Source organism: Eretmochelys imbricata, chromosome 5, assembly GCF_965152235.1.
Source record: "Eretmochelys imbricata isolate rEreImb1 chromosome 5, rEreImb1.hap1, whole genome shotgun sequence".
NCBI classification, from domain to species: Eukaryota; Metazoa; Chordata; order Testudines; family Cheloniidae; genus Eretmochelys; species Eretmochelys imbricata.
This window is the reverse complement of record NC_135576.1, coordinates 66385946-66530124: the sequence shown is the minus strand read 5'-3', so window position 1 is coordinate 66530124 and position 144179 is coordinate 66385946.

The window sequence follows — 144179 nt, the reverse complement described above, 5'->3', positions numbered from 1 at the left end:
TTTGACCAACTCTGGGAGCCTAAAGATCAAAAGGACTTTAACAGGTAGAAAGTGACTCTCTAGAAAAAGGGGGACAATTGTTGGGGGCTGTCCATGAGGAATGTGCTAAGCTTCCCAAGGTACAATGGATATGCCCATAGACTGTTTATTGCGTTGAACCCCTTTTTCTCTTATACGTCTCTGTTCTTACTGTTAAGATTTAACAATACTTTGTTTTAAGAAAGCTGTCTGATTCCTGTAATTTTTTTTTTTAAGAAGAAGACTGAGAGGGGACCTGATAATGTGTTCAAATATGTTCAGGTCTAGTTATAAGGAGGACAGTGATCAATTGTTCTCCATGTCCACTAAAGGCAGGATAAATAGTAATCAGCTTAATCTGCAGTAAGGGAGATTTAGTTTAGATATTAGGAAAAAAATTCTAACTATAAGGATAATTAAGCAGTGGGATGGGCTTCCAAGAGGGGTTTTGAAATCACTATCATTTGGAGGTTTTTAAGAATAGGTTAGACAAACACCTGTCAGGGATTCAAAATTCACTTGGTCCTGCTTCAACTCAGAGGGCTGGACTATATAAGCTGTCAAGGTCCCTTCCATCCCTGCACAACCTCTGGTCACAGCTCCCAAAAGGAAGATTATCAGGTGCCTCTGCCAGTTCGACCTGCTGAGTAATCATAGTTGGTAGCATGGGCACTTAGTCTAAGGGCTTATTTTCACTGCCACGGTTATCTTGAGTTAATATAGTGAAGTTGCTGCCCTCCAGATACCCTACCTTGAGCGAAAGAGACCACAATACAAAACAGCAGTCTCTGGAGTTGAGTTATACAGGGTGATTTGATTGGCAGCACAGAGTGATTGGATTAGTTGTTGATGAGCTGTGTAACTGGAGCAGTCACATCCCCACTGGATTTTTAGCTGGATCATCACCATCATTCTACGTTCAATCTTGGGACCTTGCATGCCCCTCCCGACCCTGCAATGGACTAGCTAGGTAGAGCTTAAAGCACCACTTAACTCAAGCTAGAGATTTTTGTATATGGAGGGGAGCTGAGTTAACACTTCAGTTATAACTCAAACTAATAGTACTCTGAAGACATACCCTAAGAGTGGGAGAATCACGGGAGTCCATGCTGGGAGGTAAAGGCACTTAAGCAGGTGCACTCAAAGAAACCTGAACTGGGTCATAGGGGCAGCAAGCCCTGTAACTATGGCAGAGGGACCAAAACTGCACTTTCCATGGATGACATGCTATTATACAGGTTTTCCTTAGCATCGATTTTTTTTAACACACCTGCTCTAAATTTGATTTTTTTTTCCAACTCTAGTTTCCAGTAACTGTAATTTTAACCAAAATATCTATTGGGGCAAACACAAACCACTGGCTAAAGTATCTTGTTTAAAACAAACAAACAAACAAACAAAACCTACCCAGAAATGTAATGCCCTATAATTTACACTCATCCTGGTCATTGAAGGATCATTCTACCTACTAACAGGTTACTGAGTAATTGAAATGGCTACTGATTCATCAATCTACAAAAGACTGAAAAGGTGGAAATATTACAGTCTGTTGTTACCTGTTTCTATGTAGGTGCAAGCTTAGTTAACCCATGTCATTTTGAAAACTTCACTTCACTTGGATTTTAAATACCCAGTGCTTTATGATCAAGCATGAGTGCTGTACATATGCTATATAACTCATTAACCTTTCATTATTCACATACTAGATAGCTGGAATTTTATTTTAGAAAATGTCTAAGTAGGTTGCACTGTAAATAAGGCACTACATAATGTTTCATATTCTCATGACAAAACCTGTAATGAAAATTAGAAACAGCACAACTTGAATCCATTCCTGTAACAATTGCAAAGACAGTAGGGAATATCAGGAACAAAAACTTATTGCTTTTAGTTTGTAATTGTGAATGATGGAGGTCAGGTGCCACAATGAGATGCGGCATTACTAACACAGAGATATATTTCAAAACAAATTCAAGATCCTGAGCCCCAAGAAGAAGAAGAAAGCTGAATAAGTTTCAAAAGTAGTGTGGCTGGCCTTCAGGGGAAAAGGCTTCAGGTAATTCAGTTTACATAGCAACTCTTGTTTCATAAAGAAGAACTGGCATCAAATCCAGACATGACCACTTGTCTGTCCTTCTGACTAGAGGTGAAGGCCAACAGTAGGATAAAGAGAAGAAAATAAAGTAGATAAAAAAAGCCATGGACTGAAATACATTTTCTGGATTAAATATTGAGCTTCTTTACTTTATGTAATCTGTTCAATATCATGTACTGTTTGCTAATCCTCCTGCCTAATGCTCAATAAGTGAATTTGTCAGACAATTATAATGAAGTTGGTTTAATTTCCTGCTTTCCCAATAGCATTTATCATTATTTTTACCATTGGATTTAAATTTCTGAGGCCAGTGTTCTCCTGGTTCTTTTTCCTGTTAATATCTGAATAGCTTTTAAATTTCAATAAAACATTCCCCCACCCTGACAGTTAAAGTAGATGTTAAATCGGAAATAAGAATGGATATTAAATGATTTAAGTCATTATTTTGTTTCCTTTTGTCCCTTCAGTACACTTACAAATGTAAAGGTCACATAAAATGCTAATTCTTTTTAGTCACTCTGAATTCCTCGAAAGACATATCCATTTTTGTACTCAATCTATTCCAAAGTAATAGGAAATCTAGCTGGTGTCAATCTTGAAACATCCAGAGCTCCTCAGCACAAGGGAAGTTTGGGGCTGTAGAGTGGGACATCAACAAGGAAAGAGTAAACACCGTAAAAGGAGAGACAAATGCTGGGGAGAAGTCTAGGGCTGTACATTTATTGAGCATCTTTGCAAAGGTCTCATTGAATAATTCTACCAGGATGTCAGTTTGAATGTAGTAGATAAGAGGTTCTGATGTCTCTGTGTTTAACAACTCATGAACATCTTCAATGAGCTTAGTCATGACATGAGTCTCCTGATTCCCCTAGGATATTCTGGGACATTTCTACTTAAGCAAACACCTTAAATAGTTCACAAGTCTGTGTTTTGGCCATTATACCTCAAAGTGGAACTGTCCCCAGGTAATGGGTGACTTAATCCATAATGTCTGGTTGTGCTTTTTCTCAGGGGCTGCATCAAGTCCATGCCTATCAAAGAGAACTTCTCTTACTGGAAAAGGTAATAATTGGACTTTAGGTACTCCACTGGGCACCACACTGACTGGCACATAGGGAAGGAAGCATAGAAGTCAGCTATTCCTTTGGCTTCCCAGACAGAAGAAGTGAATGATTAGCTTTGAGCCATGTCTTTTTTCTTCACCAAGTGCTCTGCAAAGAGAACAGCATGAACCAAGTGTAGGAGGCCAGGTAACTAGCAGCTGATTATTAATTCTATTCAGTAAAACAGGCTAGCTTTCAGCTCATAGCAAAGATGCTGGTTCACTCTCAGGGATTCCACAGCACTTGGTCATAAGAATGGCTCAACATGTTGTTCTTTCACTCTACATCCTAAAGTTGGAAAATCCAGTTAGTATCTCAGGCTTCAGTTTAAAGAATATTCTCTGTCTCACCCATTTGACAGATAAGCTGATGTGAGGATGATGGACTCAACTGAACCCTAGTTCTGTGATAGGGCTTAATGTCCCAACAGATCAACATTCTTCGGGGCTGACCATTTCTTCCTGGGCAAAGTTGGACCACAGCCAGAGTAGAGTACCTTGAACCTCAGCCTTTTTGACCTGGATCGGAATAATGAGCTTAGCACATCCATTCCTTTGTTCTTGACTTGCCAGCATGCCGGCCTCGCAGTAACAGCACTCTAAGCTGGTGGCACCAATTCAGAGTCTCCCCTCTCTCTTACACACACAGCACATGAGTTGGTGCTGCTAGCAGTCGAGTTCTCAGTGGGTTCCCCTGTGCTCTGCCATTCAGGAACAGACCCCCCACCCCCCGTAACAGGTTGCAACACCATTGACCGCCATCTGGACAGAGTGACATTTGAGTGATGCAAGTCACTGAAATTTGGTCCATCAACCCCTACCTATGAATGGAGGGGCAGTCAAGTCAAATTTCCATGATGTTGTGATCACATAGTTGGAGAGATTCATTGGACCACTCTAGCAGTATCTGTACTGATTTAGTATGGGACCTCTGCTTATAAGTGGTCAGACTATGCACCTCCCTCCCCCTCCCCCTCCAGCTCCACAGCCTATGGAACTCTGAGCAAGTGCAAAAACCCAGGAGGGATCTACTAGTCTAAATATAGGCAGATCCTGCTTGTGCATTCCAGTTGTTCACAAAGTGGGTTTAGGTTCATGCCGTAAGCATGGTGATATGTTTGCCTTCTCATAATGGATTGCTTGCTCACCTTCCTTCCTTGGTGCTATCAGTGAGGGAGGATCTTTGCTCTAAACAATTTGTTATCAGATATTCCTGTCTGGGGACTCCAGCCTCCACGGTGAAGATATAGTGACACTGTGAGTTGTTCTACTAGTCTATCCTCCTGTCTCAGCTGACCCTGAGCCCCCTGTGGGGCTTCTCCCTGGACTCCACAAACAGTATCCACTACAATGTAGTACCACATTAACTTACAACTCCTGTCAGGATCTCTTCCCAGTGTCAACAAACACATTCCCTATTTCCTCCAGGAAGATTTCAGATGAACTTCTCCACCATAATCTCTTTGGCAGTCCATGGCCTGTACTCGACATCAGGTTTCATCTATCGCTAACAGACATCTCACAACTTCTGAACCATCATGCTGGACTAGCCGCTAACAAGATATCTCTTTTCCCAGAAATATCAGTGATACATTTTCTCACTGACTTTCAAGCACCATGCTTTAAACTGAACCACCTAATTTTCTAATGATCTCCAGTGGCTGGCTCTTTTCAGAAAGGAGTACAGCTCAGAAAGAGATTGCAAAAATTTCCTTCTCCTCCCTGCAAAAATTGCCTTCTCCTCCATCCCCTCTTCTTGTCCATATCATGACTAGAGATGTGCAAAACCTTAGAGCCAAAACATTTTTTAGTGGAAAATGCAGATTCAGTAACACCAAAACATTTCACGAATATGTGTCTGTTTTACTGAATGGTATGTGTAGGGAAAAAAGATTCTGAAAAAGTCAAAAGGCTTTCAAATTTCAAAGCCATCTTTCAATTTTTCAAGGAGCAATGATTTTTCATTTCAAAATTTCCTTCAGGTTTTTTTGTTTTGTTTTGTTTTTTTAATTAAAAATGCTCAAAATCAAAATGAAACAAAATCAGAAATTTGTATTTGATTTTTTGGAGTTGCTGTTGAACTGAAAAATCAGTTATTCATACAGCTCTAGTCATGACTTATTTGCTTTCACTTTCAAATTTTAAAGTAGCTTTTCTGCTTGGCTGAACAGGTATTATTTTCCTGTGACTGAGTCAGAATGCTATTTAGAGGCAGTAGTTGCTTCTCTAAAAAACAGAAATGAATGTGGCTTGATTGTTAAAATGAATAGCCTTGCTTGATTAAAACCTGAGTGTTGGGAATGCTGTTTGTTTTTGCTTTTATAGTTTAGGATTCTGTTTTCTGTCACCCATTTCTGCATTTGCAAAACATCTCTGTTTTCAAGATTATATTTCTATTTATTACATGCATATTCAAAGTTTTCAAATTATAAAACACGGTCTAGAATTTTTGGAAACACTTTCCCTCATATATTATTTTTAAGTAGCTAAAACATATGTTTTTATCCTCTGCTTCAGTCCTACGTCATACTTTGCTTGGCTCTGTTACACTGGGCTTCTTTAGTCTGCATGCACTAGATCCCATTGTTGCACTGTGCCAGATAAAATACTTAAGTTATAGTCTCTGTATTAAATTCTTGAATTACTCAGCCATCAAGCTCAAGAGAGTTTGGCTAGAATGGGTTTTGAACCTTCTGACACTGTGAGAAGTCTTGTTGCTTCTGTTCTATTAGAAGTGGGCTGCCAGATGCCACAGTTATTCCTGAAGGTAGAGAAACGGGTAGTAGAAAAAATTAGCTGAGCTGGTAAAAAAGTTCTGGATTTTTAAAAAACTCCCCAAAATTTTGGACATTTTTGCAACTTATTTATTTGTCATCTGGAGAGCTGGTTGTAACTTTTCAATAAATTCCAATAAAATTTTGAAATAAAAAAAAGAAAACTAGCAATTTTTTAAAACCACATTTTAAACTGTCTCCCTCCCTCTCCCTCCAACCAGCTGTAGTGACTAGATATGGTAGAAGGCTGGAAGGTCAGTGAAAATTGCATGGCTTTTCAAATTGTGCACAACTATTCAGACTTTGAATAGCTTTGTCTTACTATGTTGGGATATAGTCTAATATACTACAAGCACACAAGTGAGTAATTATTCTGAGTATTAGAATATTTTTTCTCTATTACATCACTATAAATGTAGACTTACTCCATAGACTCCAATGGAGTTACTTCAGATGTTCACCAGCATGATTTAGACTAAAACATAGTACTAAATATTTATTTTAGCTCATTCTTTTTCTTTCAGATTCTTTCCTTTCTAGTAATAACCATATAATTGCACGTAACTTTCTTTATTCACTTCTTTATGAACACCAAACTCAGACTTGTCAAAACTCATATAAACAGAAGTGTAATGGAGTTACTGTTACACCAGCTCTGAATTCATCATAATTGGTACTATTTATGCCTTAATTTAAATTACTGGAGAACCCTCCTCAGCTTACCTGTGCTGGTGGTAAGTGCAACCATCTAATTCAAATATGATTCTAAATAAATTTAATAGAAGATTGTTAGATTTTTTTTTTTTGGTCACCCTTTCCCAGCTCTGTTCACCAGAAGAACAGATGCAAAATATGCAGACATATCTCCACTGCTAGAATGGTCAACACCCCCACCCCCACAACACACCTTTGCAGATCTGTGGGTCTTACACATGCCTATCACAACATGTGGTGTAGTTCATCCAGTGAACTAAATGTCCCAACAACAATTATGTGGTGAAGCGAGACAATCACTGAGCTCTCAAATGAACCCACACAGGAAAATAACAAAAGACAAAAACACCACATCACCCATGGGTGAATGCTTTTCACAAAAAGTGGTGTTTTTTTCCCACTTTTCACTCTATATCTGACTTCTAAGTCCTCATCCTCAAAATAACCTACACAACATCTTCAAAGGACAAGCCTTAAATTCATGGGTACTTAAATTCATAACTCTGCTTGACACTAAAAACCAGAGACTCTGGTTTTATGGACTATTCCAACAACTTGTAAAATACCCTGCTGCCTACTATCTTCCTCCACTGTCCTACAACACCAGACGTGTTAATTGCCCACTTAATTTTAAGTGGTTTCCTACAACATGTATGAACCCCTTATGCTTAACAATCTGTCCCACCTTGTATTTAGCTTTAACACTCTAGTTTCCTTCTTCATACCTGAAGAAGAGCATTGTGAAAGCTCAAAAGCTCGTCCTTTCCACAAACAGACGTTGGTCTGATAAAATATATTATGTCACCCACCTTGTGTCTCTCATATTCTGGGACCAACAAGGCTACAACAACACTGTGAACACTGAATTAATGTAAATTGAATCAATGTTTATAAATATATGTCTACTTATACTTCTGAGAGCCAGGCATTATAGAGGCAAATGCTGTGCAAATTTCCACATATTTTTCTATTAATGTTCCTCCATGTTCAATCTACCAGCTGAAAAATCCTTTACTACTTCAGATAGACCTCTGTTATGGATATTTTGTGAATTAACTCAAATTTTGTCAAACTATGGGATATAGTACTCCTTCCTTTTTCTACTTTCTGTTCTCATCTTTGGCAATATCACTACTTGTCTCGTTTCTCAAGCTTGAAAGCTGGTTGCAGCTAAATCTTGTAGGTTCTTCATATAATATATCTAGAATTTGCTGGTTCCTTTCTATTCCTACTGTGAAAATCTTTATCTGGGATTCTGGGTACCTTCTTGCCTTCATTATTCCAACTTCCTCTTCTCTGGTTATCCAGAGATCTCCTCGTCAGACTGTCCAATATCCTGCTATGAGAATCCTCCACTTTTATCTTGACTTTTGACCATATCCATCTAGTCTTCAACCTAATCTCCTACCTTGCATCCTGTTCTTGTCTCTGTTCTCCTCTGCCTTCATCAATTTTGTTACACTCAAGCTGCATGACTAACCTTCATCCGGTATAGCTTCTTATGCCTGGAATTGTTCATATACTCATCTTCTAATCCCTGAAACTGAAAGTTAATGGGAGTTGGCTGCCTAACTCTCTTCATTCTTTTGAAAACCCCAATTTTAATTTTCTTTTCTTTCTAATCCCTGGGTGCATTTCTTTCCATAGACATAGAAATACTTGAACTAACAAGATGAATGATAAAGTTATTTAGCTAATCAGACTGCTCTTTAGTATCCATCCCCCATCTTCAAAATTTACACTTTTTATTTAAAGTTTTTGTAAGTTCTTTGGGATCAAAGCCCTATTTTCATGTTTATCTGTAAAACATCAAGTACACTTTGCCATTATGTAAATGATTAAATTAACTTAATGTTTTTGTATGTAATGTTTTTGAAGCATCTGTAAGGAAACTACACCAAAGATGTAAATAAGTCACAGCGAGGGACTAAGGCAAAGCAGACTTCAGTGATGACAATAAGCATTTCTCCAACATCGAATTCATGTACGTTCAGGTAAACACAATTAGCAACAACCCCTGCAATAGTGCCATCAGGCGACTTCCAATAATAGTACACTCATTCTTTAGAAACAAAGAAAACTTACAAATTATAACATTATACTGACTTAAATATTTTTCTCTGCCAAGGAAACAACCACAACAAAACTGAAAGGCTTTCTTGGTGCATCATAAAAATTCATAAAAGTACAAACCCATTTTTGTTTTCAGGGTATTTTCCAGAAAAGCGTTGTTCTGAACCTTGAATTTCCTGTCCTCCTCCCCCCGCCATCTCTCTGTAATAAGTCACATCTTAAATATATTAAAAAATCAATCTATCAAGAATGAAGATAATTTTCTTGAATAGTGGTTGTGATAGAGTGGGATATGTCTGCAGAAACTATAAACTCCAGTTTATATTGTAACCTCTATTTTGTGCCAGGTGCTGAACACATGTATAACCTCGCCCAACACAAGTCTAGTATGATGCATTCCAGTCAACCACCCTGTCCAGAAAAGATGCTTGTCACCTCATTGAAGGACTGAGAAGCCATCACAGAGCAGTTTAGGGCTATCAACTTAGAGTCTCACTCAACAGCTGGCCTCATGGAATAATGGATTTTCTGCACAAGGGCACTACCATGGCTGGTAGATCTGTAGCTTTTCAGCCAGGGCACAGAGGAAAAGGAGAGAGGCTGTATTTAAGGTGGATTGCTTCTATGAGCAAAAGTGCTATCCATCACCACATGCCAGAAGAATTGGCTGAAAAAAGAGAAGACAGGAGGGCCTGGGCCTGGTGTGAAATGCTGACAAGACTGGAAACGCACAGAAGGAGTGAGATCACATATGGGGAGGGTGCATGTCAAGACTTCTGTCGTTTTGCAGAGATTCCCAGTGCTTTTAAATAGCAAAGTGACTGTGGATAAGGAATTCCTTGGCTAAGCCTGTGTTCCTTGCTTCCCTGCCATATTTTTTTCTGAAGGGGTTAAACTAGAAGCCAGAGGGCCTTACAGCTATGTGGAATTCTGGGGGAATGTGTCTAAGCAACCAGGCTGAGGGTGTGGGAAAAGAATTGGGAGGTCTGAGGCACTGGTTCTAGAGTTTGGGGGGTGTGCACTGCAGATTCCCATATCCCAAGGAAGGGCCAGACCCAGTTCACTTTGAAGAACGTAGGACCCAGCAGCTGGTTTCACTAACAACAGGCTGGCGACCACTTAGAGGAGTTTCAGAGTAGCAGCCATGTTAGTCTGTATTCGTAAAAAGAAAAGGAGGACTTGTGGCACCTTAGAGACTAACAAATTTATTAGAGCGTAAGCTTTCGTGAGAGTGAGCTGTAGCTCATGAAAGCTTATGCTCTAATAAATTTGTTAGTCTCTAAGGTGCCACAAGTACTCCTTTTCTTTTTACACTTAGAGGAGGAGGGGTCAGATTATGACAGTGTCATATAATTGTTCTCTGCATTAGTTGAATAATACTTTCAAACATTATCAGTTAAGGATGTTACTTTTTTTGCAACTATGATTTCAAGTTGAGTTAACTTAGGAGCCATTACACTATGGTGATATGTGCTAATAGATCAGAGATAGTGTCCACCCGATTAGGTTAAATCATACTGAGAGAAAATAGACAAGGCTGGAATCTGTGGTTTGTTACAGTGCCTTCATGCTTCTCAGGCTGTAATCTGGCCACACAGTTCCACTTTTCTGCTGGGTATAACTGTGCTGTGGGCAGGTCTATCCCTCTGGCCCCTTAACTTAGCATATTTCAGGGAAGCTCCATGACTCCGGTCGTTCAATCAGAAGCAGCTATAATTGATGTTGGGGCTGGCACTAGCTCTGATGATTCCCTTCCTGAGCCATGTGGCGCTCTCCTACAGGAGAAACTCAAATCCACAGAGTTTTGGGAGGAGAACCCTCTTTTGTTTATTAAAGGTCAGTTCTGGTCCTTTGCTGTTTTCTTTACATGTTTAATCAACTATAACTTGTTCTGCTTTATTTTGCTGGTGCATAGTTCCATTTGCTTTACAAGCTTGATGCCAGGAAAAACAATATCAGTTTTATCAGTATGCTTGGAGGACAAAAATAGCAGCATGTATCAAATCTGCCAACAACTGATCAAGAGTGGCATTGGGGTCACTATAACTAACTCTCACCAGCTGTTAAAACACTCTCTGTCCACATGTGCACTAGGAGAATGCCAAACTATCAAACATCATGTAATAATGCCAGTAAACAGAGTTACCTGTCATTTCACCTTCCTTTTCATTTTTATAATATACTATGGCTCTTGTCCCTTTCCTTCCCACCACAAAAGGTTTTTGTGCCCAATCTAAGAGAAAATTCATAACAAATACCTTATATTGTAGTTCAGCACATTAATTATGTTACAAAACTCATTATTACTCTCTTATGTTATTGAATAGGTACTCAGATACCATCGTGATAAGCGTGGTATGAATGGATAGATAGATGGATGTTATATGCTGTCTCAGGGTTTCCCTAGTGGAAGAGCAGATGTTTTCTACAAAAATTCTAGTGTCTATATCTACTGAACAGCAATATATTTTAGATATTGTCATGATAATTCTCATTGACTTATTTCAAAATGATTAAATGAATATTGTTAAATACAGAATTATATTTTTTCTCTCTGCTCACAAAATACGTCATTAATTAGCCATTTTTTATCAAACAAAGGAGTTATTTTTTTTCTTTAAAATCAATACTAGCAGCCCAGACATCACCCCTTATCAGTTCCTATAATAATAAGCCTACAGACATGCAATGCAGGGGGAAAAAACATTAAAAGACCAATCCTGTGAGATTCTGAGTGACGTAAATGTTCTGCAAAAAGAAAAGGAAGACTTGTGGCACCTTAGAGACTAACAAATGTTCTGAACATTACAATTTCACTGCAGCTGAGGGTGTTCAGCACCTTGAAGAATCAGGTCCCAGGAAAAAGATTTTATTTTCAGTGCCCCAATCCAGCAAAGCACTTAAGTCCATGCTTGACTTTAAGCAGGTGAAAAGTCCTGTTGACTTTAATAGGACTGCTCTCATATGTTTAAAGTTTTATGCATGTGCATAAGTGCTTTGCTCGATCAAATGCAAGGGCTTGCTCCTGTTCCCACTGAAATCAATGGGAGTTCATCTATTGGCTTCATTTGGAAAGGATTGGATCCAGAGCTTCCAAGGGGATTGGTATAAACAGCAGTGACAGAAGAAAATAGTGAATGTAAAAGTTAAATATATACCTTGACAGTATATTGAAAACCTGACAAATATTCAAGGTCTATTTCTTAAAGTGATTAATAAGGAAAACTTATATTTTTAGAAAGAAACATGAGCAGCAATAAATTGCGAATTATAATTTGGGAAAGTATTTAATACTCTATAAAGCCCTCGAGCTTCTTGCGACAAATAGCTTTGAATTGGCTCTGGTTCTAGCATTAATTATTTAACCAAAGGGAAATTAAAGTTCATTTTGGTCAGTTTAGAAAAGCTTTGGGACACTGATTAAGATGCAACAGGAACATATAGGAGGGAGGGAAATAACAGAGAACATTACTGAGCGTGAGACAGCAACGTGAATTTTGCCTTGAAGAGCTGAGAACTAAATGAATTACAGAAATATAAGTGCACTTTAGCCTTTAATCTAAAGCAACATGATTGGAAATGGAAGTTAAAAAAAAATGCTGATTACCATTCGTAAGAATTAAGAAAACTGTCCTAACTACTATTTATATCCAGAAATATCCTGGAATGGCTAATCGAAGTGTGTCCTCTGGGAAGGACCTCCATAAAATAAATAAAAAAGTAAACCAAGAATTTGAAGACTTGATTATGTATAATGCCACATTTATGACTCAGACTCTGCCATTAACAATTGCAATCCCTTTCACTGGAATGATACAAAAATACATTTTAAAATAACTTGAATTAGAGGGAAAACAGACAAGGGAACCATTAGACATTGCTATACCTCAGGCCAGATGGTATATGATCATTAGCATTTCAAAAGGAACATTATTATTATCTAAATTGGACTGTCTAGTCTTCCCAGAAAAAAGTAAAAAATATACAATACTGTAGCAGCAACTCTGTAGCAGAGCTCTAAAAATGAAGTATACTTGGATCATTTCATACATGACTTGCAACCCTCTCTACCCTCAGTAGAAAGAGAAAAATAGTATTCAGGAGTGTGTTTTCTTCTTCCAAAGATCTTAAAGAGCATTTTGAGCTGAGAAAGCTTCTTAAGTTAACTCTTCCCCTCCCACCCCTCCACATACATTTTCTTTCAAGTTGTCTCTAAGACTTGTTTTTCACCTTTGTTTCCAAAAGTGACTTCATTCTCTTACTGTCTTTTTTATTTACCGAGATCTATGCTGTAGCAGCTAGTGCTAAAATAATTGTCACCTGAAGTCTGTGGTGGAAAAGAATAGCTTCTTCTTGACCTTCTCCCCTTCTCTTGCTCTGTGTCTCTTCTGCTGGCATCTCATCTGCAGGGTTTTGGTTTGGTTTGGCTTTTTGTGTTTGTTTTCTGAAGTTGACAAGTGTTAAGGAATGAAGCCTGCATCTTGAGTCAAAGGCTGTCTGCTAGTTGAAAAACATCCTGAAATGCCAAAAGGGTAAAATTTACTGCTTTTCACTTCTTGAAGAAAGTGTTCAATGCCACTTTTGTAGAAAATACATTTTTTTCTCCCAAGCACTGAGTACAGAAAAAAATCTATTTATTACCGAATCCATAATTGTGAAATATTACAGCATGCAATAGCAAATACATTTCTGCAAGAACTAGTGCACGGGGATGTTCCTTGAAAGCTAGCATGCAACAGACACTCTGACTTTCTCCAATCAATCAAATTTTGGAGCCACTGAGTATGGCTTAATGGTACATAATGAATTTGCAGACTTCTATAACTCCTTCAAAGATCTGAAAGCATTTGGGTTTCCATGCCCCTATATTACTCTTGACCTTTGAAGTCACCAATTCTTAGCTCTAGCTTGTAGGCTCAGAAGGAGTCGGACACTAAGGCTGTCTGCAGTGAGTCAGAGTGACAAGCACTTTATCAGGGTTTAATTAGATTTTCCTTTTTACAACCAAGGACTCAATATCCCTTTCATAAAACACTCCAGACATAGGATTGGTCTGCATGGACTCAAGAGAATTGTGGAAGAGCAAGCTTCACCTAAGCGGCCTAGTGACATTAAGGCATCAAAGACAAGCACTTGAAATATGGTAACTTAGAGGCAGACTTGACATGAATAGATTGTGTTTTGTTTGTACCCAAATGTTTGATATATAGATTTCTGCTATTATGCTTTCCTTTGTAACACCACTGACTCCACTGACTGCTAAACTTGCTTCTCCATTAGTATACCTCACAGGAATGTTGAAAGTTATCAGTCAGCAACATAGGGATAGATAAAGAAGAAAAATATGGCCAAGGATTATTTTTTATCGCTACCACAGGGCTATATTACCAGAATCAAAGAAAATCAGTGTAATCAAGTCCTTGGAAAATCTGCAAGCCAAAAGAAAACATGTACTAGCATAGAAAGAGTCATACATGAACAATGTGTTCTTTTTCCCTAATGGTGCATTTTTTAAATCTTTTGCAAAGCTGAGATACAAGAGGTTTAATAACCATTTAAAGATAAATATTTTCCAGAGATAGTTTAGCTACATAACAAACTGTTACTAAAACAATGAAACCAGAGAGTCCTCATTAATTTGTCTTAATATTATGTGTAAAACACTTATCCACAAAGTTTCCTCTTGGTAACCCCAGCTGATTATAATGTACCTCAGTCTGATTAAACTTATGATATGGGAAAGTGGTTCCCACTCACAGGTTCCTGAAGCTCATATGACTGGTTGACACCCAGAACCACTTTTTTCTAAAGGTCGTACCAGATCTGAGCCAATTAGTTCAAATGGCACTCCAACTACAGGGTGTGCTACCAAGGGGGCCTTCAGTACTTCACGGTGGATGCCGGGCCAAAAGAACCTTTGTGCCATCCACTGTAGAGACTTGTCCCTCCCTAGGTGCCCTGCCCAGGGCACTGAGTGTGCTAATTGCAACAGGCCTCTCTGGTACTTCCACGGGATCAGAAACTGCCACAGTTCCTCTTGGGTCTGAGGCTCCCTGAGCACACAGTAAAGGCAGTCCTCACGTACCTCGAACCGAGGACCCTGTGGCATTCTTTGTTCGTGCCCCTCCCCACCCCCGTTGGGCTCTGGTGCCACCACTTGTTCCCAGGCATGGCTTAGAGACTGGTCCTCTCCCTGTTCCCTCATGAAATCCCCTCCTGTGTCTAGCCAGTCGTGGTCGACCATTTCTGTCGACCCTGTCTCGAGGGTGAGTTGTAGGAAGGTATTGGGTGTAGGAGAATAGTCTCTTTCTGGGTTCACTGGCCTTCTTTGGGCCCCTTTTTCATTGGTCTTATCCTGTCTTCCTCTGATGCCCGGCAACTCCAGTCTTGGATAATCTTGCAGAACCCTTGCCAGTCTTGCCCCAAGATCACTGGGTATGCTAATACTGGGGCCAAGCCAACCCGGCACACCTCCTCCCAGTGTCCATCCAACAACTACACCCATGCAGCAGTGTACGATCATACATCCCCATGAACACATTGCATGAAGATAGGGTCCCCACCATGATTGGGGGACTCTACCAAATTGGCTTGCACTAACGTCTGGCTACAGCCTGAGTCCACTAGGACTGCCACTGGGGTGCCCTCCACCCATAGGGTTACCAGTAACTTGGCGGGGCCTTTTCTTCTTGCCCGGGAACCAGCTATCAGTGCTTGGCCAAAAATGCAGACCATGAATGGGGAGTCACGACAGAAATGCCTTTCCTGTCCACATTCATAACATTTTCCTCAGGCCATTCCCTCTGGCAGCTCTGGAGCCCCATTTGCTGGTCCTACTTGCAGGCCACTCTTCCCACGATCCAGTGGCGGGTTGACTGATTGCCGTCTAATCAGCATTCACTCTGCCCTCAATGGACCAGGTTGATAGTTCAATTTCCCTGGCTCTTGCAGACAGGTGACGTGTTCGAGCTGTTGGCCTGGGGCCCCAGGATTCTTGGTCCTTTGGATGGTGCCTCCAACCCCTCAGCCACCAGGTAGTCCCTCCATCAAATGAATCCAGGTGATGTCACTTCACCCATTCTTTTCCTCCGGTGGGGAGAATCTGCATAAACTGCTCCAGCACCACTGCCTCTGCCACCTGGGCCCCTGTCAGCTTCTCCAGCTCCAGCCAGTGCCAGCAGTAATCCCAGAGCTTTTGGGCCACAGCACTTGGCCTAGACGCTGGGGTTCAGACCTTCTGATATTCCAACGCGTCCTGGAGGTTCAGATTGCAGTAAACCTCCTGTGCTAGGCCAGTCAAGTACAGACCCAGCAAAGTGGCCCAGTGCTCCCCCGACCACCTAGTGGCAATGGCAACCCTCTCAAATATTACTAGAAAGGCCTCTGGGTCATTGCCAGGTCATTGCCGGGCCCCATCCTAGTCAGATGGATAGGGAGTCCCATTAGACCGCTCCCAGCCATAGAAGTGGGTGCCTTCACATTTTTATTTATCAGGGTAAATCAACAAGTATAGGGTAGCTATTGTAACAGACTCCAACATCCATTTATTTCGGTAGAAATACAGGGCCCACTTTTACAAGCTATATTTCTCAAAATGGCACAGTGAAATTTATAATTTGCTTCTGCAGTCTTGTGGCTATAGAAAGAAACTAAAATTTCAGAGTGTGATAAAAAAATAACCATTTGAGTAACACAACTGTCATTCCAATTGAAAGAAAAAAAATGTTACATGAGAGAGAGGAAAACCAACTTCTTGTAGAGGAAGTGAAAGGAGACAAATCTGTAGCTTTGTAAAATAGAGTATTATTTCTCCTAAATCAGTATCTAGTAGCTCACCGCTAAGCTCGTCACTGTAAATGTGGCAATCAGTTGAACAACTTGGCTAATTAAATTGTTTAGTCAGTTCTAACCTCAGATTTTTGTAGACATCAATTGTTCCTACAGCTGACTTTACTTTAACTAAGTTTTCTTGGGTTTTTAATTATGAAATGTTATTGTTTGGGTACCATTTCTTTCATGGAAACATGGAATGTACCAGTCAAAGTAACAAGAGAAAAACTTATTTAGGGATGGGCAAACCAATCTGGATAGGGCAAGCACCACACCAATTTTTAAATCAAAACTTGAAATAAATTCTGATCTATTATTATTATTTATTATTTATTATTTATTTTATTATTGTATTATTTTAGGATTTTCCAATTCCCTTCTCTCTCTTTCTCCCCTCTTGATTTCAGCTGGGACTTGAAGTAGAAGAACCACAACATACTCTAAGGAAAAGCTCCTCTCACTGTATTTCCAGGCTGATATTTAGACCAAATAGCTTTGCAGAAGCTTCACATAAACATCTAAATAAGAAGCAAACATCTTGAGCTTTGGAAATTCATCCATCACTACAGAAGTCTTTTAATATCAATAACTTCCAAAGGGCTTATGGCTTTTAGGGCCTGATTCTCTAAGCACTTTGAATAGTCATTTACACATACACAGTCACTTACACTGATGTCAGCGGGATTTGAGGATACTCAGCACCTTGAAGTACCTGGCTTGTGATGTTTAAGTTCACATTTTTATGCAACAGCAATTTCACCAAGAAATTGAAAAAACACATTGAAAATGAATATATTCTTATTTTTTTCACTCATTTCTCTCCATTTCTAAAAGTGCAAATGACATCCATTGTAATGTTCCCTTCCCACATTTCCGATCCCCAAAAGGGGAACCCAATAATTGACTGTATTTTGATCGCAAAGATGGAGATCCTCTAAAAGCATACACTTCTAAGGTAAGTGATCATATTCCCTCCCAACCTTAAAATGCTTTCACATTTTTTGAGCTGCTTAAGATCTTTAACTTCTTAGTTACCTGAAATGGAATGTTCACATCTTTTTTGTAGGTAAATTATTTGAAATTATTAACTTGTCATAGAAAGAGCTGGCACACTAAACATCTTTTGTTATATACACTGGGTTAGATTGCTTCTTAATTAAAACAACACTTATGGTGATACTCATTAGAAAGTGAAGTGAAACATAGTCACCTATGAGCTTTTCCTATGATGTTGAAGGTTTAATACCCATTTGTTGCTAAACATTTTCTAATACTTTGACATCTCTGAGCAGCTCTATGATTTTAAGGCACTCAGTCTCTCACTGTTGAGTAAAGACACAATAAAGAATTCATCTATTTGTAATTAGTGTGTCAATATGCTAATACGTGGATTATATTAAATTAATACAGTGAAAGAAACAAACATTTATATTTACTTAATCCCTTTATTATTTACAATTTCTGCAGCACTCACCAACATACTATCTGAATGCCTAACCTGTTATGATTGTATTGCTTATACATGTTTGTGTGTGTATTACTTCTGGGAGAATTCTCGGCCATTACAAAGGTATAGAATTCATGTCCCCCACAGATTTATTTTCTTCCCGACAGAAAAAAGATTTTCTGATGGGGAAGCAAAAGGAATCCACAAAAGCGGTCACACGCCTCTCCCCAGCAGCACAGGTGCATCGTTTAGGTTAGGACTCTCGGAGCAGCTGACAGAGAGGTAAATCACTGTGGAAGAGGTGGGGCTGGAGACACTCCTACCCTGTGCTGGGCTCAGTTCCTCATCCGAGCTGGGCTGGCGGCAAAGGAGGACACAACTTTCTCTTTCTGAAAGGAGCAGCCGGGGCCAAGTCAGACCTCAGAAACTTCTCCCTGCTGCATGGTCCGCACCCACCCCTCTGCTTCCTGCCCCCATCACTCCTCAGAAACTGGGGGGGGTGTTACTATACGGAGAGTTGCTCCCCACCTGCCCAGCCCCCATGCGTCTGGAGCCCCCATACCACAACAGCTCCACAGGGACTCATCCCCTGCATCTGGACCACCCCCTGCTGAGCCCCCCCCCACTCAAACTCCCACCCCAACGCACCTCAGTCCTCTGCACCTGGACCCTCCCTGCTGAGCCCCCTCACCCAGACCCCTCTGCCAAGCCCCATCCCCCACACCCAGACTCCTCCTTCTGAGCCCCAGCTACCTTCACCTGGATCCCCTACAGAGTGCCATTGCCCCAGCACCTGGAACCCTCCAACAACCCCTGTGTATAATAAGATGTACAGTCTAGAGTCTAGACTGTCAAACAGTGAGAGCCCAAAGCTATGTGAAACATGTATATGGAGTCCTTGACTGCATTAGCATTTTTGTCAGACTTTCTATAGTTGTGCTACTAGTTGTGTAGTTCCACTGGTAGTAGGAAGAGAGGGAGAGATAGTGTAGATTGTTCTCTGGTGTTTTAAATATTGCGTTATCTGCTCCTGCTCAGAGAGGTTCTAAAGAACATGGCAGTTAAAGGCTCTACACAAGTGGAGCCCCTGCACTGATGGCAGTGCAACAGTGGGAAATCTGAGGAGAAAAGGCTAGTATAGAAAAAGCCAAAATGTCAAGCATATGGATTGTGTACTGCATATATGGGGTATATATATGGGGTATTACACACACATATTGCGAGGGCGATATGAAATTGACTATTTTTAGATATGGCTACAGGGTTTTGAATGTTTGAAAATCTGTCTGCTTTAGAGATATGTCTGATCTTTACCTTTTCCTTTTGACCCCACAGAAGCTCAGAGAACAAAATTCTGCAGCAATCTTCAAATCCCAAAGTAGCACCTGTTCAATGGAGATACATGGGTAAATGAGAGCAGAATTTGACCTATAACAGGAACTATTTTATCTATGAAAATGACTATATCACAATTAGCTGTCATTAGTGTAATGTTTTGTATGACAGGAGAGAAAGCAAAGCACTTTTATTTACTGCAGAAGCACTCCTCTCAATCTGAGTCTGTTCAGGCTCCTGGAACCATCTAGTTCAGATCAGGTATGTTCAGAGACTTAATACCACATTAGTAAAGTCCCTCTAATATTATCTTGATTTCATCTTATTTGCATAACAGATAACTTGAAAATTCCCTTTGCAGGTACCAGTAGGCTCCTTCTGAGCTTGTTGCCCCTAGAGGGAAACACTAGTACTTTCTGATAAAAGATTTTCTTTCCCTTGCTTAAAATTCACTTGTGGGATATGTTAGCTTAGGTCTTTTACTGCTCCACTGAACATAACATTTTTATTTGCTCAAGCAAAAAAAAAGCATTTCTTCCTTAGCATATTCACTGTGCAAAACCTCCCAGGACTATTGTCTGTTTGGGGGAGAAGGGATTCTACAATAATTATCAATTTATCACAATAATGACATTCAAAAAGATGGCCTTTGTCAAACTAAAATATCAAACTAGCATTAGGCACATGGTTTTAACAAGCTGTTTGAGAGGCTGAGTTGAACGTAACACGTATAAACTGTTTATAACAAGTAGACATTCAACAGTCCAAAGGACAACCTGAGTATTAGGTTCCAAATATTCCCAAAATAATTAGCAGCTTAAAATGTATGATGTAAATTGAACTGATGGTGCCACTCTTCTTCCTAATGGATAAATGTCCATTTTACACAAAACAGCATCATAAACAATTGGTGCTAAGTGTTAGTCTTAGCAAAAATGACTAAAGACTGAATGGGCATAGAGACTGACATCTGGCCTCTCTCATTCCTAGAGTTTGTCCCTCCATGTCTAGGTTGATGTATATTGGTAGGACAATTCTGTGTCTTTACCTGGTCTGTAGATAAATCTTCAGTCATTAGATCTTTAATATTTTTGGCTGAAAATCCAACAACTTTCACAGCCATTTCATTTTCACATAAAGAATTTTCTGGAGAAAGAAAATAAAACTCTTCAGTTCCATACCACACTCTTCATGAAACATTTACTTTATGCATTTGTAAGAGCCAATAAGTCATATGTTACCAAAAGAAATAAAAAAACTCAAATCACTATCTCCTTCTAAAATAAAATTCAGAGCATCTTAAACTATTGAAGTCTTCAGGTAGTTTTATCTACCCCTATCTATTTGTGTGTCTGTTTCTGGTGTCTGCTTTAACCTTGACCAGCTGTCAGTTTAATGAGGCAGAAGTTACAGGAAAATATAATTATTTTTCCTTTGATAATTAATTCTGGAGAGCAGACAAAACTGCCAAATCATTTTTTTTAAAGTTTATGTTAAGGTCTAATATCTTCACAAAATAGGATATCCAAAAAAGATGGAAGCAAAAATGTAGATGCCCCTTTCCGCTCTTTAAACTATGATGTTTTAAAGACACCCATTTCCAGAGTTGGTGTTGGTTGTCATATTTTCTCTCTCTTTCTTGAGATTAGTGAGGAATGAACATCTAGAGGCTTATTAATCCTTAACAACACCCATGACGATGGCCCCACATCCTGCACATTAATGAAGGCAGATTATAGATCTAGGAAACAATGAAGATATGGCACCAGAATATGATGATGAGGAATAAGATGATGATTACCTATGGTGACATCATGAAGTATTACAGCAAAGGAAGCCAGGGCTGCTAACAAACCTAACCTGAACAAGGGTTTGTGTTTGAGAATATAGTTATGGTGTTTTCACCTGTTCTTATTTCACAGGAAATCTATTTATTTTACCAAATCTCATCCGTAACACTGATACATTTTGAGATCATCCATCACTTTATGACTTATTTCATCGGAAGGATGCAAAGTAAAAATACCCACACGTTTTTCTAAAGCCATAACATCAAATGCCCCACTCCTCAGGAACTCTTCAGCTGTGGAAGCATTTCCCATTGGACTGTCACTGCACTAACACACCTTCACACTGAGACTGCCTGCTTCTGCATGAAGGAGACAGTGGGAATGGGCAGGATTCACTGCTTGTTTGCTCATTTTGCCTGAATTCACCTCACCAATCATATGATTGACATTGGTGTTTTGATGGAGAAAAAGGTACCTAATTAAGAACTCCACAAAGAATGAAAATTCCAGCTGTTTGATACATTTTCTGAAGGCTGAATGTCTAACAGGAAAGCAGAGAAGGAGTGGGGACTGCATAAGATTTAAGTTAATCAAAATAAACAAACAACAAGAAACAACACCAAAATGCAACATTTTATGCATCTACATAATGTGATTTATTTCTGAATATTGTTATTCATACAGAAAAGTAGCAGAGTGCTTCAGAGAGGTATTAGCCCTTAGACTGTACTCAAATAATACAAATCTTCCTCTGGTGCCTATGTTTAGGTATGCCTAGCATTAACAAATATAGTAGGGCATGTGTGAAGCGTGGGAGAGTGAGCAAATTCTTTGGAGAATGGTTGAGCATTGCAAAACTGGGGGACTCTGGGTGTAGAATTTGATAAGTCAGTGCAAAGAGGATAGAGTCTTGTAAATATATTTATGAAGACACAAACCCCACTGCAGATTTAGCCATTGAGAGCCTTTTGCCTGATTTTAAATCATGAGCCACAGATTAATTTTAAAAAGGACAGAATAACAAACATAAAAAACACTGTAGGAATGTTGTTAGATTGTCAACTTCCTGCTTGCATTGTTCAAACTTTTAATTAATCCGAAAAGCTTCATTATAGCATCTAGTGCTGAACAAATGATGAAACACAGCTATTGCTATTTTCTCAGGCTCATGCATTGGCAGCGTTATCGTGTGAAGCTTACTTTAGGCCGTTGTGCTCCAATGGCCAAGATTCCAGAATGTGGTGACCATATGTCCCAGTTTGAGGGGTATGTCTCAGTGTCCCTGACAAACTTACAGAATCCAGTTTCAATAAATTAATTGAAAATGTATTATATTCTGCCCTAAGTCTTTCAAAGAAATGTTACCTGAGCTGACTTGTTTGTGTTCCCACCGCAAAGAATTTTCCTTACCATTGGAGACTTGGAATCCAGCCTATATGCTGGTTCTCTCCCCCCGCTGCAATTTCGTATGGTGTGATTTCTGTGATTAACACAGAGAAAGAGAGGAATGAACATCTCACCATGCAAAGCTGCATTTTCCGTAATGATTGTGATCAATGGCAGCAGGGTCAGAGAGAAGGAAAAATCAGAGTACATGAACTGCTACCAAACTTTCCAATTCAGACTAGAACAAGGCCAGTATTGCAGCTAGTCAGAGAGAAATGGAAGGGCAAGGGGCAGAAGAGACTATAAGAAGACAAAGAAACACATAGAGGCAGAAAACCCCAGAAAAAATCCTACAAACAGAGTACATGGGGGAGGAGGACAGAAGATATAGAGAAAAATAAAGGAGTGGAAAAAAATAAAGTAGGACCAGGGAAATAGGCCCCAATTCAGCAAATCATTTAATTTTAAGTGTGTGAGAAAGTGCTTTGCTGAATAAGTATGGTTTGCCTAATCGAGGTCATAAACCCTAGGGAACAATGAAAGAGATGGGGAAAAGAAGAAAAGAAAAGAAGTTGCCATAGAATTGGTAGATATACCTGCTTTGTTTGCCAATCAGGATAATGTGCAACGCCAACATAGTTACTGAGGGTTTATGCTTGAGGATAACCTTAATTGTTTGTTTCAGAGTAACAGCCGTGTTAGTCTGTATTCGCAAAAAGAAAAGGAGTACTTGTGGCACCTTAGAGACTAACCAATTTATTTGAGCATGAGCTTTCATGAGCTATGAAGTGATGAAGTGAGCTGTAGCTCACGAAAGCTCATGCTCAGATAAATTGGTTAGTGTCTAAGGTGCCACAAGTACTCCTTTTCTTTTTAATTGTTTGTGTGATTCTACTGTGAATTAAGCATATTGGTTTCTGAATTCTCACTGGTACCGGTAACATCCACCCAGCCGTGGACCATTAAAGATCCGTTTCAACAATAGGGCTTATATTTATTTCTTTTATAAAGAAAACCTGTATATTTATAGAAAGGAGAAGGATTCAGAGGAGGCACAGTGTACACATTTGGTTTTAAATTCAATAAAGGAGTCCCGGAGGGAAGAAAATGATAAAAGGAGGTTTTGGGGAATATTAATGGAACCTGCTTTTACATCCCAAAAATAGTGTCAATCAACTTTAGGCTCATCTGCTAATCTATGATTCATATTTCCCTTTTTGATATTTACAATTATGGCAGCAATGTCTTCATAATTTTTTGAAAAGCAGTTTACACATTTACACTGTAATTTTTATGAGTCAATAAAAATGAAAGGGGTTTTCATCAATAATACTTCCACTGCATTTGATTGAATTACTTTAGCAGCATCTTACAATTTTACAACTTAACATGCCGAGCAATAAAATATGATGCAGCAGCTGACACTTTAACATACTTTCATTAGCAGGTGCAACTGCGGGTTTGGATAAGCTTCTTCTGTGTGCTTTTTCAATGTTTTCTGGGTGGGAAATATTAAATGCAGCAAACAAAGAATGAATGATTACTCTGGCATATTATGGATGCTTAAAACATTGCTTTTTAATTATTCTGATTAGAGGAATCCTTTGCAAAGACTGGTTTATGTAAATAAATTTTATCAACGCCAAACTGATTTTGTCCTGACAAGTAATCATGAATAGAATTCTCCTTCTTAAATACTGGAAATGCCAGTGCTATTTTCAACTTTTCACTCCATTCATTTATTCTCTCTGCAGACTACTTTGGACTGAGGTCTCTTATTCTGGTATTTATTGAAATCTGGAGGAAAGCAAGTACCTCCCTTAGGGAAAACCCACTTGTAGGTTGGCCAGTAAAATGATACTATAGTTTACTTTTTTATAGTGCCTTTAATCCCCAAAATACAGCTAGCACACACTTGTCACACTTGCATAGCATGTTCCTGAAGATATTAATATGGTAATAATCAAAAGAGTGATTTCTTTACAAAGTCTGCACACATTTGTCCCTGTTTCCTCTACTTCTTCACACATCACCAAAAAAATTAACAACCACTTTCATTCCACATTTTTTACTATGGAAGTGATGATTAGGAAAAAAAGAAATTCTTGGGATTAAGGGAGTCATTTTATGCTTGGGAAAGTGATGGAGAGAGTCCAATTTGGAAGGAAGGGGACTGGTTACTGTTGAGCTACTTAATTTCCTGACCAATATAAATTTGCAGCATTCATGCAAAGCAATGAGCTATAAAACCACCAAAGTGATACCACAATTAGTTTTTCCCACAATCTGAACTGCTTGATACTAAAGCAAGTTTATTTTCTTTTCCCAGTTTCTTCAGGCTGAGACCTCATAAATTCAGAGAAGACAGAGATGGAAAAGACATACTAGGTCATCCAGTCCCTCATTCTGCAAATGCAAATTGTTCCTACAGTATATTTAGCAGTGCTTTGCCCAGTCTAGTTTTAAATATCCTAAGGGAATTATTCCAAGGCCTAACAGATCTCCCCATCAAGAAGCTTTTACCTGACATTCATCCTCATTTTTTCTTTTCTTAATTTCATGCCATTACTCCTGGATTATACACACTGAATTAACATAAATAATTCCTCCCCTTCCTAAGTATTTAAACCCTTCCAATAGTTGTGGATTGTCATCATGTTCCCCATTAGTTATTACTAGGGCCCTACGATATTCACTGTCCATTCTGGTCAATTTCACGGTCCTAGGATTTTAAAAATAGTAAATTTCATGATTTCAGCTATTTAAATCTGAAATTTCATGGTATTGGATCTGTAGGACCTGATCCAATTCTGAAGGCAAGAGCACAGAAATAAGGGTGGCATGGTATGGTATTGCCACCTTTACTTCTGCGTTGCTGCTGGCAGGACGCTGCCTTCTGAGCTGGGTGTCTAGCCAGCAGCCGCTGCTCTCTGGCCACCCAGCTATGAAGACAGTGCAGAAGTAAGAGTGGCAATACCGTGACCCCCTACAATAACCTTGCAACCCCCCCCCCACCACCGCAACCTCTTTTGAGTCAGGACCCTCATTTTGAGAAACGCTGGCCTCCCCCGTTAAATCTATATAAAATAGGGTGAAAGTACACAAAAGATCAGATTTTCAAGGGGGAGACCATGAAATCATTTTTCACGGCCATGAATTTGGTAGGGCCTTAGTTATTACTTAGCAAAGCCATAGTGAACACCCTTAAAGCTTTGACATTTTACTACTCAGGAAGATATTCTGAGTATTATCAGAGTTCCCCATTCTAGCAATAGGAATAATTACTTATACCAATAATAATGAATAGCAAAAAAAAAACTAAGAGAATCATAAGAATGGCCATACTGGGTCAGATCAAAGGTCCATCTAGCCCAGTACCCTGTCTCCTGACAGGTTTCAGAGTAGCAGCCATGTTAGTCTGTATCTGCAAAAAGAAAAGGAGTACTTGTGACACGAGAGACTAACAAATTTATTTGAGCATAAGCTTTCGTGAGCTACAGCTCACTTCATCAGATGCATTCAGTGGAAAAAACAGTGGGGAGATTTACATACACAGAGAACATGAAACAATGGCTGTTACCATACACAGTGTAACAAGCATGATCAGCTAAGATGAGCTATTACCAGCAGAAGAGCAGGGCGTGGGAGGGGTGAACCTTTTGTAGTGATAATCAAGGTCGGCCATTTCCAGCAGTTGACAAGAATGTCTGAGGAACAGTGGGGGGCGGGAGGAATAAACATGGGGAAATAGTTTTACTTTGTGTAATGACACATCCACTCCCAGTCTTTATTCAAGCCTAAGTTAATTGCATCCAGTTTGCAAATTAATTCCAATTCAGCAGTCTCTCATTGGAGTCTGTTTCTGAAGTTTTTTTGTTGAAGAATTGCCACTTTTAGGTCTGTAGTCGAGTGACCAGAGAGATTGAAGTGTTCTCCAACTGGTTTTTGAATGTTATAATTCTTGATGTCTGATTTGTGTCCATTTATTCTTTTACGTAGAGACTGTCCAGTTTGGCCAATGTACATGGCAGAGGGACATTGCTGGCACATGATGGCATATATCACATTGGTAGATCTGCAGGTGAACGAGCCTCTGATAGTGTGGTTGATGTGATTAGGCCTTATGATGGTGTCCCCTGCATAGATATGTGGATACAGTTGGCAACGGGCTTTGTTGCAAGGATAGGTTCCTGGGTTAGTGGTTTTGTTGTGTGTTGTGTGGTTGTTGGTGAGTATTTGCTTCAGGTTGTGGGGCTGTCTGTAAGCAAGGACTGGCCTGTCTCCCAAGATCTGTGAGAGTGATAGGTCGCCCTTCAAGATAAGTTGTAGATCCTTGATGATGCGTTGGAGAGGTTTTAGTTGGGGGTTGAAGGTGATGGCTAGTGACGTTCTGTTATTTTCTTTGTTGGGTCTGTCCTGTAGTAGGTGAATTCTGGGTACTCTTCTGGCTCTGTCAATCTGTTTCATCACTTCAGCAGGTGGGTATTGTAGTTGTAAGAATGCTTAATAGAGATCTTGTAGGTGTTTGTCTCTGTCTGAGGGGTTGGAGCAAATGCGATTGTATCGTAGAGCTTGGCTGTAGACAATGGATCGTGTGGTGTGGTCTGGGTGAAAGCTGGAGGCATGTAGGTAGGAATAGCGGTCAGTAGGTTTCCGGTATAGGGTGGTGTTTATGTGACCATCGCTTATTAGCACTGTAGTATCCAGGAAGTGGAGCTCTTGTGTGGACTGGTCCAGGCTGAGATTGATGGTGGGATGGAAATTCTTGAAATCGTGGTGGAATTTCTCAAGGGCTTCTTTTCCATGGTTCCAGATGATGAAGATGTCATCAATGTAGCACAAGTAGAGTAGGAGTATTAGGGGACGAGAGCTGAGGAAGCGTTGTTCTGAGTCAGCCATAAAAATGTTGGCATACTGTGGGGCCATGCGGGTACCCATAGCGGTGCCACTGATTTGAAGGAATACATTGTCTCCAAATGTGAAATAGTTATAGGTGAGGACAGTCACAAAGTTCAGACACTAGGTTTGCTGTGACATTATCGGGGATAGTGTTCCTGATGGCTTGTAGTCCATCTTTGTGTGGAATGTTGGTGTAGAGGGCTTCTACATATATAGTGGCTAGGATGGTGTTTTCAGGAAGATCACTAATGGATTGTAGTTTCCTCAGGAAGTCAGCAGTGTCTTGAAGATAGCTGGGAGTGCTGGTCGCGTAGAGCCTGAGGAGGGAGTCTACATGGCCAGACAATCCTGCTGTCAGGGTGCCAATGCCTGAGATGATGGGGCCAATACCAGATGATCCAGAGGGAATGAACAGAACAGGTAATCATCAAGTGACCCAACCCCTGTCACCCAATCATTTTAGTTGACCACACTGTGTACATTCACCTCATTTAATATTCCTTCATCAATCATTCCCTCAATCTTTCTTATTACTATTATTACTATTTTATTATTTAGCATTTTTATTCCCCTAGTGCCCACAATGTGCCAGGCACGAGTCAAAAGGATTCAAAGACACACTGCCTGCCCCAAAGATTTCCTAAACTAAGAAGACAAGTCTCATATGAAGGAAAGCAGAGGGAGAGTGACAAAAACATGCAGACACAATATACACATAAGAAATATAAAAAGAATTGCCAACAAACCCAAACAGCTTCCCTCTCTGTGGACTAATTTCTTGTAAGCGTCATGAGGGATGTGGGAATTAAGCAAGAGTAACTTAGAAGAGTATAGTGGCCTGATCAGATCAGGAAAGGAATGTCATGTATAGGAGATAGTGTGGAAGAAAACATGGAGTTGGTTGTAGAAGTTGACAAACAGGAGACTGAGGCTGGCATTATTGACTGGAGCTGAGGAGATGGAGGGCTGAGTGATAAGAGACAAGAGCATTTCAGTAGGCAAATTTGTGAAGGGTTCTGGAGCTAAGGGTGAAAACTGAACTTGGTGGAAGGTAGAGGGACTTAACATAGGAGAGTGACAAGGTCAGAATAATTGGCAAAGAAGATGAGCTGCATCTTTTTTATGACACAGAAGGGATGAGGTGTATGTTGGAAATGTCAAAAAGCAGGTAGTTGCAGTAACCAAGGCAGGAGATGGTAAGAACTGGACAAGGTTTTTAGCTATGTGGACAGAGAGAAAAGGACAGAATTTTAAAAGTTGTACAGGAAAAATATATTTCTGGCATTTTTCTCCTTTTTTTTCTGTTTACTTCCAGTTTCATAAAGTAATGGAGTGCGCAGAAATGAAGTCAATTTTCTGGGGGTTCTATTTCTTCTCCCCTCATAGGCTATAGTTAAGTCCCACATAAGTCATAATCCAAAGGGTCACATTAGGTATCTCACACAGGAGTCATTTAGAGATTGATCCAATGTTATTGAAAGCAGCAGAATGGTTCCCATGAACATCAGTGGACATTGCATCAGGACCATGGAGGAGGAACTGTTATCTTTCCACTCAGTGATGTGTTGTTTTTGCATAAGTAACCTAAAACTGTAATGGCCCTTTTTTCTGCCATATGCTTTTGTAGACTCATGTCTAATTTTATTTTCCACCATGATTCCTAAGGGTATGTCTACACTACGAAATTAGGTCGAATTTATAGAAGTCGTTTTTTTAGAAATCGTTTTTAAATAGTGGATTTTGTGTGTCCCCACACAAAATGCTCTACGTGCATTAAGTGCATTAACTCGGCGGAGTGCTTCCACAGTACCGAGGCTAGCGTCGACTTCCGGAGCGTTGCACTGTGGGTAGCTATCCCACAGTTCCCACAGTCTCTGCTGCCCATTGGAATTCTGCGTTGAGATCCCAAAGCCTGATGGGGCAAAAAACATTGTCGCAGGTGGTTTTGGGTACATGTCATCAGGCCCTCCTTCCCTCCCTCCCTCTGTGAAAGCAACGGCAGACAATCGTTTTGCGCCTTTTTTCCTGAGTTACCTGTGCAGACACCATACCATGGCAAGCATGGAGCCCGCTCAGCTCACTGTCACCGTATGTCTCCTGGGTGCTGGCAGACATGGTACTGCATTGCTACACAGCAGCAGCAACCCATTGCCTTGTGGCAGCAGATGGTACAATAGGACTGGTAGCCATCATCATGTCTGAGGTGGTCCGCCTGGGCAGACATGGGTGCAGGGACTACATTAGGAGTGACTTGACCAGGTCACTCTCTTTAGTCCTGCAGGCAGTCCTATTCTACCATCTTTTGGTGAGCAGGCAGGCAATATGGATGGCTAGCAGTCCTATTGTACCATATTTTGCCGGGCAGGCAGGAGATGAGGGTGACTAGCAGTCCTATTGTACCATCTTCTGCCGAGCAGCCAAGAGATGTGGATGGCTTGCAGGCCTTCTGCACCATCTGCTGCCAGCCAAAGATGTAAAAGACCTAAACCCTTGGATCTTAAGAAAAATGAAAAAGCATTCAGTTTCTTAAAAGAAGAATTTTAATAGAAGAAAAAGTAAAAAGAATCACCTCTGTAAAATCAGGATGGTAAATAACTTACAGGGTAATTAGATTCAAAACATAGAGAATCCCTCTAGGCAAAACCTTAAGTTACAAAAAGACACAAAAACAGGAATATCCATCCATTCAGCACAGCTTATTTTCTCAGCCATTTAAAAAAATCAGAATCTAATGCATGTCTAGCTAGATTACTTACTAAGTTCTAAGACTCCATTCCTGTTCTGTCCCCGGCAAAAGCATCACAGAGAGAGAGAGAGAGAGAGAGAGGCTTTGTATTTCCCTCCCGCCAGCTTTTGAAAGTATCTTGTCTCCTCATTGGTCATTTGGTCAAGTACCAGCGAGGTTATCCTAGCTTCTTAACCCTTTACAGGTGAAAGGGTTTTTCCTCTAGCCAGGAGGGATTTTAAAGGTGTTTATCCTTCCCTTTATATTTATGGCACATGGTATCAAATGTGTTCCTCTAATCCACATATATTGTTTCAGTTATGTTTTCTTCTATTAACTTTATAATTCTATCTTTTTTTGTAATTATTTATTACTAATATGCCTCTCTGTGCAAACAATTACCAGAGGTCTGAGCCTGAATAAACAGGGGAAAGGAAACTTCTTTAAACAATTCAGACTTCTTTGGAAAGTATTCGGTTTATTAAGAATGGAACAGATTACATTACAGGTACTTGTAGATGTAGCCATGAGCAGGCAGCCAGTCTGGTATGTAGATGTGCTTGCAATCAAGCAGCCAGATAACTATTTATGGTTATTGTGTGACTATGAGTTCTTAATTAATAGATAAGCTTGTCAGGCAGATCTCATGGGCCACCATTAGCTCATGAGAAACTTTCTCCATCACTTGGAATCATCCCAAAGGTTAATAAAACCCCATCTCACTGTGGCTGAGGCCTGTCTTCACCTTTGGGTTATAAGTTTTAAAATTTGTTTGAGATATTTAAAACAACATTGAAGATAACATTAAAAATATACAGTGGGAAAGAATCTTGCATTGGTCAGGGGATGATTTAAGTTACCTAATAGGTCCTTTCCACAGCAAACTTTTATGATTCTATTAAAATTTCCTGTATTTCAGGCCTTTCATTAACATTTTTAAACAAAAGAAGGGAGCTCGATAGGGTATGAGACCATTCCCAATTTATTTGTGGGAGCATCAATCAGTTCTTAATTTATTAGACACTGATGACTTTGAGCATAAAAGTAAACACATATCCCTTATAGTTATGTAAATCCTATCTAGGCCTGAAGCTCTAGATAATAAGGAGCTCTCTACCTCCAGCAGTTTGTGAATGGGGGAAGTATGGCAACAGAGAAAGATTCTTTTGCATAAGCTTTCTACACAGAATTCTATCAGTGACACTTTGGGAATCACCATAACTGTACTGAAACTCAGAATTGGGTGGGTAGTCGAACAGAACTGAGAGGAGAGGAAGGGGGAAAGGGGCTTCTACCTTGTAGCAAGGAGTGCATTCTGGGTAGCAAGCACCTGGATTTTTCATTTTGTGGGAAAATCTACATTTTCAAAAAAGAAAAATCCCTTTCAAACAGATGTTTTGTTTTTTAATTTCCCACTGAACACAATTTTAAAAACCGAATATATTGTGTGTTGATCAAAATGTTTCATTGAGATAAAATCAAATGTTTCATTCCAATTTTGACTTTTTAAATTTAATATTATATATTATACATTTTAAAAAATTGAAACAAGAAGTTAGTTTGAAATGGAAAATCAAAATGTCTCATTCCAAAAAGGTCAAAATAGAATGTTTTGATCTTATCCAAATCATTTTTTTCACTTTTTCTTTTGTAATGAAATTTAGTCACAGTTGAGATGTTTCCATGAAACATTTCACTTTTGACAAGTTGGCATTTTATGATGGAAAAATTTTTCATGATAACATTTCTAATTAGTTCTAATAATAAGTATGGTCTAGTATTAACAATGTTTCACTGTTTATATCCAGTTAGTGGTAATAGGCTGCATAGCCCCTTTTGTGGTAAACCCATGAGATGGAGCTTAGGAGGACATATCTAGGAGGTGCCCCTTGCAGAGTTTCTCCCCTGTCATTGCATCAGGGTACAGGGTTCAGACCACCACCTCATCCCCAACAACAGACCATGGGAACCACACATAAACTCAGTGGATCCCTAAGATCTCCAGAAATGTCCTTAGTGCTCAAGATTATTTGTGTGCCCTATCTCCCTGGTAGTGTGGCTTCAGTGGAAATAACTAGTATGGAGGATGCCACATGGGAAAGTTAACATGAGGTTTCATTATGTTTTCCCTATAATCTCTGCCAGGAGCTAGGATATACATTCCCCCCTCCCCCTGACCCTAATACTGTTGCTAGATCAGTGAAATAAATGAAAGCTATGTTTTAAAGCATGTACACCCTGAGATGTGCAATAGCCTTACTTTTTAGAGCTGGAATTCAAGAGTCAATCAGACTGCAATTTTATGAATTATTAGGAAGTGCAACCTCTTTTCAAAGAGTACTTGAAAAACAACCCACCTGAATTAGTGTAATATAAACGGGACAGAGGCAGTATGATTGGTTATAGAGATTTATACTTTTGTTCAATTGTGGTCAAGATAAAATAATGGACTATAGCCATGGATCTCTCAAGGAAACTGGAAAATTATTCTTCTGGAGCAGAATTCGGAGGAACCCTTGTAATCATCTGTCATATCATCATAAATAGTTTTTTCTTATAAGTAGCATTTTGACCCCATAGACTATAACAGCTCCAAATGAGTCATTATGAACTAGGTTTTAAATTTTTCTTAGTTCAGAGATTATTGACTTGACAGAACACCATATCTGTTCCAGTCCAATCTAACCCATTGCAGTCTAATCTATTGGCCCTGACAAATCATGATTTTTCCAGTCTAGCTATCAATCTACCTGCCATTCAGATCCCCTAATAAACAGGCTAATAGTTCACAGTCCACATAAAAATTTCATTGAGGAACAATGTGTATGCATGTGCTATAATATATTAACAACAGTAATAATAAAACCTGTCATCTCAATGGAGCAACAACTTGATCTTTTAGAATGTCCCCCTTCAGGAAGTTCAGAGTGATGTTACAATAAACAATATTCAGAAAAACATTATTCACAAAAATTGAAGGCTATGGCAAACATATATGTCTTTAACTTCCTACTGAATTCTGATATTGACTGGGAATGCTAGATAAAAAATAGATATATACTTCACATTTGAAAGGGGTAGTTAAGAAATACTCTAGATTTTACTCTCAAGGCTGTAGTCAAGAAAGTAAAGCTTATTTTATAGATAGATACAGAAATAGGTATGTCTCTCTCTCTCTCTCTCTCTCTCTCTCTCTCTCTCTGTGTGTGTGTGTGTGTATACCTGAACATTTATGGCCAGTTTTTTACATAAGATGAACAGGATGTATTACCAAGTGTTTTGAGAAATTTCCTATGGAGGTCTATTACTATTACATTAGTCGTTCATATCTTTTAAAAAAAAAGACCCTTAACCTTTTCTGTCTCTCCATCTCAGCCCATCTCCCTGCTTCCCTTCTAATCTGAATTAATTGAACATAATGTTTACAACCACTTTCTGTAGTTCCTTTCTCCAGATGTATCCTCGCACTCTCCAACCCAGCTTCCACCCCTGCTCTTCACTGAAAACTGCTCTCATCAAAGTCATTAATGACTTCTGGATCAAAGCTCAGTATTTAGTTGGGGATTGGTCCAGCTTTGAGCAGGGAGTTGGACTAGATGACCTCCTGAGGTCCCTTCCAACCATGATATTCTATGATTCTAACTGGTATTCCAACTTCATCCTCCTCAACATGTTGCCTGCCTTTGAAACAATCTAACATGCTTCTCTTCATGACATCTTGTTCTCCCTTGAGTTTCATGACTCTGTCCTCTCCTAATTCTTCTCCTACCTCTCTCAGTGCTCCTTCAGCATTTTGTTTAGGGCTTCCTCCTCATCCTTCCTCCAACTCACAGAGCTCTGTTATATATTATATTAATTATATTATATTATACATAAAAGAGTTTCAAGATTATTGAAACAATACATTTTGATAAAGTAAAAAAAAATATTTCAGAATATTTTGCTACACAAAAACATTCCAAGATGTTGACTTTTCATCCCAATTTGGGATGAAATGAAAATTCAGATGTTGCTATAGGATGAAATTTTTTTGTCCACATCTGAAGCAGTTAGAAACCAGGTTGAGGGAGGTAGTTCAGCCACACAATGAGCAAAGGTGGAAGCCAGTTATCTCACTGTGCTGAGGAAGCAGGGATGCATGTCAGGGGGCAGAGGTTTAAGAAGTGCAGTGTCTTCTTGACTTCTATGAATAGGAGCTGAGCCCTGACAAGTGTCAGTGAGCAGCAGCTTATTTTGCAAACATAGAAGCAAAGTAGCTTTTATGTATAATTCTTTACAAATCCCCTTTCTGGTTTGATTATAAAGACCACAGGGATTCTAAATACTGACTTTTTCATACTGTTTTTCTTTATCTGCTGACATGGAGCTCTGCAGTCTGTAGCAGAGAATTTAATACAGTACTGTACATAGATGGAGTTGGCTGCATTGTTCTGAACCTGAAATGTCCTACTATTCCAACTGAGTAGGACATTTCTAGCTATATTACCAAAATATTTTGTGTGCCTTTGGTTGGCAAAAGACTGCTTTTTTGGACTCAAACATTTTGATTTTCCAGTGACATCCAGCTGATGTTAAATGTCTACTTTTCAAATATGTTTTCTAGGAGAGAACTGTCTGAACATTGATTTAAAATACAGGGTAAAAATGGTTCTCGAGCTCAAACTACTTCAGGGAACTCTGCAAACCCCCAAATAATTTGTGATATATTATGAGGGCCACTCATACTTAATGGCAAATAGTTTGCTACCTAAAGCAACTTTAGGTGTTGCAAACTATAAGTAACTCTGAGAGGTACCATTTAAGACAATAACACTTTGATTAAAAAGGGGAGGAAAGGGAAAGGATGGGGAGTTCAGTAACTCATCTTGCACCACTGAGTTCAACTGGGAAGTTTGCCATTAACTTCAGTTGGAGCAGAATAGGACCCTGGCACTGCAGAGTTACATAATTAATTGTCTAGATCTGTAAAGCTGTCCCAAAAGCACAGTCTATCAGAAGTAGTATATATGGGATGCTGTCAGTTTTGTATACACATTCTGCAAGAATTCTGGTTCTGCACATGGCTACAAGAGGGCAACAGGTAGATTATTTTGATTCCAGACCATCTCTCCTGTGAACATACACATGAAAATGAAATTCCATGGCTCTATGAGTCTTTGACATGTCTCAGTAAACTGCTCCAGTATAATTCAGCTAGTCAGTAGACTGCAGTCTTTACTGTTTTCCTTCAGAGGCTTTGCAGTTCTGTCCATTCCAAATATCCATTCTACTTATTTTGAAAGCTTCCATCCAGAATTTTATTGTGGTAAATAGTCTGCTTCTGAAAATAACACAACCCAAAAAACCTGTGCCTATATATGAGTTTCTTTACATTTTTTGTCCACCTTGTTAAATTCTAGTCTAGTTATCCTAGTCTAGTTATCCAATCCAGGACAGACTTCTAGCTATTTATTTACAAAACAAAATAGAATAACATATTAGGCATTATATAAGATTTTTTTCCCTGAATCTGTAGGGTCTATAGATGACCAGGAAACAAATACATAAATATATGTATTGTTTATGATTCATCTTCTCACCTCTCATATCATATCCCTTATTGTTAAAAGGATAAAGTATATAGAGTCCAGCAATACAGTTTATTTGATCAACATATTCTGGATCACTTTTTATTATTTCTCCTTATGAGCAATCTCTATTCTTTTGTATTCTGTCACATGAAAATCCAAAACAGCAAAATCTTAAATGTGACCATATTTAAATGAGTGGTGTAACTGTCAGATTGCCTGGAGATCTTGGGGCTTAATTCTACTTTTCCATCAGATTTACACAGATGTAAATATCAAAAGTTTCCATCAATGTCAACAGTTACTCCTGATTTATACTGGTGTAAGTGAGTGGAGAACTAGAACCATGATCTTCTGGTGACTGTTTGGCAATTTATAGTAAAATGAGATGGTGCTTTTAGTTACAATGTATCCCCAGATGCTTAGATATTGTGGTGATGGGCACCAACATAAGAATCTCAAACTAATAGGTCACAAAAATAATTCTCATAGTTAATATTAATCGGTACCTTATGGACCATCTACGCAAAAAGCACATGGAGAATGAATTGCCCTCTCAGTTCTAGGCACAGGCTGTAATTCTGTTCTCAGTTACATCAGTAACTCCGCTGATAGTATTCCAGAGGTTATCATCAATGTGAGATCAGAGCAGCCCCGACATTTTTTTTCCCCAAAACCAGGCTATTAGAACACTACTAGAGGTAATGTGGGTAAGCTTAGGGTTCCCCTTTCTGTGTTGTGCTTTTTCTGTGGCTAAATAAGGCTTTAGTCTCCAGTGCTGTCAGTGCAAACTTTTCACTAGTACTAATTTACTTTAAAAATATTATTTTTTGATTTAGAAACACAGACAAAAAAGCAGGCAGTAGTTAATGAAATCAGTTCTTAATTCGAAAATATTAGGGGACACAATTTCAAAACAGCAGAATTAACCATAGACATATGCTTCCACCACATGAGCCATCCCAAAGTTTGTAACACATGAAGAAAATTCATTACTTGGGATCACAAAGGAGTCCTTGTTCATCTCCAATAAAAATTAAAATGTGAAATTTAAATTGTACTAAGTGTTGCTTCACTTTGCTGAACTCAGAGGAATGATGAGTAGAAATTTTTATTTGCATGTATTGTACAGACATTTCCATTTAATAAATCCTTGTCAAAATTTTATTTTATTTCTTTTTATTTCTTTATTTCTGGGCATTTCTTTTTATTATTTATTTATTTCTAGGAATTTCTTTTTATTTTTGGCTGGAGCTCCCTCTTCTCCCATTTGTGATATATCTGTACATGGGCCCCCTATGTTACTATGTTTGTTATTGCAACTAATCTGTTTATTTTTTATCCATTCTCTTTCCCACTGTCCTTTTTGCCTCTAATCTCTTGTTCCTTTTCTGTACAGTTTGAAGGGTTTTTTTCTCCCTATTTTTGATTTCTTTTGTTTCTTTCTATTGCCTTTTTCAATGTTTTATCCTTTTTCTCTCCTTCTCTGTGAAGCCCCCTTGTTTTCAGCCTCTTTCTGAAAGATGTCTCCATTCAGCCTCTTTCTGAAAGTTGTTTATCAGTCTTTCATCCATTCTCTCTCCTTTTTTTTTCTCTTCCTAGTTCATTTCCTTGGCAGTTTCATTTTGCTCTTCCTCTCTCATCATGGTGCATAGTTGGCAACATGAAAAATTTTGGCCAGAAAAAAATCTCTTAATAATCAAGGGGGTCCGAATGCATTTGACTAAGGCCTGGTGGAGAACAATGCCATTGTGTACAGCCCCCGCAAACTATGGTTCACACCCTCCAAACACGTGGAGTTCAATCTACATGAATGATCCATGGATGAATCTTCCATGGAATCAGAAGAAAAGGGGAAAATGCCACAGAGATATAGCTCCTCTCCTTTTGTATCCTTCAAGGGTGATGTGCTGGGTCTGGATCCCCTGCAGGACACAGTATCACTACAATATATCCTGTGCCTTCTAAAACATTATCACCACCTGTCAAAGCTGGCATGAAATAGCTTGTAAGGCTTTTGTGCTTATTTTAAGGAATTAGAAGCACTGGGCATGTTATTGATTCAGAGCTTATTCAAATACACACTTGGCCAGCTCCTGCCCAGAAACCAATGATTAGATTTTGGATATTCCTTGCGTTCATTGAACCTTGTAGTGTAGTTGGTTGTGACAGCCGTGCTCTCCTGTTGCGCCAAAGATCTCAAAAGGAACTAACCAATGAAACACACATATAAAGGAGGCAAAGAGTGCTGTGGCACCTTATAGACTAACAGACCAATTGGAGCAAAAGCTTTCGTGGGTGAATACCCACATCCACGAAAGCTTATGCTCCAATATGTCTGTTAGTCTATAAGGTGCCACAGGACTCTTTGCCGCTTTTACAGATCCAGACTAATAGGGCTACCCTTCTGATATATATAAAGGAGACAGTTTAAAAAGCCACTTAGTCCTCAGCACTAGAAATATTTGAAAGTGCATCAGTCTTACTGAGATTTTTTTTCTCATGAATATTGATACTTAGTCATTATTCTTTTTGTTGGAGAAAAGCTAAGTTATGCATGAGCTACTTTTTCCTATTTGCATTAACACATCCTACTTAAGAAGAAGTATTTCTTTAGTATTTATTCTAATTTGATACACAATCAGAAATAGTTTACCATAACAGTGGGAGGGGAAAAAAAGTCTTGTTTTAGTACTGGTTCTAAAGAGAACAAAGCACATACAGAACTTTTGATCTACATGTTGACAGTCTAAGGTTCATAATGTAGTTTGAGAGGGAACCTGTAATTAGTGGAAATGATAAAGCAATGGAGTAAAAAAGATTTTGTCAGAGCTAGCAAGGTCATGGATCAAAAAATCTTCATTTTCTAAAGCAGTTTTCTGATTTCCTCAAATTCCTGTGACCCTCAACATTTACAAGTCATTTTCTCCATTACATTTTATTCATTTATCATCCCTAAAACTTTTAAGAATTGAAAAGTACTTTAAGATACAGTTACAAAGTCAGTTTGACAAACTGGTGTGTTATGAAACATTTCAATTTAACTTACCCGAGCTTCTTCAGCTTCTTTACCTAGCACACCTTAATCTGTCACCACTCACTACTATCACTACACTATATCCTGTGCCTTCTAAAACATTATCACTACCTGTCAAAGCTGGCATGAAATAGCTTGCAAGGTTTTTATGTTGATTTTAAGGAATTAGAAGCATTGGGCATGTTATTTATTCAGAGCTTATCTTCAGCAAAATACACTGTAACTAGTAGCAGTGGAACACTTCTTGAATCGTTTCTAGGATGGGCAGCTGAGGTATTAGAATGTCATCTAGATTAAAGCTGTCTATAGTTTGCACCCCAAAGGGACTTTATTTAGAAAAAAACTTCTGTATGGTATGTTAAATCCACTCAAATTAGGATTCCTCAGTGATAAGCCCAAAATAATAAAAATATGGTTGTCAAATTGTTTGTATATGAGAGTGTGTTATTTTTTTGTTTTGTTCTGACAGTGAGTGATCCCAGGAAATCTTTAAAGGTGGGGAAGAATGACCAAATCCATGCACTAGTTAAGCTGTCTGCAACGACTAACAAAAATCACTTGGGATATGTCCAGTATTATCAAATCATTGCAAACTCACTGTCATTGAAGTTTCTCTGTACTTCACCAATGCAGCATACAATGAGATGGTGAACAAAATCCAGCTCCTGGTAAAGAGATGATCACATAGCAGAAAACCATCATAAAGTTGGTACTAGTTTGGGTACCATTTTGATCAATTTAGTAAAAAGGCCAATGTTTGGATGAGCATAGAACTGAAGCACATCCATTTTAGGCCTGTTTTGAGGTACTGTTGCTGCCCAATTTTATATCATATGATGAACTTCACTTTGTAATGTTGTCAGTATGGCATCTTTCACAAGCACAAAATTCACTAACTAAAAATAATGATTATTCAAAACGTCCCTCTGTTTCTTATTAAATTCCTCTTCTGTAGCAGAAAGAGCTTTACCTATGTTCAGTTTTGTCCCTGACTCTTGTCTTTCAAAAGTCAAGTTTATCCTTTTTGTATGTATAGCACCAACACCTTCACTTGTCTTAGCAACCAGCAGCTCAGTGAGAAGGATGAGTCAAAATCACTGAAGCTGCTCACTGATATACCTCTTCCCTCCCACCCCCATGCACATGTAAACAGGAGCTATCAAACTGTTGACCTCATTGGGAAATTTGCAGTGTTCTTCCAATACGGTTTCATTCTCTCCAAACTAATAGGAGAAAGAGACAGCACATCACAACTAATTCCGACAGTGGTGGGAGAAGAATCTTTCTATTCAGAGAACAGGCAGAAGAATTAGCTTCTGTCCCTGTGTCACGAAGTTTGGGGGAGACAGGGCCCTGCACCTTCCCCCTCCCCCACTTCCTGTGATTCACCGTGACTCTCAGCCAGCCAGTAAAACAGAAGTTTATTAGACAACAGGAACACAGTTCAAAAGAGAGCTTGTAGGTACAGACAACAGGACCCATTGGTCAAGTCCATCTTGGGGGATAGGGAGCTAGACCCGGTTCTGGCCTCCCTCCATTTCACCAGCCAGCTCCAAACTGAAAAATCCCCTCCAGCCATTTCACCCAGCCACACGCCCCAGCTCCTCCTCCAGCCTTTGTTCAGTTTCCTGGGCAGAAAGTGTCACTGGCCCCATCCCCCTCCTGGACTCAGGCTGCATGCTTAAGTATCGTCCCTCAAGTGAAGTCACACCCTGATATCCCATCACCAATGCAGACAGTACCAGCAAAACTCCCCCACAACATCCCCAGGTCAATCCTCCCTACTTCATCACATCCTGTTGACTGTAGTCTGACAGAGAAGGAGATAGTACATATAATGCCAAAAAAATCACTGGCACCTTAGAGACTAACCAATTTATTTGAGCATAAGCTTTCAAGAGCTACAGCTCACTTCATCGGATGCATAATGTGGAAAGTGTAGAAGATCTTATTATATACACACAGAGCATGAAAAAATACCTCCTCCCACCCGACTCTCCTGCTGGTAATAGCTTATCTAAAGTGATCACTCTCCTTACAATATGTATGATAATCAAGGTGGGCCATTTCCAACACAAATCCAGGTTTTCTCACACACACACCCCACACACACACACACAGACTCATTCTCCTGCTGGTAATAGCTTATCCAAAGTGACCACTCTCCTTACATTGTGTATGACAATCAAGGTGGGCCATGTCCAGCACAAATCCAGGGTTTAACAAGAACGTCTGAGGTGGGGGGGGGGGTAGGAAAAAACAAGGGAAAATAGGCTACCTTGCATAATGACTTAGCCACTCCCAGTCTCTATTCAAGCCTAAGTTAATTGTATCCAATTTGCAAATGAATTCCAATTCAGCAGTTTCTCGCTGGAATCTGGATTTGAAGTTTTTTGTTGTAAAATAGCGACTTTCATGTCTGTAATGCGTGACCAGAGAGATTGAAGTGTTCTCCGACTGGTTTATGAATGTTATAATTCTTGACATCTGATTTGTGTCCATTTACTCTTTTACGTAGACACTGTCCAGTTTGACCAATGTACATGGCAGAGGGGCATTGCTGGCACATGATGGCATATATCACATTGGTGGATGTGCAGGTGAACGAGCCTCTGATAGTGTGGCTGATGTTATTAGGCCTTGTGATGATGTCCCTGAATAGATATGTGGGCACAGTTGGAAATGGGCTTTGTTGGAAGGATAGGTTCCTGGGTTAGTGGTTCTGTTGTGTGGTATGTGGTTGCTGGTGAGTATTTACTTCAGGTTGGGGGGCTGTCTGTAGGCAAGGACTGGCCTGTCTCCCAAGATTTGTGAGAGTGCTGGGTCATCCTTCAGGATAGGTTGTAGATCCTTAATAATGCGTTGGAGGGGTTTTAGTTGGGGGCTGAAGGTGACGGCTAGTGGTGTTCTGTTATTTTCTTTGTCCTGTAGTAGGTGACTTCTGGGAACTCTTCTGGCTCTATCAATCTGTTTCTTCACTTCCGCAGGTGGGTATTGTAGTTGTAAGAATGCTTGATAGAGATCTTGTAGATGTCTGTCTCTGTCTGAGGGGTTGGAGCAAATGTGGTTGTATCGCAGAGCTTCGCTGTGGACGATGGATCGTGTGGTGTGGTCAGGGTGAAAGCTGGAGGCATGGAGGTAGGAATAGCGGTCAGTAGGTTTCCGGTATAGGGTGGTGTTTATGTGACCATCGTTTATTAGCACTGTAGTGTCCAGGAAGTGGATCTCTTGTGTGGACTGGACCAGGCTGAGGTTGATGGTGGGATGGAAACTGTTGAAATCATGGTGGAATTCCTCAAGGGCTTCTTTTCCATGGGTCCAGATGATGAAGATGTCATCAATCTAGCACAAGTAGAGTAGCAGGAGAGTGCTATTACCAGCAGGAGAGTGGGGTGGGAGGAGGTATTTTTTCATGCTTTGTGTGTATATAATAAGATCTACACTTTCCACAATATGCATCCGATGAAGTGAGCTGTAGCTCTTGAAAGCTTATGCTCAAATAAATTGGTTAGTCTCTAAGGTGCCACAAGTACTCCTTTTCTTTTTGTGAATACAGACTAACACGGCTGTTACTCTGAAACAACATCACTGCACTTTCTGACATTGCTGCTCTGATCCCTAGTACTGCTTCATCTGTATCTAGGGCCTAATTCCAAAGCCCATTAAAACCAATGAGACAATTTCCACTGTCTACCAAGACTTTAGATCAGGCACTGTTTCTGCAATGACAGCAGAAACATCTCCCTGCTGTTTTCCTCAGGCTTCGAAAGTGTTTAATTGAAGGAAATATTTTGCATGGCTTTGTTTATACCAGCTGAAAGGGTACAGACTGTTTGTCTCTCCATCTCCATTCACTTTTGTTATATATCTGTGTGACAGGGTCAGGACAGATGACTATAAGAGAGTAATAGAAGGCAGATATATTAGCCCCAGGCTAAGTAGGTCCCCTTTCCCTGGGTAAGGGAGCAGGGAAGGTTTTTTGTTTTTTTTTTTGAAACAGAAAGTAAGTTTATTGGTAACACTTACAAAATTACCAAAGGAAACGAAACAACTATGCAACAAAACAACTCAAAAGAAGGTATAACACAGCAGCTTTCAGGAGGGAGAAGTGTTCAGGCTAGCCTGGGCCCAGAGCGGGGGGGCTTCCTCGACACTCGTGGTCTTCCACCCTCCTGAGTTACCTGGTGGCCTAGAGCCGGGGGGCTTCCTCGACACTCGTGGTCTTCCACCCCCTCGAGTTACCCAGTGCCGCGCCCAGTGTCACCGATCCTCCCTCTCCTGAGAGTGCCCGGTAAGATGGGCACGGCTGCGGGGTGGGAGGTTTAGGGGTGGGGGGGTAGACACCCATGTATTATAGGACCCCTCCTAGATGACAGAAAGGATGGTATCCACAGCAGCAACGGCTGGGGCTGGCGTCTCTCGCTCTTCCCCTCAATCAAAGGGTCAGACGGAGGGAACCGGACGGGGTCACCGAGCAGAGAACCCCAGACAGCGCCCACCGCTCCTCGAAGGCGTCAAGGGAGTCGGTGGACGCCGCCCAGAGGAACTCCGCCCGGATACGTGAATGTACTGAGGATCGGAAAACGGCCCCACAATCGCAGGACGTTTCATGGGCCAGCCTCCTCTCTCTGGTTTTATAAATGGCTGTTTTAGCCAAAGCTAAGAGGAGGTTGACCAGAAGATCCCGCGACTTTGTGGGGCCACGGATGGGAAGTGTATAGATAAAAAGGTGAGGGGAGAAATGAAGCCAGAAGCGTAATAAAATATTTGTGAGGAGCCGGAAAAGGGGCTGCAATCTGGCACACTCTAAATACACGTGCGCCAGGGTTTCCCTCACATTACAAAAAGGACAAGTATCCGGAATTGGGGTAAACCGTGTCAGAAATACGCCCGTGCTCACAGCTCCGTGAAGGAGCCGCCAACTTATGTCCCCGACGGGCCTTGGGACCAAGGTGGAATACAGGCTGGCCCACCGAGGTTGCTCACCCTCCAAAGGTGGCAGGAGATCCCGCCACTTTGTATCGGGGCGGGACACCAGGGTGTGGGCGTGAAGGGTGTGAAGTGTAAGTGTATATAAGTATTTCCGTGGTGCAATTTGAAAGCTAACCGGCTGCAGTTCGTGCAGCCGGCTTGCAGTGAAAGGGTGAGGGGTTTGCTGGGATCTACGGGGTAGGGGCCCGATGGAAAGGTCCGGCGGGCCTGGGGTAAGGGACGGGCGGGGTGCGCCCTCGCACAAGGCTCGGCTAACATAAGCCCGAGCAGCGGGGGTCAAGGCAGCCTTCACCTCCTGAAGTACGCGCCGGGGGGTACGGAGGCTGGAGAGCCCCATGCACCGAGCGAGTGTCAGGGGATCCAGCCAGTCTCTCCGGTCATAGTCCAGGAGGTCTCCGACCCTCGTGACTTCCGCCAGGACCAACCTCTGGCGCACCGAGCGGGACTCCGCCACCTGCACACAGAGCTGGGGGTTGTGTAGCAGGGGCTCCGCAAGGAGATCTGCTCCCACGGTGGCCGCCACGGACCTGGTTGTTAGAAACAGTTTCCAGGTCCGGAGGAGGTCCTGGTAGAAGACCGGCAGCCCGGAGAGGTCTCGCGGAAAACCCCTCGGAGAAAGATAAAAGAGCTGCCGGTCGTATCGAAGCCCTTGGAAACGGCGCAGGAAGGCGTGCGCCAATATGCTCCACGCCGAACTACTTGCACTATAAAAGAGCCTCTGCAAGGCCTGGAGGCGGAAAACGTGGACCTGAGTGTACAGACACTTCAGGCCCTGCCCTCCTTCCTTCAGGGGTAGATGAAGAACTCCAACAGGGGCCCAGTGCATTCCTGACCAGAAGAACTCTAGAATTAATCTCCGGAGGTGGGTCAGGAAACCCGGGGCCGGGGCTAGGGTGTTGAGCCGGTACCAGAGCGTGGACAGGACTAGTTGGTTAAGCACCAGTGCTCTCCCTCGGAGCAAGAGACATCGGAGGAGCCTCGTCCATCTTCGGATCCGCTCTATCACCCCGCCCTCTAAATTTTGCCAGTTCTCCGGCGGGGAGGGATGCGTGGCGGAAAGGTAAACGCCGAGATAGAGCAGTGGACCCGCACTCCACCGGATGGTCTGAAGTGCGGGTGGGAGGGAGCTTATCTGCCGCCAGTCCCCCACCGCCAAGCCAGAGCTCTTGACCCAGTTGACTCGGGCGGAGGAGGCCGCCGAATAGATGGCTTGGCATGCCTCCACTCGCGCCAAGTCGCCCGGGTCCTGGACCACGAGGAGTACGTCATCGGCGTACGCCGACAGGACCAGCCGCAGCTCCGGCTCCTGCAGCACCAACCCTGTCATCCTCCTGCGGAGGAGACAGAGGAAAGGCTCGATCGCCAGAGCGTACAACTGGCCCGAGAGGGGGCACCCCTGCCGCACTCCTCGCCCGAAGCTGACCGGTTCAGTCAGGGTCCAGTTGAGCCTAACCAAACACTCCGCGGAAGCATACAGCACCCGGAGAAAACTCACAAACTGAGGTCCAAATCCAAACGCCTGCAGAGTGCCTAGGAGGTACCCATGGTCTACTCTATCGAACGCCTTCTCCTGATCAAGAGACAGGAGGGTGAACGATAGACCATCTCTCCGCCCGAGTTCCAAAAGGTCTCGGACTAGAAAGAGGTTGTCGAAAATGCTGCGACCTGGGACAGTATAGGTCTGGTCTGGGTGGACCACGTCCGCCATCACGGACCCTAGCCGCAGCGAGATTGCTTTCGCTACGATTTTGTAATCCGTGCTAAGGAGTGAGACGGGACGCCAGTTTCGTAAATCGCGGAGGTCCCCCTTCTTCGGCAGCAAAGCGAGCACCGCTCGCCTGCATGACAGAGGGAGGACCCCGCTCTGCAAGGACTCAGCCCAGACGGTGACTAGGTCTGGGCCAAGAACGTCCCAGAACGCGCGGTAAAACTCCACGGTCAGCCCGTCCATGCCCGGAGATTTATTGGTGGGCATGCGACGGAGGGCTTCCGAGAACTCGGCCAGGGTGAGAGGCAACTCTAGTCGGTCTCGGTCGCCCACGCTGACCGTGGGGAGTTCCTCCCAGAGCACCCCGCAAGCATCAGGATCGGTCGGGTCCGGGGAGAAAAGGCTTGTGTAGAAGTCACGGGCCCTCCCACACATCTCCTCCGGATCCGTGAGGGGGGTGCCGTCTTCCGCAAGAAGGCAGGTGACGTGTTTCTTGGCCCCCCTCGTTTTCTCCAGGGCATAGAAGAAGCGGGAGCCACGGTCCATCTCCCGAAGGAGGCGGATGCGGGACTGAACGAAGGCACCTCGGGCCCGGTGGTCCTCAAGGGCCCGGAGCTCCTCCCGTTTCTCCCGGCACGCTCCGCAGAGGGACGGGTCCTCGGGATCGGCGGCCAGGCGCCTCTCCATCTCTAAGACCTCCCGTTCCAACTGCTCGATCGCCGCATTTCGCCGTCGGCTGGTGCCCCGAGTGTAGTCACGGCAGAAGAGCCTGGCGCGCACCTTCCCGAGATCCCACCATCGCCGCACCGAGGGAAAGGCACGCCACTGCTCTCGCCAGGCCAGCCAAAACTCCCGGAAGGACATCACAAAGCTCTCGTCCTCCAACAGGCTGTTATTAAAGTGCCAATAGGCCGGCCCCGGTCTCTCTGCACGGAGGGAGACCGTTACGGTGACTAAATGATGATCGGAGAATGGGGCCAGCCGAATGGCGGAGGAGTGGGCCTGTGAAAGATGGAAACGGGATAAGTAAATACGGTCCAACCGAGAGTGGTGGGACCGATGGGCCTCCACCCGGACAAAGGTGAACGTGGAGGTGTCATCTGGGTGATGGTCACGCCAGACGTCCACCAGGGAGTGATGGTCAACTATCCCTTGGAGAATATTCGCAGCGGCCGGACTCGGTTCGGCCCCTGAGCGGTCCCGTTCCTCGAGGGTGGTGTTAAAGTCCCCTCCCAGGACCAGGCACTCGTGCGAATCCAGGGTGCCGAGAAAGTCGGACACCTGCTGATAAAATTGTGGCCGCCTGGAGCTCATTTGCGGGGCATAAATGTTAACAAGATTAACAACGAGCCCTTCCATACGGACTCGAAGGTGCAACAGGTGGCCCGGCACGGCCTCATTGACCCCTAGCACCTCAGGCCGTAGGTTGGGGGAGAACAGGGTCGCCACTCCAGCTTGCCTGGTCGCGAAGTGGCTAAAGTATACCCCGTCCCCCCAATCCAGCCGCCACCTGTCCTCGGCGGCCGGGTCCGTATGGGTCTCCTGCAGGAAAACTACAGAGTACCTCCCCTCCCGAAGGTAAGAGAGCACCTGGGACCTGCGGAGAGCCATCCTACAGCCCCTGGTATTCAGGGTCGCAATAATAAGAGGCGTCATGCGGAGGGCTGGGGGGGTGGGGGCCTCGTATCGGCGGGGGTGTTCAGGGCCCCCGGCGGGTTGCACAGCAACCCGTGACCCATCCCGTGGGTGAGTAGATCGCGTCGGAAGCTGCGGGCTCGCTCGTAGGCCACAGCACCGCGCCTTCCTTGCCCCCTGCCCTCCTTTATAAGGGCCCTTGTGGCCTGGAGGAGTCGATCAAAGTCCCCCCATAGCTGAAGAGCCAGCTGTGCCCTATCGCGGGCGCCACGGGTGTGCTCTAGGAACTTCCGTAGCGCATGCCGCAGCTCATGGGAGGGTGGGGTTACAATTCCCGAGGTGTTCCCTGATGGGCTTCTTAATACAGCCTCGTGGTCCGCTAAGGCGGGTAGACAGGGTGCGGACCACCGACGGGGCGTCTGACAGGCTGGGGTTATTAAATTCATTTCACGCCTTGGGGTGGAGGGGGATGGCAGGGGAAAAATTGCCACTCCTAATGGGTCGCGGCTAGAAAGTGCAAAGACTGCTCCCTGGGGGGAATCTGCGAAAGGCGGAAAGGAAATAACCCCAGGGGCGGCATTAACATTGCAGGAGGAGGGAACTTGGGCAGGGGCAAGGGTGGGGGCAGGAGCAGGGGTAAGGCTCTGGGGTGCAGGAGGCAAGCAGCTAAAGGAAAGTGCCTCCTGAGCAGAGTCAAGGGTTAAGGGGTAAGGGAGGGGGCTCCCAATAATGCTAGGTGCTGGCTCCATGGTGGTCTTAGCGGCCATGGCATCAGGTGGTGGACCGCCTTCTGCAGGGTGCTCACCCGGGAAGGCAATTAGGGGGAGGGAGCATGGGGAAAGGGAGGCTGGGGTAAGGCTGCCCAGCTCGAGGCCAGCCGGCAGCAGATCATCCCCTCCCTGGGTGACCGGGGTCAAATCTAGGGCCTCAATCTCCGCGTACACGGGGGAGAGGCCAACTCCTGCCACCCCGGGGGCCTCTCCTCTAGGGCCCGCCTCAACGGTCGCCCCGGGGTCCGCGAGGGGTTCGGGTAATGTCCAGGCAGCAGGGGCGTCCTCAGAAGTCTCGGAGGGGAGGGTCTCCCGTAGAGGGGGGATTCTACCCTCCGATGCCAGTCCGTCTTCCCCTCCCGACACCAGCGGATGGATCTCGCTCGTGGCCATGGCGGGAGGCTCGATAGCAGTGCCTCCTTTCCTGGTCTTCCGGGGGGCTTCCGCGTCGGGTGGATGCAGTGGAGCTCGAGCCTTCCGCTTGCCTCGCTTCCCCTGGACTAAGGTCCAGCCCTCCATAGCATCATCTGGGGGCTGGTTAGCAGGGGTCGTGTCGGGGGGCGGAGGCGATGGTTTAGGGGTTCGGGGAGGTAGCGGTGAGGCAACATGAGGGGCGGGGGTTTCTCCTTGGGGAGGGCCCTCTCCTATACCCGATGATATCCTTGCCACACCCTCCTCCATAGGCTCTGTTGGAGTGGTACTAGCAAGGGTGGAACTCCCTTGCTCGCCCGGGCGTTGTAGGGAAGGTATCTCTTGGGCCCGGACGGGAGCAGCGATGGGTCGAGTAGGAGGAGGGTTGGTTTTAGGTGCCGGGCAGCCAGAGGCGTCGGCAGCGACGGGGCCGATGTCCTGCCGGGTCTCGGGGGTTTCGGGTGCCCCTCCCCCCCGGGCCAAAGGGCAATCTCTGCGGACATGCCCCGCTGAGCGGCAGAGGTAGCACCGGGCCTCTCCGGTAGAGTAAAAGACCCGATAGCGGGCTCCCTGGTAGGGGACTAAAAGACCCCTTGAGCATCTCTTCGTCACACGCCCCTGCCGGCGGTAGAAGCTGCACTTGCCGGCGGAACGAAAAAATGTGACAGAGGGTGGGGTCCTTGCAGCCCAACGGGAGAGGGCTGATGACAGAGACAAGTTTCCCCAGGGTGGAGAGAGCGGGTAACAGGGCAGCATTGGGTAAGAAGGGAGGAACGGAGGTAAGGACGAGGCGAACGCCCAGGTCTTCTAACGGTTCTAAGGGGACAAACACCCCCCCACCGTCAGGCCCCTCTCCACCGCCTCCTGGGCGGCATCCTCTGAAGCTAAGAAAAAAATGACCTTCCCATACATCTTGGAGGCTGCCACAATGGCCGTGGGTCCTACCACCTTCACCAATGCTTGCACGTATGTCTCCACGTGGGGCGAGGCGGGCACCAGGAGGCAACGGACGCCGTGCCTCCTGGTCAAGGCGGGGAAAGGGCCCCGGCCGCTGGTGATGGTGGTGGAGGCAGGGGGGGAGCGAGATGATGAGGCGGCAGGCAGGGGGGAGCCCGTTGCCGCCCGGGCATACGTCCTGGGGGCCGGGGGAGGGACAATCGCAAAGCTGGTGGAGGGAAACGCAGGGAGGGGCGCCACGGTTGATGACGAGGGCACAGCGGTGGGGGCAGCCTCTGCCATGGAGGACTCAGTGGTTTTAGCGGGGCCCTTTCCTTTCCTTCTGCCCTGGCCCTTCCCGGGGGAGTTTCCTAGAATCTGGGGGGGCGGTGGGTGCAGCAGCAGCAGCGATCACCCCGGTGCCTCCTGCTGCGGGGGGGTGGCAAGTATCTTGGCAATAGTGGGGGGGGGGACCTTGGGGTCGGGCAGGGGTGGTGGCGGGGGAGGGACAACTAGTTTTGTTGAAGCGGCCTCACCCCTCTCTTTCCCCGCCATTGTGAGCAGGGAGAGACAGGGAGACACCGGAAGGAGGAGGGGGAAGGGGAGAAGCGGAGTAGCCCCTCCTTCCGCTAGGCTGCAGGCGGGGAGGCGGGGGAATGCTGAGGGGGTTGGACTGGGGGGGGGGGAAGAAACAAAATCGGGGTCCAGTAATAGGGGCAAGCTATGGGATAAGCAATCCGGGGCGGGGGGGATGCAGACCCACACACATTTGTCCAAAGAGTCTCGGGTGGTCGGCTATTATATCCGGTCCGGAAGGCAAAGTTCAAAGCGAACAGCTGGATCCGAAGGGAGATGGCAGGTTGCCAGCAGGGACGGATGGCGGGGAGGCTGTGACAGTTGTAGTAAGGGTGGGGAGTTAGCGGCACCGATGGATCGGGGAGGGGGGGGGTCTCCACGCCACACCCCCTGTGCCACCACAAACGCAAGTAAACCACAGTCAAACTCCCCCCCACGAGAGTATAATTCAGAAAATTACTCAGTCTTACGGCCCCCTTCACGATGATTTATAGCTCTCCTGGATTATTTCTCCTGTCTTCTGAAATCTTCTTCTCCAGCTGTGTTGGCTGTGTTCCAAGGCTTCCGGCATGCTGAGAATGTTGTAAAGTCCGAGCTGCTAGCAAAACAGCTGGGTCTGGGGGTTTCCACTCCCCCCTCCGGACAGCAAAATCGGCAATCTCCCCCCCCCCCCCCCTCCGGGGGCTCAGCTGAGGCAAATAGCTGCGCCCGAAAGCAGACGTGGGGCGGGGCGCAGGTGCTGGCGGCGAGCTGAGGGCCGACAGCACGTAAACGAAAAAAAAAAACAAAAGATCAAAAGAAAACAAAAAAAGCGTCTGGCCCGGTCGGGGGGGGACTAAGGCAGGTGCAAAACGTAAGAAAAATCCAGGCCAGGGGGCTTTAGGAAAGAATAGAAAGCAGATAGCTGAGGAGCAAGCAAAGGACGTTCCGTTTCCCAACAGGGAAGGTTCCAGAACCATCAGGAACCTTCTGGAGACAATTAAGACAGGCTGATTAGAACACCTGCAGCCAATCGAGAAGCTGCTAAATCAATTAAGGCAGGCTAATCAGGGCACCTGGGTTTTAAAAAGGAGCTCACTTCACTTTGTAGTGTGCGTGTGAGGAGCTGAGAGCAAGAGGCACCAGGAGCTGAGAGTGAGAATGCGGACTGTTGGAGGACTGAGGTGTACAAGCATTATCAGACACCAGGAGGAAGGTCCTATGGTGAGGATAAAGAAGGTGTTGGGAGGAAGCCATGGGGAAGTAGCCCAGGGAATTGTAGCTGTCGCACAGCTGTTCCAGGAGGCACTCTAGAAGGAGGCACTCTAGAAGGAGGCACTCTAGAAGGAGGCACTCTAGGCAGCTGCATTCCACAAGGCCCTGGGCTGGAACCCGGAGTAGAGGGTGGGCCCGGGTTCCCCCCAAATCCTCCCAACTCCTGGTCAGACACAGGAGGAGTTGACCTGGACTGTGAATTCAGAAAAACGGCCAAGCTGAGGGCTGCCATGAAGCTCCAAGGCGAGCAAATCCGCCAATAAGCGCAAGACCCACCAAGGTAGAGCAGGAACTTTGTCACTCTGTCTTTCTCTTCCATGTTTCTGTTGCTGCAGGGAGTTCACACTCACAGCGTTCCACCCCTCTTCATAATTCTGCCTCAAAAAATAGCACAACTGAAATAAATGTGTTTGTAATATAATTTATATTTTCCTTCTGAGTCCAACAACAAGAAAGAAAATGAACAGTCCAGCTGCGGATATTGTTTTTCTTTGCCTTGCGGTGATTTGCTTGTAGCATTTTTCCTAATCAGCTTTTCTCCAGGCACCCCCATTCAAATTTTCTTTCTCTTTCCAACTACATGTCACACCGATTCTAATGATTTAGGCAAGATTCAGTCCACAAACATATTGGAATATACTTTGCGCCATGCAATGTCTTTCATCTGCTCCCAGCTCTAAATGATGATGTATAAAATCATGCCAACAAAAATAAATTTGGTGATTTAACACATTAATAAATTTAACTGACCATGGAAGATGCTGGAGAACGAGCCCTGGAGATCAAAGTTCTCTCCTGAAAGAAGAGTTACATCCTGGACATTGGCAACTTATGCTCCCCCTACTGTTCTGCCAATGTGCTTCCATTCTGATCAGGGAAAACCACTTCTAGGTATGAGAAATTAATTCAATACTCTACTGATTCAGTCCTTGGTTTCTCTATGAACATTGCTCACAAGAGTGTGAACTGTGATAGTAATTTATTTTATGTGGGCAATAGTCCATTAGGACTGGACTGAGATCACAATTGATTTTATATAGACCACAAAAGGTAAGATATTGTTATAACTGCCTTTTCTTTACTGTGAAAATAAGTAAGCTTCATTTACAAAGGAAGGGGAAGGAACTGCCTTTTTATAGAAACAACCTAAAATCATATGTAGCCCAACTTCTCTGTATATCTCTAGTTCCTAGATCTGCTGCATTCATACTCTCTTCACATAAGGAAATCTAACTACAGTTAGTCTAACATTCACTGGAGCAATTGCAATACCTGCCCATAGTCATTTTTTTCACATATCGTAATTTTATATTTATTGTCTCCTCAAAGCATGTCCAAGGTTAATATTGACCCTTTCCAGAGTCATGTAAATCTAGCAATCTTAAGGACCATGTTTCTTGTTAAACCCTGTGATGTCTATCCTTTGTCATTGTCAAGGTTCCTCCCCCACTCTGAACGCTAGGGTACAGATGTGGGGACCTGCATGAAAACCTCCTAAGCTTATCTTTACCAGCTTGGGTCAAAACTTCCCCAAGGTACAAAATATTTCACCCTTTGTCCTTGGATTGGCCGCTACCACCACCAAACAAATACTGGTTACTGGGGAAGAGCTGTTTGGAAATGTCTTTCCCCCCAAATACTTCCCAAAACCTTGCACCCCACTTCCTGGACAAGGTTTGGTAAAAAACCTCACCAATTTGCCTAGGTGACTACAGACCCAGACCCTTGGATCTTAAGAACAATGAACAATCCTCCCAACACTTGCACACCCCCCCCCCTTTCCTGGGAAATGTTGGATAAAAAGCCTCACCAATTTGCATAGGTGACCACAGACCCAAACCCTTGGATCTGAGAACAATGAAAAAGCATTCAGTTTTCTTACAAGAAGACTTTTAATAGAAATAGGAGTAAATAGAAGTAAAGAAATCCCCTCTGTAAAATCAGGATGGTAGATACCTTACAGAGTAATTAGATTCAAAACATAGAGAATCCCTCTAGGCAAAACCTTAAGTTACAAAAAAGATACACAGACAGAAATAGTTATTCTATTCAGCACAATTCTTTTCTCAGCCATTTAAAGAAATCATAATCTAACACATACCTAGCTAGATTACTTACTAAAAGTTCTAAGACTCCATTCCTGGTCTATCCCCAGCAAAAACAGCATACAGACAGACAGAGACCCTTTGTTTCTCTCCCTCCTCCCAGCTTTTGAAAGTATCTTGTCTCCTCATTGGTCATTTTGGTCAGGTGCCAGCGAGGTTACCTTTAGCTTCTTAACCCTTTACAGGTGAGAGGAATTTTCCTCTGGCCAGGAGGGATTTTAAAGGGGTTTACCCTTCCCTTTATATTTATGACAGTCATCATATATCTTACATTTTATTCATTTTAGATGTTTAAGTATTGCAAGTATAATGCAAATCTAGCTCATACTCTCATTTACATTGTTCTAAACCTTAACCAGATGACTAGCATGTTACTGCAAGTTATTCCTTACCTTCTTCTAGATAAAGGTCCTCAGGATGGAGCTATCATTAGGACTAGAATGTGCTTTTTTTGCATGGCTCTGCATATGCCCAGTGGAGATCCATGTGACCAGATTGTGGCTAAGAAGGCACAATCCCACTTCAAGTTCCTTGTCATATAGAGAAAGGGTGAACATGGCACCATCCAATTTCAGGGAGCCGGGCATGTATCCTAGGACAGAATTTAGCCCAGTATATGCAAGCCCACATATGCTTTTGTTTTTTGTAAGAAGAAAGGCAAAACACAAGGACTGAGATTTTGCCAACAACCAAAATATGGACATGCCTGCTCATCTCATCATATAATAGAAATCAAATATATTTTACCTTTTGCACCTGGTATAATAAGCCCATGGAATCATTGCCACAAGATATCAGTGAAGCCAAGAATTTAGAGGGATTCCCAAGAAGATTACACATTTAAATGGATAGTAAGGATATTCCTATTTACATAGGGTAGGACAAACTTTTTCTTCAGGTATATTAGATAGGACAAACATCTATACAGGATATTAACCCTTCATGTTTAAGGATAAACATCAGCCACTCATTGATGGAAATTTGGTAGAAATGTCCCCCAATTAACCACAATAGAAATTCTTACATTTTCTTCAAAAGTATGTATTTCTGGTCACTATCACAGACAAGATCCTTGTCTGTGCAGACAGCTGCTCTGCTCTGATATAGCAATTTCTATGTAAAATCTACTTATATATTTTACTATGAAGTTGTCTGTAACAAATGTCTTATCTAATCACCCATTCATTGACAGATTTGCTAGATTACTGTCAACCTAAACATTAGATTTAATTCACATAATTTTGAGACTTGTATGTATACACAGCAATATTTTCTTAATCCTTTGAAAAAATTCTCATATTTAAAAAAATATTGCTTCCAAAGCAGCATGGTAGATAGTGGATTAACACTTTTCTTTATCTTTCGCTGGCAGTCTCGGAAGCCAGATGCTAAGCACTGGAAAATATTTCTTCCAGCAGTAGCATCTGGCATTTTGGCAGACTCCATAAGCAATTTTGTTTTACAGCTTTAAATCTGCTTCTGGGTCTATTACATGGTTAATCTGATGGGCTGACTTGTCCTCCTGGATGCCATATGCCAGCAGCTAGAGGTGCAGTGAACTGTTTGCCCATTAGACTTGCAATAAAGAGCCAGCCTAAAAAATCTGCTGAAAATTATGCACTTTACTACTGTTCACCAATTAAGCTCACAATGATGAGTGACCTGCTTTAAAATAGTGCCAAAAAGCTGCCAGGAGCTATCAGATAGCAATGAGGGCCAACACTGGTGGAGACATTACACACAATGTAATATAGTTAGGGTGATATCACTAGATTCTTAGTTGGTTCTGAAAGTGATTTTTTTCTCCTTATGTACATATGGATGGAGCATCAGACAGATGAAGGGGTGGATGTTGGGAGACACATGAACTGAGCACCAAAAGAGTAGATTAAAGTGCATATTTTATTACATTTTAGAGTGATTTTGAGTGGATCAGATGCAAAATAATAACAGAGAATGCATTTTGTGCTGAGCCCGAAAATAGCACTTTAAAAGTAGAATTGTAAAATTTGGAGAATAAAGAAGAACGTAAGAATTTGGGGCCTGATAGTTAGAGGTACCGAACACCCCAAATTCCAGTTGAAGTCAATGAACCTATGAATGTTCAGCACTTATGTAAAATCCTATTGGCTTTTTGTCAGCTTTGCAAAAAGAGAAAGGCAAAATAATGAATAAGTTCCCATGATGTTTTGCCAGCAACCAAAATTGCTTTACAGTTTACATAAGTCAAACTAGTGCATCAAAATGGAGTAGGGATTTGGCATCCAGAAACAACAAGAGATGTTGTGTAAGAAAAATTTGGAAAATATAAAATTTTGGTAGTGAAAGACAACAATTAGCCACTAACTCATTTTCATTAGCCTACCTCTTTGCTCAGTTTTCAGAAAAGATAATGTATATTTTTAGAAGGAGGTTGCGTGGGACAGGATATAGACTGGGTGTAGAAAACAGAAAAAAAATGGGGTGGAGAACTGTAAGTGTGAAGGCAAGCTTTACATGGCTTTTGCTTCTTTATTGGACTTTTTGAGAGAGAAGTTATCAACTGGAAAAAAAACATACATGATATAAAGAATTTTCATAAAGACACACTGGGGGCGGGGGGGGGGGGGAAGGATTCAGAATAACTACTTATCAAACCTTAAAATAAATGTTTCCTGTGCAGCTGAAAACCAGTAAGATTCCACTAAAGTAGCAGCTTAAAACTAAAAATAGTGGGAGAACCAACTATAAGAAGCAGCACTATCTAGCTCTATTACTACATATGGTAATCTCAGGTGCTTCCATTACCATTAGGGGAGACCCAGATTTAGACCAGATCTTGGGTGAAGATCATTTCTACCCTATATCCCTTCCTTTTTCAGGCAGTGAAGCTTTGTGTTTCGTTGGCAAACAACAAGAATCAGATGTTGTGGAAAGATGCAGAATTAGTGCATAGTGCTTCTGATGACACCTAGAATAGGTGAAAGAGCCTAAATTAAATCACCAGTATGGCAATTCCTAGATCCATTCCAAAACTAGTGCAATGCTTCCAGCAGGGCAAGGTTTACCAAGCCAGTCACACACCCCCTCCCCGCCCCCCAGGGGCTCTGATCTCACCAGCATCCAGTCATTTTTTCATAAGAAAGGCTGATTCAGTGACATCTCCAACCAGTTTTTCAGTTTGTATACGCTTCTGAACAGCACCTGAAATGTTGGTTGCTTATTCATAGCAACCTTTAATACTTTAATAACATGCAAAGTATGTCTACAGTGCACTTAAGCACCATTGGCTGGCCCATGAGAGCTGACTTGGGCTTGAGGGGCTCAGGCTAGAGGTTTGTAAAATTGTGGTGTATATGTTCAGGCTTGGGCTAGAGCCTGGGTGCTGGGATGCTCTCTCTTGACACAGGTCAGCCACTGATGTTTAATTGCAGTGCAGATATACTCTTATTGAGAGTAAGGCACTGCAGAAGTTATGCTCAGTTGTATGCAGACATTTATCAGGCCATTTACCACTATGTGTAAATTACACAGGGCATTCCCCACTGCTGAGCTTTATGGTTATATCAACTTGAAGCATTTAATCTAGTGGTTTAAAATTGTGTGTGTATGCTAGGCAGGAATAATGAACACCTGAAGTTAAAGTTTATCAGTATTAATTTAAAACCATATCCAGGCAAGATGTATTTTAAAAAAATAGAGGAAGGCTTAAGGGTTATGCCCTGAATGCTTAAATAGTTTACATAATGTGAATTTAAATATTTGACAACATGGAAATTGAACATTATTTTTAAGGGGAAAAAATGGAGCTGTGTGAAATAATCTCAGCAAATCTCAAATCCGCTTAAATCTCCTAGAAGCGGTGTTGTCTAGTGTATAGATACTGAACTGGGAATCAGGAGACCTGACTTCTGATCCTAGCTTTGTCACTAGTTTGTTATGTAACCTTGGGCATGTCACTTCTCTCAGTGCTTCTGTTTCCCCTCCACCCTTTGTCACATCTGTTCAGATTATAAACTCTTCGAACAGGGACTATATTTACCATTTCTACAGTGCCTCAAACTGTGGGGCCCTGTGTTTGGTGGTCTCTACTGTAATTGTTAAATAATAACAATAAATGTTTATTGAGTCTCAAATTCAAGACATTTACAAAGTTGTTCATGAACAGACAGGACCCCTGTATTATCTTTGTATCGTTCCTTTGAGTGTATTTTTTGCCAGGCACATCATATTTGGGTTCACACCATTCCAGTATACATAGAATTTCCAACTCAAAGCTATTTATAAAATAAAACCAGGAACATAATTTTTATCCAGATGAAATCTGTAAGGTATGCATCACCTATCAGTGCTACAGTGTGGCACATTTATAGACAGATATGACATTAGACAGGATCTTTAGCATATTTCTACAGGGCTGTGCCAAAAAGAAAATGTTCAGAAACCATTTAAATTATGACTTTCATGACACCTCTGTCTTAATCCTATTAAAGACTTTCAATATTGTACAGCAATAATTCTGGAGAAAATGAGATTTTTTTACCCTTGTCTTTTATTTCATGCCAATATGTTTTTTGAACAGCGAATGTAATGGGGGTATATGGCTTCCTAGAACTGTTCCTCTTTGGATCGTCTCATCGGAGTACATGAGCAAAGTATTCTGTCTCTGAAGATAAACTGAGTTTTTTGTTAATCCCTAGTTATTAGTTGGATTCAGGTTTTTCCCTCCTGGTTCTTTTATAATCTATAAAAACATGAAGACATTGAGTAGTTCCGTCACTGAAAAACTGTAGAGAGTTCAAGAAAGTGAAAACAATGTAGCAAACCAGAGCTTTCATGAAAAAGAATCAAATACATTGTTTAATCATGCTGATGATTACAAATGAAATTCAGTACATAGAGCCAACACAATGGTTATAAATCAGTTAACTTCTATTTCAACACTATTTTGAGTGTCTGAATGAGACTTACGGCTTAATTCAAACCATTGCAAGTCAATAGAAAGATCCCACCCATTGATTTCAAAGGACTTTGCATCAGGCCTTTTTTTTGTGCATACATACTATGCTTGCCCTTTGGACAGGAGTAGATTTCACTCTACATAATTAATTCACAATAAAACATCTATTTGGTAAATAAAAAATCTACACATGAATTGACTGCAAAGAACTTATCATTTTCACTGATTTGTTCATTATCCAAAATTATTTTCAGAATCTCTAAACTAAATAATTATTGCTCCATATATTGGTAACAAGCACTTCAGTTATTCAATGTTTGGAATTCCAAAGGTGTTTCTTCTCTCTGAGTCAACACAGAGGTCACATGGTATTGGTTTTGTTTCACTTTTCTTATTAGGTTTTCTTCTTTGGCTGGATTAATGTAACTCTCAGAATCAAACAGTGAAAGACCTTGAATTTCTAGTTTGAAATTTGATCTCTTTGAATATTTTCCATTATTCACTTAAAATATATTGTTTCCACAACTAATTTCAGCTAATTCAAATCACAGGGCAGTATAAGCACAAGCAAAGAGAATTTGAACACAAAAAACTTTCCCTATTATTCAACCCATTCTAGTTAACAACAACTGAGATCATTGTCAGTGAATAATTGTAAAACAGCAGAAATTAACATAGTTGCTATCTTTTGTAGCTATTTTTGCAGCTTTTATAACATCTTTGTGGTAGGGACCATGTCAAGGTTCCTCCCCCACTCTGAACTCTAGGGTACAGATGTGGGGACCTGCATGAAAAAAAAACCTCCTAAGCTTATCTTTACCAGCTTAGGTCAAAACTTCCCCAAGGTACAAAATATTCCCCCCCCGTTGTCCTTGGACTGGCTGCTACCACCACCAAACTAATACTGGTTACTGGGGAAGAGCTGTTTGGACGCATCTTCCCCCCAAAATACTTCCCAAAACCCTGCACCCCACTTCCTGGACAAGGTTTGGTAAAAAGCCTCACCAATTTGCCTAGGTGACTACAGACCCAGACCCTTGGATCTTAAGACCAATGCACAATCCTTCCAACACTTGCACCCCCCCCTTTCCTGGGAAATGTTGGATAAAAAGCCTCACCAATTTGCATAGGTGACCACAAACCCAAACCCTTGGATCTGAGAACAATGAAAAAGCATTCAGTTTTTTACAAGAAGACTTTTAATAAAAAATAGAAGTAAATAGAAATAAAGAAATCCCCCCTGTAAAATCAGGATGGTAGATATCTTACAGGGTAATTAGATTCAAAAACATAGAGAACCCCTCTAGGCAAAACCTTAAGTTACAAAAAAGATACACAGACAGAAATAGTTATTCTATTCAGCACAATTCTTTCCTCAGCCATTTAAAGAAATAATAATCTAACACATACCTAGCTAGATTACTTACTAAAAGTTCTAAGACTCCATTCCTGGTCTATCCCTGGCAAAGACCAGCATACAGACAGACACAGACCCTTTGTTTCTCTCCCTCCTCCCAGCTTTTGAAAGTATCTTGTCTCCTCATTGGTCATTTTGGTCAGGTGCCAGCGAGGTTACCTTTAGCTTCTTAACCCTTTACAGGTGAGAGGAGCTTTCCCCTGGCCAGGAGGGATTTCAAAGGGGTTTACCCTTCCCTTTATATTTATGACAGACCATGACTCTCTTGCATATTTACATAGCACTCAGCACTAAGGGGCCTCATCTGGGCCTCTCGGCTCTACCATAATAGAAATAATGAAATGAATCATCCTGACATAGATAGAAAAAGTTATGCTGATAGTTCTTTCCAAAGACAAGGGAGCCTAAGAAATCCTAACCTTTGCCATAGAAAGTTTCTTTCTAGATTTCTCGTGACGTACTTTTGGACTGTCTCAAAACATTTTAGTGAGAAATTCTCAATGTAGAAAAAACACGTTTCTCTTACAAGACACCTGCCTCCATAACTTGTGGTACATTGATTGTTCTGCATTGTGTCTGTGCATGGTAGCCAAAACTCATTGTTTCCGATGAAAGAAAGACCATCTGGAAATGAAAGCTCATGCTGCTAAACCCCAAAGCAATCAGGAACACTAAGAGCAATTGGACAGTAAAATGGCCTACCAAGGGAGGTAATGAGAGGCACATCACTGCAGACACTCAGGTGGCCATTAATCATAGAATCATAGAACTGGAAGGGACCTCGCGAGGTCATCTAGTCCAGTTCCCTGCACTTGTGACAGGACTAATTATCTAGACCAGGGATGGGCAAAGTATGGCCTGCTGGCCGGATCTGGGCTGTCAGGGCTTTGGATCTGGCCCGCGGAATTGCCACCCCCGTGGCACCGCAGGCCCCGTGCCGCTCCCAGAAGCAGCCGATACCACGTCCCTGCGGCCCCTGGAGGAGAGGGGGAGCAGAGGGCTCTGTGCACTGCCTTCGCCTGCAGACATCACCAGCAGCAGCTCCCATTGGCCCCCAACCCCCTGCCCTGAACCCTGCCACACCCCGCACCCCTCCTGCACCCCAACCCCCTGCCCCGAGCCCCCTGCTGCACACCCACCCCCTCCTGCACCTCGGTCCCCTGCCACACCCTGCACCCCTCCTGCACCCCAAACCCCTGCCCCAGCCCTACATTCATGGCCCTGAATGCAATTTCCCCATGTAGATGTGGCCCTTGGGCCAAAAAGTTTACCCACCCCGATCTAGACTATTCCTGATAGATGTTTGTCTAACCTGCTCTTAAAAATCTCCAGTTATGGAGATAACACAACCACCCTAGGCAATTTATTCTAGCGCTTTACCACCCTGACAGTTAGGAATTTTTTCCTAATGTCCAACCTAAACATCCCTTACTTCAGTTTAAGTCCATTGCTTCTTGTCCTATCCTCAGAAGTTAAGAAAAACAATGTTTCTTCCTCCTCCTTGTAACAACCTTTTACATACTTGAAAACTGTACTTGTGGCACCTTAGAGACTAAAACTGTAGCTCACAAAAGCTTATTAAATTTGTTAGGCTCTAAGGTGCCAAAATTACTCCTTTTCTTTTTGCGGATGCAGACTAACACGGCTGCTACTCTGATAATTGAAAACTGTTATCGTGTCCCCTCTCAGTCTTCTCTTTTCCAGACTAAACAAACCCAATTTTTTTCAATCTTCCCTCATGGGTCATGTTTTCTAGACCTTTAATCATTTTTTGTTGCTCTTCTCTGGACTCGCTCCAGTTTGTCCACATCCTTCCTGAAATGTGGTGCCCTGAACTGGACACAATACTCCAGTTGAGGCCTAATCAGAGCAGAGTAGTGCAGAAGAATTATTTCTTGTTTCTTGCTTACAACATTCCTGCTAATCCCAGAATGATGTTCACTTTTTTTGCAACAGCATTATACTGTTGACTTGTATTTAGTGTGTGGTCCACTATAACCCCCAGATCCCTTTCCGCAGTACTCCTTCCTAGGCAGTCATTTCCCATTTTGTATGTGTGCAGTTGACTGTTCCTTCCTAAGTGGAGTACTTTGCATTTGTCCTTATTGAATTTCATCCTATATACTTCAGTTCACTTCTCCAGTTTGTCCAGATCATTTTGAATTTTAATCCCATCCTCCAAAGCACTTGCAACCCCTCCCAACTTGGTATCGTCCACAAACTTTATAAGTGTAACTTTAGTGCCCTCGTGGCCAAGATCGAGTCTGCTCTGCACGCGGCTCTGGCCAAGAGAAGGCATGTGCAGGAATGCAGCAGGAAAAATCCCTTCCAAACCCCCCAGAGTGAACACACCCACCCACAGGAAAAGCACAATGGATATAACAAAGGGAGATATTTATTTAAGGAGGGATGAGAGGAGAAAAACAACAGGGGAAAATATAGGGGAAGCAGTAAAACAGGGTTGTGTCCAAACCAAGGCCCCAAAGGCCCACTGGTAGCACAGTCTGAAAGGGCAGACACCGAGCAATGTGTCTGCACACAGAGTTCAGGAGTCCTGAGGAAAGTTCCAGTTCAGTGGTAAGTCTTGGGTGCTCCTGGTCATCTTCGGTGCCAGTAAAATTTCCCCAACAAACCCCTCTGGTGCCCTCTTCTGCCACTCTCTGCAAAGCCACACAGAGCAACCACCTCCCCACTTCACTAGCTAGCAGCCTCCCCCCTTATTCCCAGTGCAGAGTCACAAGCCCCAGTACTCACAGCCCCATGCAGCTCTGGGCAGCAGTGATACTGGGTCCAGCTCTGGTCTGTCCTTCTCAGGCGATTCCCCCCGGCACAGTGCTCCTCCTGGCTCCTGTCCTGGGCAGTAGCGTAGCTGGGGGGGAGCGGGGCAGCAGCCGCTCCCCCACCAAGCAGAAGTGGAGCCTTTTTATTTCTTTGGCGCCTTTTAAATTTTTATTCACCCGGCGGCACTCCGGGTCAGCAGCACTTGAGTGTCGGGTCCTTCTTCACTCCGGCCTTCGGTGGCATTGCAGTGGCGGCAGGGGTCCTTCAGTGCTGAAGACCGGAGCGAGTGAAGGACCCGACGCCGAAGTGCTGCTGAAGACCAGGAGAGCCGCCAGGTGAGTACCAGGGGGTGGCCCCTTTTTTTAATCTCTGTTCCCCCTGTTTTTTCTACCTGGCTATGCCACTGGTCCTGGGGTGTCCCCGATCGGCCTCCCTCTCCTTCCCAGGCTTCAGGCAGCTGCTCTGCTGTTTCACTTTGTCAGGGCCTGTGGGCTGCAGCCCTTCTCTCCCTGGAGCTCCAGAGCCACACCCCCGAGTTTCCCTCCTTTCTCTCACTGCTCCCCCTCCCCCGTAGGAAAAATACTTCAAGGGACCATGCTCTCTAAACCCCACAGGAGTTACATAAGTGTACTCTGTATGCCATAATGGTGATGATGTAGCAAGTAGCAAAAGTTTCAGCTAAACATATAACTGTGTTAGGATTATCTAGTTGGACATTTACATTTTTGCAAGTAGCAAAAGTTTCAGCTAAACATATAACTGTGTTAGGATTATCTAGTTGGACATTTACTTTCTCTAATGGGATTCTGAAGTCAAGTGAAGGACAGATAGGAAGAAACAGTAACTGGACTTGACAGAAAATTTTACAGCTAAATACTGCATTCATGGATGCTGCTCATAAGGAATAGACTGTTCAATCTTTTTTCTAAAGGCTCTCGTTAAGAGCTAATTTTTTGTTTTAAATTGCTAATATAATGAAGGCGACATTCACCTTGGTCAATATTTATCTCTTGGGCCAACACACCTTGCTGTTCATCTCAACAGAAGTCAATATATGCTTATATTTATTGCTTCATTCCCAGATGAGTAACCCTAGAAGAGTGACCCTGCACAGTGATTCCAGGAGGGGGGGAAACTGTGGACGCTAAACAAAAAGACCAAACCCTAAATTTCTGTGTTTGTGACATCTGACCATAATAGTTTGAAAAAAAAAATCATTAGAAAGGGGAAACAGCCTGGCTTGGAGAAATGAGCATGAGGCGAGAGCTAGGAAGTATTCAGTCCAATCCTCTCTCTGGTTCTGATTTGCTGTGTGGCTTTGAGCAAGTCATTTCATTTTTCTGCCTTAGTTTCCCTAACAGTAAAATTGGAATAATAACCTTTGCTCATATTTTAGGACTGTTGTGTATATTAGTTAAGCAATATTTCTCCAATGATTTGAACATGTAAAGTGGTGTACCTGTTAGGAGTAAAGTATTATTTATAATATTTTTAAATGAATAGTGTGTCTATCTCTTGCTTTCATAATAAAAAGAGGAGCTGATGTCTGCTTCCTTTTATGTCGAATATATAATGAAGATGATCTGGGGTTTACTGGAGTCCACAGATTTTTGATATGACATTGACGATACCAAGGAGTCTCAACCTCCAAGTCACAGCACAGCTTTAGACAATGAGGTATTGTCAAGGTTCCTTCCCCATTCTGAATGCTAGGGTACAAATGTGGGGACATGCATGAAAAACCTCCTAAGCTTATCTTTACCAGTTTAGGTCAAAACTTCCCCAAGGTACAAAATATTCCACCCCTTGTCCTTGGATTGGCCGCTACCACCACCAAACAAATACTGGTTACTGGGGAAGGGCTGTTTGGAAACGTCTTTCCCCAAAAATACTTCCCAAAAACCTTGCACCCCACTTCCTGGACAAGGTTTGGTAAAAAGCCTCACCAATTTGCCTAGGTGACTACAGACGCAGACCCTTGGATCTTAAGAACAATGAACAATCCTCCCAACACTTGCACCCCCCCGCTTTCCTAGGAAATGTTGGATAAAAAGCCTCACCAATTTGCATAGGTGACCACAGACCCAAACCCTTGGATCTGAGAACAATGAAAAAGCATTCAGTTTTCTTACAAGAAGACTTTTAATAGAAATAGGAGTAAATAGAAGTAAAGAAATCACCTCTGTAAAATCAGGATGGTAGATACCTTACACAGATGGTAATTAGATTCAAAACATAGAGAATCCCTCTAGGCAAAACCTTAAGTTACAAAAAAGATACACAGACAGAAATAGTTATTCTATTCAGCACAATTCTTTTCTCATCCACTTAAAGAAATCCTAAACTAACATGTACCTAGCTAGATTACTTACTAAAAGTTCTAAGACTCCATTCCTGGTCTATCCCTGGCCAAGACAGAATATAGACAGACACACAGACCCTTTGTTTCTCTCCCTCCTCCCAGCTTTTGAAAGTATCTTGTCTCCTCATTGGTCATTTTGGTCAGGTGCCAGCGAGGTTACCTTTAGCTTCTTAACCCTTTACAGGTGAGAGGAGCTTTCCCCTGGCCAGGAGGGATTTTAAAGGGGTTTACCCTTCCCTTTATATTTATGACAGGTATACATTTCCAAAACAGGTTTCAGAGTAGCAGCCATGTTAGTCTGTATCCGCAAAAAGAAAAGGAGGACTTGTGGAACCTTAGAGACTAACAAATTTATTTGAGCATATACTTTTGTGAGCTACAGCTCACTTCATCAGATGCATCTGATGAAGTGAGCTGTAGCTCACAAAAGCTTATGCTCAAATAAATTTGTTAGTCTCTAAGGTGCCACAAGGTCTCCTTTTCTATTTCCAAAACAGTACGTGAGGATCTAGTAGCATGACTCCTACTGATGTTAATGGGATCTGTATGGCTAAATCTTAGCACTTTGCTTTGAATGTGTGTATCTCACTCTCCAAAGTCATGACAATATGTTATTTAGACAGTGTTAAATGTATAGAAATATTTGTACTGGAATCATCTAGATTTTGGGGTCTGTAACAAACACATCCAATCTTCAAAGTAGTTAAAAAGAGTTTGATCATCTGTGACCAGGTCCTCAGCTGGAGCAGAGGAACCTCAGCACAGCTGAAGGGAAAAGGGGAACACAACAGTGCATCGTTGGCTTCCTCTATCTTGGAGTCACTGCACTACAGCTAAGTCCCCTAACACAGGTTAGAGCAGCCGTGTCAGCAGACAACAACCATGGGACACTTTAGGTGGACATGGAACATAGAAGACCCCACATACAAATTGTGCTGATCATGTAACCCTCAATTCAGGACCGGGAGTGGTTCGATTCCTTGTTGGGAAAGTGCACAGGGAGGAGGAGGAGGTTTCAGAAAGGATGGAAGACAGTCACAATCTCTGTGCTCCCACTCAGCCACCCTGAAAGGGGTAGGGAAAAGGGCAGGCACAGACTGAGGATTGTCTTTCCCAGTATACATGAGCATACAGTTGTCATGTTGAAAGTTTCTTCTATTTTGAAAGATTTCATTGGTTTGAGACAGATTCTGTATTGTTAAAATGAGGAATATTGTGGGAAACTATAATATCTGTCAAACCAGCAAATACATTTTAAGTACTTCTGCTATAGACCAAACTTGTGTGTGCGTAAACTTAGGCATCTACCATCTATGTTTAACATCTAAATAAAAATAAATAACCTGATTTTCTGAACTGCCATGGATATTCATCTTCTTTGGGAATCAGGTTGTTTAAGTACCTAAATATGGATGTAGGTGCCTAGCTTCAGACACACATTTGAAAAATGTGGTCATATTTCCTTATTAATGCTTTCCACAAGAAATGATAAGACAGAAAAAGAAGCAGCAAAGCTTGCACTGTGAAAGAGTAATAGCACTTTCAGAGTGCCAAGAAAGAAACAGCTCCAGCCAGACTTCTCAACACACACAAACCTGTCGCCAACTGCTGGGCAGTACCTGTGTACCTTAAATCCTCCTCAAACTCATTAAATCCAAAGCATACATTCCTGGCTGACACCCAGAATCTCTCTGCACCCAACCTCAGTAGATATCAAACTACCTGAGTATCACTGATTTAACAAAAAAGGAGCCATTTTCACCTGTTGTCATGAGACAATGCAATGCAGATTATCTGTATTCCCTACTCAAGAATCTTGCATACCAAGTTGTGAAGGCCACCCCGTGAAGACAGGGGATCTTTACATACAGCCCCTTTAAAGGTGTTTATTATTTTAGCATCTTAACACATGCAACCTGCTCTAAACTTTTATTGGTACAATACATTACACTATAGTACATTATGGGTAATTTTGATCCAATAGTCCATAACAGCCCTTTTTGATAGCTTTACTATATGGAACTATGGCATCATATCCTAGAAAAGTGGTCTCCAAACTGGGGTGCGCGAGATGATCCCAGGGGGTGCGTGGCACCAGGAGTGCCACTCGATGGCACTCCGCCATTTTTTTTCTTCGGCAGCAGCTCTGCAAGTCCACGGCTGGTGTTCCCCTCCGGGAGCCCGCCTGTGGTAAGCAGCACGTCTGCGGAAGGTCTTCTGGTCTTCTTCCATCAGCAGCGCGTCTGCAGCAGGTCTTCCAGTTTTCACCCTGGAGGTGCGCGAGCCAAAAAGTTTGGAGATCGCTGCCTTAGAACATAGTGTATTTTTTCCCCAGTGTTACAGCATGGATGGGAGATTTTAAGAAAAAGCTCAGTGTAGACAAGGGTAGTGGTAGGCAGAACCCAGTAATTAAACATTAAAGTGATGTTTTAAAATTTACTCACAGTTATTTTCACACACACACACTTTTGTAAGCAAATCTTTGGAAGCCACTTCTTAAAATTAGGCTCTTTGTATTCCAAGGTTTTAGGTCCATCAGGTATGTGTCACTACAAACCTGTAAAAATGGAAATGCTGACACACCCTTATGTATTACACTGCCAGTATGCATCCTTGCAAAAAGCCCATTTAACTGAATTGCACAGTGACATTTTCCTTCTGAAAATGAAAGTGTATTGCTTACCCCACCAACAGACTGAGCACCTATTAATGTGATTACCAATGAAATTTTTGAGCAGGTTGCATGTGTAAAGACTAATGTTCATCAAAAGAATCCCATGGGCTGTTGAAACTGTAAGACCTCAGTGTCCTTGGCCTGCTTATGACTCACAGAAGACATAAATATGGCTTGGGGATTAGGGACAGAGGCATAACATGTGCAAATCTCAAACTGTCAATTAGTATGAATCTGTAGTAGAAACACCAAGGGCATGTTTGTCTGCAAAAGAAAGGATTAAAACAGACAATCCCCATTGACATTTAAGATGTATGTATATCTATGATTCATGACACAGGAGGAGCCACATCTAAAAAATGTGATCATATCACAAGTCCTGGCATTGCTTTATGCTTCAGTAACCTAGCAAAAATGCCCGAGCAAATACCTTGTTAATAAACTTGTATTTGTAATGACATTTACTTTCACTTTTTTGATGAAGCAGAACCATGTGGAATTAACCACATGCAGAAGTGGAAGTTTTCATAATCTTTCTGTCCGCCTGTCTGTCAATCATCTTAGGTCTTTCTAGGGCACCTTTCATCACAGTATCTGTGCATCATATGGATTCTGTATGCATGTGAAACTGTTATCAAAGCCAAAAGACTTACAATACTTTTGAAGTTACTAAATATCTTTTGGTTTACATATAGCAAATGCTTGTACCATAGGAGCATATAAAGTCAGTCAGGGGTATTTTTCTCTAGTTTTGACAGGAGAGAGATTCTTAAACATAAAATGTACAAAGATTTCCAACTGACACCATAACAGTTGTAGTTGCAAAGTGGAGCCTAACTTCACAACTATGTTCTGAGTTCCTTTTCCTTTTCCCTTGAAGAAGCAAGATGAGGATAGATTGAAAATAGAGTGTTTTGTTTTAATAAGGAATTTTTGAGTGACACTCCTCTAATATGAGCTGAAAGTAGTACATGATATACCTTTAAAACCACTGTAATTAATCTAGCATTGTTTTTAACTTGATTTTCTCTTTTTGTTTACAGGATTAAATTACTTTGATCTAGAAGAGATAGGTATACATGAACAACTGCTCTGTGATGAATTTGATTCCTTTAAGTAAAGTATCTTTCTTGAATAGTAACTATACAATCCAATGATTTATAGCCATTCTCAAGGAAGTAAATCTGCAAAGATTAATGTGTGTGGTGGGGCGGGGGGTGAGTTTAACCAAATTTAAAATATTTTATGATTCCTCCTATCAATTCTGCTTCTGAAAGTTACATGAGGTTTTCCACAAGAACAAAAGTCAATATTAAGTAGCCTAAGGTAATATAATTTTGTCTACTTTGCCTTGTATCATATTTCCATTATTATAACTATAGTTATATTAATATTGGCACTGATAATATTAGAAAGGTATGTCAAAAAGGGAAAGTAGGAACCTATTTGGAGGCAATATTTTAACTCACTTCAATATTTCAAATTTAACATTGCATCTGGAACTGCTCACAGCTTTTAAAACTGACTAACACAGGGATAGATTCACAACTCCCAGCTAATCCATTTAAAGCAAAGTGCCAGTAGAAAGAGAGCAAAATATGGGCTATATGTAGGGGGCCTTTCTGGAGCGCCTGTCAGGATGACAAGCATACCTAATGTTAATCCATGCATGTAGTAGAAGAACAGTGGGTATGGTCGGGAGGTTAACCTCTGAAAGAGGAAGCGGAAGCAAGGCATTTTGAGAAGGAGGCTTGAAGGATGAATGGTTTGCATTTAAGGCACCTGACTGAGACTCAGAAGATCTCAGTTCCGTTCCCAGTTCTGCCACAGCTTCCGAGGAGACTGTGTCAAGTCACTTAGGGAGAGATTTTGTGTTGCACCTCTAAGACCTTGAAGCCCAGGAACTTTGAAGCCACCTTTGCACTTTCCTGATCATGGGCTGTTCCAGTGGTTAGAGAGGATCCTGGAATAACTTAGTCACCCCCTGAGTCCTGCCTGAGGATAAATCTACACTGTAGCTGGGAGATGTAATTCCCAGTGTGAATAGACCAATACTTGATACCTCTGCCCACGGTAGAGTATTGGAATAGCTGTGTGGCCATTGTGGCAAGGGTGGTAACTTGGGCTACCACTTGACTAATACCTAGTCTCTTGGATGGGGTTGAACTAGGGTTACTAGCATGTACGGCTGAAGCCCCATCACTATTTGTAGCACACTAGTTAAAGCAAAGCTAGCACATGTATGTTTACCTAAACTGGGAATTATACCTCCCAGTTGCAGTGTAGACATAGCCTAAGTTATGGGCTGCCTTGTTGGCCACAGCACTGCCTGGAATCTTTTCACAGCTGCGTATTGTCACCCCACCCCTTACACTGAGGTTTGCAAGGGCATGTTCATGAGGCAGCTTTATGCCTATCTTCAACTGTAGATTAAAGTAGAACAGAATAATTGTTCTGTCATTCTAGCTACCTCCTCTTTGAGAGTTGGATTATTTACATCAGTGGATAAACCTTCCGTCAATGTAGGATGCATCTACACTACAGCTCAACAGTGGTACAGCTGCAGTGCTGTATCCATGCTGCTGTCATGTAGACATACTTTTAGAATTCGCAGAGTCTTCAGATATGGTGGTGGTGAGCCTGTATGTGTGCAAAACCCTATGTAGATAGATGAATGCCAATAATTCATAGCTATGAAAGAGACCTAGAAACAACATTGCCTCTAAATTGCATGTGTGCACGGCCATGCAACAATCTTGCATTGATCATACATCACAAACTACCACTCAAAAGGGTGGGAGGGTGTAGCACACTCCATCAACATTCTTCCTCAGCAGTACTCTTCTGTGCAGAACCTGTGTAGTACCTGGACCTGAACCCAGCAGAGATCTGGAACACTGGGAGACAAGGTTCAGAATGGACCCCATTGTGAAGTGGAGCTCACGGAATTGAAGTGGGAACAGCAGCATTGAAACCCGGAACAGAGGCAGCTGGGCCCGTAGCTCCCCTTCAGGATGGTCACTTGCAGTGCAGAGGTAGTGGAAAGGATTACTGTGGGTCTGCCCACTGCCCTAAAGAGCCAGTGATGGAGCCACTTTGCCTGGGACTCCTCATGCTGGGTTTGGGGGTAGGACTATAGCTCTTTCTGTCCAACCTCCCTCCTTGTCTGATCTACCTCTTTCACTTGACTGCACACTTGCACAAGCAAATCCAGGTAGAGCCCAAGCAACTGGCACAAGACCGATGACCGCAGGGAGAGTGCCCAGGAAGAACTGAAACGGCAGAGAGGCTCCCCTGCTGCCATCCCCCACTCTGCCAGCTACCCCTTCTCCTTGCTGTGCCAGGCTGGAGAGGCGTCAGCCACTCTGCCCATGAGATTCCAACGCTGATACAGCAGCATCACAGGTACTTGTTCGGGTAACTGAGAAAAACGGCTCTGGCCGCCTTCTGCCTTGTGTTCTGGGATTCCCCTCCAAGCAGGGACCCTGTCCTGGATGAAGCATGGGGAGCCCTCCCCAGCCAACACACTCCCAGTCCTGCCGGCCAAGGAGGACCGACAGTGCTCCCTTTGGAACTTGCTATGGCCATGGTTACATGTGCTGACTTGATATTGTAAGGCCACTTCGGCAACTGTTTAACTGCCAGTGAAGCATTTGAGAGTTCTGCCAGCATAGCCAGAGCGAAAGGTTTCTCTTGGGCAGGTACTGGGATTGGAGCTACTGGTGAGTGTGTCCCCCTTGGCTCCCTTTGCTATCGACTGCATGTTCACACCCACAGAATGTGCCTCGGAGCTCTGCTCATCCATGGCTGGCAGTGTGTATATTTAGGAGAGTGCCATGAACTCCTGCTCGACATTGAGTGCTGTAGGGAGAAATGCCCCAGTTAGGGGTGGTGTCAACTGTGCCAGGCCATGCAGACTCCTCCTCCTGTCCTGTAATGGCCCCTCCTTCTCACTTGGGAGAGTTGGAGAGATTGGCCTAGAGACCTCTAATTGGTGCCCCACAGGTAGCACCACTCCACACAGCCACTACCCCTCTGCCACAACTGATTCATCATCCACATCTGCCCATTCAGTAGACCCAGGCACAGTGCACACAGTCCCATCCCTCTTCTCTCACCTGCCATTAGTGCATGTTCTCTGCCACTTCTCAGAACAAGTATACAGTTGTAGCAACACAGGGGTAAGCCAGTTCATGGTAAGAAGACTTAAAAAAAAGAGAGAGAAGTCGGATGGGGGGGGGGGTTTAAGCTCGCCCAAAAACAAAAGTGTAGTGCTAAGTGGATTTTAAATAGCCCACTCAGCACAAAGAAAATGTAGAGGGAACATAGCCTAGAAGGGATTACAAGTATGAGGCCCAGAGGTAATAAGACTTCATATCAGCTATATGGGAGAAGTGCTCATGTAACACACTGAGAGAAGGTGGAGACAGAGGAGATGAAAGGAGTGAGAGAGAGAGAGAGAGAGAGAGAGAGAAGCCCTGAACCAAGAGTTTAAGCTAACAACTATTGTCAAGTAATCCAACACAAAGGTCTGATCTATGCTTCATTAAAAGTTTGTAAATATCTTCCCTTTGTAGTAAAAAATGGTTCATAAGAGGAAAAGATTGATCCTCAAATCACCCCAACAGCGAAATGTATTACCTTAGTTTTCATCATATTCATACTCATTGGTTAAGTGAGCAGCAGTCAGTGGGTGTAGTTTCAATATTGGGGTATTGGCTATAGACTCATTCCATTGGCTGGAATACTGAGCCAAATCCTCAGCTGGTGTAAATCTGCATATATTAATTGAATTAAAATCAGAGCCATTCCTATTTAGACCAGCTGAGGATCTGGTCCATTGTACTCACTAATATACATGTTGGAAATTCATGGCATGGCAGAAAAAAAGGTAGTGAGTAAATAATGTGAAAAAATAGACTCTTGTCATCCTACCCAATGGGCCCCTTGCATACAGACAGTTCAAGCAGGGAGAACACATCACCTCTTCTCCTACCACCCACACTGGAATATCAGGAAAGGCACCACCTCCAAGCTTAGCAAGATTACCTAATGACCTCACTGACATATGGCCATTTAGCATAGAGTCAATGCCTCTATCCCCAGGAATGGGGCAGAGCTGGGCAGGCACAGAGCAACTCTACAACCAATGCCATATCTCTCAGGATTTGTTGTCTGCTCTATGGGTATGGAATCTGAGTGGATTGTGGCATAGTCAGGCCACACAACAGACATGGAGTAGCATGGTCAGGAATTGGGCCCTAAAGAATATAAATATAATTTTCCATCTTCTTCACCTCTGAAACCTTTTACCATCTGCACTGTAATAAAGGAGGATCCAAAATTTTGTATAATATTACTGTTTCACTGTCTTGCACCAGTGTCATAAGCATGTCTTCTGGTTTGTATTTCTTTCCTCTCCTGACACCCCCAATATTTCTTGCATATTCCAGCCCTACAGATCTAGGAGGATGCATGCATGAATATAAATATAATTGTCTAATTAATTAATATTAGTCTTTTTTTAAAATTGCTGGGATGTGGTACATTAGAGTTATCATTAGTAACTGTGGCAAATTGCTAGCACTACTATGATGGGTCTTGGGCTTTCTCTTCTTGGGGGAGGTAGGGGGTGGTTCAGGGCACTGTTTCTTGCCCCTGAACTGGGGTATTAACTGCCCCACTAGTGTCCTAGAGGAGGGGAGTGGAGAGGGAGGAACCCGGGTCCGCTCTCTACTCCAGGTCCCAGCCCGGGGGCCTTAGGGATAGCAGTAAACCACTAGAACTAGCAGTTCCATCCCCTCAGCTAATTCCCTCTCCTGCCCTCCCTCTGCACAAACCAGGTGTCCCTAGGGTCTTGGTCTTCTTAGCCCACTGCAACACTTCTCTAAACTCTCCTCTATTTCCCTTCAAACTGCTCTTTGCTCCAATGCCAGTCCACTCTGTTTCAACTCCTTCTCTTGTCTGATTGAAGCAGGGGGGTTTTATCGTGTGACTGGCTTCAGGTGCTTTAATTAGTTTATAACAAACTTTCTTCCCTCTACAGGGAATAAGGCTCCCTTCTAACACTCTTTTGCTGCCCTCTGGCCATGTTGTATCACAAAACATATTTCACATAATCAACAATCCTTGATCAAGATGTGGCCAAGGGCATTTCTAAACAGTCACATCTTGGAAAACAAAGTCTGAGATGCCATTATTATATAGGCAATCAAAGCAAATTAGCTGTCTTTAGGGGACGTTGCTCTGGGTGTAACAGAAAAAAAGAGACAGACAGGCACAGGCGAAGTAGCAGCTCAAAAGGCTGGAAAAGGCTTGAGAGCTAGTAGAGGAAAAGGAACTTCTTTAACAGCTGGAGGAACAATTGGGAAGTCCCAAAAGCAGTGTTGGAACAGACCATAAAGCCAGAGGAGAATTGAAGAGAGCTTGGAAAATGTTTTATGATGAGACTGAAGAATGAAAACGATTAAGAAAAGCCAGTGCACTGCAGGCCTGAAGTTCACTTAGGGTATGTCTACACTACGAAATTAGGTCGAATTTATAGAAGTCGGTTTTTTAGAAATTGTTTTTATATATTCAAGTGTGTGTGTCCCCACAGAAAATGCTCTAAGTGCATTAAGTGCATTAACTCAGTGGAGTGCTTCCACAGTACCGAGGCAAGCATCGACTTCCGGAGTGTTGCACTGTGGGTAGCTAGCCCGCAGTTCCCACAGTCTCTGGAAATGAGATTCAAAAGTTCGCAGTTCTTTTCCTGTCTACCTGGCCAGTGCATCTGAGTTGAGAGTGCTGTCGAGAGCGGTCACAATGGAGCACTCTGGGATAGATCCCGGAGGCCAATACCATCGAATTGTGTCCACAGTACCCCAAATTCGACCCGGCAAGGCCGATTTAAGCGCTAATCCACTTGTCAGGGGTGGAGTAAGGAAATCAATTTTAAGAGCTCTTTAAGTAAAAAAAAAGGGCTTCATCGTGTGGACAGGTGCAGGTTTACATCGATTTAACGCTGCTAAATTTGACCTAAAGTCCTAGTGTAGACCAGGGCTTAGGAGTATTCAGAAACGTTCTGACTTTGGAAACAGAGCTCAATCAAAAGCTCTCTGAACAATCTTAATCTGAAGGTACATGTTTCTGATGAGAAAAGAATGCAAAGCCATAGCAGAGTCATTAGCAATCAGACAAGCCACTGGGTTAAATATATACTGTATGTTTTGCCTTGTTCAAAACTTTTATTTCTGCCTGAAACCATATCTTGGTTATTACTACATTTTCAATCTGACTCCATCAACACTTAAAGAGAGGTTACTGCTGTAACATCAGGTGCTTAAAAATCTGACATATGAAAGGTGCCACTTATAAAAAATGACAGCCACTCACCAAGCTAGTGGGACTTTATCAGCTGGCGAGATATGCCAAAAGGGAAAAAACATCAGGAAGGTCTATCAGTATTCAGGGCTGCAGTATTTCCCAATATATATTCTCTGACTGTTGTTTTCGCAGTTTTGAAAGGTGTTACAAGACTGTAGTTGAATTAATAGGAATGGTAGAAGCATTTTTCAAAATTAGATGGATGCAATTATGTACACAACTACAACTGAATGTGCATATGCCCAGTTAAGTCTAACTAGCTATTTATGTGTTCAATTAGCTGACATATGCAGTCACTACACTTATGCATGTAAATCAGGCACACAACATAACATTCATGTGTTGATTATTATACATCTGTGCCTACTTTGGAGAGGAAAAAAGCCCTAAAGGATTCCACAAAGGCCAGAAACTTCAAATTTGAAGATCCCATTTTCCTCACACAAATAGCAGTTTTGAGTCAAATTCACAGGAAAATACATGTTTAGTTTTATTAGTACAAATACAGGCCCAAGTTTTCAAAAATGGTACCTAACCTCAGGCACATAAATAAGTGACATGTTTTTCAGAGGTCAATAAAAGCAGCAGATACTTAGAACATCTTAAAATCAGGCCACTTTTATTAAGGTACCTTATTTTAAGTACCTAAATTTGAAAATGTTTCTCTTAGCCAATATATGGCATTCACAGAACATCAAGTGGCCATGCTCTACCTGCCTGTAAGCTGACTAGGGTGGCCAGGCATCTGGTTTTTGACCAGAATGCCCAGTTCCTGGCAGCTTCAGTCAGCACCGCTGACCGGGCCATTAAAAGTCCGGTCGGCAGCGAAGCAGGGGTCCTGGGCTAAGGCAGGCTCCTTGCCTGCCTTAGCTCTGCAGGGCTCCTTGAAGCGGCCACTATGTCCTTGCAGCTCCTAGGCGCATAGGCGGCCAGGGAGGCTTTGAGCACTGCCTCCACCCCAGTGCAAGTTCTGCAGCTCCCATTGGCTGGGAACTGCAAACAATGGGAGCTGTGGGGGTGGCGACTGTGGGTGTGAGGGCATAATGCGGCGCCTCCCTGGCTACCCATCTGCCTAGGGGCTTCAGGGATCTGGCAGCCACTTCCTGGAAGGCACGGTAAGTGCCGCTGGGAACCCATACCCTGGACCCCCCCAACACCCTGCCCTAGCCCAGAGCCCCCTCTTTCACCCCAAATCCCTCAGCCCCCAGCCCCAGCCCATGCCTGCACCCGCACTCTGAACCCCTCACCCACAACCCAGAGCCCTCTCCAGCACCCCAAACCCCTCATCCCCGGCCCCAGCCCAGAGCCTGCACCCCGAGCTGGAGTCCTCACCGCCCTCCTGCACCCTAACCTCCTGCCCCAGCCTAGTGAAAATGAGTAAGGGTCGGGGAGAGTGAGGGGGGAAGGAGTGAGTGGGGGCTGGTCCTTGGAAAAGGGGGTGTAGGGCAGGGATCAGGGAAAGGGTGTTCGGTTTTGTGTGATTAGAAAGTTGGCAACCCTAAAGCTGGCATACCCAACCACTTCAAGATTTCCTCCAAGCAGTGTCACAGATCCATAGGTTCCGTGCTCTTAAACAGCTCTGGAATAGTCCCTGGAAGGAATCCCTTCAGTGTGTTAACCCCCTTAGGGTCACACTCTCTCACTGGGATAAGCCCCTTGGTTTCATTGCCTCCTGGGACTAAACCTCGGAGCCTTCAGCACCCCTGCTTCAATCCGTGAGCTTCCCTCTATGAGTCCACCTGAACTGGACACCAGGGAAAGACTTACACACCCAAAGGGAGCAATGGACCCCTGACTTCCTGACTGTAGAGTGACTCTTAGCCAGCATTGTAAAAACAGAAGGATTTACTACATGTCTGGAGCACAGCATAGAAAGTCTTCAGGTTAATATAGCCCTGGTCTACACTAGGACTTTAAGTCGAATTTAGCAGCGTTAAATCAATGTAAACCTGCACCCGTCCACACGATGAAGCCCTTTATTTTGAATTAAAGGGCTCTTAAAATCGATTTCTGTACTCCACCGCTGACAAGTGGGTTAGCACTTAAATCGGCCTTGCCGGGTCGAATTTGGGGTACTGTGGACACAATTCGACGGTATTGGCCTCTGGGAGCTATCCCAGAGTGCTCCATTGTGACCGCTCTGGACAGCACTCTCAAATCAGATGCACTGGCCAGGTAGACAGGAAAAGAACTGCGAACTTTTGAATTTCCATTTCCTGTTTGGCCACTGTGGCAAGCTGCAGGAGATCATGCAGAGCTCATCAGCAGAGGTGACCATGATGGAGTCCCAGAATCACAAAAGAGCTCAAGCATGGACTGAACGAGAGGTACGGGATCTGATCACTGTATGGGGAGAGGAATCCATGCTATCAGAACTCCGTTCCAGTTTTCGAAATGCCAAAACCTTTGTCAAAATCTCCCAGGGCATGAAGGACAGAGGCCATAACAGGGATCCGAAGCAGTGCAGCGTGAAACTTAAGGAGCTGAGGCAAGCCTACTAGAAAACCAGAGGGGCAAACGGCCGCTCCGGGTCAGAGCCCCAAACATGCCGCTTCTATGATGAGCTGCATGCCATTTTAGGGGGTTCAGCCACTACTACCCCAGCTGTGTTGTTTGACTCCTTCAATGGAGATGGAGGCAACACGGCAGCAGGTTTTGGGGACGAAGAAGATGATGATGAGGAGGAGGAGGTTGTAGATAGCTCACAGCAAGCAAGCGGAGAAACCGGTTTTCCCGACAGCCAGGAACTGTTTCTCACCCTGGACCTGGAGCCAGTACCCCCCGAACCCACCCAAGGCTGCCTCCTGGACCCAGCAGGCGGAGAAGGGACCTCTGGTGAGTGTACCTTTTAAAATACTATACACGGTTTAAAAGCAAGCATGTGAAAAGATTAATTTTCCCTGGCATTCGCGGCTTTCCTGGATGTACTCCCAAAGCCTTTGCAAAAGGTTTCTGGGGAGGGCAGCCTTATTGCGTCCTTCATGGTAGGACACTTTACCACTCCAGGCCAGTAACACGTCCTCGGGAATCATTGTAGAACAAAGCATTGCAGTGTATGTTTGCTGGCATTCAAACAACATCCGTTCTTTATCTCTCTGTGTTATCCTCAGGAGAGTGAGATATCATTCATGGTCTCCTGGTTGAAATAGGGTGCTTTTCTTCAGGGGACATTCAGAGGAACCCGTTCCTGCTGAGCTGTTTGCCTGCAGCTGAACAGAAATGTTCCCCGCTGTTAGCCACGGGGAGGAGGGAGGGTTGAGGGGGTAGCCACGTGGTGGGGGGATGCAAAATGCGACCTTGTAACAAAAGCATATGTGCTATGTATGTAATGTTAACAGCAAGGTTTACCCTGAAAGACTGTAGTCACTGTTTTATAAAACGTGTCTTTTTAAATACCGCTGTCCCTTTTTTTTTCTCCACCAGCTGCATGTGTTTCAATGATCACAGGATCTTCTCCTTCCCAGAGGCTAGTGAAGATTAGAAAGAAAAAAAAACACACTCGTGATGAAATGTTCTCTGAGCTCATGCTGTCCTCCCACACTGACAGAGCACAGACGAATGTGTGGAGGCAAATAATGTCAGAGTGCAGGAAAGCACAAAATGACTGGGAGGAGAGGTGGCGGGCTGAAGACAGTAAGTGGAGGGCAGAAGACAGGGCTGAAGCTCAAATGTGGCAGCAGCGTGATGAGAGGAGGCAGGATTCAATGCTGAGGCTGTGGAGGACCAAACCAGTATGCTCCAGTGTATGGTTGAGCTGCAGCAAAGGCAGCTGGAGCACAGACTGCCACTACAGCCCCTGTGTAACCAACTGCCCTCCTCCCCAAGTTCCATAGTCTCCACACCCAGACGCCCAAGAATGCGCTGGGGGGGCCACCGGCCAACCAGCCACTCCGCCACAGAGGATTGCCCAAAAAAAAAGAAGGCTGGCATTCAATAAATTTTAAAGTTGTAAACTTTTAAAGTGTTGTGTGGCATTTTCCTTCCCTCCTCCACCACCCCTCCTGGGCTACCTTGGTAGTCGTCCCCCTATTTGTGTGATGAATGAATAAAGAATGCATGAATGTGAAGCAACAATGACTATATTGCCTCTGTAAGCAATTAAAAGGAGGAGGGGAGGGTGGTTAGCTTTCAGGGAAGTAGAGTGAACCAAGGGGTGGGGGGTTTCATCAAGGAGAAACAAAGAGAACTTTCACACCATAGCCTGGCCAGTCATGAAACTGGTTTTCAAAGCTTCTCTGATGTGTACCGCGCCCTCCTGTGCTCTTCTAACTGCCCTGGTGTCTGGCTGCACATAACCAGCAGCCAGGCGATTTGCCTCAACCTCCCACCCCACCATAAACATCTTCCCCTTACTCTCACAGATATTGTGGAGCGCACAGCAAGCAGTAATAACAGTGGGAATATTGGTTTTGCTGAGGTCTAAGCGAGTCAGTAAACTGCGTCAGCGTGCCTTTAAACATCCAAATGCACATTCTACCACCATTCTGCACTTGCTCAGCCTGTAGTTGAACAGCTCGTGACTACTGTCCAGGCTGCCTGTGTACGGCTTCATGAGCCATGGCATTAAGGGGTAGACTGGGTCCCCAAGGATACATATAGGCATTTCAACGTCCCCATCAGTTATTTTCTGGTCTGGGAATAAAGTCCCTTCCTGCAGCTTTTGAAACAGACCAGAGTTCCTGAAGATGCGAACATCATGTACCTTTCCCGGCCATCCCACATTGATGTTGGTGAAACGTCCCTTGTGATCCACCAGAGCTTGCAGCACTATTGAAAAGTACCCCTTGCGGTTTATGTACTCGCCGGCTTGGTGCTCCGGTGCCAAGATAGGGATATGGGTTCCGTCTATCGCCCCACCACAGTTAGGGAATCCCATTGCAGCAAAGCCATCCACTATGACCTGCACATTTCCCAGGGTCACTACCCTTGATATCAGCAGATCTTTGATTGCGTGGGCTACTTGCATCACAGCAGCCCCAACAGTAGATTTGCCCACTCCAAATTGATTTCCAACTGACCGGTAACTGTCTGGCGTTGCAAGCTTCCACAGGGCTATCGCCACTCGCTTCTCAACTGTGAGGGCTGCTCTCATCTTGGTATTCATGAGCTTCAGGGCAGGGGAAAGCAAGTCACAAAGTTCCATGAAAGTGCCCTTACGCATGCGAAAGTTTCGCAGCCACTGGGAATCGTCCCAGACCTGCAACACTATGCGGTCCCACCAGTCTGTGCTTGTTTCCTGAGCCCAGAATCGGCATTCCACAGCATGAACCTGCCCCATTAGCACCATGATGCATGCATTGGCAGGGCCCATGCTTTCAGAGAAATCTGTGTCCATGTCCTGATCACTCACGTGACTGCGCTGACGTCGCCTCCTCGCCCGGTATCGCTCTGCCAGGTTCTGGTGCTGCATATACTGCTAGATAATGCGTTTGGTGTTTAATGTGCTCCTAATTGCCAAAGTGAGCTGAGCGGCCTCCATGCTTGCCTTGGTATGGCGTCCGCACAGAAAAAGGGTGCGGAACGATTGTCTGCCTTTACTCTGACGGAGGGAGGGGCGACTGACGACATGGCTTACAGGGTTGGCTTCAGGGAGCTAAAATCAACAAAGGGGGTGGCTTTACATCAAGGAGTATTTCAGGCAGGACTTCACGGAGGGTTCCAATAAGAAATGGTGCACCTAAGTTATTGTTCTTATTGGAACAAGGAGGTTAGTCTGGCCTCTGACTGATACATGGCTAGATTTACCTCACTGCACCTTCTCCGTGAGTGACTGCAGTGTGACCTAGAGGAATGAGTTCCCTAGACGGGGGAGGCGGGGACGCAGATGAGTACAAAACAAATCTGGTCTATTTCTTGTTTTGATACACTCCATCTATCTTTTACATCTTTGGCTGGCAGCAGACGGTGCAGAAGGACTGCATGCCATCCACATCTCATGGCTGCTCGGCAGAAGATGGTGCAATACGACTGCTAGCCATCCTCATCTCTTGCCTGCCCGGCAGAAGATGGTACAGTACGACTGCTAGCAATCCGTATCGCCTTCCTGCTCACCATAAGATGGTTCAATAGGACTGACTGCAGGACTAAAGAGAATGACCTGGTCAAGTCACTCCAAATTTAGTCCCTGCGCCCATGTCTGCCCAGGCGCTCCTGGCCGACGTGGCCAGGAGCACCTTGGACATGACGATGACGGCTACCAGTCCTATTGCACCGACTGCTGCCACAAGGCAATGGGTTGCTGCTGCTGTGTAGCAATGCAGTACCGCGTTTGCCAGCATCCAGGAGACATACGGTGATGGTTACCTGAGCGGGCTCCATGCTTGCCGTGGTATGGCGTCTGCACAGGTAACTAAGGAAAAAAGGCGCTAAACGATTGTCTGCCCTTGCTTTCATGGAAGGAGGGAGGGAACGGGGGCCTGACGATATGTACCCAGAACCACCCGCAACAATGTTTTAGCCATCAGGCATTGGGATCTCAACCCAGAATTCCAATGGGCAGCGGAGACTGCGGGAACTGTGGGATAGCTACCCACAGTGCAACACTCTGGAAATCGACGCTTGCCTCAGTACTGTGGAAGCACTCCGCCGAGTTAATGCACTTAATGCACTTAGAGCATTTTCTGTGGGGACACACACACTCGAATATATAAAACCGATTTCTAAAAAACCGACTTCTATAAATTCGACCTAATTCCGTAGTGTAGACATACCCATAGAGAGTTACAGCGAAGTCCATCTGGATCAGTCCTGAGTCCAGATTCCTTTGACCCCCTTTAGAGTCCCAGTCCAGAAGAGTGTCCTGTTTCCAGCAGCCCACACATAATAACCCCCAAGGCCTTCACCTCTACCCTTTGTTCTTGTTCCTGGGCAAACACCTGACCATGGTCCTTAGTCCATTTGTTCTCCAGCTGGTCACCACTGTTTGGCGTTCTGCAGAGGATGGGCCCTGGTCATTAGTTGCTAGATACCAAATGGCAGGGCCCAGGCCCCAGACAGCAAGGCAACAGTCACACCTCTGGGACTTTGCAAGAGTAAACAACCTTTTCACCCCACCTAGATAACCATGCAACACATAGGGGAAACTGAGACACACACCATATTCACACATACTATGATTAAATATTCCCACTCCGTCACAAGTAGCAAAATCCTTGGGTGACTTAATGCTGCCATAGTAGCTCTACAGTTATCTCCTTTCCCCTGAGTCAGAAAATGTGACTAGGGAAAAGATGGCAGGAAGAAGTGGAGGGACTGATATTGCGGGAGGCCCTTATACAATCATACAGGATGGGAAAGCCACATCCCTTTCTCTCTCTACTTCAACAGAGTGACCTCTGACTGTCTGGTCCTTTATGAGTAGAATATGTGTCCCTTCCATAAACAGAATAGGTGATATTTCTAACCCCATACAGATCCCAATGAAGCCAATGGATGTGTTTCCACTGTTTTAAGAGGGAGCAATCCTGGGCACATACTATATGGCCTCTTAGTATATCATATTTTTTAATGTATGTATGTATACTGTGTCAAAGTTCCTGCTCTACCTTGGTGGGTCTTGTGCTTTTTGGCAGATTTGCTCACCTTGGAGCTTCACGGCAGCCCTCAGCTTGGCCGTTTTTCTGAATTCACAGTCCAGGTCAACTCCTCCTGTGTCTGACCAGGAGTTGGGAGAATTTGGGGGGAATTCGGGCCTGCCCTCTACTCTGGGTTCCAGACCAGGGCCTTGTGGAATGCAGCTGCCTAGAGTGCCTCCTGGAACAGCTGTGCGACAGCTACAACTCCCTGGGCTACTTCCCCATTGCCTCCTCCCAACACCTTCTTTATCCTCACCATAGGACCTTCCTCCTGGTGTCTGATAATGCTTGTACACCTCAGTCCTCCAACAGTCCGCATTCTCATTCTCAGCTCCTAGTGCCTCTTGCTCCCAGCTCCTCACACACACACTACAAACTGAAGTGAGCTCCTTTTTAAAACCCAGGTGCCCTGATTAGTCTGCCTTAATAGATTCTAGCAGCTTCTTGATTGGCTGCAGGTGTTCTAATCAGCCTGTCTTAATTGTCTCCAGAAGGTTCCTGATGGTTCTGGAACCTTCCCTGTTACCTTACCCAGGGAAAAGGGATCTACTTAGCCTGGGGCTAATATATCTGCCTTCTAGTACTCTCCTATAGCCATCTGGCCCGACCCTGTCGCAATACATATATCCCATACGCAGTTATTTATCTGTATCAGGGAAGCCCGGGAAATTACTCCAAACCTTCAAACTATCTGTACCCTGTAGGATTCATACAAGGCTTATGTGCTTGGCAACATTCAGGGCACACCCGGAGCGTTGTGCTGGACCTGTGCACACACAGCTCCTTTCAAGGGCATCAACCTTGGAATCTTGCCCAGATGTCGTGAATCGTGGGAAGCCTCCCAGGACTGGGCTCAAGACCCGAGAGCAAGGAATGCGGTAGATAGAAACTGGTAAATAACAATGTTAAACAAAGCCAGTGTATTCCTTTTATCTGTTGAAGAATGTAATGTGCAGGGGGAGAGAAAGAATAAAGGGGAAGGTGGAAAGCTGACAGGCAGAAGCCCGTTAGCAGACCAGCTTGCTTGCTTGCTTAAAGCTCTGTTCTGTCTTGTCATTGAACCGCCACAGTACCCCATCTGCAAAAAATTCAAGGCCACTTTTTAATTTTTTTAAGAAGGGGTTCACTTGTGTAAACATTTCTGCATCCTACATTTTCATGTACAATCACCATGACTGCACAGGTAAATTGGTAATCTGCATGAGCAAATGGTTAGATAGGTGCCCAGCCATCTGTGCACCTGAGTATATGAACACACAAAAATATACGTGGACAGTGAACTTCATAAAAATCAGTCCTTTAACAATTTCCCTTGCTTTCAGGGATTTGCTTTTTTCCTTTCTCTTTGGCATCTTGTCTTATTTCTTGCTAAATATTTTTTAGCATATTGGCTTTCATGGTCTAAAGCTTCAAGAACTTTGTCTTCCCCTGTCTAAGAATTTCACAACTAAATCACTGGGTGTATGTTTCCTTGTCTCTGTATAATTGTAGTAAGCCAGCATATCATGTTTTAGATGTTGTAATTAAACTCGATAAGGCTTTACATGCTTTGCAGTAATGTAATGTATATTAATATTACTAATATTACAAAACCTCAGCGTAATTGTTTCAGATTGGTGGAACGGCTTTTTACCATGTTGAGAAAAATCCTTAATGCTTTAAAAATGTTAAAAAAAAATACATGGCTCTGTTTCGATATACATTTTTACAGATTTGGGGCCTAATCCTTCATCAGGATCTCCTAGAACAGATCCCTGCATGCATATTTATGTTAAATACTTTTTTTAATGGCAGATTAATGTGACCCAGATCAGAGTATCTGATAATCTGGGCCTGTCTGTGGCCCTGATTCTGCATTAGGATTAACTATCATAAAACCCCTGCTTTAATGCAGACCCTCATTAAAATCAATGCTGTATCGACATTAATAAAAAAAGTATTTTAAAAAAGAGTTAAAACTCAGTAGACAGAATTTAGAACTAAGATCTCTCTCTATTGTCCCAGAAATAGAGCAACTTGGGGCTCAATGATATTTTGGACATGTAAATTTCTTTAAACAAAGGTTGGAATTAGTAGAAAAACTGCCAAGTTAAAAAATATTAAAAGCAAACAAATATTGTCTAACCCATGGTTATATTATTAATAAAAATTGCTCAAATTATTATAACTTGTAAGAATTTTAAAAAGCCAAATTTGTTCACACCACTTAGGCAGTGAGTTAATTTTATTTAATTTATTTATTTGACTTTCCGTCAGTTTGGGCAATGAAAATAGATGGAGCAGTTTCATATTTGACATAGTAATTTCCCTTTTAGTTTCTCATGCATTAGCAAAATGTTGAAATGATGTTAAAACACTGCAGAGAATGTTACTTCATGTTGCTTTTTTTTTTTCTATTTAATTTCCAGTGGTTTTAAAATTTTGTCTTACTAAACTTAAATTCAGGGACAAATTTGATGTGATAGCCTTTCTTTAAAGACCTTGCTATCATAATCAGCAGAGTAATAGATTTGCTTCATAATTCTGACCCCTTACAGTCAGCAGTAGAGATCAGACACTGCTCATCTTGATCTCTTTAAGTTCCAAAATGTTAGCCTGACCTTCCAAAAGAATCAAGAAAAAAAATATTTCTTGGCTACTATATTCTCTTTTCATGTTGCTGCTAATCCTCCCCATGGTGTTTCAAAATATCTATCTGACAAGACATTACAAAATTAGAAAGCTTCTCTACTAGAGGAACAATATTTACAATTAAATGAATAAATCCTGATACCTGATACAATCTTTCTATTTTGAGAATTTTAACTAATAAGGCAAGTTATTCAAATTCATTCCACTCAAACTGCTCTGATACTGGTGACCATTAGTCAACCTCTTAATGGTGTTTTCCACTTTTTCATCAGTAGTCAAGAAAATAAATGAGGTAATCAACAACACTTTCCCGTAAATCATTCAAGTCCAATGTTATCAAACTCTAATAACTTTATGGATGTTTACTCTGGCTACATCAGGACCAGACTGCTCTCATATTGGCCCACTATTCTACTAGTTCAAAGTATATTTCCCCCTAAATTTACAACCCAAGTGAGGTAGAATCACCTATATACTATCTGACACACTCCTTTTTATAAAGTGTCTCATCACAAAGACACTAATGTGATCATATGAAAATTTGTTGTTTACTTAAAAAACTACAAACTCATTAACTACAAAAGTAAAGTCACAACTTTTTAGTCAAAGTGGTCTTTCTTTCTTTCTTTCTTTCTTTCTTTCTTTCTTTCTTTCTTTCTTTCTTATGAGAGTCCACAGGAGTTCTCTGGCTATACCAGCAGAAGGACAGGAGACATTTGACATGGGTTTAATCAGGCCGCAACTTTATTATTAGATGTCTGGGATTACCCGGCAGATAAGTGTACAGTGCACGTAACCCCATGTTTATTCCATAATTATCTGGGGGCTTCCACCAGTTCCCCCTCTTTTTCCATATAGGTCCCTCAAGCCAATCCATTGCTGGCACCTTACCATACATGCCCCCTTGCAGGAAGGTTAAGATGGGCTATAAGAAAGGGGGGTTAGTTCCCTGCTGTACCAATCATAGGAGTCCCCAACTTTCCCCCACCCCTCTCCACCCTGTCATTCCTTTAATGAACACCTTTTTTTAAGTCCTTTTTTAAGTCCGGTCACTGTATATCTTCCCTATGGAGTACCTGCACTGGACATCTGCCCTACACTTAAAAAATGAGTTGTGACATATGGCCTACCAATCTTCATGCCATACATGAACAGAGCCCTCTGAACCTGCTGTGGGTTCTGCAGCCAAGCCAATATGGTGGTAAGGGAAAAATTCCTTCCCAACCCCCCTAAAAAAGGGGGCGGCTAGCATAATACCCACAGCAGGTCTTGACCAAACCTGGTATTTCACCACCTAAAGAGGAGGGAGAATAGGTGCTGCCTCAGCCTGCTCCATGTAAAAGGGAGATTTCTCACACACAACTGCCCCTTTTAAACCCTTCATTCCCAGGAGATGAGTCAGCAACCACACTGATCCCTCCTCCCCTTTTTCAGCAGTTTTTCTTCTTCCCTCTCCCGCCGCCAACCATAAAACACTGTTCCCCCCATTTGGCCAGCCAGATAAATTTCCCCCCACCCCCAGCTAAAAGTTACGGTGCTGTTATTTGTAGTTTTCTATAGTAATCAACAGTTGAACTAATTTCACTGAGGACCTCAAGACTAGCCTAGGCTGCATAGAGGAAGCAAATGGGACTGTCTTCACTAGACAGAAGAGATACTGCTTGACATTTGTAATGTAAACAATTTGGAGCCAGATCAGTTATCCCAATTTACAACTGCAGATCTGACCCTTTGTGTCCACACACAAAAATGTTCCAAACATTGCTACACCTTTGCCAGGAATGCTGGTATGGGACCTGTCAAGGTTCCTTCCCCACTCTGAACTCTAGGGTACAGATGTGGGGACCTGCATGAAAGACCCCCTAAGCTTATTCTTACCAGCTTAGGTTAAAACTTCCCCAAGGTACAAACTTACCTTTTGTCCTTGAACTTTTATGCTGCCACCACCAAGCGTCTAACAAAAATAACAGGGGAAGTGCCCAATTGGAAATGTCTCCCCCATAATATATCCCCCCAAGCCCTATACCCCCTTTCATGGGGAAGGCTTGATAAAAATCCTCACCAATTTGCATAGGTGAACACAGACCCAAACCCTTGGATCTTAAGAACAATGAAAAAGCAATCAGGTTCCTACAAGAAAAATTTTAATGAAAGAAAAAATAAAAGAATCACCTCTGTAAAATCAGGATGGTAAATACCTTCAGGGTAATCAGATTCAAAACATAGAGAATCCCTCTAGGCAAAACCTTAAGTTACAAAAAGACACAAAAACAGGAATATACATCCTATTCAGCACAGCTTATTTTATCAGCCATTTAAACAAAACAGAATCTAACGCATATCTAACTAGATTGCTTACTAACTCTTTACAGGAGTTCTGACCTGCATTCCTGCTCTGGTCCTGGCAAAAGCATCACACAGACAGAGAGGACCCTTTGTTTTCCCCTCCCGTCCCCCAGCTTTGAAAGTATCTTGTCTCCTCATTGGTCATTTTGGTCAGGTGCCAGAGAGGTTATCTTAGCTTCTTAACCCTTTACAGGTGAAAGGGTTATTCCTCTTGCCAGGAGGGATTTAAAGGTGTTTAGCCTTCCCTTTATATTTATGGCAGGACCTATTTCAATCAAGTCTTAACAATGACTCCCTCTGCACTGGTGTATTTCACAGTGTTGCCATGCCCGTATGGATGGGACCAGTAGGTGTTGCAGTCAGTCCTACCAGCTTCAGCTTTTAGCGATGTACTCCACCTCTTCAGAAATCATTAAATTCTCCTGACTGTGTCACTCAGCAAAACTCCAATTCCTTTTCCTGGGCCCAACAATAACTGCTCACCAGGTGAAATTCCTTGGAGGAGAGGGGTGGTATAGACAGGACACAATTAATACAATTTATTAGTATTCTTATATATTGTTAATATTTCTGTAGCACCTAGGATTCCCTGTCATTGATCCAAGACTCCACTGTGCTAGGCACTAGACAAACAAAAGAAAAAGGCTATCAATGCCCCCAAAGAGCTCACAATTTAAATAACTATATAATGCAATTTAATAAATGTATGGAAAGTATGGCCCAGATAAATTCCAGTATTCTGAAGAGTGTGCAAATTACTGAGTCTGGTGGGGCAGCTGTGCTGGAAAGAGGATGAACCCCAGGGTACTGTCACCTGCCTTTCCACAAGGATCTGTCTTTGGGTTCATCTATGAATTCTCTCACGTCTCCTGGTTCTGCTCTTTTCCTGAGTGTTCTATTTTTTCTGTGTTATGTCTGTCTTGGTGACTTGCTACATTATATCTATATCTATCTACCCAAGAAGAGACTTGCTACATTATATCTAATCTATCTATATATCTATATCTAGTTATTGATATTGATATATACAAGAATCATAGAATCATAGAATATCAGGGTTGGAAGGGACCTCAGGAGGTCATCTAGTCCAACCCCCTGCTCAAAGCAGGACCGATCCCCGACTAAATCATCCCAGCCAGGGCTTTGTCAAGCCTGACCTTAAAAACTTCTAGGGAAGGAGATTCCACTACCTCCCTAGGTAACGCATTCCAGTGTTTCACCACCCTCCTACTGAAAAAGTTTTTCCTAATATCCAACCTAAATCTCCCCCACTGCAACTTGAGACCATTACTCCTTGTTCTGTCATCTGCTACCACTGAGAACAGTCTAGAGCCATCCTCTTTGGAACCCCCTTTCAGGTAGTTGAAAGCAGCTATCAAATCCGCCCTCATTCTTCTCTTCTGAAGACTAAACATCCCCAGTTCCCTCAGCCTCTCCTCATAAGTCATGTGTTCCAGTCCCCTAATCATTTTTGTTGCCCTCCACTGGACTCTTTCCAATTTTTCCACATCCTTCTTGTAGTGTAGTGTGGACACAGTACTCCAGATGAGGCCTCACCAATGTCGAATAGAGGGGAACGATCATGTCCCTTGATCTGCTGGCAATGCCCCTACTTATACATCCCAAAATGCCATTGGCCTTCTTGGCAACAAGGGCACACTGTTGACTCATATCCAACTTCTCGTCCACTGTAACCCCTAGGTCCTTTTCTGCAGAACTGCTGCCGAGTCAGTCAGTCCTTAGTCTGTAGCGGTGCATTGGATTCTTCCATCCTAAGTGTAGGACTCTGCACTTGTCCTTGTTGAACCTCATCAGATTTCTTTTGGCCCAATCCTCCAATTTGTCTTGGTCCCTCTGTATCCTATCCCTACCCACCAGCGTATCTACCTCTCCTCCCAATTTAGTGTCATCTGCAAACTTGCTGAAGGTGCAATCCATACCATCCTCCAGATCATTTATGAAGATATTGAACAAAACTGGCCCCAGAACCGACCCCTGGGGCACTCCAATTGATACCGGCTGCCAACTAGACATGGAGCCATTGATCACTACCTGTTGAGCCCAACAATCTAGCCAGCTTTCTATCCACCTTATAGTCCATTCTTTAACTTGCTGGCAAGAATATTGTGGGAGACGGTGTAAAAAGCTTTGCTAAAGTCAAGGAACAACATGTCCACTGCTTTCCCTTCATCCACAGAGCCAGTTATCTCGTCATAGAAAGCAATTAGATTAGTCAGGCATGACTTGCCCTTGGTGATTCCATGCTGACTGTTCCTGATCACTTTCCTCTCCTCTAAGTGCTTCAGAATTGATTCCTTGAGGACCTGCTCCATCATTTTTCCAGGGACTGAGGTGAGGCTGATTGGCCTGTAGTTCCCAGGATCCTCCTTCTTCCCTTTTTTAAAGATGGGCACTACATTAGCCTTTTTCCAGTCATCTGGGACCTCCCGCAATCGCCATGAGTTTTGAAAGATAATGGCCAATGGCTCTGCAATCACATCCGCCAACTCCTTTAGCACTCTCGGATGCAACGCATCCGGCCCCATGGACTTGTGCTCGTCCACCTTTTCTAAATAGTCCCAAACCACTTGTTTCTCCACAGAGGGCTGGTCGCCTCCTCCCCATGCTGTGCTGCCCAGTGTAGTAGTCTGGGAGCTGACCTTGTTCGTGATTTCAGAAGATTTCATGTTAATGGAATCCAGGTGATAAAGTTGGTCCTGTAAGTTATACAGATAACAAATAACAATACTGAACAAGAAAAGAACTGGGAAAGAAAACTAAGCAGTCTCTTCTCATGTAAAAAAAAAAATAACAGGAAAGAGATTTTGATATTAAAAAGATGCTACCTTGGAGAACTACCTGGAGCATCCCTCACTCACCAGATACCTATGTAAGATAAATAGAAGGAACATTCCAATGATACCCAATTTACAAACATACTAACTAAGCAAAGCTATTCACACCATTAGAAGGAAGTGTTAAGCCTCAAGTTTTCCACCAACTGAACTTCCCAATATCACCAGTCCTCTCCCTATCCCAAACAAACAATCAGCAAGTATATAGAGGAAATATGGCTGGGCCAGAAGACCTCTCCTGGAAAACTTGGACCTGGATACACAAAAGGAGGTAGGCACCTAAGTCCCTGTTTCAGATGTCTAAATCCCACTTTTGGGATTTCTGAGATGCACATAACTCCCACTGAACCCAGTAGGTTCCTAAACTCACTAGGCACCTAAGATGTTGCAGGGTATAAGTTCCCTAGGGTTAGGGTTTCTGTCTTTGGTCATGCGCGCTAAAGCCTCACTCTGGATGCCTATCTCCTGTGTAAACTTCAGAGTGATTCACAACTGCGGGAAGATAGGTGTTCAAATTGCAACACAGGGCCCAGTCTAGTAGACATCTTTTGAGCACACACATGGGATTGGGACCATCAGACAAGTTTACACAAAACTGCTGGAGGGTGGGGGGAAATAAAAAAAAGGAGGAGCTCCCTCATAACTTTTAGCTCAGAGGTTAAGGCACTCACCTGAGATGTGTGAGAACCACACTTTTAGTCCCTCCTCTGCATGAGGGGATATTCCATAGTGGTTAAGGCACTCACCTGATAGTTGATAGAACCCAGGTCAAATCTTTTCTTATTCTCAGGTGGAGGAGGGACTTGAACCGGGGGGTCTCCCATATCTCAGGTGAATATCCCAACCACTGAGCTAAAAGCTGAGGGAGGGCCCCCTGCCTCTACCCACCCTGACCCTGGCTTCTTGCTAAAATGGTGTAAGTGCCTAACTGCAGAGGGGGATCACAGCTGGGAATTGCTATAGGGAGACAGGCACAAATGCTGAATACTCCTTTCACCTCACATGGGACTTACATGACACAAATGCTGTCTGCAACATTAGAACCACACCAGATAAAAGGAAAGAAGTTGCAAGTATTCAATAAATGTATGACTTCACCATGACCAGGCCGGGACTTTTTCTAACAAATGCCAAAATAATAAAAACAGCCTTAGGCAATAATGGTTTTGCATTTTTGATATTGCTTGACTCCTAAACCCACAACATTTCAAGGAAAGTTGCAACAAACCAAAGCCCCAAAAAGTCTATACCTACAGGTGCTGAGCTAGGTAGCTATTGGGAGGTGCTGAGGACTTTCATAAATTTCCATTTATTTCATTGGAACTAGAATAGGATTAAGCAGAACTTCCTTGGATCAAGAAAAAGGAACTTCTTCACCCTTCTGCTTTAATTTGGTTTTCATTCAAAATAATTTTATCAAACTGAATTATCAAACAGCTGGAGGGTGTTTTGAACCATCCTCTTGAATTCCTCTGATGCTAGCAATAATTCCTCATCTTTCGGGCCCTGAAGAGTTCATATAACAACCAACATGGTATTTTCACCATAGTGCAGTTTCTATAAGGCCTTTTCCCCTTCACATTTCCTTGCATTCTATGTGTTCCCAGCATCTCTGGAATGTACTGTTGCAGCCACTTGCAGAGCTGTATTCCCGTTGTCGCTATGCCAGTCACGATAGACTTTAACACTAACTTGCAACGATTAAGATAAATTAATTATTTCTTTGCTACATATTTAATTAACTCTAACTCTCTGAGAGAAAGAGATGGAGATTTATAATACTAATAAAATCTAATTGTTCCCTCAGACTGTAAGAGTAATGTATGTCTGAGGTTGCAGCAGAAAGTTCACTGAACTCAATATAAAAAGCTCAAGTGATACATGCTCTACCATGATGAATACAAAAATTATACTTTTTTATTTGTGTTGATTCAGTATTACTTAATATATTACACCCCTCCTGATTCTTTTTTAACCATGGAGCTTTTCATCTCACCTTGTTCTCTGATTATTCTTCCTGCCTCTCTGAAATGGTAAGAATTCAAATTCACTGAGCCCTGATTCAGGAAAGAATTGAAGCAATTGTATAATTTTAAACACCTGAGTGTCCCTATTAATTACTCACATGCTTAAACTTTTGCACATGTTTAAGTATATTTGCTGGATCAGAACCTTAATCAAAATAATCTGACTTAAAGGAAGATAGTTAACCAGTCCAATACCTTATCAGGTAGGATGGGATCAGCTCTTCCTGCTCCCTATTGCCTTTGGGCAAATTATATAATCTATTTGACAGTTCCTATCTCAGAGAAATCTTTCAACTTTCCTCAACAGGACATGTGACAATATATTCATTAATGCTTGGGGCGGGGGGAAGAGGGCCAGAAATACTACAGTGATGAGTGCCACAGAAAAGCTGATCATCAGTTAAACATACATTTTGATACGTGCTAGACAGCGTAACAAATGAATGCAGTCTCTTGTTTTGGAAATTTAGGTTTAAAACTTGTGGAGTATTTAAAAGAAATGGATTAAGTGTTTTTAATCTGGTCTCTAGTGGGAATGTATCTATATTTAAAATAAATAATCAATGATCAAACATTATTAGTCTAGTCCGACCCTTAGCAAAGAATATGAATAGTTGTGTGATGTGAGTCATTACTAAAGTATGTCAATAGCACAGCAGTGTAGAAAAGTTTCCACAAGCACCTGCCTTTATTTAATTTGCATGGCCCTAATAAGTGCTATTTTTCTCCGACTACCAAATAATCAAATGTATATATTAGTGCTGGTCAATTTTTTCCCATCAGATACCTTTAATGGAAAATGTTATTTGGTGGAAAATTGTGTTTTTTCTAGAGGTTTTTTTCTAGAAGACTGTATGTTTTTATGGAAAAAATCCATGAAAACCAAAATACTTCAATTCAAATATTCCACCACAGTGACTCATGAGAGTTTATTTCCTATGAAGCATGATGGCCATGGGACCTCTATCATGCACTGCTTCCTCTTATCAAGATGAGAGATCGTGGAGTATCATGGGACATGTACTCCAGCCAGAGATCCTGGCCTATAGAGAAGAATGCAGGCATGAGGCATGTGAACTACAATTCCTAAGAAGTACTACAGTGGCATTTCCAAATCAAACTATTTTGGCTTTAGCCAAATATTTTGGTTTTCAATTTTTCTATGTAGAGTTCACCAAAATTGTCTATATAAAAAAATTCTGACTAGACCTCAAAATTCTCTCTTTGAAACTGCTAATTTTTTACTGACTAACAGTAAACATCAGAACAGCTAGGGACCACTTCATAATATTACATATTGCAACTTTTTTTTTTTGTAATGCACACACATCTGCATTAAATTGCATTATGGAAAAACATAATTTGCAATATTTAATCTAATGAAGTGTTCCTAATGGTTCCAAAGTCAGTTAAAAAAAACAACCAAGTGTGTGTGTGTATATATATATATACGCTCAACCTGTATAATTGTCATCAAATAATTAACAGTAAGTCTATCATCCATTTAGTACATGTCACTTGGGAAATATTAATCTCTGTCTGTAACTGTAGACAGCATTGCTAATAAAAATGTATCGTTTGGAACAGTAATGTTATCAGTTTTTAAAAGATATTATGTGAATTATATTTTACAATGTCCAGTTTTGATGATGTACAGTTAATGTTAAAATGCAATGGTCCTGCTGTTTTGTAAGTAAGGCATTTATGTAAAATCTTGTCTGTGACACGTAGAAAGCCTGACTTCCTATTTCCTTGCTCACCACTGTTTAATCCCACTGAACCACAAGCTCTTAATTAAAAACAAAGATGGATATGCCTTGGTGTAAAAGTTATTTTCATTTCTATCTGAGTGCACTACAGACAGTGATTTCCTGTATAGTAGTGCCAGGTGGAGGCTTGGAGGTCACCTCTGTGTAGCAGCGTGTGCCTCTCAGATCGATGAGAAGCCCATGTTGCTGACTTCCTCAGTGACCAGATGGGCCAAGTCCTGCAGAACATTCCACAGCCATTACTCTGTGCATCAGGCTGTGCAACTGATTTCAAGATAACAGACAAGAAGGAAAGGGTTGTCAGGCCTGACTGCCTCCTGTCAATGTAGAAGGCTTGGAACAGTGTAATTCAGCAATTTTTTGTCAATTTGGGTGGGGAGGGGGGAGACTTGACAGGGTGATTCTTTACTTGTCATGCAGTACAAAGGTACAGTGGGAATCCATTCACTAGCTCCTGAAATGTGACTGAACTGGATATAGCAGGACTTCATGATACATGGCTCAATTTTACAGGCAGCTCTCTCTTTGAGGTTTTAGTCTTGTAGACAGGGGGAAAGTTGAAAGAGGGACATGAAAAAGGTGGTGGGTTGGTTTGTGTTTGTTTCTACAATTCATTCATTTAAAACAAAAATAATGGTTTTGCTCTCCAGGGAACCAGTGCCTGACAAAAGGAAGGAGGCTGTTCAGTAGAGGCTGGCTGGCAAACGCTGTACATAAGTACTTGCAAACACTGTTTTGCACAATGCCATGAAATTGCTGTGACAGATTCACACCATTTTTCACAAATATTTATAACAGTGATTTTCATTCTCAAGAAAGTTCATAAGAACTGAAAGTCTCTGTAAAATGTACATGAATGTGTTCATGTGGGGGTTTGCAAAACAAGTATTCATTCAACCAACCTGTAATCTCTTTAATTTTCCTCCTCCTGTTTATACAAAATCCCACATGACTTCAGTGACCTATCACACAACAAATAATTTAAGACACTGTTGAGTGAATAGTTTGAGAACCGATCATAGGATTAAATATATCTGCCTAAAATATGAGGTTGAATTATTTTGAATAGCAAATAACTTTCTAAAAGTCTAAGTCAGTTTATGGCTAATGTTCAAACAGAAAAAAGGGGAAATTAACTGCATATATTTGCTATGAACAGTTTATCCTGCTCTACTGTAGCCATTGATACTAAGCAGAAGCAAAGAAAGAACAGTTATGTTTAATGTCAAAACAAAGAGCCTATTTCTGCAGAAGTACTGACTTGCCCTCAACTCTCATTGAAGACATAGGGAATCAAGGGCCCCATTCCTGCTTGTGGGATCAATTCCAAAACCATTATAATTATATTTTATGAGACGGAATTAAAATCCCCTAATTAAATATATGGCAAATACACCATTAATAATATTTCACAAAGAAACAGCAAATAGTTTATCTGGACTTTAGTTTTCACTTGCATAGAACGCTCCCTTGAGAGGGGATATACTTAATTGGGAAATCCATATTCTTGGGGAATTTTATAGGGAACTGAATTAAGGTCAATGTTATTTAAGGCCTGATTTTAAAAAATTAGAGGCCTGATTTCATTCACATTTTTAATGTGCATCTGCTTACCTCGATTGGGATAGTGTGTGAAACTTGGGTATTTTTATGCAAGAGTACAGATAGGTACCTATCTAGCCACTTGTCCATGCAAATGCTCACTATGTACACACAAAGTGCCTGGATATAGACCTTATCTTTCTTTCTTTCTTTCTTTCTTTCTTTCTTTCTTTCTTTCTTTTGGAAACTCATATATTTTATGGCAAAAATTACTCTTCAATTGGGACACCAGAAGGTGATTAAATATTGTTCAAAGTGTGATAGCAGGTCATTTTGATGCTAAGAGATGGTGCTTTGTCTTCCCATAAAAGACCTCTGCCAGTGTTGGTCCAACAAAACAAAACTGATTTAATTTTCCTTTATAGGCTCTTTCAAGCATTGTTTGAAATGACTCTCTCTTCAGGCTGGCAGTATCACAAGACTTTCATTTCAGCTGAAAAAAAATCATTTTGAGTTTTTTTTTCTGTGGCAGATGTGTGTCATCTTTATCTCTTTAATGAGCCAGCAGGTTTGATGTGAGCAAAGTAATTTGAGAACCGTTGAGAACAATTTCAGGTATGAAACAATGTCTTTTAATTGGGATTTCCACTTAACTGAGATGAACGGCTATTGATTAGGGTGTCCCGATTAAGGAGATTTCATTTGTTTAGGAATATACTTGTGTATAAAATACCTGCTACCTACCCCTGGCTGTTATTAGCAGAATGTTTGCAAATGAAAATTAGGAATGGTAGGCAGAATTGGGCCTGTGGTTAAGTAGTGAAATGAGTGGGAAGACCCATCTGGATTCAGACTTGAAGATATTTCATAATTTAGAAACATTAGATTTTTAACTAGTGTTATAGCACTCATATGCTTGATTCTGATGTCACTTATCCCAGATTTTCATCTGTTTAACTTTACCGGTATAAACTGCTCTCAGGTACACCAGTATAAATTGGGAATAGTTCTACTGACTTTAGTTCAGATTTGCACCTGTGTAACTGAGATCAGAATTAGGCTGCTTGAGTTTAATAGTTAGTAGCACTGATTTACATTTGTATAAATGATGGAATAAATTTGCCCCATTGTCTCTAACTCATACTATCAAACTACTGCATGTTGTAATTAGTGCAAAATATAAATCAACACTCTAATCAGTAAAACAATGCCCAGTACATATTTTCATTTGGTTCAGTATCTTTATCAGCTACATATGATAAAACCATGGATCAGGAAGCACTGATCAGCAATTACAATTTAAATCACATGGTTCAGGAACAGGTTATATCGTCATTCATAACCATGAAAATCCACATCAGGCAATAAATTGTTTGTATATAACCTTATTTATTTGGTTTCATTGCTTCATAAAAAAATTGCAACCTCCAAACTGCAAAAACTGAGACCCAGTTCCAGTGCAGACTGAAAAAGTTATCTTGGGTCTAATGGATTTAACACTTCAGGCAAAGTTCATTTACATGGACAGAAGAAACCTTTTCTTGATGTGTTACTCTAATTAACCTCATGATAATCTCAAGTGACTTCTAGTTTAATAAATTTATGATTCCATCAAGTATCAGTTTCTGATATAGTAAGGACTTGTTTTGAGAAGGAGGCAAGTTTTACAGGGAATGCCAAAAAAATAGCATAATCATTTGACAGAGAGTGGAGGTCAGGGACATTTCGTACTCTTTACTGCTCAGTTGTTTTCATGGATATACTATTCTTATGTGTCTGTATAGTGCAGTCAGAACAAACTTTCTCAATCTAGCCTTTTATTAATTGGTTAGTGGACCTTGAATTTGTGGTTTGGGGAATTAACTAGAATTCATTTAGATTGAGCAAGAATCTCTATTCTGAAATTGACCTGATTGTTACAGGTACTAGAGTGGAAGAACTGAAAAATATTCCCAATGAGTTTCACAGGTGGTTTCTGACACCAGCCTCTGATGCAGCCAATATCCCTGTAGAGACTTTTGGAATAGAGACATTGGTCCAGGTATTCAGATCTCAAAAAGTTTTGCATCCAGCATGATTGAATTCTTTATTAGACTTCATCTTCACAGATAAAGAGGAACTGATCCGAGAACTAAAAATGAAAGGTAATTTAGGTACAAGAGATCATTACTTGATCATATCTGTAATCTGTAAAAAGAATAAAGACTTAATCAGGGATATATATACTTGGTGCAGAGATGACACATTGGTGACACACTCCATCCATGCTGGAATGTTACCCACCAGCAGCTTCCTGGGAGAGAACCTAGCTGCGGCAGCAGCAGGCTTCCAGGGACAGTGGCCAAGTGAGCTGGAGCCCCAATGTGCCCCACACACATTTGGCCCCTGTCCCCAGAAGCTGAGCCCGGGCAGGGAGCATGCTGCCACCACTCCCAAGCCAGGCTCTCTCCCATGCAGCTGCTGCTTCACACTGAGCAAGCCGGGGGCGGGGGGGCTCTGGCTTGCTCGACCCCTAACCCTGGAAGTCAAGCCTGGACAGGGAATGGGCTGCTGCTGCTGCCACTTCCCAGCCAGGAAGTTGGCTAATCTGCATGGAGCAGCAACTAGGAGTGGCTCTGTCCTGCTCCCTTCCCAGGCCTGACTGCCGGGGAGGGCAGCCAAACATGCCGGGGTGCAGGAGGGTCATTACAGCAGGAGGACAGAGCCCTTCCCCTCCACAGGTAATGTGGGGGACAGAGCACAAGGGCCCCAGGAGGGCTAGGAGTGGGGCAGGGAGGAAACACTTGAGGAAGTCACACATCCTCCCCTTTAGCTGCTGCAGCCCCCTACCCCCTACCCCCAGTATGCGGAGGCACCAGTCATGTATGATTTCATATTTTAAAAGGGGCAATTTCAGAAAGCTGCAAACAATTATGAGCCAGATCATCTGGGAGGAAGAATTTAACCCCAAAAATTAGAATGATAATAGGGAATTGTTTAAGAACAATTTATTAGATGTCCCAAAAGCCACAACTCCACAGTTGAGGAAGAAAGCCATATCGGTTTAAAAAAATCCAACAACCTGGTTTAGAGGGAAAGTGAAGGCATATATATATGTATGTATGTATATATATGCCTTCACTTTCCCTCTAAACCAGGTTGTTGGGTTTTTTTAAACCGCTGTGGCTTTCTTCTTTATATATATAAAACAAATGGAAGAAAATGGAAGGTGATACAGAGTAAACAGGGGAGGTTGAGTGGGAGTTCTGTTGGAGGAGTTTGTGGGAAAGACTAGGAGAATCAGGCAGAGGAACAGACAGGCTAGTGAAGGAAGTGTGTAGTGGTCTGGCAGTGTTTTGGTGCTCGTTGGGGGTTTGTTTCGCTGTGGGTGGTGGTGTTTTGGTTTGGCTTGTGTTTCCCAGACTAACAGGATTTAGGTGAAAAGGCTATGACAGATACGGAGGCAGCAGTGGTAGTGACCCAAGCAGTGGAAGACACAATGAAGATGACTGGATGTGGAAGCGGCAGCATGTACATGATCCTGGAAGGGGTACCTGAAAAGAGTTTCATCTGCATGAAAAGTGCCGCCTGATAGAAAGAAAAGATCCAAGGATGCAGGTGGAAACTCTGGTCGAGTTTAGAAGGGGGTTCAAGCAGATGAGGGAGCAAAGACATGAGGAGGCTGAAAGTAAAAGCTCAGACTTGAAGATGGAAACAGGACCAAAGAACTCTGAGGGGATACTGCTGAGTGAGGAAAGTGGACAGCGGAAGCATGTGACTAAGAGAACTAGTGAGAGGAAACGACGGGCTAGGGAAGGAGAAACAGAGCTCAGAAACAGGTTTGCGGAGTTGGAAAATGAAGAAGGGGAACAGCAGGTGGTCACTGAAGGTGAGAGGGCAAGGAAGAAGAGAAGAGCAGCTAGTTCTACAGAAAGAGACGAAGAGTCAATGGAGAAAACACTACCAAATATGAGCCCCAGGAGGATACAGGATGGGTTGCAGAGGATTGCAAGGGACAATAGGAATCGAGAGGACTTGCAGCCAGAGGGAACAGGAGATAGACCTGGAATTACTTCAAGTCAAAGCTGCAGAAGCTACCGGAAGCCTGCATCCAAAGAAAGGAGGAAAAAAATTATAGGCAGGAGTTGTAGACCAAGCTGGATGAGCAAGCATCTCGGAGAGGTGATTAAGAAAAAGCAGAAAGCCTACAAGGAGTGGAAGATGGGAGGGATCAGCAAGGAAAGTTAACTTATTGAGGCCAGAACATGTAGGGATAAAGTGAGAAAGGCCAAAAGCCATGTAGTGTTGTACCTTGCAAAGGGAATTAAAACCAAGAGTAAAAGGTTCTATAGCCATATAAATAAGAAGAAAACAAAGAAAGAAGAAGTGGGACCGCTAAACACTGAGGATGGAATGGAGGTTAAGGATAATCTAGGCATGGCCCAATATCTAAATGAATACTTTGTCTCAGTCTGTAATGAGGCTAATGAGGAGCTGAGGGATAATGGCAGGATGACAAATGGAAATGAGGATATGGAGGTAGATATTACCACATCCAAGGTAGAAGCCAAACTCAAACAGCTTAATGGGACTAAATCGGGGGCCCAGATAATCTTCATCCAAGAATATTAAAGGAACTGGCACATGAAATTGCAAGCCCATTAGCAAAAAAATGTTAATGAATCTTTAAACTCAGGGGTTGTACTGTATGATTGGAGAATTGCTAACATAGTTCCTATTTTTAAGATAGGAAAAAAATGTGATCCGGGTAACTACAGGCCTGTTAGTTTGACATCTGTAGTATGCAAGGTCTTCGAAAAAATTTTGAAGAAGGAAGTAGTAAAGTGAGGTCAATGGTAATTGGGACAAAATACAACATGGTTTTACAAAAGGTAGATTGTGTCAAACCAACCTGATCTCCTTCTTTGAGAAGGTAACAAGATTTTTTAGACAAAGGAAATGCAGTGGATCTAATTTACCTCTATTTCAGTAAGGCATTTGATATGGTTCCACATGGGGAATTATTAGCTAAATTGGAAAAGATGGGGCTCAATATGAAAATTGAAAGGTGTATAAGGAACTGGTTAAAGGGGAGACTACAACTGGTCACACTGAAAGGTGAACTGTTAGGCTGGAAGGAGGTTACTAGTGGAGTTCTTCAGGGATAGGTTTGGAGACCAATCTTATTTAATCTTTTTATTACTGACCTTGCAAGAAGTGGGAGTGTGCTAATAAAGTTTGTGGAGGCCACAAAGCTAGGAGGTATTGCCAATACAGAGAGGCACTGGGATATCGTACAGGAGGAGAAGGACCTCGGAATATTGGTTGATCATAGTTATCATACAGGATGACTATGAGCCGCCAATGTGATATGGCCGTGACAAAAGCTAATGCGGTCTTGGGATGCATCAGGCGAGGTATTTCCAGTAGAGATAAGGAGTGTTAGTACCGTTATATAAGGCACTGGTGAGACCTCATCTGGAATACTGTGTGCAGTTCTGGTCTCCCATGTTTAAGAAGGATGAATTCAAATTGGAACAGGTACAGAGAAAGGCTACTAGGATGATCCGAGGAATTGAAAACCTGTCTTATGAAAGGAGACTTTTAAAGAGCTTGGCTTGTTTAGCCTAACCAAAAGAAAGCTGAGGGGAGATATGATTGCTCTCTATAAATATATCAGAGGGATAAATACCAGGGAGGGAGAGGAATTATTTAAGCTTAGTACCAATGTGGACAAATGGATATAAACTGGCCATCGGGAAGTTTAGACTTGAAATTAGATGAACGTTTCTAACCATCAGAGGAGTGAAGTTCTGGAACAGCCTTCCAAGGGAAGCAGTGGGGGAAAAAGGCATATCCGGCTTCAAGACTAAGCTTGATAAATTTATGGAGGGGGTGGTATGAAGGGATAGCCTAATTTTGGCAATTAATTGATCTTTGACTATTAGTAGTCAATATGCCCAATGGCCTATGATGGGATGTTAGATGGGGTGGGATCTGAGTTACTACAGAGAATTCTTTCCTGGGTGTCTGGCTGGTGAGTCTTGCCCACATGCTCAGGGTTTAGCTGATCACCATATTTGGGGTCAGGAAGGAATTTTCCTCCAGGGTAGATTGGCAGAGGCTTTGGGGTGTTTTCGCTTTCCTCTGCAGCTTGCAGCACGGGTCCCTTGCTGGAGGATTCTCTGTACCTTGAAGTCTTTAAACTGAGGACTACGTCCCACACCACGCTCGGACGCATTTGTGGTTACTAGGAACGGTTTGTCGAAGTCTGGGGCCCTTAGTACAGGGTCAGACATGAGTGTCGCTTTAAGCTTGTTAAAGGCCTTCTGACACTTTTCGGTCCACTGAACAGCATTTGGCTGTTTCTTTTTGGTTAGGTCTGTCAGTGGGGCTGCGATTTGGCTGTAGTGCGGTACAAATCGTCTGTAATAACCGGCCAAGCCTAAGAAGGATTGAACCTGTTTCTTTGACTTTGGGACAGGCCACTTTTGGATGGCATCCACTTTGGCCTGTAGGGGGCTGATAGTTCCTTGACCCACCTGGTATCCAAGGTAAGTCACTCTGTTTAGGCCTATTTGACACTTCTTAGCCTTAACAGTTAGTCCTGCCTCCCTTATGCACTCAAGGACTTTTAGTAGATGTTCCAAATGGTCTGCCCAGGAATCCGAAAATATGGCCACATCGTCAAGGTAGGCGACTGCATATTCTCCTAATCCCGCTAGGAGACCATCTACAAGTCTTTGGAAGGTGGCGGGTGCATTTCGCAGCCCGAAAGGGAGTACATTAAATTCATACCGCCCGAGATGTGTGGTGAAGGCTGACCTTTCCTTGGCAGATTCATCTAGCGGTACCTGCCAGTACCTCTTGGTTAAGTCCAAGGTAGAGATGAACTGGGCCCGTCCCAGTTTCTCTAATAGTTCATCTGTGCGTGGCATTGGATAGTTGTCTGAGCGAGTTACAGCATTTAGCTTACAGTAGTCCACGCAAAAACGTATTTCCCCATCTGGTTTGGGAACTAGAACCACTGGAGATGTCCATGCACTTTCAGAGGGGCGGATTACACCCATCTGTAACATATCCTGGATCTCCCGTTCTATAGCAGTTTTAGCTTGAGGAGACACCTGGTAAGGTTGGACCCTAATTGGGTGAGCATTACCTGTGTCAATGGAGTGGTATGCCCGTTCAGTCAGTCCTGGGGTGGCTGAGAACGTTGGCGCGTAGCTAGTGCACAGCTCCTGGATCTGCTGTCGCTGCATACGCCCAAGGGTCATGGAGAGGTTCACCTCTTCCACACCACCAGCACATTTCCCTTTGTAGTAGACACCTTCAGGCCACTCAGCGTCGTCTCCTCCCTGGGCTGTAAACTGACAAACCTTTAATTCTCTGAAATAAAAGGGCTTTAGAGAATTAATATGGTACACCTTAGGCTTTCGGTTGGAGGTGGGGAATGCATTGAGATAATTAAAGCTCTCAGGCGCTCCTGGACCGTGAATGGCCCTTCCCACGATGCTTCCATTTTATGGGTCTGGAGCGCCTTTAAGACCATGACCTGGTCCCCTACTTTGAAGGAATGCTCTCTGGCATGTTTATCATACAAGGCTTTTTGCTCTTTTTGAGCATCCTGTAAGATTTCTTTAGCAAGGGCTAAAGAGGTTCGGAGGGTGTTTTGTAGGTTGGTTACAAAGTCCAGAATGTTAGTTCCTGGAGAAGGTGTAAATCCCTCCCATTGCTGCTTCACCAACTGCAATGGCCCCTTAACCTCACGGCCATATATAAGTTCAAATGGGGAAAACCCTAAACTGGGGTGTGGTACAGCTCTGTAGGCAAAAAGCAACTGCTGCAACACTAGGTCCCAATCATTGGAGTGATCATTTACGAATTTACGTATCATGGCCCCCAAAGTTCCATTAAACTTCTCCACCATGCCATTTGTTTGATGGTGGTAAGGAGTGGTAACCAAGTGATTTACCCCATGAGCTTCCCAAAGGTTTTCCATAGTTCCTGCCAGGAAATTAGTCCCTGCATTTGTGAGGATGTCGGAGGGCCAGCCTACCCTGGCAAAAATATCTGCTAGTGCCTGGCACACACTTTTAGCTCTGGTGTTGCTTAGAGCTACTGCTTCCAGCCATCGGGTGGCAAAATCCATGAAAGTCAGTATGTACTGCTTTCCTCTGGGTGTCTTTTTCGGAAAAGGACGCAGAATATCCACAGCTACTCGCTGAAATGGAACTTCAATGATGGGGAGTGGCTGGAGAGGGGCTTTGACCTGGTCTTGGGGTTTTCCCACTCTTTGGCACACCTCACAAGACTGGACATAGGTAGAAACATCCTTGCCCATTCCCTCCCAGTGGAATGACCCCCCCAAATGGTCTTTGGTCCTGTTCACCCCAGCATGGCCACTAGGGTGATCATGGGCTAAGATCAAGAGCTTGGCCCGGTATTTAGTTGGAACTACCAACTGTCTCTGAGGATGCCAGTGTAGGGTTATCGGCTGCTGCCAGTTCAGATTCGGTGGGGCGCTCTGGTGTTGAGGTTGCAAGTACTGGATTCAGTGCTGACACGGGGTCTGGTGTTGGTTGTTCGGCTGGTTCCGGTTCTGGGACTGGTTCCATCTGGGTCTCTGGGACTGGATCCACTACTGCTGTTGCAGACATTGGCCTGGGGTCCGGGTCCATCACCTCTGACTGGATCCTGATAGAAGTTTCCGGAACAGAGCTAGGCCTCACGGCTTGTTTAGCCTGGCTGCGGGTGACCGTTCCCCTCTTCTTGGCCTGCTTCACATGATTGGCCAAGTCTTCCCCCAACAGCATGGGGATGGGATAATCATCATAGACTGCAAAAGTCCACGTTCCTGACCAGCCCTTGTACTGGACAGGCAACTTGGCTGTAGGCAAATTGAAAGAGTTGGACTTGAAGGGTTGAATCGTCACTTGGATCTCTGGGTTGATTAATTTGGGGTCCACTAAGGAAGCATGGATAGCTGACACTTGTGCTCCGGTGTCCCTCCATGCAGTGACCTTCTTCCCGCCCACACTCACAGTTTCCCTCCGCTCCAAGGGTATCTGGGAGGTATCTGGGCCTGCGGACCTCTGGTGTGATTCCGGTGCAATGAACTGTAATCTGTTGGGGTTCTTAAGGCAGTTGGCCTTTACATGCCCCAGCTCGTTACATTTAAAACATCTCCAGCTGACGGGTCACTGGGGCGAGGTGGGTTGCTGGAGAATGGGGTGGTGGGACGATAAGGGGTCTGGAGGGTTCTTTGGGAGGTAGGTGGGGCCTTGGGCGGCCCCCGGTAATAGGGTGTGGTCTGGGGTTGTCCCTTCTGGTCTCCGCTCCAACTGCGACCTGTTTTCTTCTTCTCTGCCACCTCCACCCATCTGGCTCCAATCTCTCCTGCCTCGATTACAGTTTTGGGCTTCCCATCTAGGATGTATCTTTCTATTTCCTCAGGAACACCCTCTAAGAATTGTTCCATTTGCATTAGGAAGGGCAAATTTACTGGAGATTCAACACTTGCTCCTGATATCCAGGCATCCCAATGTTTCACAATGTGGTAGGCATGTCGGGTAAATGACACGTCTGGTTTCCACCTTAGGGCTCTGAACCTCCGACGAGACTGCTCGGGTGTTATCCCCATTCTGACTCTCGCCTTGGATTTAAACAGTTCATACTTGTTCATGTGTTCTTTAGGCATTTCAGCTGCCACCTCAGCTAAGGGTCCACTGAGCTGTGGCCTCAGCTCTACCATGTATTGGTCAGTAGAGATGTTGTACCCAAGGCAGGCCCTTTCGAAGTTTTCTAGGAAGGCCTCAGTATCATCGCCTGCCTTGTAGGTGGGGAACTTTCTGGGATGGGAGGTGGTACTTGGAGAAGGATTACTAGGGTTTGTTGGGATATTCTGCTGAGCCTTTATCTTCTCCATCTCCTCCACATACTTCCTCTCTTTTTCCTTCTCCTTCAGTTCGTTGTCCCTTGCTTCCATAGCTCTCCTGTGAGCAGCTGCTTGGTGTTGTTCTGCCTCTCTCGCTGCCTCTCTCGCTGCCTCCCTTTCTTGTTCCTTCTCCTCCTTCTTCAGCCGCATGAGTTCTATCTGTCTTTCATGTTCCCTTTGTCTTTCCTCAGCCTGAAATCTGGCCAATTCCAGCTTTAGTCGAGCCGTGGATTTTGTCATTCTAACCTCTCTGTTTTTAACTAACTTTACACCCGAGGTTTAGAAATAAACAAACAAAACTTGGCTGTAAAATTTTGCTGTGCTGGAATAGAATACCTATTCTCTGATAGTGATTGTCAGCCTACAGAAAAAGACAATTCCCTTGTCTCTGCTCTGGGCTCAAATCAAAGCAAAAAACCTCCAACTACTTGGAAATCTGCTTACCAGCAGCCCAAAGGAAAAAAAAAATCCTTTTTAAACTTGTGCTCCTTGTAAACAATCAAAATCGAAAAAAAAAAACAAAAACCCTGCCCTTTTTGTCTCCAGGCAAATGGGTAGAACACCCCCCTCCCTATTTACTTTTAGGGAAAAAAAACTCTGGGTTGGAAGACTGTGAATTTCCCTGCAGGAGTTAAGTACCCTGCCTCCAGGCAAAGAAAACCTGCAATTCACAAAGATAATCCCCTTTTGTCTCAGCTCTGGCTCCAAAGCAGAGAGAAAACAAGCTGCTTTTCTAGCAGCTCCAAAGGAAAAAAAAAATTCTTTTAAAATCTGTATTTCTAGTTCAAAAAAATCTCAAATAGATCTCAAAATGATTTCAGGTTAATCCCACCACTATGCCACCATGTCAAGGTTCCTCCCCCACTCTGAACTCTAGGGTACAGATGTGGGGACCTGCATGAAAAACCTCCTAAGCTTATCTTTACCAGCTTAGGTCAAAACTTCCCCAAGGTACAAATTTATTCCATCCTTTGTCCTTGGATTGGCCGCTACCACCACCAAACTAATACTGGTTACTGGGGAAGAGCTGTTTGGACACGTCTTTCCCCCCAAAATACTTCCCAAAACTTTGCACCCCACTTCCTGGACAAGGTTTGGTAAAAAGCCTCACCAATTTGCATAGGTGACCACAGACCCAAACCCTTGGATCTGAGAACAATGAAAAAGCATTCAGTTTTCTTACAAGAAGACTTTTAATAGAAATAGAAGTAAATAGAAATAAAGAAATCCCCCCTGTAAAATCAGGATGGTAGATACCTTACAGGGTAATTAGATTCAAAACATAGAGAACCCCTCTAGGCAAAACCTTAAGTTACAAAAAAGATACACAGACAGAAATAGTTATTCTATTCAGCACAGTTTTTTTCTCAGCCATTTAAAGAAATCATAATCTAACACATACCTAGCTAGATTATTTACTAAAAGTTCTAAGACTCCATTCCTGGTCTATCCCGGCAAAGACAGAATATAGACAGACACACTGACCCTTTGTTTCTCTCCCTCCTCCCAGCTTTTGAAAGTATCTTGTCTCCTCATTGGTCATTTTGGTCAGGTGCCAGCGAGGTTACCTTTAGCTTCTTAACCCTTTACAGGTGAGAGGAGCTTTCCCCTGGCCAGGAGGGATTTCAAAGGGGTTTACCCTTCCCTTTATATTTATGACAATCATAATGGTCCCTTCTCACCTTAAAGTCTATGAATCTATTAACATAAATCAGAAGCTAGATATTTTAGAAATTTGATAAGTGAAGACAAGGGACACAAGTAGAAATCCACAGCCAGCAGAGTTAAGGACAATAAGAAAGAGTTTTCCCAAGTACATTAGAAACAAAGAGAATCCTAACAGTGGTATTTGTCCATTACTAGGTGGAAATGGTAGAATTATCAATAATAATGCAGGGAAGGCAGAAGTGTTCAATAAATATTTCTGGTCCATATTTGGGAAAATAGATGATGAAACCATATCATGTGATAAAACACTTTTTCTATTCCACTAGTATTTCAGGAGAATGTTAAACATCAGCTACTAAAATTAGTCATTTTTAACTTATCATGTCCAGATAAGTTGTATTCAAGGCTTTTAAAAGAGCTGGCTGAGGAACTCACTGGGCTGTTAAACTTGATTTCCAATACATCTCGGAATACCAAAGAAGTTCCATAAGATTGGCAGAAAGCTAATATTGTGTCAATATTTAAAAGAGGTAAATAGGATGATTCAGGTAATTATAGGCCTGTTGGGCTGCCATTTATCCAAGGCAAGAAAAAATAGTGACTAATATAAGACTGCATTAATAAAGAATAAAAGGAGGATAATATAATTAGTGCTGATCAACATGGTTTTATTAAATATTTGTATTTTTTGGATGAAATTACAAGTTTGGTTGTAATACGATACAAGCATTTATGTAATATACTTAGAGACTTCTGCAAGGCATTTAATTTGGTACTGTGATATTTGTACTGAAAAATTAGAAAAATATAAAATTAACATGACACAAATTAAATAGATTAAAAGATGGCTAACTGATAGGTCTCAAAAGTAATTGTAAATAGGGAATCGTAGAACAGTGTGTTTCTGGTGGAGATAGCGCTACGGTATTTAATATTTTTATTAATGACGTAGAAGAAAACATAGAATCATCACCGAAAGTTTGCAGATGACACAAAAATTGGGAGAGTTGTAAATAATAAACAAAATAGGTCACTGAAATGGGCGACCTGCATAACTTGGTATGCTGAGCACAAGCAAACAATGTATGTTTTAATATGGCTAAATGTAAATGTACAAGAACAAAGAATGTAGGTCATACTTACAGGATGGTACACCCTATCCTGGAAAGCAGTGACTCTGAAAAAAGATAAGGGGTGTCATAAATATAAAGGGAAGGGTAAACCCCTTTGAAATCCCTCCTGGCCAGAGGAAAATTCCTCTCACCTGTAAAGGGTTAAGAAGCTAAAGGTAACCTCGCTGGCACCTGACCAAAATGACCAATGAGGAGACAAAAAAAAAAAAAAGCTGGGAGGAGGGAGAGAAACAAAGGGTCTGTGTGTCTGTCTATATGCTGTTTCTGCCGGGGATAGACCAGGAATGGAGTCTTAGAACTTTTAGTAAGTAATCTAGCGAGGTACATGTTAGATTATGATTTCTTTAAGTGGCTGAGAAAAGAATTGTGCTGAATAGAATAACTATTTCTGTCTGTGTATCTTTTTTGTAACTTAAGTTTTTGCCTAGAGGGATTCTCTGTGTTTTGAATCTAATTACTCTGTAAGGTATCTACCATCCTGATTTTACAGAGGTGATTTCTTTACTTCTATTTACTCTATTTCTATTAAAAGTCTTCTTGTAAGAAAACTGAATGCTTTTTCATTGTTCTCAGATCCAAGGGTTTGGGTCTGTGGTCACCTATGCAAATTGGTGAGGCTTTTTATCCAACATTTCCCAGGAAAGGGGGGGGGTGCAAGTGTTGGGAGGATTGTTCATTGTTCTTAAGATCCAAGGGTCTGGGTCTGTAGTCACCTAGGCAAATTGGTGAGGCTTTTTACCAAACCTTGTCCAGGAAGTGGGGTGCAAGGTTTTGGGAAGTATTTTGGGAGGAAAGACTTTTCCAAACAGCTCTTCCCCAGTAACCAGTATTTGTCTGGTGGTGGTAGCGGCCAATCCAAGGACAAAGGGTGGAATATTTTGTACCTTGGGGAAGTTTTGACCTAAGCTGGTAAAGATAAGCTTAGGAGGTTTTTCATGCAGGTCCCCACATCTGTACCCTAGCGTTCAGAGTGGGGAAGGAACCTTGACAAGGGGTCATGGTGGATAATCATCTGAACATGAGTTCCCAGTGTGATGCTGTGGCCCAAAAGGAAAATGGCTTTAGTGTAACCCAGACCTGGATACATAGTTTGTCATTTCCAGTCCTAATCTCCATGCTGTAAAGGCAGGTCATGCAGCTGCACATGTAGCAAGGAAGACGTATTTTTTAGAGTAGAAGTATCACTACATGGTTGGTGGACATATAAGTTTAAGTGTGGCACTCAGTGCTATTTCTGGCATAAACAGATGTGATGAAATAGATAATGGAGGAATTAAATATTTTCCTAATTTGCATGCACCCAAAAAAGTGTCATGAAAATTAGCATTGTTTTTTTTTCACATGCAACAATATGCAATACAAAGTGTAGATCTGTGTGTGCTGTGGTTGCCTCAGTCTGTCACAATGGCAACTGCAAAACATAATGATTCCTCTCCACACTTGCTTTTGAGTGTGCCTATTACATTAGTGTCTTTTTTTTTCTGTAATGTAAGAATAATTCTGTTTCCAAATATTTTTCAACTCTCCCCCCCAGCCAGTTTATAAAATTATTATTGAGGCAGTATTGAACCAGCAGATTCTAGCCTCTACACCAGGGGTTGGCAACCTTTTAGAAGTGGTGTGCCGAGTCTTCATTTATTCATTCTAATTTAAGGTTTTGCATGCCAGTAATACATTTTAATGTTTTTAGAAGGTCTCTTTCTATAAGTCTATAGTATATAACTAAACTATTGTTGTATGTAAAGTAAATAAGGTTTTAAAAATGTTTAAGAAGCTTCATTTAAAATTAAATTAAAATGCAGAGCCCCCCGGACCGGTCGCCAGGACCCGGGCAGGGTGAGTGCCACTGAAAATCAGCTCGGCACGCATGCCATAGGTTGCCTACCCCTGCTCTACACACATGTGAGTGAAGATGCACTTGGTAAAATATAGCCTATTATACCAACCTTTTTATGTGTTGTGATTTTACAAATAGCACGGAAAGTCATATCACTTACTAACCTAACAGTATTATGCACAAGAGCTTGAGATTTTACAGAACCTGCTCCTGGTTTCTGTAAAACCTTCACTCTGTTGTTGGTACCTCAACCCCAACATCTGGTGAAACTCTGAAGAGGGGCTAAAATAATTAGATCCTGAAAGTGTGTGTCTAATACTTGCACCCTGTTAATCTAATAAAAGCTCTTACCTTCAACCTTATGTCATAGATTTATTCCCAAAAGGTAAAGTTAAAGCTTCCAAGGTACTCAATTATGAAACAACCACAGCTCATAAATTAAGCTTTCATGAAAAGCTACTTACAAATAGGAAGTCAAATTAGTCCATATTAGGTGATTGTGTTGGCTATTACTTTAAAGTAAAAGGGAAATTCATTATAGGAAAGAATCAGGAAAACTTCTCATATTATTGCTGTAGTTACCTGCCAGGATATAACTGAAATGTAAAAGCTTGTTTTTTAAAAAAGAATTATTTAGAAAGCCAGCATGGCTGTAGGAATTTAAGATACATGAATTTGTCAGTCTGGGGACATTATTTTGCTTCCTTTACCTTAGCCCCTAGGAAAACTTCAGTTTAATATTTCACTCTCCTGAACTTTTTTATGATAAACACTTGGGTACAGATCTCCTACAAACTGGTAGAAAGGAAATAAATCACTCTCCTTGGCATTCCCCGTGGTCTGCCAACACAGTTAGCCAGCTTCTGCAGATGCCATTCCTGGCATCAAAAACCAGAATCCCGCAGGAAGCAAAAAATGCCAGGTTTCTTCTTATGTCTGAGATGACTGTGTTTGCTGTAGGAGAACCCTCTGTGCTATGATAAATGCCACTGCGCTGAATCAGCATGGTGGACAGTTTAACTTTGTGACCTTTTTGAAGTTGACAGTTTCCCCTATAGATTGTCTTTCACACAACCTATAACATAGACTGTCAAAACTACTACAGTAAAAGAGATCTGTATTTATTTTACTGCTTAAGACTCCTACCTCTGTGCAGATCTCAGGTGTCTTGCCATTCTCCTGGACAATTTCATATGCTTTTGTTGTTGTTGTTGCTTGCCATGCATAGGGGTTTTATCTAAGGGAGTGCATTCCTTGATTGGCCCTATTCTGTCACCTTGACATTACACGTGTTTTTTGAATGCCGGGACCCAGTTTCCACCAATGGTTCAGAACAATACTGAAGTTTCTTGCAGTCTACGCATTATTGCCATTACGTTTACTATCTTCTGAGCCGCTGGATGAGTTTCTGTTTTCCAGTTTGGGATCTTTTTGCAAAGTAGTATTTTTCTAATAATAATAATAATAATTAATAATAACAACAATAATAATGTTAGTGTTGTTATTGTTATTAATCCTTTGCATTTGAAAAGAAAACTTCTCTCATTCTTGTAAGCAAAACTTCACAAAAATGTTCTGGATGTGTTTAAAATATCACCGCTTGGTTTCCGAGCCTGAATACCAAGCACTCTCTTCTTTCAGTCTGTGGCTAATTGTGAACATAAAATATTGCTTTAAAGTAATTTTGATGCCCAATTGGCACACACAGAAAATGAATGAGGAGATTAATTCAGACCAGCACCAATATTTAAAGCAGCAACTGATTAGACTGAGAACTGTCAAACAGCTGGTTAGAAAACAGATATTCTGTCCTCTCCCACACACACCCAAAAAAGGGGGAACATTTTTTTAAAAGTCTTTGCCAATCAAGGTGAAAATTTTGAAATTGTTTGAAAAATAAAATTCTGAAAAAATTCCTTCAGAAAGATTCATTTCAATTTTGACCCATTTTCACTTCTTAATTTTTTGTTTAAAATAATCTAAATTTAGAAATAAAGTAATTTTAAAGTAAAAAATAAAAATGTTTTGTTCTGAACGTAGCAAAACGACATTTTCAAAACAGTTTTTCCATTTTTTCTAAATAAAATTTCATCAAAATCAATAAGATTTCTAAAAATAATTTCAGTTTTATCAATATGACATTTTCTGACCAAAAAAACAAAAAAAGTTTTGACAAATATTTTCCATCCAGCTCTACTGTCAAATACTCCCTTAGTAGGAGCAAATAGTTTCCTTTGATGGACTTTTCCTCCAATTACTGAATGCTGTGCATTCTCTTTAAGATAAATCCAAACACCCCACATCTAAAACAGATATTGTAGACCTTCCTTTTTCTTTTTAATTCAGTACACATAGAGTTAAATCTGTGAAAATATAGAAGGGCTATAAAAGGTCCTGTGCATCGAGATTCTAAAAGGTCATAGGGATTTAAGGCTTAGTGCCCTTTTGCCCAGTGGAATCCACAGCCCTGGGTTAGGTACTCAGCATCCCTATACAACACAACAGGGAGAGTTAGGCCCTAAGACTGGAATTCAAAAAAGACAGCAGCACACTGTGTGGGGAGCTGCGGAGACTAGCCGATAGGGAATGCTGAGGAGAAGGGAGTGGCTTAAACCCCACCCCTCAAAGGGAGTTAGGTGTCTAATAGACCAGAGGCACCAACCCCAACTTGGAATTCATAATTGTGAACATGGATTTAGGAGCATAAGCCAGGTCAACCCCTTCTCCTGCTCCCCTCAAAAGAAAAAAAAAAAGATATGGAGAAGGTGCGGCTGTCCAATAGGCCCAGTGTCTCCCACCTCCCACATGAGTGCCCTAACCACTGGGCTACGAGGTACTCTTGGTGGACTCTCTCAATCTCTCCTGATGAAGCTGCTCCACTTTGTGTAAATACTTAAATATTCATTATGCCTGAGAGAAGATGAGATGACTGTCTAGACTAGGATTTAGGGCATGCACATGTGTCAAGGTTCCTCCCCCACTCTGAACTCTAGGGTACAGATGTGGGGACCTGCATGAAAAACCTCCTAAGCTTATCTTTACCAGCTTAGGTCAAAACTTCCCCAAGGTACAAAGTATTCCACCCGTTGTCCTTGGAATGGCCGCTACCACCACCAAACTAATACTGGTTACTGGGGAAGAGCTGTTTGGACGCGTCCTTCCCCCCAAAATACTTCCCAAAACCCTGCACCCCACTTCCTGGACAAGGTTTGGTAAAAAGCCTCACCAATTTGCATAGGTGACCACAGACCCAAACCCTTGGATCTGAGAACAATGAAAAAGCATTCAGTTTTTTACAAGAAGACTTTTAATAGAAAATAGAAGTAAATAGAAATAAAGAAATCCCCCCTGTAAAATCAGGATGGTAGATATCTTACAGGGTAATTAGATTCAAAAACATAGAGAACCCCTCTAGGCAAAACCTTAAGTTACAAAAAAGATACACAGACAGAAATAGTTATTCTATTCAGCACAATTCTTTTCTCAGCCATTTAAAGAAATCATAATCTAACACATACCTAGCTAGATTACTTACTAAAAGTTCTAAGACTCCATTCCTGTTCTGTCCCTGGCAAAAGCAGCATACAGACAGACCCAGACCCTTTGTTTCTCTCCCTCCTCCCAGCTTTTGAAAGTATCTTGTCTCCTCATTGGTCATTTTGGTCAGGTGCCAGCGAGGTTACCTTTAGCTTCTTAACCCTTTACAGGTGAGAGGAGCTTTCCCCTGGCCAGGAGGAATTTCAAAGGGGTTTACCCTTCCCCTTATATTTATGACAACATGGAAGGTGGGAAGCTAGGTTCCAGTCCCTGCTCAGAGACTTCTGTAACCACTGAGAGACTGTATATAAGGGGGCACCACAACCACCACTTCCTCTGGGAGCTGTGCTTTGTGTGGGGCCTGATCTGGTAGACATGTTCTAATGTGATCTCTGAGTATCTACTGCTGAGATAGGTGGGGGAATGCCTAGTTTGTGTATCCTTCTGGGGGTTAGGCATGAGCTAGATGCCAGTCCCCAGGATTTAGGCAGCTGTGTACATGGCCACTGGCAGAAATTCAGGAATCTAGGGGACTTTATCAGTGGAAACTGTGGTGCTTAGGGAATTTAGGCACCTTAAGTATAAGGCTGCAGCTAAGAGTGAAAATTTTTGAGGATTTAAATTTTGGGCTTAAGTGCCTAAAGTGCAAGTTAGGTGCCTTAAATTCCTGTGTGGATCTAGCCCCTAGAGACATACCCTGCAAGTGCTCATGGCTTTGAAGAATCAGGCCACAAGTGCAGCTTGTTGTAGGTTCATTAATTTAATCCAAACAGATCTGTTCTATACTCATTGAAAACCTACACCTCTATACCTAATTTCCTCTAACGTGCATATTAAGAATCCCTCCCCCCCAGCCCCAACAAGCACACCATGTGTGCTGTCTAACTTAGCCTATTCACTCTAGCATGTCACAGAAGCATTTTTGCTCTGGGCAATTCTCTAGTTATAATTAAAATATGCACAGATAAATCTACCACCACTTCAAGGGGTGGGGGAAATCAAGCTGATTATTGCTTCGCTATTTCTCTTTTCCAGCACAAGGAGGAATTACTATGTAAATCTTCCAATCTCTTTGTCATTATCTTTAAAAAGAAACAATGTAACAATTAATGTTGCTTGAAAGTGTCAAAAGAGAGGTTGTTTGCTGAAAAATCACTTTGTTTTATATTTTTTCATGCACACGAAAAAGAAAAAAATAGTAAAGGGAGTTTAAGGAAAGATGTTAGCTAAAGTATTATCAGTTTACTACTCTTCATATAATATGACAATCAAAGATTCTTTGAAATCCAACAGGAATAAGATCAATATTTGAAATGGGCAAGGGTGACCATAAAATCTATATGTAGTGTAAATAAAGTGATCTCTTTTGAATGTCCCATACAAATATAATCAAATTTGACTTTATTGATAGAAAATAACAGACAGTGATTGATGTCTTGGCATAATAAATGATGCATCTTTGTATCACCCCATTATGCACAACTAACAATTGATGGCATAAGTGAAATATCACTGTGTATGCATGTCTGTATTTATGTGTGAACAAATTTGTGTGTGTGTGTGTGTGTGTGTGTGTACTGTATATGTAAGCGGGATTACAGTGCAATGTTACACCATAGATATGTATGTATATAACTATCACACTGGCATGATGTAACCTACAATTAAGTGTGTAGCACAAATGGCACTGTGTGTGTGTGTGTGTGTGTATTTAAGGATTTATCATGTGTGTGCACCTGTGTAGCCCACTGATGAGTATGTGTTACAGGTCCCCCTGTGTGTCTTGTCGGAGAAAAACACAGTTCTCACTCTCAGGTTGGGTGCAGCAAGTCAGAAACACTTTATTATCTCAAGCAACTGCACAGAGGGAGAGAGAGCACTAGGACACAGGGTTTCCCCCACCTAGGCAGGTCTCTCTCAAGATAAACAATTAGAGCAAGTATGTATACCTTTATTACAGACAATAATAAGCAACAGCTGCATATTGTTTATACATATTCCTTCATGATCTGTTATTTTTCTTACCATTTCTCTTATAGTCAGCATTCTAGTCTTATCTAATACAAGGTCACAACAGTCTTTTTCACAGTTGTTTTCCACTCACTTCGCACTATCCCTGCTTCTACAAATCTCGCGTTATTAAAGCTAGAGTTAGCCTAACTCCTGCTCATTTCAGAGGCCTACATCCAAATTCCCTTTATCTACTTCCACAGTCTGTTCTTCAGAGGACTTCAGTTGGTTATAGTCCCACCAAGAGAGCTTTAGCTGAAGCTGTAGCAAGCCATGCTTTTAGGTCTAAGATTCCCAGTTTAATCCCCCGTTGTGTCGCTACTCTGTGACTCCTCTAGTCAGGTTAGGATCCCAGGGCTTTCTCTCCCCAGGGCTTCCTCTCCCCAGGCTTCCTCCTCACAGCCTCTCTATTTCCAAGGAGTAATCCTATAGCCTCCTCCTTTTACTTTTTTTTTTTTTTTTTTTTATTATGAAGAACACTCAGCCTCCTTCTGCTACAAATTTCTTTATAGTAACCAGCCTACTCCTGCCCAGCTGGACTTCATGATTAGTCAAATCTGACTCTCTGTCCAGACGCAGCCTAGTATGTTGACTGGTCTTTCAGGATCACATTAACCCATTCAGACATATGTGGAGTGCAAACCCCATCACATACCACACTCACTCTTTAACTCAAGCTGTAGCAGTTTGTGCTTCTAATTCTCAAGGTCTCTGTTCAATCCTCATTGTCAACCAATATGGTAGGATATGAACATACATATATATTATTCGATATATCCATATATTATTCCATATATATATATATATATATATATATATATATAATTTCCCACGGTTTGCTAGGCTCTTCACCTAATCCTATAGGTGACAGGACCATCGGTGAGATAGGCAATCCTCCACGTATCTTTGCCCATTTGTGGATTGCTCTGCGGCTTAGGCAGGAATAGGCATCCTAATGCCTAGAGAAAGGCTGCAGTGCACATGCCCAAAGGCAGAAATTTAGGTACGAAATGAGTTTAGGCACCTATAAGGTTAGGTGGCCACCACTGTGAATTTCATGGATCTCAGTGGTGCCTAAAATTGGGACTTATGTGTAGAGTGAACAAATAGCAACTGTGAAAAAACGGGACAGGGGGTAGGGGTTATAGGCTCCTATATAAGAAAAAGTCCCAAAAAACAGGACTGTTGCTATAAAAATGGGACATCTGGTCACCCTACTTATGTGCTTAAGTACCTTTGTGGATCTGGGCCATGATCCCTGTCCCAAAGAGTTCATCTTCTAGGAAAAAAGCAAATCATGAAAGCAGACAGTTTGTGGTGGGGAAAGGAAGAGAGATCTGATGGCTAGAGGATAAGGGTTAATATCTATAGGATTATGTATTTGCTGCTTTGGCAAACTGTGTACATTTCGTAGCAGGTAATTTTGTTTTCTATTAATTGAAACTGCGATGAAACTATTGGATCATTACATTGGATACACAGGATTTGGGGAACGGGGCTTTGGGTTTTCGTTATTTTCGTTATTTGTTTGTATGAGGTGAGGAGGAATGGTGGGGGAAGGTAACAGGGTTAATAGAGCAGAGGGTATGAAGTCGTAGGATCAAAAGAAGGGAGAGCAGGAATAAGAAAAGTGATAGTGAAGAAAAAGGGAAGTTGGGAGAGGGAGAAGATAGAGAGTTTGATGGATGCTGGCTGTAAGGAATTTTCTACAGTCTCTCTCTGTGACATACATAATATTCCTAGCAAAAATGTTAATAATATGTTAAAAAATCCAAAGATATGGAAATGTGCAGTTAAGGCATGCAAACAATTTTAACTCTACCCTGTAGTAATACAAATAAGTAAGTGAGAAAAATTATTATGGAAATACACCAATCTATCTTTAAAAATCAGTATTATCACATCTAGGATCATATAAAATGCCATAATCATACAGGTCTGATATATTCCTCATCCCTTCCCTTTCACATAGACTTTTCTCATCCCAGCTAAAGCTGAATGAATTTTTTTGATAAAAACTTTTTTTTTCAGTGAAAAACTCAGATTTAGGTTGACTAAATAATTTAGCAAATTCATACAGATTTTGCCAAATTGTTTTGGTCAGAAAGTAAAACCTAAAAAAAAAACAATTCTAAGTAAGTTGAAGTGTTTTCTTCTGACATATTCAAATCAAAATGTTTTGACTTGATTCAATTTGACTTCATTTCAAAATTTCCTTTTGCTATATATTTTTAAAAAAAATCTTACAAAATGCTTGAAAACAAAATGAATTGTTCAATTTTGGATTGAACTACATGTTTTGTTTTTACTTTGCAATTCATCAAAAAAATTATAATATTTCATTCTTTGATTCAACTGGAAACAATATTTTTTTCAGAATTTTCAGTGCACCTCAAATTGTTTTAATAGAATAGCTCTATCTCCAACATCATGGGGAGCCAAGCAAGGGGGGAAGCAGTCATGTGTGGGGATGAATTGGAAGGTTCAGCATGCAGAGGGGTTGTGAAAGGCAGACAAAGGGACAAAGGAGGAAAATGAACGAGCCATTCTAATCCCCATATTTATGCCCCCATTCTCTGAAGGAGCTGTTCACTTCGCACCATAAGAGTCTGACGTGATCCTAAACATCAGTACCGAACATGATTCTATTAACATGACTCTAAACATCAGTACAGAACTCGCCTTTGATCCAGAACATGATTAATGTGATCCTAAACGTCAGTGCAGAACTTGCCTTTGATGAAACACAGGAGCCAGTGTTCACCATGAAACCTGTAAACCTGACTATTGGAGTAAAATTTTTACCAATCAGAAGTCTTGACATGCATAGTCTCCGTCATTGCCATGACTCTTTTTGGACAATAGAATTGCAGCGTGTAAACTGGTTGGACAGAAAAGTTCATGATTGCTTGAATTATCTTGGTGTCACAATGGCCTCACTTAAGAGTAATCTGAGTTATGGATCTGAATCAGCCTGTAATCAGAACAATCCGATATTATAATTTGTAATAATTTACTGAGCCAGACAGAAAAATTGGGATTTTTTTCTCATGGAACTTTTTGCCGGAAAAATCCTGTTTGAAATGTTACTGTCAGGAAATTCTTATTTCCATATAGGAAATTCTGAAAATGTTACAAAAAAGGATTTTTCACAATATTTCAATAAGCAGCTCTGAAAATCATAGTATGTGATCATGTAATTAAAGATTGTATCATTAGGAATATACATAAGGGAGCCAAATTAATGTTACATAGACAACCTTATCTCTGGTACTTATTTTTGCAACCTTAAGAACCTTATTTTAACTTAACTTTTTATACATAATAGCAAATGGGTAATATCCCTTCTTTAAGTGCAAAGCTCAGTCATCAGTTTCTTCATTTCTAAGAGGCAAGTTTTGTAGAGGATCTGTTTGAAATAGTCCATAATCCATTACTTCTCTCTAGAAGGATAATACCTACTCTAGGTTGTGTATGGGAAATGAATTTTAAATTAATTATCTGAGGCTGTTGTAAAGGCTATATCTACATTTTCAATGGAAACATGCACCCCACTACTCTCAAACTGTCTCGTAGTAAATAGCAAATAAAATATGGACAGATTCAGTGTAAATCTAATTTGTTATAACCTGATTTTTATATTTATCATTCTTATCTTGTTTCTTACAGCTTCAATTAGATGATTCTTTAGAGTGCTCTGAAACTTTCCTGTTATTGCTAATAAAATGATGAAATCGTCTTCAAAAGGCCTTTATGTTTTACACCTTTTTTGACCTTCGTATCTCTTTTTTTTTTATTAGTACCTGTATAGAGCTCCTTATCACATTGAAGGTGCATTCTGGCTAGCACCGAGAACTGTGTGGCATCTCTGACAAAAAGACAGCTTTAGTTCTGTCCTGTGCGTAGATATAGAATAGTCTCAAAACTGATTTTAATCAGTGGGCATTGAAGGTGCTCTATCCCACATAGGAGGCACTTAGTACCTCAGAGAAGCAGGCCTTTTTCACTATTACAACTATAAAATAAAAAGGAGTCAGCTTCTGTTGGTGTTGTACAAACATCCTCAGTACTCCAGAACAGAGTTCTCTAATTGTGGTACATAGCAATATATGGGCCACAATTAAGAAGTAGTCTGAGGTTCAAAGTATAGTATCATAACCAGAATACATTATGCCTACACTAATTAAATTAGAAACATGGTTCTCCAAATACATTGTGTCTTAGATGTAATGTGCTTAGTCTGAAAGTCTAAGAACTGCTGGAGAGAGACTTCTGCAAAACACTTAATCTCAATGAGAAGGAACAATCTGACCTCCGACTGACACTATTTTACCTTAAGCTTTCGTGAGCTACAGCTCACTTGCTTATGCTCAAATAAATTGGTTAGTCTCTAAGGTGGCACAAGTACTCCTTTTCTTTTTGCGAACACAGACTAACACGGCTGTTACTCTGCAACTGTTTTACCTGTTTACAGCTCATTCAGCAGACTAATTCTGTCTCTGAATTCTGTCTCTAGAGAACTGGGGGCTCTGATTCTTCCTGCTTCCCCAGAGTCCAGAAAGAACCTACCATATTACATTTCCACCTGATTGTCATCAGCTCTGCACAATTCACCAACTTCCATGCAGAATAATGCTGTACTGGTAGATAGAGGCAATAACAAATGCAAAGAACTTCAGCAGATACTACTACAAAGATATAGCCCAAGGCATCCCCTGCTGAGATACTTTTTTTCTTCTAGATCTTTCTTCTAGCTCTATATGTTACAAACTGTTAAGGAAGTAAGCATAATAGGACATGGAGCTCAGTAACTGTTCTGGGTTTGTTCTGGCTGTATTGACTCTTTACATTGTTAAAGACTCTGCAGGCCCGCAGGAAGATCTGTAACTTCTGTGAGACAGAAGAGTTTCAGCATATTACAGAGGAGATGCACACTGTGCTCTCTCACAGAGAATTTGTTCTTCATTGTTTTGTTTCACTTGATGTAAAACCAAAATAATTCATACTGAAAATATAAAGTTGTTTTTCGTGTATAAAAGAAAGCCTATCACACAATGCAATTGCATACCAAATATAAACAACAAGAACAAACCAACTTTAAAGATAACAAAATTACTTCCTACAGGAAGTCTGTTAAGGATATTATGTTTACCAGATGGTCCCATTAATTTGGTGCATGGTTCTTAACAATTAAATACCATTCTTCCAAGATTCAGTTTAACATATATGGCAATTATAATTTAATAGCCATTGATCACTATGTCACAATATCTTTAAATGATTAACAAGTAAAATAAACACTGGAATTACTATCTGCAGTCTTCACAACTCATGTACAGTAAGAAATTCAGGAATATAACTATATACTAGGAAACACAAAAAGCAGTGGATATGCCTATTAGCTGTTTCATTGCTTGATATCAAATATATGAAGAGATTTAGCTATAGGTTCCGTATTCCTAAGACCATGTAGCCTTCCAAAAAGTTACTGAAGAGCAAAGGGTTCATTTGAATTTATCTGAAGATTTTGCAGACAAAGCCATTTGCAGAAAAAAGTATCTGCTTTTGTTAAGCTATTTCTTAGCCTTTTAAAAGCAAGGACTTTGCTTGAATAGACTGATTCAACTCATTTAATATGGATTTGCATCTTATCTGAATTCCAGTGACTCATTGTTTCTTAAACAGGTGGGAGTACAAATCTGAATATTAATGCAATAACTGCAGTATGGCGTCAAGAAGACTCAATAATAAAACAGACCAAGTGGTCAACTATTAACTTGTCCTAAGAAAGATACTGGCTTACATCAGAATTTATTTCTGTGTAGTCATGCAAATAACTATTAAATATCACATTCAACTGGAACATGGAAGTGATTCAGAATGCATTAGATCAACTAAGTTGTATGTAAGTCGGTTAGAACTCAATATGTCAAAGTACAGAAACCTTGTGGCTTTTTAAAAGAGTGATGTTGGAGTAAATTTGCATTCTATTATTTCCATATTATGTCCCCTAGGCCTTGGTAATGACTTCAGAAAGCAATTCCAGATGAGTTATGCTTGTGAAAACATGCATACACTGCTGCAGCTCACAGCAACAGCAGCCTTATACCTGTCTGACTAAACTACTGTGACACATACCAAGTGCTTCAACATGCTAGTAAATTATACGTCTTTAACAAATGTCAAAAAATGAACACTATCAGGCTGGAACACCGGACTTTGTTTTCATAAAGACCTGATACGAAAAACATCACCATGCTCCCATTAAGCTCTGCTATCATACAGAGTCGTACTTAATCATCCACAGACAGAGAAGACAGAGTAGCTCTTGAGGTTCACTGTGAGCTGTTGCTGCCCCCTTAAGACAAGTAAACATAAATAATAGTGAGTATGCTGCAGTTCCCTGAGTACATTTTCTCAAAGGTCTTTCTCAATGAACTATCACAGGATAATCATAATAAGGGGCTTGCTTAGCGGAAGCTGGTGCAACAATAAATCCAGGAATTTTAATGGACTCTATTACAACTGCAATGAAAACCTAAGGTTTAGATTAAGGACCTTAGAGAATAGGAGAACCAGAGTCCTTCAGTGAATTCATGCTAGCAGCTTTAAGATAACAAAGCTCAAACTGTGAAAATAAGGGTACAGTTAACATTATTCAATCTTTAAATGAAAGTTACTAGCAGAGGGAGAAAGAGGCCCACTTTCTCTCAATTCACTTTAGAATGACATACTATAGGGCAACCCAGGTAGGCCATGAGATGATCTGAAAACTATAACAAGGATAAGTTATTAGCACTTTCCATTCCTTTAACCTTTGTCAAGAGGCCCGCTTAATGTTTGGTCATTTGCTCCTATCTTTAAAGTTGTCTAAGGGTCTGATATTAGAATGTTAATGGCTGCTATAGATGTGCTTTGAAATAGAATTGGTGTAATATTTTTATCTAGACTGATCTTTAGTTTCATGTCGATGTTTATTCTACCCCTTTGATTCAAGCTTGCCCGGATGCAATTGTGAGAGGAGAAGAGTAGACACACTAAGCATCCAGAGCACGAATATTGTGTCTTTAGCTGGTTTTACACAACCAACATAATATGAAGTAAACACTTCTGCACAATGGGGTCCAAAGAACCACATTTACTGAATATACAAAATTGAACATATGCAGTCAGATTCTCTGCTTTGCCTAGTTTATGCTCGGTGAAGCAGAGATGGGATTCTGTAAGCAATGCCAGCTCTGAACCCACTTAGGGACTCCTCCATACCAACAGAATCCCCAGCTGTTGGCTGCAGCTAGTCTCTGCTCCCTTACCACCATCCTGAATAGTGCAAAGGGAGCAGAACAGGGGAGAGAATCTGTCCCAGAATATTGAAACTGTCTGAATACAAATACACGTTGCAATGGAGATATGCAGAATATATGCGACCCTACAGTTTTCATTTTAAAAACAAGTATTTAAAATAATACATTAACCTATTCCTGTAACACAGATTCAGTAAAGTGGGAAAGGGAACAAACAGTGCCTTTTGTTAAATGTTATTTTTATTGGGGTTCACACCAAGATTACACTGTAAATACAGGGTACAGGAGAAAAAGCAACATAGGGACCAGGGAAGAAGTGACATGTTGCTGCTGATTATCTTTCTGTTTCATGTTAAAAATAATATATGTATTTTTAGCTCCTAACCCTAGTGTGTATTAGGAAATATATTACATCTTAGGTATAAAAGGTGAACAAATTAATTTTCTCTAGCTAATAATTTTTCCTCTCTGTTTGGACAACAAGAATACTCTAAACTATTGTGTATTTAGCAGAGCTGAACAAATGAAACAAAAATATAGTTGTCCAAGATCAAAAATGAATTTTGTTGCCACCATATTCACTTTCAATAAAAATAATAATAGCTTTCCAGTTTTACTAGCATAATCACTTAAACCTCCGTTCAGGAAACAGATACAATACCACATGATTTCCCTAAGTATTAAATGCAGAGTGAACTTTGAAAATTAAGGCTTTTGCAATTAAATATGTAAGTCAATTTGTTTTTCAGGGCCTGCCCTCTATCCAGCATTTAAACATGTGACTTCAATGGCACACCTCACATGCTTAAAGCTAATGTTGTGCTTAATTGCTTTGTTCAAGCAGGATTTATGTATACGTCAGTCACTCAGGATACAAAAGTACATGAATGATATAACAACACAGATCAGACTGTAAATATTTATAATAAATTTTTCTGAAAGTTCATCAGAGCATGAATCATTCTTTAAGAAATATGCAAATAATTTAAAATAAATAAATTATAGACTTTCACAATATGGTCATGGACACTTCAAAAATAGGGAAAAGGGCAAAAAAGTATTAATTATTTCTTGAGAATTATTCATTCAAACTCTAGTAATTATCTTAATGAAGTCAATGGACCCAGGATCAGAGGGGGAAATGTTGAACCGTTGTAGCTTAGCATTATTCACTATGGACACTGCATCTGTGCAAGAGTAGTCCTAACAATAGTGTTTCTGGAATTTCAAGTTGTGCTTTATATTGTTTTTGTCACAGAACATGTAGTATTATTCCTAACCCACTTTTTCCCCCCTAAAAAGAATTAACAATATATTTTGGGGCTAAGCCTCATTTTTGGTTGTTTTGTTGTTTTATTCATTTAGTGGGTTTTGTCTCTCTTTCCCGGATAGTGTTCGTTTCTTCCTGTGTTATTCTTTCTGCATGCCCATTTATTATGTGCAATCTAGAATTTGTGACATTCTGCATATTTATAATAGCGTGCACAGTCTGAGTGGTTTTGTTTATCACAGAAAAAAATTCTAATTGGTTTGAGTTTACCTATTGAACTGGGAACCTTTTAACTTCTTTGCTTGGTGTTCTATTGTCTCACTGTTGACAGCTTTGTCCACAGCCTTTTTTAATGTAAGGTCTGCTGTGCTAGTACTTTCCTTTGTATTCCAGATATTAACTGTCAGACAAATGTGTCCTGTGAAACCTCTTTTAAAAGCTATCCAGACCTCTCCTATGTTGCCATTTTAAGTCTGTTGAAAATGGTTGATTCATGTTCATGGTCCTTTAATTAAACGTTTGCCTTTCAACTTATTATAAGCATCCTTGGATTTTAATGCTCTTTAACCAAAGCACAAGTTTCTTCATAATCTTTTGACACTAGAACATTGGGGATTCTAATCAGAGTGGGGCAACATTTTTCAACCTAAACTTTGTTTTGGCAAAAAAAAAAAAAAAATGCAGATTCATTGCCATCAAGAAGTATCATTAATTTTGTCCATTTCACTATGTTGTATTGGTAAATAAAAACCTTAAAAATTCTGGGGAGAGGGAAGGCAGAAGGGGAGGAATCAAAAAGTTTCATTTCAACATTTTCAAAAGGAAACATTTTGATTTTTCAGTTCAAAATGGCTGTTGTTTCAAAATTTTCAGTGTGGTCATCTAAGCATTTTTAAAATGCTTTAGGGCTGCCCAAAATTTGGCCATTAGTTTGCATTAACTAAAATCTTTTCACAGGATGTTCTCAGTCACTTCTCTCCCTATTCCAAGCAGGTGGTTTGATTATAAAATATAGAATCCCCATAAAAAGTGAATTAGCCAAGTACCTGACTGTAACCCCTTTTATTTTAGTTTTTATAAAATATTTACATTTGTTTGATCAGCTTTTCTCAGTTTAGTTTTTCGTTATAATAAAATGTTTGCTGCAAAGCTTAGAGCAGGTGTTCCCAAACTTGGTTCCTGGCTTGTTCAGGGTAAGCCCCTGGCGGGCCATGAGATACTTTGTTTACCTGACCATCTGCAGATACAGCCCCTTGCAGCTCCCAGTGGCCGTGGTTCGCTGTTCCGGGCGCAGCTTCCATTGACCGGGAACGGTGAACCGCGGCTACTGGGAGCTGCGAGTGACCGTACCTGCAGATGCTCAGGTAAACAAAACATTTCGCAGCCCACCAGGGGCTTTTCCTGAACAAGCCACGAACCAAGTTTGGGAACTTCTGCTCTATGTTTTTCTCAAAGCTCCAGCTCCTGGAGTCATATGATTAAATGTGAAGCTCAGCTTTCATGTTTCAAAAAGTATATTTCTGTCCATCATGTGGTGGGGAAAAGTTTGAGAATGTGCTCAAGTGCACTCTAAAAGCTCAGAAACCAAAAAGAAAAATAAAATGAGCCCCAAGTTTACCCTTTCTGAAAAAGACATGATTTCTAAGCCAATCTCATGATTTTTGAGGCCTGACTCATGATTTTTGAATGTTTAGGGCTGGCAACACTGGTGTAGTCCTTGTGCTTTGTTGGCAGATGGTGAGATTTAGTACAGTCCTTCTGAACTACAGGAACTAGGCCAGCATAGAACCAGCCTCAAGACTTGGAGCTGTAAATGTTTTTTTGGGGGCTCTCTCTCCTCAGATACATGGAGTTGCTTAATTGGCACAAGTGAGAATCTTGAGCTGGTCAAAAAACAGTAAACTTCTTGATTTTTTTTAAAAAAAATGTGACCAGTTTTACAAAATTATATTTTAAATACAATTTTTGTCAAAGAGTTTCAAAAGCAAAAAATTCTAACCAGCTCTGCAGCAAGTTAAAGATCTTGAAAATAGTTTCATTTCTTTTTATTACAAATGTGAAAATTACCAGCTGTAATAATAGTGATCTCTACCAAATATCGACCATTTTTGCAAAAAATAAAAATTGTTCAGTTTTGTAGAATGATTTGAAATGAGTTAGAAACAGTGTTCCACAAGAAATGGAGAGTAAATCTCACTGTATACTGCATTTCTACTTAAATAGTAGAATATAAAGCTACTTTTTCTTTTTGATCCCAAGATAATTATATATGCCCTTTCATCTGCTTTTCCAAAATTAGACACAACTAAGAAAGGAAGATTGCCTTAAAAGTTTATTTTCGCTTTAATTTCTGTTTTTATTACACCATGGAGATGCTAACTGAAGCTTTTTCAAAACTAAATTTACACTTGGAATAAAGTGGCAATCAAAGACCTGCAGCAAGAACATGTTTTCAGTTGATACATTTGACATGATTGTTTATTTGTTCCGTGAAGTTACTGTTTGCTTTTGACTGGCATTAAGTTTGTGTTTTTCTTCTGTTGCAAATGTTGACATTGCTGGATTTGAAATCAGCTCTGTTCCATGTTTTTAGATTTATTCAGATATACAATTATATAGTCCTATAATTTCATGAATTTCTCATCTGTAGCAGTACATTATCTTCTTCAAATCTCTGTCCTTCTCAATCCTCTGTTCCATTTTATTTCTTAAGTAAGAGGCATGGAAGCTAACACTTTCTCTCAAAACAAATTGGAAAAATATAACCACAGTGAAACCTGACTCTTTTTTAGCACCTTCCTGATTCCTATTTTCATAAATTCTTCAAATTTTAACCCATAACTTTAATAAGAAGTATCTTCTACTTTAACACTTAATCATAAACCATACAGGTAATTTGCACAGTACTTGAAGTAGCAAGTTAGATGTGATTATATCAGTGTGAGTTCTTGATGGCACTAATTTACTGCTGTGACACTGTAAGAATACCTAGAGCTTCACATCCTGAAAATGTTGCCTCTTGTCTTCTATAATTAATCCATTCTCTAAAGAGGTGCACTAAAGGTTCATGAAATCAGGCTAGTGTTCCCAAATAACACTACCGCTTTGAATATTTTCTTTCTAAGGAGCAAACAGATATTTTGGGTTTAAATAAGGTAATATGTTTTAGAAGGGGTTTTTTTTAAGAAAGGTGTTTGTTGGTCTTCTGCTGAATTCTTGCAGTGCAGACACAGTCAACCAGCTCTTCTACACAAAAAAACTTTTCCTATATTGTGTAACAGGACTACTCTGTTTTGTTTGGGGTTATTTTTATGGTATGATCCTGTAAACACTTACTATGGAGTAGAGTGGTTATTAAATATTAATAATAATAATAATAATAATAATAATATTTAATGTGTTTGAATCCAAACATAAGAGGTATTTTTAAAATACAGAAATACAAGTTTCTAGGCACTTTCTAAACATAAAGATATAGACTCCAGCCCTGAAAAACACAAGCTGTCTATATTAAAAAGAAGCTTTCCAATGATGATCATATAAAAGGAGCAATAGTGAAGAAGAGAAAGAGAGAGAAAATGAATTAATTAACATTAATTTATCTCCCACAGTTGCTTCAACCGTTTTACTCCCTTTTAAAGGCCTGGATGGAATCCTCATTTTGTTTATGTGATAAGGCTTACTGATTTGTTATTCATTTTCAAATGGAGGCTAATTGATATTGATCTCCATGTGTTGTTTATTATCATTGTGTAGAGAGGAAATAAGTTTAAGGGTGGTATATCTGGAGTGAATTGTGGTCCTGGAGGCAAAATCAATGTGCCCAGGAAAGGTTGAAGAAGTGGCTATGACTTGTAGCTTGTTGTTCTTAAGGGAGATATACTCGGGGATAGATCTGGGTGAAAATTTTCACCCACATTTTTTCAGATAAAAAATGCAGATTTGGGTGAAAATATTTCGTAAATTTGCCAAATTGTTTAAAAAAAAACCCCTAAAATTGAACTGTTTCAATATTTTTGAAACTGAATGTTTTAATTTTTTTTTATTTGAAACTACTTTTCATTTCAAATTTTACTTCAATATTTTTTAATTAAAAGTATTAAAACTTTGAAAAAATAAATAAAATATTGATTTTTGGTTGTAATGAAACAAAAAATCTGAAAATAATGTTTTTCTGATTTTTTGGAAGAGCCAGAAAACCAATCAGTTATTCATACAGCTCTAGTTCGGGAGCATATGCTGGATGCTTAAATCATGTAAAATTTTCTGAAGAACTCTATTAACTTCCATGTTTAACAAAATATAAAGTGCCAGTTTTTGAATGTGCAGTGTTTCTGTAGCCATGTTGGTCTCAGGATATTAGAGAGACAATGTGTGTGAGGTGATATCTTTTATTGGACCAAATTCTGTGGGTGAGAGAGACAAGAAGAAGAGCTCTGTGTAAGTCCAAAAGCTTTTCTCTCTCACCAAAACAAATTGGTCCAATAAAAGATATTACTTCACCCATCTTATCTCTCTAGTTTTTGAATTATATATTATGCAATGTATTGAATATATGGAGGAAAACTACAACCTGGCTGGCTGTAAACACATGTAGAAAATGTGGGTGTTGGAGAACAATCAAGAGTGTGAGGAGGAGGAGGAACCATTACCAAGTGAGTAGGGAGAATCAGCCAGTGGGACAGAAGAGGCAGAGGGTCAGCCAGTGGGTGTAGGTGCAGCCAGCATGAGACAGAAATGCCAGGGAGTGAAAGTGGCATGGGTTGGGATGGATATTTTGGAAGAATGAGGAAAAAGATTCAGGACATGGGAAACGGGGACACTTGGAAGTTGTTTAGGGAGGGGAACTTACTCCATAGAACTCTGTGCTTACAGAGATGGAATTCTCCATGTTCTCTGCACACAGGGAAGAACAGGCAGTTTCATCTGTTTGGCGGTCATTCTGCACATTTTGCTTCCTTCTTCAAGTGCATAGCAGAAGCATAGCATGTGGCCCAAGAGCTTCAGAAAAAAAGACACTGGAATCAGATTTCTACTCTAAGGCCATGTCTACACTACAGGGATTATAGTGGCATAGATACAATGCTCTAGCTATGCCACCATAACCCCATGGTCTAGACTCAGCCTACACCAATAAAGAGGTTTTTTTCATAACTGTTAGAATTTCATCTCCCTGGGCAATGTTAGCTAGGTTGACCGAAGGATATTTCCATAAAGCTAGCTGTGTCTACACCAGAGATTAAGAAGGCATATATTTCACATCCCTGAGGCAATGTAACTCTGTTGACCTAAATTTTAAGTGTAGACCTGAAGTAAACTCTTAGGGCCAATTCCTCTCATTCACGTTTAAGAAGGTGTTTAACAGAGTTGTGCAAGTTTGTTTTAGGTCGACCTGAAATGAAAATTTGTCAGTATTTTCACTCATTTTTAAATAATAAAATTAAAGTACAATTCAAAAGGGAAAGGGAAAGACATTTTGAATCAAAAAGTTGAAATGATACAAATTTGTGAAAAGTTTTGGTAGAACCAAATCTGCATTTTTTGGGAAAAAAAATTCACATGGCTCTACTCCGGGGCCATTTCTGATCTACTCTGGGGCCATTGAGAGCGTGGACCTGAGAAGGCAAGTGAATTGTAAAATTTTTTGCTGATGAAACCTTATGGATCTCTATGAAGCAATTACCCGGGTTCATTCTCCTGGGCCTACCACTGCCTCACAGTACCAACTCTCGCCACACCTGCCTCCTACTTTGTAATGTACAAAAAATATAAAGGGGGAACTACTGTTGCTCAGAAAAGCAACAGTTTACAGTATTCAGTCTATCTTAAATACGTATAAATTTAAAAGGAGGGATTTCAGAGACCATCAAGAGCAAAACTTTCCCTGATTTCTCTTGGAATTCCTTAGCCATTTTCCTCTTGGCTGTGTATTGTTGAGGTCAGGAGGGAAAAGATAAGATTACATTGTTTGGGGGGTGGCTGGGGAGAGCAGGTGATCTATTAGCATGGTATAAAAACCTAGATTACATAGCATGCTGCTATATAACTACCTTTCCCAGCTGCTACGTAACTATCTTTTCCAGCTACACAAACCCCATCCTTAATCTGAGTAGGACCCTTGAACTCTGCTCTACCCTTCTGTGATGGGGTTCACTTACCACTGTGGTGCCTCCTGCTGGGTGTCATGGGGATTAGCTCTGTTTACCAGTGCACCCTCCTCTGGTGGAGCCTCGCCGCTGTCACTTTCGTTCCAGGACCCGCACCATGCCCAGGACTGCGGGTTCTCTTCAGTGACACTACCCTCCAGTTGTGCCACTCTGTGTTCCCCCCTTCTGGGGGACCTGCAATCTCTGTCCAACCACTTCGCTCAGTGGCAACTGCAATCCAGTGTCCTGGGGCCACTTTCCATGTGGCTCCAGCACCCTCTTCTGCCCTTACCTCAGGGCCTCAGCCTTCAGGCCCTAGTAGCCCGCCAGGAGCTCTCTCTAGCTCCCCAGTCCCTGCTTGCGGCACTGCTTTGTCCCAGGTGCTGGTGCTTCTTCCTCCTGCTATGAGCCTAGTCTTCTCCAGTCAGCTACCGACCTCTCCTCTGCCCTGCAGCTCTTCTTATATGAGACTTTCAGGCCATGATTGGCAGCTCTTTGCAGGCCCTCTCTAATTGGCTGTCTTCTCTGCAGCCTCCCTAGGGCTCTATTAATCCCTTACTGGCCATTGTGGGACAGATGCCCCATCACACCTTCATTCAATAAAAACACACAGACCAAATAATATAAAATATTATTCTCAGCAACAGATCAGAAGTAGATTCAAGATCACAGGCTATGAATAAGGCCCTTTGTTATTGGTATTTACTGATTTCCCCTCCAAAATTCCTGGATTTTTGAAAAAGGCAGTGTTCAGGTATTACTGATTTTCACCCACATTTTGGCTTTTTCAGGACCGAGGTGTTTTGTACCAGAGAAGCGAACAGGGCTGCATTGAAGGGATGGAGTCAGGAAGGCTCTGTCTGTCAGGGGGTCCTGTTCTCATGATTTGTAGTCTTCCACTCCCTTCTTGATCCTGGCCCTTCGGCACTGCCCAGTTCACTTCCTCTGTGCAGTGGGGAAGTGAGATGGGCGGGAAGCCTGGTCCCTGAAGTTGAGATTACCCAACCACTGCAGTAACAGGCCCACAGTGAGCAGAAGGCTGCAACCTGGAAGTACTGGCCTCCTTGTCAGACAGAGCCCCCTCCCCTCAGCCTATAAACTAGCTACATATATGCTTAAGACATCAATACTAAACTTGAGGGTTACGTGTGTTACTTGTGAAGTCTTAATAATATCATGAGATTTGCATGCTCTGTTTTCAGCAAAAATTCAAATTAGTTTGAAGGATAGTTTCAGAAGAAACTCATCTTAGCTCAGTCCAAGGTGCTGACATTAGAGAGATGAATTCTGAGGATATATGTAACCCATGAATGTGTGTGTGCGCTAAAAGGCATATGCATATCCCCAATGCAAAATATTAAATGTGTTTCTAATTATAATCAAAACCATTGAGAATCAAAACTTTGATTAAATACCTCTGGAGTATTCTTCTCTAATCATGACTAAGAAGAAACTGTATTCAGCATGCATGCCACATTCATTTATATAAATTAAAACTAGAAGAGTTTGACAATTCCAGCAAGTAGAATAATATCTATTTAATAGAAATGTAATTATATGTCTGGGCTGTGTTCACTGAGTTTAGAAGTGCTAAGATTAGAAGGTAAGATCAGCATTAATTCTTGTAATATGATCATGTATGTAAGAGGTACTTCTAGGGAAAAATCACTAATTTTTGTGGAGGAGCAAATTTTGAAAGTAGATTGTTCTCACTCCAGGGTAGACGAGTGTAATCAAAGCAAAGTCTTCTTTGGAGGCCAGTGAATATAATGTGGGACGGGGATGGGGGGTGGTATGGGGAAATAATATATTTACTAAGCAGTAATAGAATATATTCTAATAACAATCAATTTGAAGTATTGCCAAGTCTTTCTTCAGGAGTAATGGAAATGCTACATCAGTATGAATAAGAAAAGATTATTTTCTCCACCAATAAAATGAATGATAGAATGCTTTATTACTGTTGCCAGAAAATTTATACTGACAAGTATACCCATATAATTCATTGCATGACATAGAACATTGTGTTGTCTTGTCAAAAAAGAAAAAAGAGGATTTTAATTTAAGATGAATTGTACTTTTCTAGCTGGTGCAATCTTCATAGATCACAGATCTGAGTAATTAAACTAATTTAAAGAAAATAGCTAAGACATGAGGTTAGCAAGTGTGATTTGAACAACTTAGGAATTGGCCAAGGAATTTCGCATTTTGAGGATAGGTGTCTGCAAGAGTTGATTTTTTTAAAAAAAGTGAAAGTACCTGCAATAATATTGTTTTTTGAAGCTTAAGTATACCTCATGGATTGCAAGTTGCTTCAGATACAAAAGGGGGAAAATAATTCTGTCATGTTCAGCTTTGCAAGAATTGTGCAGGAAAATTATGGTCTTCATGGAGATGTTTTAATCACTTCCTTTACATGAATCATGTAAAGCTTGTTATTAATAGAAATAACTCCTTGAACAGTCTCACTCCATTGACTTCAGTAGGGCTGAGTCAGTGCAGTACGCATTAGTATAATGAAATATATAGAAATTGAACTATTTTCACATCTCTCACCCACAAAAAAAGCATGAGCTGAAATCATTTCCATGGAAGATGAGCAGTATCTTAGAAATTGTTCATTTTGTCACTTAAGGCTATTTCTGTCCTCAGTTACTCTGGTGCAATTTCTAGTGTGGATAGCTTTGATATAACTGAGACCACTATATGGCTTAGATAGCATAAACCCTGTTTGAGACATCACCACCTGTCCAGAGGAGGAGTGGGGAGGTCAAAGAAAAACAGTGGATAAAGGACAAAACTTGGAGAATTTTTATCAGCTCCCAAGGGGACTCTTGATTGTAATGAAAAATTAAGGGGAGATTTGTCTCTTTTGCGCAATGATTCTCGCTTAGAAAATACAAGCATGGAATAGGTTTCAATTGATTTTGTAAAGCTCCACTCAGGAGGGGATGGTGAGGGAAGATGGAGGTATGAATACAACTGAAAATACTGATATGCTGATATGGCAAATCCAGTTTTTTTTCTTTGCACAATTTGATTGTCAGAACTTAATGAGAAACAAAATATATCCATAATCCTTAAAGGTTCCAAATCACATTAAGCCTAATGCAAATTATCTTAAAATAGGATTAGATATTTAATGGTATCCATTATGATAATGAGAAAAGACATAAAACAAAGTGAAAATATGCAGTTATTCTGTTACAGTTAACAAACAGGACATACAAATTATTAAATTAATGCAAGCTCACTGAAGATGTTAAATAAAGGGACTTGGTTTTTGCAATTATTTTTTGTTGTCTCTTAAATGTTTATGTCTGTTGGAAGTTTTTATTCAAATTGATAATTTCTTCATTCATAAAAATAAAAGAAATAATTGTTTGTTTGTAGCACCCTTATTATAAACTTGAGTACTGCTTTTAATGAAAGAATCTATCTGCTTGTCATGACTAATCCAGTTTCCTAATTCCCACAATGAGCTTGATCCGGTGTTTGGTACCAGAATTAACCCTTGATTATGGTACATAAACCTGTGGAACAGACGGGCAGGTGAAGAGCTCATACAACTAAGCTCTTTTAATCTTTCCACAGTCCATCAAGTGCAGTAGCATTTTTAAGTCACTATTGATGCCTGACCTCACAATATATTCTGCAGCATGGAGAGGATGATCCTGGAGTTCCATCATTTTTAAGAGACCAATACAAAAAATAGTACAAGGCAGGGTGTGGCAGTTTAGTGTGGAGTTTTCCCTTTTTAGTAGGGCTGACCAGAAAACAAGATTTCCATTCCACAAAAATAACGGCAGTTTCAACATTTGTCCCCATTCCAATGCTGAATGAAACAGAACTTTTGATTTTTTTTTTTACAAAAATGAGACACACATATACACACCCAGCCCCAAATTGCAAATAGTCTGGGGATCGGAGTACTCACTTCAGCTGTGGGGGATCCATGTTCAGATTCCTTCTTTTCCTGATTCAGACCAGGAACTTAAAGCTGGTTGTCCAACATCCCATGTGAGGGCTCTAACCAGCAGGCTTTAGAGTCAGTATCTCCTGTTGGAGCTGTTCTGCTTTGTATAAATAAATATTCTATCAGAGAAAGAGACTTAGGAACATGGTGGTTAGGGCATTTCCAGAGAAAAAACATTTTTTTCTAAAAGTCTAAAAGTCTAAAAGTCTCTGGACCAGCTCTATTTTTTAGTAAAGGTTGCATTCTCAATGGTAGTTTACATATACCATATACATTGATACCATTGTACCTTTACCAGTCTTCCTTGGCTGTTTCCTTTCATGTGGACAAAAGCCAAAATAGCATAACTGTGGGATGGGCAAGGACTTCTGTAGATATAATTCCACAAATAGAACTACGGTCTTAGAGCTAGCGGTAGTGACACAGAAGGTCTGCTATCATTTTTTTCACATCTTTCAAACAAAGACTTTTGTAAATGTCATAATCTCAAGAATGAACAACTTATGCTGTCAGGAAAAGAAGGGAAAAACAGAACAGAAACAAACAAGAAAGGAAATGTCTATGCTGCTATGGCTAGCCTTACCAAGCTACTATCAGACATTAGCAGTGGAGCACGTGCCTTAATGCTAGTGGTTTGTGCCATGGACATCAGTTTAAAGAAGCCAAAACAAGAAAAGGGAGAATGGATGGGTGAAATGTGCAAGGTATGATTGTGTGAGGTACACAAAGAGAACCCTTCAGGGCCCTTTTGCAAAGGTTTAGCAATAGGTCAAACAGCACAGTTTTCTTCGAAGGAAATCTAAGCCTTCAAGGCCAAAAATCACCACTTTCGCTCAGGGAACTCTTGTCCCAGAAGCTGTCCCCCAAATGCCCTTATGCATTTGGATGCAGTGGCAGTTGTCTGGTGGCTACAAGAAGGGGAAAACAGCTATCCTGGGACCCAGAATGAAGTGGGAGAAGGAAACAAAGGTAAAGGGTAAAGTTGGGAGATCCTGGAAACTGGGGGCGGAGAATTGGATTGCGGCGGAAATAGGAGGAGAAGTGGGTTGCAGAGGAAAGTCAAGGATACATATAAAAAACATCTGCTTAGATCCAGGGGAAGTTTGTCAACTGGTCTAATCTTTACAGATTGCCATGAAAGCAAAATCTACCCCAAATTTACACTGTCTCAAAAGGGAACTAAAGAATTAGGATGCACTTATATATTTAAAATGCTCTCTACGGGATGATACCTTACTTGGTTGTAATTTATGAGTTGTAACAGTTAGCCACAATTTCCCAATGATATTATATATTGCATGGAAATTTCACTTCTCCAGTGCAGATTATATAACTGTTACAAAAAAAGATTCTTCTTTTGTATTGTTCCCTTTCTCCTGAGGGCAAGACTCTGACTATTGGAAGTTTTTCTGCCTGGTCATGTTACATTGATTATTTGTAAACTATAAAAATGTGGGAGAAAAGTTTGAGTAGTAAAAGACTTGCAGTCCTTCAGAGTAGACATAAAAATCAGAGAGCCAAATTAAGCATTGATTTACGTGCCATGCCATGACGTTAAAATGGATCTGGACAGGGTGTAGGTCAGTGCTGAATGAGGCCCAATGGATTTATTCCAAAGTGTTATACAATATCTAAATATTACAAATCCACATTTTAAATATCTTAATCTTGAAAGATCTTCTATTTTTAGGGGTAGGAAGTACCTCTGAATCACTGACACATTCAGAGGTAAGAGTAAAAATCTGGTGTGCCATAGTACCATAAGATAGTACTTTTGTACCTGGGTTTTGCCACATACAAGATTTATATCTGGCAAACCTCAGACCCCCTTCAATACTCAGGCATGATAGCTAAATTGAGGAACAAGAGCTAACCTATATTTTAAATCTTAATTTCACTCTTTTGTTTTATTTTATTTTATTTTTAGACACTTAGTAATGTCGTGATTTGAAAGTGGGGAGGGCAATTCAGTTGAAAATATTCAGCTCTATGTTTATATGCGCAGTAATTGCTTTAAGTCTCCCCAAATATTTTCAGACAGTAAAAGGAGTTTGGGTCGGTTCATAAAATTTACAAGAGGTATATGAGTCTCATCAATTTCCCAGCGCAATAAAACTATTTCTCTGTATAAAATATTAATCAGCACAACCTTTAGGTTCAAAGGAGATATTGATTCCACAATTACCTCTGTTCTATCAGTAAACACCCTGGATTTCTCAAATATTCATTCACAAACATTTGGTGATGACATGAAATTATCACATATACAGTAAGAACCCCTATACAAATCACCATGAGTAAAGCAAATCACCACTGGTAAAGATGTTCAGTTTAATCATGCACATTGATAGGATGTGATTATTAAGTTTTCAGTACTTCCACAGCCATGCTTGTAAAATATAGATGAAAAGGTCTACATGCAGCGGCATTCACGCACTGAAATTCCTTGTGCAAATGCAGGTGATACGCAGAACTAGGCCTCCACCTTTTTTTAAAATGGAACCAGGAATGTTTTTTACCATCCTGCACCAGTAGTGCCTGAACTACTTGGCCTAATAAGTCATCTTCCATCTCTAAAGTCCTTATTCATTGTCTGATCCTATTCCCAGCAAAGTCAAAGGAGTTTTCCATTGACTTTGATGGAAGCAGAATTGGTCCTTAATTACTTATTTCTGTGACATTGGGTTCAGCATGAGCCATCTGGTCTTCATCCACAAATTGATTTCCCGAAGGCATTATAATGTTTTATCCGTAGCTTGAGTCAAAAATGATGTATATAGTTGAGTGTCATCAGCATATTTTTGGCAGCTAAGCCCATAGTGTCTCACTGTCTCTCCCAGGTCCGGTGTCACTCCCTCCTGTGGCTGGTGGAGGTGCACATTCAGGGCATCTCTGGACACCAGCTGTCCCCAGAAATAAGGAAAACAACCTGCAGCAATAAATCAGAGCAGGCCTCAGAATCAGGAGATTGCAAATCTACCTTTATGCTCTTTTTTTCTCCACTTTCTTCAACAGGTGCTGAGTTCTTCTCTGTCACAGCTGAGTATTGAAGTCTTAATTATCTAAGTACAATTTTGTAAAAAGTGAAGTGTATAATTTTGAATGGGTTCAGTCAGCTATATCATTAAGGTGATCATTTAGTTCTCTGATATGAGTCTGAGCAGGGCTCATGCTTGTGCAGTATTTTTATTTGCTGTGAGTCTTTATGACATTTGCCATGGAGGGGAGAATTTGCTGAACTTAAGCTTATAACATAGTTTTTAAACAAATTAACTTATTTAAATGTAAAGAGGTCAACCTAGCAAGAAATGCCTTGAGGCCAAACACTGCTTAAGGGCTGCATAGCTTCCCTAAGAAAATTAAGAAGACAAAGTGGGTGTAAGTATGATTCAGCACGAACTTTAAATCACTACCTACACTTGCCAGTCTCCAGCTAGGTACTGCAGATGTGATTATATAGACAGGAGCTATCACTGAAATGGTGGCAAATAAGCCATTCTCCTGTGTAAGCCACTATCTCATATGTGTTATATCATTTTCACCCTGCATAAGTTGTTTCAGAAGGACTTGCCTCTGCCTGGAGGCTAGAAAATTTAAAACAACTAAAGATAAGATTAGGAATGGCACAGCCTTATACCCAATGCAGTGGAAAGTCATAGTGTATTTTATGCAGCCTTCTGAAAAGTACCTCCAGCACTTGAAATGATGTCCAAGTTTGCTTTTTCTCACACTTAGCAGGTATCAGGATGTTCTTCAAACTCTCTTTCAAGGGGAGTTTTTGACTTTCTTTTTGACCAGCTATACCATAAACAATTTTCATCTGTTTTTACTTTTTATTCATAATTTCCTTTGCATGTGCTAAGGCACTTTGTGTGGGAATTTGCTCAATAGCTAAGTGTTCTGGTTCAATGGTGATTTAAAAGACAGAAGCACCTGCTTCTAGTTATTCAGCTTTCTTTATTTTTGGACAAAGAGCTTTGCTTACAAACTTTATTGCTACATTTTAGGAACCTTAAATTCTGATGTCTGCTGGTAGCTAAGGGACTTCACATAAGCCAACTTTTTCCTTCTGTTCCTAGGCAATTGCTATAGCTGTCAGCACATTGCCAGGTAGCTAGAGCAGTAACAAACATCTCAGACAGCTTCTTAATGAAAGACCCATGCTGGTCCTTCTATTTATGTATTAAATCATTGACTGCTGTAAGAGTCACGCTATTCAAGCAATATACTGCATACTTGTAATATTCAGCCAAAATTCCCAGCAATGAGGAGATAGTGTCCACACTGCAACTGACTCCCCAAAAGGGCAAAATAATGACACATCACATAGTGTCCTAACCTCTCCATCTAATCCAGTGGTTCTCAACTGTGGTCCACCACTTGTTGAGAGAAAGCCCCTGGCGCGCCAGGCCGGTTTGTTTACCTGCCACGTCCCAGGTTCGGACGATCATGGCTTCCACTGGCCTCGGTTCACCACTCCAGGCCAATGGAGGCTGCGGGAAGTGGCATGGGCCAAGGGATGTTCTGGCCACCCTTCCTGCAGCCCCCATTGGCCTGGAGTGGCGAACCACAGCCAGTGGGAGCTGCGATCAGCCGAACCTGTGGACGCAGCAGGTAAACAAACTGGCCCGCGTGCCAGGGGCTTTCCCTGAACAAGTGGTGGACCACAGTTGAGAACCACTGATCTAATCAAACATCATACTGTGGAAACTGAAAATAGCCTCAAATCTTACAACTTTGCATTGGGCTGGTAGAAGTGGTAAGGTATGTCACCTTCATCAGTAGAATAAACGGTTTATTTGAACCAGAGCTGCCGGGTTGGCAAAAATGACTATGTGATTGGAACTCGTAAGTTCCGCAAGACCTGTGCAGAAATTTGTACTATTAGATGAGACTTGGCAAAGCTCTGACTGCTCACATTTTCATAGAAAATAAACTAATTTTCCCACCTAGTCTTATTAAAAACTAGGCACTAGTTCTCACTGAGATTGAGGACTTCTGAATATAAGATAATGAGTTTGGAGATCAATCTGTTTTTGAGTTATGATCCTACAAAAACATTGACTTATTCTTTTTTAAAAAGTGACCAAAAGTCCACCTTATTAAAATCCAGTAATTCAAAAACAGTTTATTGAAACTGTCTTATACTTAAATTGTAAGATGTATGGGGCAGGGACTCCTTTTAATTTTGTATTTGTACAGCACATAGCATAACAGGGTCCCAATCCATGAGTGGATTACCACAATACAAGTAATACTAAGCACAATAGTAGGCATTACCAAAATACAAGTAATTTTAATAATAATGATATTAACCTCAGATGCTCCTCAGCCTCATCAGACTGCAAAAAGAATTCTCCCTATGCTTACAGACAAAGCATGAAACATTTCAACTGAAAAGGAGCTTTTGTATTTCATTTTATTCTCCCCTCCTACCACCCTTCCCCCCCCCCCAAAGAATTTAGGAAAGGAAGACTCAAACACTGACTTAGAATGGAAACTGTCTTACAGTCTTAACCATGCAATCATTGCCAAAATTTCACAAAGAAGCAGAAGCTGCCATTCACATATTTAAATGTAGTCCCCGTACGCTGCTTAAGTTATCATCCCCCTTTCTGGCTTCCCTCTGCTGAAATATGCTCATTATTGGACTATAAATATTATAAGTGAGAGACAGAGCAAATATTGTTGTAGAGAAGCCAATATTGTAGAGACGCAGGGATAAGATTTGGGAATCCACCCAGTGGGAAGGCTAAAATTGTCACCGTTACTTTTCGCATCTACATAAAGGGAGTACAGGGTGTCTTATCACAGATCCCACTAAAACCAGTGCAAAGTTGTACATATAAAACTTAGAAAAGAAAAAAGGTATGGCAGGATATAGACTATTGACTGAATCTGAATAGCACTTATATTAAATACTTTCCTTGATGATTGACGAGAAATTCCAGGTCTGTTCTTGCTTGATTGGCTCCCCCAAATGTTTTTAGTGTCAATGATAGTCTTATCACCTGCCCAGATTCATTTTCTAGCAGTAGTTATTGGAGTCAGTTTAAAAAATATTGTAAACTACTCCCTTGAATTTGCTCTCCACTCTTAGAACAAAAAATGACCAATTAGCTTCAAATTCAGGAGGGGCAGGAAGGGGAATGTTTTCACTTTGAGACCCTCTGTATCATCTGCCTCAAGCAAATTTTCACAGCTGAGTTATATCAAAGGGTTTTTAAATTGAAATAATGTCATACCCTTGACCAGCAGTATGAATGGTCCTGCTAGACTTGCAAATGATCTTATGAACAAGTTGGTAGTTAAGAGACTATTGATATCATAGTGTAAAAAGTAGCATATAAAGTAGCTAATAACTTGTTGTTACTGCCAGTCAAGGTTATATGTGGGTTACCATCAGGACAGAGTTTAGATATGTAAGACTGCTCTAAGATGACAAAGTTGTGGAATATAAAATGTTAGGAGGAAAAAGTAAGTGATTAATGGGAAATATGATGTGAAACATTAAACATCAGAAAACTGAGGAAATCTGCAATAAGGAAATGACATTCTGTTTTCATCACAGTTAGTAGTTAGCATATATTGATGTAAATACAATAATAGACAGTATTTTAAATTTATATATCTTTTATTGACAATCTTATTTTCCTACCTCTGGCACAACACTACTATAATATGTCATATTTCAAGAGAGTTGTTTCTTTTACACTACCATTTTTTATTTAAAACCACATTGCATGTTGCAACTTAATTATAAATCCATGAATTACAATATACAATACCTAAGAATGAACTCCAAAGCATACCAGGAATCCTCTTCTATCAGATCATCTGAAAGGTTTATGGTTTGGAGTTTCACAGCTATGATATTAAAGGAGACAGGTCATGCCTGACCTACTGTTGCTATAACCATAGGCTGGTAACAAATTCTTCAAGCGCTTTACAACCTTCCATCATTCAAGAAGAGTTGCAGACAGATGTTTTCCATCAGACTGATAGTATGTTCTCACTGCTTTCATTAAACTGTCATTTTAAAAACTGCTTCAATTTCAGACCCCTTTCTGCTTTGTTAGTTTTAATGTATCTCTCTGTACCTTGGATGACAGGAGAGGTTGCCTTTATTCTTATTTTGTGCAAATTTGCCAAAGATTAGGCCATGCACGCTCACACGAGCCCACACTGAACTGTATGTAATCGTGCAACAGCAAACAGGTTTAGGGCAAGCACAGGTTTAAGGATTTATACTTACTTATCTTCCAGCCTGAGAAGTGTTATAATGTATCAAAATGCTTTGAAGTGAAACATTTATGCAACTTTGTTTTGAAAGACTCAGCTGTAGTACATATAGGTCACTTAACATGCAAAATGGATGCTTCAGCTCTTCCCAAACAAACATAAAAGAAAGATTCCAGAATAAGCACAGCAAATAAACTACATAATTGATTTAAACGATCCTTTAGTGAGACAGGCATTTGGTCCCGAAGCCTGAGAGTCAAGGATGTAATTCCTCTGCCCCCCACGCCGAAGCAATTCCATGTTTGCTTTTTTTGGCCTTGGATATTTTCAGATCTTGTGAAAATGCTGCCCTTAGGAGCTAAGAACTCAGTAGAACAATAAAAGAGATGTTTCCTTAGACAAATGTTTTCAGAAGTTTTGTAGGAGCAGAGGCATGGGAAATCAGGTGACATTCATAGACCTATATATACAGAAATTAAGAAAACAGTTTATCTTACTTCTCTTTTGTGGCATTACTAGATAATCTGGGCCAAATCCTGTCATCTAGCCAAACTGTACAGAGCACCAGTCAACAGAGAGTGCAATGATGAATTAAAGATCACATTTGCACTTTCCTGATCAAGGGGCTGTAGTGTGCAAGTTTAGTCCCCTGGTGTAACTGAGATCAGCCCTCAGCCTGTTTGTATTTACACAAGCTACGTAAGACACCAAGGGTCTGAAACGAAGGCTAGGGATCAGTGTGGTTCAGGAATGTTCCAGCCACAAACCCTTTCCCGTGGCCATGCTACAGCAGGGATACAGTATGTTGTGAAGGTGGTGTAAGAACCTCTATTCCAACCTGCTTGTGCTGGAACGATCTTCTTAGAGCTACAGACAGATTCCACCAAACGTGCAGCTCAAAACAGTCACACTGCAAATTGAGAATCCGGTCCTATATGTGTAATGATGCCATATTTAATCATGGGGGTAGCTACAGTTCAGTGGCACAGCCACGGGAACTGATTCCTTTCTGTATAACTATCTACACATACCTGTATCTAAGCAATTTTTCCTGAAAATAGAGTGGATGAGTGGGGATGGGGGGGTCACTTGCCCCCAGATTGGCCTGCTGGGGCAGAGAGTGAGAGGGGCTCTGACCTCTCTCTGTGCCTCTCCTCCCCGCCCCCCGCCCCCCGGCATGTTCTCCACTCTTCCTGGCAGCCAGGTGGGGAGATGGAGCCACTTCTGCCTGAGAGAGCCTGGCTGGAAGGCAGCAGTGGCCTGCTCCTTTCCCGGGCTTGGCTGCTGGGGACAGGGGCTGAGTGAGCCGGAAATGTGCCAGGGAGGAGAGGAGGCTCCAGCTTGCTCAGCCCCTGTCCCCAGCAGCTGGGGCAGCAGCAGCTGCCCTCCACCCATGCCCAGCTGCCAGGAACCCCGACTGAGTGAGCTGGACTCTCCTTCTTCCCCAGCATGTTCGGCCCCTGTCCCCGGCAGCTGAACCCACTGCTGCCTCCCAGCCAGGCTCTCTCAGGCAGAAGTGGCTCCATCCTGCTCCCTGCCTGGCTACCATGGAGAGTGGCCGAAAGTGCAGAGGGGAGGGACAGGGAGAGGACAGATCTCCCTCCCCCCACAGGTAACGTGGGGCAGGGAGAGTCTGGTGGCCTGGGCTGGACGCAAGGCTGCGCGGTCATTGGGCAGAGGAGATGTGGAGGGTGGTCACATGTTCTCCCCTTTAGATTGTGCCCCTCAGTATGGGGAGGCATGAGTTGTCTGTGTTTCAAAGTTCATTGAAACAGAGGCAATTCAAGAAGAATGGAATAAAATAAATGTCATATTGATCTACATAAAAGGAAATAAGGATGATACTGGCAACCAATTTCCTACGAATATTATCTCTAGTCTTACCAAAATGTATAATAGCGCAAATATTATGATCCTACTCTCAGTGAAATTCTTGGTAAGACCTCTTCTCCCTTACAGGAAAGATGGTCCAGTGGTTCAAGGCACTAGTTTAGGACTTAGGCAGAGGTGGGTTCTATTTCCTGCTCTACCCCAGACTTCCTGTGTGACATTAGGCAAGTCAATTTCTCTGTGTCTGTATTCCCCATCTATAAAATGGAGACAATTGCACTTCTCTGCCTCACAGGTTGTTGTGAGGATCAATACATTAAAGAGAGTGAGACACTCAGGTACTACAATTAAATAGATAAAACCAACAATGGCTTCAATGGCAATCAGAGCAGGCCTATGCAAAAACCACTAACCTTCTAAAGTATAATGGAATTATGAGAAATGATCAACATAGGTTTAGAAAGAATAGATCTGGAGTGATGAACAAGGTTATTTTTACAGAGATTAAATTAATGGATGAAAGAAACAATACATGTAAATGTTTGAATTTCAATAATGCATCTGATATGCTTTCTCTCAAAATTAATCCAAATGGGTTTTGTTGTGAATGCTATCACTTGGGTTAAAAACTGTTTGAAGGAAAATCATAATTCTTGTAATTTTTACAGTGATTGCCCCATAAGTGTACAGGGCACTTTTCAAATATAAAGCACAATCCCTGCTGTGAAGAGTTTATAAACTTCAGGCCTGATTCCACAGCCCTATGTAAAGTGGGATTAAAATACTATGATTCAGATGTGAAGATGTGAAGAAGGTAAGATTTGATGTGCAGTTTGAATTCACTTTGAACAT